Source organism: Vanessa cardui, chromosome 24, assembly GCF_905220365.1.
Source record: "Vanessa cardui chromosome 24, ilVanCard2.1, whole genome shotgun sequence".
Classification (NCBI taxonomy): domain Eukaryota; kingdom Metazoa; phylum Arthropoda; class Insecta; order Lepidoptera; family Nymphalidae; genus Vanessa; species Vanessa cardui.
Genome location: NC_061146.1, coordinates 1,903,117 through 2,047,295, shown reverse-complemented (window position 1 = coordinate 2,047,295; position 144,179 = coordinate 1,903,117). Strand labels below are relative to the sequence as shown.

Genomic DNA, 144,179 nt, shown 5'->3' with positions numbered 1-144,179 from the left:
TTAGGATTAATTTTCTTTTATTATTTTTACTTTTTAAAGACAGCTTATGTTTTTTGTGTCGGGGATTTTTAAAATTTTTTATTCCATATAATTGATAACACAAGTAAAATTAATAATCGTAAAAAGTTCGTATATGACTAACTTTTTGGTAGAAGACTACATCCATTCGATGAGTAATTGTGTTGTAAATTTGATTAATATTCCATTAAATTTGACGGAGGCGTTCATATCAAAGGCAAAGGTTCAATAGAAGGAAATCTCAGAACATTAACGAATACTTTGATGAAAAGAAACGCTTAATTACCAGATGAATTGCTCAAATCCTCTAATCATTGTTACATATGTTCCAAATCCCTATTTGGGAGTATTTACGCCCATACCTCTGGGAAATCATTTATAATAATAGAGCAAGACGTCTAATGAAGAAAAGTGTACGTGTGTGTGTGTGTGTTACACCGATATTAGCTTCACGAAATCCTAGTCATACAATGAAATCAATAAAAGTTTTGTTAGATCTGATATACGACGATTGTTTTGAGCTTACCGTGAATTAAACTTAAAGCGAATACGAATGGCGTTTTGTATGATCATGATCATCATCAACAGCCTGTAAATTTCCCACTGTTGGGCTAAGGCCTTCTCTCCATTTGAGGAAGTTTGGAACATATTCCACGACGTTGTTTCAATGTGGGTCGGTGGAATATAAATGTGGCAGAATTTCTATGAAATTAGACACACGCAGATTTCTTCACGTCACGTCACGCACATGAATATTCAGTGGTTCTTGCCTGGGTTTGAACCCGCAACCATGGGTTAAGATGCACGCGCTCTGACCACGCGGCCATCTTGGCTCTCGTTTTGTATTAATTTTCGTTTTTTCACACGTCCACATAGATAAAGGGTGTATTTTTTTCAAGGATCACGTTCACCATGAGTTATGTATAACTGAATGGATTTGTATGTATAGTTTGATCGTCCCAGGTCAATAAAGCAATATATTCAAGCCATTCAAAAGTCTGGAGACATGATATTTTAATTTTAACTATAAATATTTAATTTAGGTCTTTTTTTGCAAGCTGTTCCAAAGTGGTTTAGTGGAGACACATGTGACACGAAACGAAACTGTTCCTAAATGTAATGTCATAAAGTCCTATGTAAGTATGCCTGGTGACATTCGCATCTTTACAACCCATCAATATTTAATTCGTCATTTATAATTTCATTGTACTCCCTGGGTATCTGTGATATATTCCAAACAGCACTTAGTATTGTTGGGGTAAGTTTTGAAGGGTGAATACTAGTAATAGCCAAGTGTTACTATACTACAAGGGAAATAACATCTTAGTTCCAAAGGTTGGTGACCCATTGGCGATGGCGATAGGACCAATATGGACAGTGGGATTCACTTACCAAAATAGGACATAGGTCAACTATCCCTTACCCCTTACCCACAGACGAAGCTGCATTTCGAAACTTTTTTTTATAGAATAGGTTGGCGGACGAGTATATGGGCCACCTGATGATAAGTGGTCACCATCACCCGTAGACAATGACGCTGTAAGAAATATTAACTATTCCTTACATCATCAATGCGCCACCAACCTGGGGAACTAAGGTGTTATGTCCCTTGTGCCTGTAGTTACACTGGCTCACTCACCCTTCAAACCGCAACACAACAATACTGCGTACTGTTGTTTAACGGTAGAATATCTGATGAGTGGTTGGTATCTACCCAGGCGAGCTACACAAAGCCCTACCAACAAACAACATAAAACACAACACAAACTAGTATATATTACTGGTAATACAACAAAGAGGTTAGTTTTATTTGTAGATATTTCTGGATCGCATAGAAAGTACCGATCTGAACGATTATTATTTATGATGTTTTATCTTATGACGTCTGAAAGAAAATACTTCAGTTAAAAATATCATCGTACGTTGTATATTATTTGTATTATAATATTGGCTTATTCAATAAGTACATTATTCATGCTGATAAAAATAAAACCAATATTATCCTCGAAACAGCAAGATTATTCATAAAATCATAATAAAACAATCTCATATAACAAGCAATAAATATATTATTTCACCCTTATTTACATTCAGGCGAGTGGGTTAAGCGCGATACACACGATGAAGCGATCATATTTTATTACGATATCTTAAGATAAAATATCTTAATTTCATTTTAAGCATTTTTGGCACTTCAGTCCAGTTTCGAATGTGATTTTAAAGGATACTGTGTTATACATTATTATAGTGAATGATGTGTGACTTTGAAATACCGTGACAAACATTTACGATGACCCTGTGTTTTTTTTTTTGTAAAAATATATGTGACGGCGATCAGTGGCAGGCTCATCATCAGTAGGATATCCTGGTACAGGGTTCGGGGCGTAGGTCTTAGGAAATTTAGTACACTTGGTGGTAGGGCTTTGTGCAAGCCCGTCTGGGTAGGTACTACACACTCATCAGTTATTCTACCGTCAAATAACAGTACTCAGTATTGTTGTGTTCCGGTTTGAAGGGTGAGTGAGCCAGTGTAACTACAGGCACAAGGGACATGACATCTTAGTTGCCAAGGTTGGTGGCACATTGACGATGTAAGGAATTGTAATATTTCTTACAGCGTCATTGTCTATGGGTGATGGTGACCACTTACCATTAGGTGGCCCAGATGCTCGTCCGCCAAACTATATCATAAAAAAAACGATACAGTATTTTAATTATGACAATTCTTGTGTGTTCCATATGCAGTAACAAATTATAAAGTAGGTATATCATTTTAGCAGTAATTATCACAGTTGCGAGAACCAACGGTCCCATTTGGAAGGCCCGAACTGTCTCTCCTTCTAATAATATTTAGCATCCAACTCGTCGCTCTCGAAGAGAATTAATAGAATGTGACAATTGTCCCTTCAAACGATTCCGATCACGTGACTCCTTATATCACTGCGTTGACACCTCACATATACAACAAAATCATGTGAGTTAATAATTATTCGTAATCGACGACCTATATATTGAAAGGAAAACACGTTATGACGAATTTTATGACTACTTGTTTATGTCATCCTGTCATCATCTTACTCCAAATGAATATTTTGTTCCATTTGTAAATACAAAGTACTAGTGATAAATTTGGATTTTGGATTGATAGAGAAAGATTCTTCATTAAAAGTACAGCACCCTTCATTGTCCCCACCAATGACAAGTGAGTTTGTTTATTTTTGCCCAGTGTACCGGCATTGCGATACAAAGAGAAAACACTGCTAGCTTCTTCCCTATATTTTACGCGGTCATATTTTTACAGTAAAATAAATTAATAATTCCTATGTAAATACGCTGATGAAAAAATCTTATACTTGTTATAAATAACCATTTTGTCTTAAGATATAAATATCTGACTCATTTCCTCGTGTGTTTCGACCTTACAAGTTATCAATATAAATATTTATTTGAATATTTTATTTCTGAAAACAATAAACCAAAACCGAAAGGAAATTGTTTTCTAAATATTTCCTAATAGAAATTTAATATATCTTCTCTTCGGTTATTCCAATATAGAACGTATGCTGAATACTTCGAATCCGAATTCAAATTTTTAATAGGAATAAAAAAGTCTATTAAGAAGATTCCAGTTCAACAAACAAATGGCTTTTTCTTTAAATAGAACTAATTCGATTTAAAACACGTGTCGCTTATTTAAAGCCAAATAGAGAAAGATGTCAGACTCAGATTGTAGTAGGGCTTTGTGCAAGTCCGTCTGGGTAGGTACCACCCACTCATCAGTTATTCTACCGCCGAACAACAGTACTCAGTATTGTTGTGTTCCAGTTTGAAGGGTGAGTGAACGAGTTTAACTATAGGCACAAGGGACATAATATCTTAGTTCAAAAGGTTAGTGGCGTATTGACGATTTAAGGAATATTTAATATTTCTTACAGCGTCATTGTCTATAGGTATTGGTGACCACTTACCATCAAGTGGCTCATAACCTAACCTAACCTATACCAAAAAAATACAATAATTAATTAAAAATAGTTACCGTATGAATCTCGACCACGTGGAATGGTGGCAAGAATGCTAGGAGCATATCTCCGTTGGCCCGATTTCGGCATTTCTTACATTTTGTAGTGTATCGTGGACATACGACCAATCACAAAATGTTTGTTTATTAACTTTTAAAGGAATATTTTACTTCCCAGTTATATATGACCTCTGTAACACAATTATGTGATTTTGACTGATGTGTATTTTTAAATTAGTGAACAAAGGCCCTAAAATGCTACAGATACAGAAGAAACAAAGACCGGAAGGGCAACACTTGAAATTTTCCTCACGCCGACGCCACCAATGGAATGGGAAGTGTTACCTGAGTCTAAGAAAAGTCATCAGGAAATTAATATATATTTTATTTGATATTTTTTTAAGGATGGCATCGATTTCATCGATAACATTAGGAAATTTCCAGATTGGGCTCGCGGGTACAATTTTCATTATTTTTGTAACAAAATATCAGTGTTTCAAATATAATACACTTTGCAAACACTTTTGTATACTCTAGTACAGATTATAATCATTTTCATAACGTAGTATAAAACAAAGTCTTTTAGAGTTGTCTGAACCTATGTATGTATATATATGTTATCTTAAAATTACTCAACGGATTTTTATACGGACATTTTTAATAGATAGAATGATTCAAGAAGAAGGTTATTGTGTATAATTCTTGCAAAATATAGTAAGGAAACCAGAAAAATTCTAGAGTATATTTAGTATCAGCATTGCGTACCGTAGAGCTGAGTTGGCACAGTGGTTAGAAAGCGTACATCTTAACGTGATTATAATTCATCTCGTGCTCGGCGGTGAAGGAAAACATCGCGAGGAAACCTGCATGTGACAAATTTCATCGAAATTGTTTGAGTACGGAGTACAAATTATATTTACATAAAATCATTTTCATTTTAATTAAACTGCAATTTCGTAAGTAACTTTGATTGATTTAGTTTGTAAGCCCTTTTTAATAAATAAATATTTTCGCCTCCGGATTATGGATATAGGAATATGAAATTAACGCTTATCATGTTAATTGCTAAATTTAAAGCGCTCGAAACAGCAAAGTGCAGCTGATCAGATAATGTTATACGCTAAAACGTTCTCCGAAAAGCGCTTCAAAATTCTGCTATAAGTTTCATGTACACAAATTGGTTTATTAGTATTTCGGTTAGCCTAATAAGCCTTATTTAATAATATAGGAATGTATAGTAATTGTATATTTGTCATCTGATATATTATGTCAAGTTAATTCGACGACCTCAGTGGTCGAGTGGTGTGTACACCGGTTTGCATGGGTACTCCGAGGTCCCGGGTTCGATTCCCGGCCGAGTCACAAAGATTATTATTAGTTTTCTATGTTGTTTTGGGTCTGGGTGTTTGTGGTACCGTCGTTACTTCTAATTTTCCATAACACCAAACGGTTTTTAATACGATTTTCATTAATAGACCGAGTGTTTCAGGAGGAAGGTTTAGGTATATAATTCACTAAGGTCTGATATATATGATGATGATTGTTAAAATTGTTGGAAAAATGTATGCAGACTAAAAGATGTTTACATATATACTTTTTATGTAGACCCTCATTCTACCCATGCGAAGCGTGGTCGTATAGTTAGTCATCAATATATATTATAAAACAAAGTCGCTTACCGCTGTCTGTCCCTATGTAAGCTTAGATCTTTTAAATTACGCAAGTGTTTGTATGTATAATGGACAATATAATAGAGAAACACTAATAATTTTAGATGTTTCTAATGAGATGTCGTAAATAACCAAATTATGTTGAATTTTTAGTATCAGTATTGCACCCTTGCAAGGGGCGGGTCGCTAGCGCTCGCGGCAAGAAACTCAGTAGATACTCTTTTTTAACATTTAAAAATACAAAGTCATGTTAGTTAAATACAATTATTTAAATTAATATATCCTGCGTGGAAGTCAACAAATATTAGCTCCACGATTTTTAATCATCTATAAAATCTTGTATTGAATAATATGCTTTTTCTACCAATGTATTTTTTACAAACGATTTGAATTTACTAAACGGCAAAGTTAAAAATGTCAGCGGAATTTTATAATAAAAGCGGATACCCTGCCCCAAGAAAGACTTATTGACTTATTGACCAATTGCATTCTTCAGTTAAAAACGGCCGATACATAAAAATTATTATAGATATGTCCATTTAAAATCATGAGGATTCTTATCAACAAGGCTTCTTTTTCTAGTCGACGTAACATTCTGGATAATATCTTTAAAGATATAGAACATCGTTTCATTTGATCGCCGTATTAATGCCGAGGCCAGCCACACCTGAGCACCAATTTATTTGGTTAAGCTTCGAATTTTCCTAGGCTTTTACTCATGACGGAAAAACTGAGATAAATTACTATACTGACCATAATGATATTATTATTATAATGATATAATAATATAAGAGTCGAGATGACCCAGTGGTTAGAACGCGTGCATCTTAACCGATGATTGCGGGTTCAAACCCAGTCAAGCACCGCTGTTTTATGTGCTTAATTTGTCTTTATATTTCATCTCATGCTCGGCGGTGAAGGAAAACATCGTGAGTAATCCTGCATGTGACAAATTTCATAGGAATTCTGCCACATGTGTATTCCACCAACCCGCATTGGAACAGCGTGGTGGAATATGTTCCAAACCTTCTCCTCAAAGGGAGAGGAGGCCTTTAGTCCAGCACTGGAAATTTACTGGCTGTTGTTGTTGTTTGTTGTTGTTATTATAATAATTGGCTGTCTAGTAGACCCAGTGTCTACTTTATGGGGTTGGGGATCTCAAAGATCTGCGTTCGATTATTAAATGCCTTATATATAAAAATATGAATTAAAACTAATTACTTTTTAAATATTGACCGCGTGAAATGGTGATAAGAATGCTAGCAGGATAACCCCGTTGAATCGCAATTCCTCTGGGCATAAAACGAACCAGCCCTCCGGCATCTGTCATTATTGGGTTTGAATAATAAAATGTTACTTGGATTTTCCGCTGAGGAATTCTCAGCACAAAAACCGAGTGAGGAAGTTTACATAATTGAGTGTGCCTATTTAAATACTTCAAAAAGCAAGTAAAGGTTTTGGTTTCAGACCGAAACTTTTGCAGTTTCACTGGTTTTGTAGATCCAGTGGGTACTTTATGGGGTTGGAAATCTTGAAGACCTTAGTTTGATTGCAGTGGTTGAATATTAATATGTTAGTCGGATTTTCCATTGAGGAATTCTCAGTATAAAAACCAAGGGTGGAAGTTTAAATTATAGACTGTGTCTATTTAAGTACTTCAGAAAGTCATAAATAATTTGGTTTCAGACTTATACTTTGGAGTTTTGTTGGATCAGCCGTCTTGTTCAGTTAAGGGAGTGAAGAAATAGTACACTTTTGTTTGTCGTTGGTTTTCATAACAGAAATGACGATAGAATGGGAATCAATGACCCTTGTCAATCACTAGAAATTTTGTATATATATCTATATGTTATTATTATATATGTTCTAGAAATACCGCATCAAAATCCATTGAGTAGTTTTAAAGATTTAAGCATACATAAGCATATAGGGATGGTGAAAGCGTCTTTGTTTTACTATGTAATGATTACCAAATTTATAGTTTGTACCAATAATTATGCATTCAGTTGTAATTTAACTTCAGTGAAAATCAAAACAAAATATTTACATTTCCCGTGACTAAACTCGCTCGCAAACTATATTAATATTTATAGGTGAGCACAAAGTTCGCTTTACAGCGCTGGAACGAACAATGAAGCGGATACCATTGTGCGAATCACTTTAAACTTCGACCTCAAAAGCCTAACAATAGAGGATCACAAGCTTTGATTAGCGGTTACTGTCTCTTCTACTGTATATTTTTATTTTTTGTTTATTTCATATACGTATGTGGACTGAAAAATTGACCACCATATAGTAAGTGGTCACCACTGACCATAGATACTGTACTGTAAGAAATGTGAGAATTTTTGAATAAAATTTACATAGTAGATGTAAAACAAAGCTTTTTTCGCTTTTTCTGTCCCTATATCTCTATGTATGCTTAAATCTTTAAAACTACGAAAGGGATTTTGATGCAGTTTTTTTAAATAGATGGAGTAATTCGAGAAAAAGGTTTTTATATTTTTATGTTTATTTTTTATGGTATTGGTTGGCGGACGAGCATATGCCACCTGATGGTAAGTGGTAACCATCACTCATGTACAATAACGCTGTAAGAAATATTAACTATTCCTTACATCGTCAATGTGCCACCAACCTTGGAAACTATAATGTTATGTACACTGGCTCACTCACCCTTCAAACCGGAACGCAACAATACTGACTACTGTTATTTGGCGGTAGAATAACTGATGAGAGGGTGATACCTACCCAGACGGGCTTGCACAAAACCCTACCACCAAGAAAATATATATAAAACATGGACAAATTTGTAATGAAACACTGATAATTTTAGAAATTTTTACTACGATGTCGTATCATTGCACCCGTGCGAAGCCGGGCGGGTCGCTAGTTCTATATAAATAAATATCTTAAATAATATTAATAAGTTACTATTTACAATAAAGGTATTCAGTAAAGCATGTTTGTTTTTAGACATTAAGGTTAATTTCCAAAGATTTTATGAGTTTCTTAAGGAGATTCTTTGCCAAATACTATCGTAAATATATTCGCGTGCCAAGTTACGCCGTGTACACAATGCTTTCCCGGTAAGAAATCACCCGTTCCAACTTAAATTCAACTTATAAGTACATCGCGTGATGTAAATCGGATCATTATTGAAAATATATTACTTCTAGTATATATATTCGATTTATTATGACGTTATTTTGAAATGAATCGATACACATATTTATTACTTTAAAGGTTTCTAATGTAATAAAACTACTAACATAACATTAATTTATGTCACTATATTACTTTACCAATCGAAACATATATTATTTATCCGCTTATTGTATACTAATTATAACCTTTTACCGCCCATCCACGAATGTTGTTTTTTTCTCCCCTGCCCGTTCAAAATCCACCGCCTTTTGTTTTTTTCGTGTCAGGCAGAACCAGGCACCAGCTTGCCGCACCACACCACCAGAGGAAGTGACGGAAATCCCACTATATGGTGTCGAAATGAAAGTAAACTTTATTCAAGTGGGCTTTTACAACCACTTTTGAATCGTCATTTAACAATTAAATGAAGCTACCACCGGTTTGAAAAGTAGATTCTACCGAGAAGAACTGGCAAGAAACAAAATACAAAGTCATGTTTTTTTTTTTTTTTTATGGCATAGGTGGCAAACGAGCAGGAGGCTCACCTGATGGAAAGTGACTACCACCGCCCATGGACACCTGCAACACCAGGGGACTTGCAGGTGCGTTGCCGGGCTTTCAAAAAGGAGTACGCTCTTTTCTTGAAGGTCATGTTAGTTAATACAATTATTTAAATTAATATATCCTGCCTGGAAGTCAACAGGTATTGATTCATAATTTATCATCTACAAAATCTTGTATCGAATAATATACCTTTTTTACCAATTTATTTTTTGTAAACGATTTGAATTTACGAAACGGCAAAGTTAAAAATGTCGATAACCGAATCAATAATTATACTAATAAATGTTATTTCAATTATGAAAACGTATTAAAAAATTTAAAACGTACGAAATATTATTTTTTAAATTAAAGTTATATAAGTATATTTAAAAATCATGACACTAATGTATAGTTGGGTTCATGAATATATAACATGCTAATTGTCGCTAGGTTATCATATGTTAGACATAAAACATAGGCTATGTCCTTTCTTGGAGTTTAAGTTTGTTCTATAACAAATTTCATCAAATTCGATTCGTTAGTTTATTAGTGAAAGAGCGACAAACAGACAATTACTTTCACATTTATAATATTAAGTATAGATAAATAACCCAAAGGTAGGCTAACGCTTCTACTCTTATTGAAAAAAAGGTTTGGAAACAATTCCACGACGCTGTTGACTTATAGATATACACATATATGTGTTGTATTTTAGTCAGACATAATATAAATACTCTTTTATAATAATACAAATATTGAACTACCCTACAAAAATGTGTAATATACGATTATTGTTGTTCCATAAAGATTATACCTTCATACCTAATATGTATTTAGGACTAATTTATGACTTAAAAATTGTTGCTTTTTAGAGCTTATTTTCTTATGGAATAGGTTGGCGGATGAGCATATGGGCCACCTGATGGTAAGTGGTCACCATCACCCATAGACAATGACGCTGTAAGAAATATTAACTATTCCTTACATCGTCAATGCGCCACCAACCTTGGGAACTAAGATGCTATGTCCGTTGTGCCTGTAGTTACACTGACTCACTCACCATTCAAACCGGAACACAACAATACTGCGTACTGTTGTTTAGCGGTAGAATATCTGATTAGTGGGTGGAACCTACCCAGGTGGGCTTGCACAAAGCCCTACCACCAAGTATAAATTAAAATTATACATTTAGATTAACATATTTATAAAACTTATTAAAATATTGTTTTTTAAAATCACCGCTTTCGAATTGATATGTATATTTCTTTTTCCCGCGCTCTGCGATGTCTGGTACTCCAGATGACAGATACATAAATACACAGATAATATATAGTCATATCTGTGTTAATAATATCGTACAGCTCTATTAGCCCGGGAGGTAGTGTTGCATTTTCGGCAGAGATTTTACGCCGACTGTTTGCCTTCTTTATTTATCTTTATCTCGAAATACTTATAATTGAACATAGCGTCAGCTGGCGTACCCACGGTGGGCGTGGAATTGGGAGATTTTTTTTTTAACTCTTTCGCAGCCTCCTTTCCCCACCCCCACCGCAACAGCTGACGGACGGTTCACTTATTAGTCAAATAAGATCAACTATCGACGTTAGTAGCCGGCTTACTATGACTTTTGCATTTGCAACGCTACCTCCCGGACCATATGATCGTTCCTGATAAATGAGTCTTTAAGCAAGTAAAATATATATATCATATATATGACCACAATAATATTTATCAAGCGGTCTAGTTGTATAGAACTTGCAAGTTCACTCGCAGTAACTATTATATAACTCTCGTATATTTACCTGATATTTGCATTGAGGATTTGTATTTACAATAGCTTTTATTAAGCACAATTCATTTCAGTATTAATAGCGAAACATACATACTACATATAATAGTCGAAGGTCGATTATAACCCCTTCTGTTGGACTTAGGGGGATTGGATTATCGGTCATTTGGAAGAGTTACTAATTTTCTTTTTCAGTCATAGTTACAGTGATCTGTGTCCAAGTTTGGAACCATAGTATGACCACTGGGCCGTCACAACTAGAAATATTACTGTGTATTATGAATGAGCGTTTAAATTCTAAATAAATAAAAGCAATGCATATAAGATCGGTCTTATCTAAGTACTTAAGTACCTTTGCGGTTCTTCTCGGTATATACGATCCGACCCATAATAGCGTACATTTTAATACAATTCTGTAGAATGACGATACAAGAGTGCTTGTAATAAGCCTACTTGAATAAAGTATTTTATCATTATGATTTTATTAACCTTATATAAGTAAATAGCGATCCGCTCCGACTTCGCACGGGTGCAAATTGCAATGCTGATACTAAATATTCAACAGAATTTGTTTATTTACAACACCACAATAGAAACTTCTAAAATTATTTTTTATTTTCCACGTATTAAATACAAAAACTTTCCTCTCAAATCAATCTATCTATAAAAAATAGGCATCAAAATCTGTTGAGTAATTTTAAAGATCTAAGCATACATAAGGACAGATGATGGTAAGCGGATTTGTTTCATACTATGTAATGATTTAAAAATTATACTGAAATAATATTTATAATGAGGTAATTAATTATTAAGACATGATATTGGCAAAAAGTGGAAATTAGGAACATCAAAGTATATAGATTTTAAATCATAAGATTTAGTCACTATCGCTTTTCAGACGATTTTGATTTCTACTCGATTTCTGATTTTCTTTATGGTAACATCTGCGTAGTACCACAGTTTCATCAGATATTCTTCAGCCAAATTGCTGTACTTAGTATTATTGTGATCCATTTTGAAGGGTGAGTGAGTCAGTGTAACTACAGGCACAAGGAACATCTTAATTCTCATGGTTGGTGGTGAATTGCGATTTAAGGAATGGTTGATATTTCTCACTGCGATCACTTACCATCAGATGGTTTATACCCTCACGTATATAAGAAAAAATACCATAGACATTTTTCCTTATATAATCTGTTCGAATCTTTAATTAAAAATAAATAAAGACCGAAATTAATGAAACTAGGATGTACAAAATTATTCATATAATCTTTCTAATTATTTTCAGTACAAAATGTATAATTTTAGAGTATTAAAAAGGGATCGAGTTGGCGAATACACGCCATGGTTCCACCTTCGAGGTTTCAAAGTATTGAACCGTTTTCAGAATCTGGCATAGTTTAAGGGTAAACTCTTTCGAGTTTCATCTGAACGATTTGTCAATTCAGACCAGCTTGACAACAACTGGCTTCCCTCGAGGTAGCTGATCCCGCTTGTTGAATTGTGTTCAGTTGTATATATTGTAACTGACGTAGAAAATGTCAATAGCGTGATTCAGAATCACAAGTGTAGCATTAATAAATAAAGTATCAAGTTCGATAAATTATTATAAATTGAAATTTTATCAAAATAATGATTCAATAAGATTTAATAATTTTTTTATAGGAAATTTTGGAATTTTGGAAAAATACATATTTTTAGTAACTACTTAAAATACATATTTTTACTAATTACTAAAATTCAACACAAATAATTATATTTATATTACAAAAGAATAATTTATATACAACATGAAGTATTTACCGATAAAACGAAAACACTATTTTTGTTTTGGGGTATCTATCAAAAAGGTTTTATTATATTTTAATTAAAACAACTTGAAAAAAAAATACCTTCGTGTAAATAATCACATTATAATATGTAATATATATTTTAGTGTTACGTTTTTTTATTTGAACCATTGAAATAAGGTCGAGTAGGATTAACACTCGGTGACGTTAAGACATTTGAACAATGCGCAAAATTTCACCTTCCCGCTATATTTAGCTCAAACCTAAAGACCGGTTGAGATTTGAATAACGACGGACGAGTATCGTACGAGTGCTTAACGAGTATTTTGTAATCCACGTGCTAATTCTGACCTCGTACGAGACCTGTTGATACCCTGTGATCTCCGAACACACATAACGTTTCAGCTGATACAAGCTACAGCTTAAAATTTGATGTTTCGTTAAATTGTTTTCTGTACTTTTATGGAAATAACTTTGAGAATATTAGGAGCATATTGCGACTTAGTAGTTATATGTGTCAGAACTTCGTTGAAATTAGACACATACATGTTTCAAAATGTCGTCCTTCACCTCCGAGCACGTGTTGAATTATTAACACAAATTAAGCACATGAAAATTCAGAGGTGCTTGCCTGGGTTATATATATATATATATATTTCCTATTGTTCTAGAATCCAGTGCAGAGTAAAAGTATTTATTGTTTTTGTATATAGAAATATTATTAGATTCAGTTTGACGGCGAAATAAGTAGTAAATGTATTATAAGGTACTTTTACCATCGCACTGAAAACTAAGATATTATCTCTCATGTGCTCGTAGTTACACTGGCTCACTCACCTTTCAAACCGGAACACAACAATACGAAGTATTATTCGGTTCGGTGTTAGAATATCTAACGAATGGTAGTACTTACTCAGACAGACAAAATATCTATCACTGAGTAGTTACGCAGTTCTATTGCATTTTATATTTAAAAATTGGATGTTAATCTAAATGTAGATATAATTTTAATTTATACTTGGTGGTAGGATTTTGTGCATGCCCACCTGGGTAGGTACCACCCACTAATCAGATATTCTACCGCTAAACAACAGTATGCAGTATGCGCCAGCAGCATTGACGATGTAGGAAATAGGGAATACCTTGGTAACTAGATGCTATGTCCCTTTTGCCTGTAGTTACACTGGCTCACTCACCATTCAAACCGGAACACAACAATACTGGTATATATAATAATATTGGTATTACAGCGGTGATTGCTGACATTAAGCGTTGCTAATTTGTTAAGATCCGAGACAGCTCAGTGGTTAGAACGCGTACATATTAACCAATAATCACGGGTTCAAACCCAGGCAAGCACCTCTGAATTTTCATGTGCTTAATTTGTGTTAATAATTCAACTCGTGCTCGGAGGTGAAGGACGACATTTTGAAACATGTATGTATCTAAGTTCTGTCACATATATTTCTACTAAGTCGCAATATGCTCCTAATATTCTCAAAGTTATTTCCATAAAAGTACAGAAAACAATTTAACGAAACATCAAATTTTAAGCTGTAGCTTGTATCAGCTTAAACGTTATGTGTGTTCGGAGATCACAGGGTAACAACAGGTCTCGTACGAGGTCAGAATTAGCACGTGGATTACAAAATACTCGTTAAGCACTCGTACGATACTCGTCCGTCGTTATTCAAATCTCAACCGGTCTTTAGATTCGAGCTAAATATAGCGGGAAGGTGAAATTTTGCGCATTGTTCAAATGTCTTAACGTCACCGAGTGTTAATCCTACTCGACCTTATTTCAATGGTTCAAATAAAAAAACGTAGCACTAAAATATGTATTACATGTTATAATGTGATTATTTACACGAAAGTATTCTTTTTTTTTTAAGTTGTTTTAATTAAAATATAATAAAGCTTTTTTGATAGATACCCCAAAACAAAAAAAGTGTTTTTTTTATCGGTAAATATTTCGTGCTATACATATAATAATTATTCTTTTTGTAGTATACATTTAATTATTTGTGTTGAATGTAAATAATTAAAGTACTTATAAAAAATACATATTTCAAAATTTTCTTTACAAAAAAAAATGTAATCTAATAAATTCATTATTTTGATAAAATTTCAATATATAATAATGTTTCGAACTTGAGTTTTTATTTACTCACTACACTTCTGAATCACGCTATTGACATTTTCTACGTCAGTTACAATATATACAACTGAACACAATGCAACAAGCGGGATCAGCTACCTCGAGGGAATCCAGTTGTTGTCAAGCTGGTCTGAATTGACAAATCATTCAGATGAAACTCGAAAGAGTTTACCCTTAAACTATGCCAGATTCTGAAAACGGTTCAATACTTTGAAACCTCGAAGGTGGAACCATGGCGTGTATTCGCCAACTCGATCCCTTTTTAATACTCTAAAATTATACATTTTGTACTGAAAATAATTAGTAAGATTATATGAATAATTTTGTACATCCTAGTATTATTAATTTCGGTCTTTATTTATTTTTAATTAAAGATTAGAAAAGATTATATAAGAAAAAATGTCTATGGTATTTTTTCTTATATACGTGAGGATATGAATCAACTGATGGTAAGTGATCGCAGTGGGAAATATCAACCATTTCTTAAATCGCAATTCACCACCAACCATGAGAATTAAGATGTTCCTTGTGCCTGTAGTTACACAGACTCACCTTTCAAAATGGAACACAATAATACTAAGTACAGCAATTTGGCTGAAGAATATCTGATGAATCTGTGGTACTACGCAGATGTTACCATAAAGAAAATCAGAACTATTGTATAAATTAAAATAGTCTGAAAAGTATGTAATAGTCACTAAATCTTGTGATTTGCAATATGAATACTTTCATGTTCCTATTTCCCACTTTTTGCCAATATCATGTCTTAATAATTAATTACCTCATTATTAAATATTATTTCACTATAATTTTTAAATCATTACATAGTATGAAACGAATCCGTTTACCCTCATCTGTCCCTATCTATGCTTAGATCTTTAAAATTACTCAACAGAATTTGATGCGTTTTTTTTAATAGATAGATTGATTTGAGAGGAAGGTTTTTGTATTTAATACGTGGACAATAAAGTTAATAAACATGGATAATTTTAGGAGTTTATAAGAGTAAATAAACAAATTCTGTTGAATATTTAGTATCAGCATTGCAATTTGCACCTGTGCGAAGTCGGAGCGGATCGCTATTTACTTATATAAAGTTAATAAAATCATAATCATAAAATACTTTATTCAAGTGGACTTATTACAAGCACTCTTGTATCGTCATTCTACAGAATGTATTAAAGAAATGAAATGTATTAAAATGTACGCTATTACGGCTCGGATCGTATATACAGAGAAGAACCGCAAAGGTACTTACGTACTCAGATAAGATCGTCTATATGCATTGTTTTTATTTATTTAGAATTTAAACGCTCATTCATAATACATAGTAACAGTTTTAATATTCTAGTTGTGACGGCCCAGTGGTCATACTATGGTTCCAAACTTGGACACAGATCACTGTAACTATGACTGAAAAAAAAAATTAGTAACTTACAAATTACCGATAATCCAATTCACCGAACCCCCCCCCCCTATAAGTCCAACCCAAGGGGTTATAATCGACCTTCGACTATTACATAGATAAGTATGTATGTTTCGCTGTTAACACTAAAATGAATTGTCCTTAATAAAAGTTATTGTAAATACAAATCCTCAATGCAAATATCAGGTAAATATACGAGAGTTATATAATAGTTACTGAGAGTGAACTTGCGAGTTCTATACAACTAGACCGCTTGATAAATATTATTGTGGTCATATATATCATATATATATTTTATTTGTATAAAGACTCATTTATCAGGAACGATCATATGATCCGGGAGGTAGCGTTGCAAATGCAAAAGTCATAGTAAGCCGGCTACTAACGTCGATAGTTGATCTTATTTGACTTATAAGTGAACCGACCGTCAGCTGCTGCTGCGGTGGGGGTAAAGGAGGCTGCGAAAGAGTTAAAAAAAAATCTCCCAGTTCCACGCCCACCGTGGGTACGCCAGCTGACGCTTGGTTCAGTTATAAGTATTTCGAGATAAAGATAAATAAAGAAGGCAAACAGTCGGCGTAAAATCTCTGGCGAAAATGCAACACTACCTCCCGGGCTAATAGAGCTGCACAATATTATTAACACAGATATGACTATATATTATCTGTGTATTTATGCATCTGTCATCTAGAGTACCAGACATCGCAGAGCGCTGGAAAAAGAAATATACATATCAATTCGCGCGCGGTGATTTTTAAAATACAATATATTTTATCTCTTTTATAAATATGAACACATTTGGAATTATATAAAGTAATTTTCAAAAAAAATGTTAATTAATCAATTTTATATGTATCGTTCATGCAAAGTCGTTTCGTTACTTATAAATATTTATAGTATACCAAATGCTAGAGAATAATTAGTTCCTCGACTGTCAATCTCAAACTCCAAATGAAGTATAGTACGACACAACTTAGGTGTAGCATCGGCAAATTCAATAAAACCGATTACTGATGAGTCACACAACCAATAGAAATAGCTCCCTATCGCGCCATTCGACGCTATTCGTCTTCTATAAGTGTATATATTGCACGAATATATTAGGTCACATGATATTACAAGTTATTACGTTTGTGTAAAGATCATATTCACATAAGAAATAAATATTGATATTTTGGGATAGCGTATTTGATTCGGATGTGATCGATTTTACGAATTTTGCCGATGCTACATCTAAGTTGTGTCGTACTATATATACGTTAGTGAGTTTCAAAGTTAATTTAAATTGAAAGCGAACTTCAAAGCATTTGTTCGAAAACTGAACCTGATTGACACGAATATAACGGCGTCACGTCAAAGTAAGTTTTTACTTTAACTGAATTTCAGAAGTGTTTCATGACGTGTTAGGGATGAAATTAATTAAAAGTATTAGTTCAAGTTATTTAGAAACAATAAGTGTTCCGTACTAGCAAATGTTCAGGTGTAGTCTGTTTTATATATTTGTACCCAGACGCTGTAAGATGTATTAAATCTTCCACATATATCAAATACTCCATCAATCTTGAATACTAAGATTTTGTGTCTCTTCTACCTGTAGTTACCCTTCAAACCGGAACAACCTTTCGCGATCTTCCGTTGAACCATATGTAGTTAGATCGAAAACAAGACGGGTATTTGTTTATAGCTTTACAAATAAAGATAATAATCAAGAACTGTTATTAATGTATAACATAGCTGAACTTTAAATATGGCGGCATAAAACTATTATGACTATATACATCGCGGCATTTAAATATTTCTGACAGGGAAATAGGTTAAAATTGAGTACATAATAATCATTCACTTCAAAGATTCAAATTTCAATTTCGTTTGAAATGTTCAAATTCAGTTTAAAAATTCAAATTCAAAGTTTGAAAGTTCAATTCCTTAAAGAGAAAAGCCCTCAACTCTCAAAGTGTCAGCAAGCGTCTTCACGGTTCGTTATTTGGCGACTCGAGTGCGTGAAGTTTTAAGAGCCGTGTCAAAACTTTCGCACAATAAATCTATTTTCGTGTTACCTTTTAATCGTGTGAACAATGTCACACGAGAATAAATTCCCTGATGTTAGATGTAAAAAGAAATAAAACTAATTATAACGGATGAATCGCGTATATTAATTATTTTTAAACATCCCGACGTTTCGTGCACTTTGCGATAATTTAAGACAACATTATGTAAAAAGAGATGTTTCAAGACACACATTTGCAATTAAGTTTCTTTTCCTATATATTTTATATTAAATGCATAATTCATTTTTTGCCCAGAGGATCGGAATTGCGATTCAACGGGGAAATGCTGCTAGCATTCTTGCCACCATTCCACGCGGTCAAGATTTATACAATAACTAGTTTTATTTTATATTTGTATATATTTAAGCATTTAACGTTATTAATTCTTATGTTAATAAATTATAATACACAATAAAATAAATTAACAATGTTAGTTTTATGTGATAGGTGGCTAACTAGCGGGAGGCTAACTTGATGGAGAGTGACTACCACCGTTGCTAGCCTTTATAGTTAGGGAGGCGAGGTATACGGAGTAATTCAACGGCGCCGTCGAGAACTATCAAAATCGAAAGATAAAATAATTTCGAAAAGAAAAGCTCGTATGGTAAAAACCATTTTAGCGGTGGGATTGGCGTGTACGGTTTTTCAAAAATGTTGAAAAACAACAGTTACTTGGGCATTCTCGAGCGCCTCCCTAACTATTAAGGATACACTCTTCTTCTTGAAGCTTAACAAGTCATATCGGTACGAAAAAAATAGAATCCCTTGTAAATTAAAACAAATACAGAAATAATATTATACAAAACCGTAAAGAGAATAAAACTCCTTCACAGTTCCTATAGGATTTCAGTCAATATACGGCTTTATAAGCTAGATATTAGATCACCGATATTCAATACATAATCATTAATTACCGTAAGGTCTAATTTCACGTGCACTTCGAGGAAATTGAAACACGTGCTTCTATTATGTTTTTATCACTTATTTTAAATGTGTTCTAGCATTAGGTGATATTTCCTTCCGGCACCTAATACTGCAGGGTATGGCGTTCATTATACTCAAGAGCCAGATATCTCCACCAGAGCCTCTGAGGCACACTCATGGCAGGAGTGAAACCAATATCTTCGCTTGATTTATGAAATGTTGATGACGTCATACTTAATTAGTTTTTAATGGAGGATTATATATTTTTGTATGTAGAATATAACACACAAATGAAGCTTAATTAATTTAGTGTAGAATGCAGTGTCAGATTGTTGGGTTTTCTGAATGAAGTCTGGTTCAGAACCACCCACACACGCCATTCATATTTAATCAATATCATCATTTAATAGTATAAAACAAAGTCGCTTGCCGCTGTCTGTCTAAGTATGCTTAGATGTTTAAAATTACGTAACGTATTTTGATTTGGTTTTTTAATAGATTCGATTCGAGAGGAAGGTTTTGGTATTAAATACATGGATAATATAATAAAGAATTACTGATAATTTTAAAAGTTTCCAATGTGATGTCATAAATAAACTAATTCTGTAGTATATTTAGTATAGTACCTAATGCACCCGTGCGTAGCCGGGGCGGGTCGCTAGTATGATATATTCTTGAGTTCACATTTAAAGGACGAGTGATTTTTATTTTATATCGCATTAGTTAAGCGCGACTTCACTTGTTTGTGAGGAGGGGCTTACTTACCCATATACAAATTTGTGAGTGAAACCAAAAAATCAAACCAAAATACATACTTTTTTACTTTTTGTTGTTCTAGCGGCAACAGAAATGTATCATATGTAAGAATTTCGGGTATCTAACTATCACTAGATCACAGACGGATGGACAGCGGAGTTTTAGTAACAGACGTTTTACTTTTTGGATATGGAACCCTAGAAAAACAACCACATTCCTTTTTCGAATTTTCCTGTCGATGAGTTTTCTTGAAAAATGTAATGTATTCCGATTTATAAAACCGATTGCTGTAATCTACCCCAGGTATATTATTATAAAGCTTCGCTTTAATTTCCGCAGAATTAATGTGATGACGTAAACACGAGGCAGTTGAAACCATACTGAGAATGAAATGCATGTGTTGACTACCAAAAGTGCTTAAAAATCACGGCATCAATGAACGAAATTCTAAAACCTATTGTCGAAACAGGGAAACCGAATTTTCTCACAACCAGATATGAAATTCATGTTTAATTTTTGAGGTATTATGTACTTTAAGGGTGTTGGTTATTATATGTTACGCAAAAAAGTAGCCTATGTTCTTTGGCCATGAAGCTCAAATTTGCTCATACCACATTTCATCAAATGCGGGTCATTAAAACATCCAGATCCCAAATTTCATCTAAATCGATTCAACGGTTTCATAGTGATGAAGTAACAGACAGAGTGACTTTCTATTTATAAGATTAGTAGGAAGTACTAAGCAAGTTTGACTTAGTGATGCCATGTGATCAAGCCACTTTTTACGTTTTATTTGCATTAAAAACAAACATCCATTTTTATGACGTGTGTTTTAAATTGTATCAAGTTTTATAACCCTCTTGTAAATACTAAAAGATCAAACAACTTTACAAAACGAGCAGGGGTTTTGTGTTCAAAAGTATCAAGGTCAGCTAACCCCTAAGAATAATATTCGTTTGTCACTTTTCAATACTCAATGGTAACATCATCGTCAGGCGTTGCGACTTTAAAATTCTTATTCTATAATTTAGAAGACTTTTTTTAGTATAGATATATGTGTTTTCTTATTTATTTTATTTTAAAATATATGTCAGCGCGAAGCCACGAATTTAAGAAAAACACGTGTCCAGAAATGATTACTTAAATAATTTAAAACTGTTTGATTGTTAAATTAATAATATTTAGTTAATTGTGAAATGTTAAATTAGTCTGAAATATTTAAGTGTTTGTAAAAAGGTGTTATGTTGAGTGAATAAGTCTACCCACCTATTTTTGTTATAAAAGACCAAGCGCCCGCCGGTATCGACAGGCTTGGTCGAGCCGTCGGAGCGATCGGACCGCCCCATATTGGAATAAATTAGAGGAGATTATTTCCTGAGTTTTTTCATAACACCGAGGATGGATAAAGATCGAAACCCAGACATTCGTGACGTCATCTATGCTGACGTCATGTTTTTTAAAAACGGGTTCGGACATGTTTCTCCATATACATTTCATTTTATGTTCAACTGTTAGTAAAAAACAATGTTACAAAACCCCTCTAAGATTCATCTGTACATCGATTGTTATCGCTTGCGTTAAGAGTATATCTATACATATAATAAAATTGGAGTGTCTGTTTATAATATCAAAATAGACCTTTTTACTGAATGCATATGTACCTATGTATGCACGGTACATATAACAAAATAACATTTTTTACAATTTTTTCGGTCTGTTTGTCTGTCTGTCTGTTTGTGCCGGCTAATCTCTGGAAGGGCTAGAACGATTTTGACGGGACTTTCATTGGCAGATAACTGATAAAATAGGGAGTAACTTAGGCTACAATATTTTTATTGTTGTTTTTAAATGCGCGTTTGCGGGCACAGCTATTTTAATATATAAACAACATTATAAAATAGTCGCTATGCTACTATATCTACGTTAAACATTTTTATAGCCTTTCTCAATCAATGGACTATTCGCGGAAACTTCATGTAATAAAACCAAATTACTTAATAATGATAACAAAATATCCGTTTCGAATTATTATTTACTGTCATTTTGATTGAATTATAAAGCTTCATATTCACAAAAAGATACTCGTAAAGTGAATTTGTTATCGAATTACATTTCAAATAAATAAATACTGAACAAGAGTATTTCAATTTTTTTTCTTAATTACGCAAATCTCCACAGACGTATAGTACGCTTTCTATTGTTTTAATTAACGTTATTTTCATATAACTTTATGTTTTTATTTCGAGTCAGCATATCGAATTGTCATTTTGTGATTATTGATGAATGTGTACGATTTTAATTGGATTCTATTCTTGTTTAATTTTTTTTTTTTGCATATCTAAGGTTTTCAATGTCAAGTTTATACATTACTAACGCCCCGGATTCGCACATGTTTAATGCTGATACTGAATATAGTACAGATTTATTTTTGTTTCTTTACTATATTGTCCATGTATTATAAACAAAAACCTCTCGAATCTATTAAAAAACACCGCATCAAAATCAGTTGCGTAATTTTAAAGATACGCATACATAGGGACAGACAGTGGTAAGCGTCTTTGTTTTATACTATGTAATAATAATATAGTGTATTCAAGTTGGATTTTACAAACGCTTTTGAAACGTCATTTAACAAATTATATGAAGTGAAGATACCAGGGGTTTGAAATCCAGTTTATACCGAAAAGAACCGCCAAGAAAATCATTAGTTTTTCTTTTCCACCATTTCAATTATAGATTATAAAAGTATGCAACAATTATTTTTTATACATCGTGCCTAGAAGTCAATAGTAAGTCCACGCTTTTTTTATCTTTATATCAACTCGTATTAAGTAATCGCTTTATTTATCAATGTTTTTTAGATATGAGTTGTAATTTTTTTAATAGCCCAACTTAAAAATAACTGGATTCTTATTGTAGGTACTAATACCATGCCCCAGTCGGATCCAGTCAGAAACTAGGTGGTATTCTTATATATACACTTATTTAAAAAATATGTATATTATTTTGAATATACATAATATCGTTGTAAAAATATTATGAAGTAACAGTAAGAATAACCCAATCTTATGAAAACATCTTGAATGGAGTCTCGAGCTCCAAGACTATAAATAGATCTAACAGCTCTATTTTGCAGTATAAAAATAGCTTAAATATCCACAACCCCAAATGCTGTAAAATATATTGGTATGAAAGTAACGAAAGTATACTAATCGAGAACTATCAACATTAGTCAGTTGTCTAACTTTTCTAACCGCATATGCTACGGAACGGAGTCTCCCTGTCAGGGAAAATATACGAGGACTCCTCTGAAATTTAAATTTAAAGTGTTTCCTAGAAATATTGTAGTGTTGGTTACATTTAGATCACAATTGTTTAAAGTTAGCTTAAAATTTTGATTTCCTTCATTAGTTAAGTCGAACAGCTATTTACTGTAAACCAACTTTGTATCAATGAAAATGCATTGCTTCATCATGCATCATCATTTCAACCGAAGGACGTCCACTGCTGGACAAAGGTCTCCCCCAAAGATCGCCACAACGTCCGGTTTCGTGCAGCCCGCAACCAGCGACTTGTCAACAGACAATCTCCTCATTTCTAATTCGATCTCGCAGAGAAACTTCGAGCATTACCCTCTTCATGGCCCTTTGGGTGACCTTGAGCCTTCTTATAAGGCCCATTGTGAAGGACCACGTTTCAGTCTTAAGTCATCATTGGCAACACATACTGGTCAAAGACTTTTATCTTGAGACACTGCGGTATATGGGACGAGAAGATTTTTTGTAGCTTCCCGAACGCTGCCCAGACGAGTTGGATTCGAGCTGAGTTGCATTGCTTACCTCGTCACAATTAAGTTATTAAAAAGGACCCAAAATTGATCCTTTAGGAACGCCTATTCTTAATATAAATCCAGAAGATTCCATTAATACACACAGACAACAGACACGTGTTGAATGCTTTGATTTCGAATACGAATTCATAGATTATTAGTACTCGATCACTAATATAATCTTCGGTGTCAAAGTTAAATAATCTGTATTTATCCTGTGTTTGGATTTTTTTTTTATTTTATAGGTTGGCGGACGAGCATTTTGGACATGAATGGCTCTTTGGATGGTAAGTGGTCACCATCACCCATAGACAATGACGCTGTAAGAAATATTAACTATTCCTTACATCGTCAATGTGCCACCAACCTTGGGAACTAAGATGTTATGTCCCTTGTGCCTGTAGTAACACTGGCTCACTCACCCTTCAAACCGGAATACAACAATACTGAGTACTATTATTTGGCGGTAGAATAACTGATGAGTGGGTAGTACCTACCCAGACGGGCTTGCACAAAACCATACCACCGAGTAAAGAATAAAAAAGGAATAGAAGGGCGTAGGAAAAGTGGACTTAGTGTTCACACGAACAGAAGTCTCGTGCGTGTAGCTTAAGTTATTATTTTTAATATGATAAAACTTCATATGGCCCAAGGAGCATAGGGAAAATAATAAGTAGCTTATGAGTTTTAGACACATGTTACTACAAAACTTTTATTTAACTTATCTTGATATTATTTTCGGGTCGCACTTGATACGAAATTTTGCACGCGTTTTTGGTACTGGTGACAAAAAAAGAACATCAATTATATGTAATATTTATTTGTTTGTATGTAATCAACTAATTATAATCGTTTCTTTTCACTGGTAGAAACCTACACAGTGCCAAAATGTTGTTGAGTATAAATGATATCTGGACATATATATATTATAGTAAATAAAGAAAAACTGATCTAATCTTTACTGGCGCATTTGCAATTTTTTATCGCTGTAGTGGCATTATTAATGTATATTATACCTTATATGTGTATGACGCCTATTAGCTGATCTATCACAAATTTTAACTAACAACCTTTTAAAACATATGAGTATAATATATAGGTTATACCAGAATCAAAAGAATTGTTATTATTCAAAATATACTTTATTCAAACAATAACTTGATGTAACCTATGAATAGGCATTAATAAACAAAATTAATTTAAGTCAATTAATTATATACTATAGAATACAACAACAACAACAGCCTGCAAATTCCCACTGCTAGGCTAAAGGCCTCCTCTCCCTTTGAGGAGAAGGTTTGGAACATATTCCACCACGCTATTCCAATGCCGGTTGGTGGAATACACATGTGGCAGAATTTCTATGTTTAATTTGTCACATGCAGGTTTCCTCACGATGTTTTTCTTCACCGCTGAGCACGGGATGAATTATAAAGACAAATTAAGCACATGAATCAGAGGTGCTTGCCTGGGTTTGAACCCGCAATCATCAGTTAAGATGCACGCCTCTGACTACTGGGCCATCTCGACTCGATTTTACTATAGAATAATTATATAAAATTAAATGTTACATCAAGATTATATAAATATCAGTTAGAGGATAAACCTTTATTGCGGTATTTTATCAAACATTTTATTGATTACAAATAGACAGATGTTGTGCAAGTCCATCAAAGTATAGTTTAAATATTCATTCACTAATCAGCTGTTACTTTGTCACTATAAATCATTACTTTGCTTCCAGTTTGACAAAAGACAGTATACACATTGTTCCTTACAGCTCTTAAGAATGCCAATATAAAAACGACTAAAACATTCCCAAAACACTAAAAGATTAAAAAGAAATTTCTAACAAATTGTTTAAATAAAAAAATTTAAGTAGAATCCTACTACTATTATAAAGGCGAAAGTTTGTATGTATGGATGTATGGATGTTTGTTACTCTTTCACGTAAAAACTACTGAATGGATTTGAATGAAACTTTACCACAATATAGCTTATACATCAGACTAACACATAGGCTACAATTTTTGAGGTTTCTAATGTTAGGTCGTAAAAAAAACACATTTTTTGCGCTTACATTGCAAACGCTGACTGAATCCTACAAGATAGATCAAAACAATGTACTACAGTATTGTACAACTTAAAAAGGTCTACAAAAAAGTCCGTGATAGTATATGTTTATCTCTTAGGAATAACCCACAATAACCATTTTTTATCCTTTACTTTGTACGAGAAATAATGACTTATTAACGAAGCGATTTTAAGCGATTACTAGACTAGACGGGACGAACCTGAAGTCCACGCGAACGAAGTCGCGGGCAAAAGCTAGTACAAAAATAAAACTACTAAGCAGTACGCCATTCCGAGGTCCCGAGTTCGTTTCCCGGACGAGTCGATGCAGAAAAAGTTAATTAGTTTTCTATGTTGTCTTATACCGTCGTTACTTCTGATTTTCCGTAACACAAGTGCTTTAGCTACTTACATTGGGATCAGAGTAATGTATGTGACGTTGTCCAATATTTATATATTTATTTATTTATTAAAAAGGATATATTATTTATTCTCTTAGGTAAGCCAATGTTTATGAGCGGAAGTACCCTGAGGCCGCCGCTTCACCTGTCTGTCTGCTGAAATAAAAATAGAAAACTTTAAAATATATGTTAACGGAAACTTGATTGAAGTTTTAAAAACTGTTAGCGAAAATTTAAACAAAATGTCAGTCAGTGTAAGCGTTAATGATGTATCACAGAACACGAAAACAAGCACATACGTTACATTTAACAGGTAAGCGCGTGTCAAGGTTATGTTGATACCTTAATGAATTACTGTTGATCGGAATGAAATTATCTGTTTTGAGATCCCCTTTATACATGAATGAGATCGCCTTTTTGCGGGGATCGAATAGTGTAAGTAATCTTTCTCATCACAACAACAACAACAACAACAACAACAACAACAACAAAAACAACAACAGCCTGTAAAATTTCCCATTGCTGGGCTAAGACCTCCTCTCTCATTGAGGAGAAGGTTTGGAGTATATTCCAACGCTGCTCCAACAGGTTGGTGGATCTGAATATCGTTGAAATTAAACACGTGCAGTGGTGCTTACCTGGGCTTGAACCTGGTCCATCTCGGCTCAACACAATTGATTGAATTAAAATGTTGTCCCTTTTGCATTTATTATTTACATAATTGGACAAAATTAGTAGATGAAATATATTTAAGACCATTTTCCATAAATTCTTTTCTTTATAAAAAAATGTCATCTATTCTCAATCGTAGCTGATTATAGATTATAAATAAATTAATAAAAAAGGAGTGTTGGAATAAAAATAATTAATAAACCAAATAAATAAAAATAGAACTATTTTCATTACTCGTTTACATTCATTATTTATAAAATATTTTACGCTCAAACAAAACATTTAAACGGTAAATCATTCATTCAAATTTGACAGTTCAATAAAGCGCGAAGCTTAATAAATCCGCCATGTTTATTTGACACCCAAAATGTTATGCGAAAAAATAACATACCATATTGTAAAATGTTTTTAAAGCAACTATTATTATTTTGTTTTATGATAGTATTATCGTAACTTATAGTCAAGAAAACTCCATTTAAAGATATGATCGCTGACCCGTGCAAGACTAATACATGCTTAGATCATATGGTACGACACAACTTAGATGAAGCATCGGCAAAATTCGTAAAACCGATCTAATCCGAATTAAGTACGCTCTCCCAAATTATCAATATTTATTTCTTATGTGAATATGATCTTTACACAAACGTAATAACTTATATTATCATTTGACATAATATATTCGTCAATTTGTCACGTCGATTTACATGCATTTGTTTTCGCGGGTTGAAGTGACGCGAGAATCTATAGCGACGAATAGCATCGAATAGCGCTATAGGGAGCTATGTATATTTATATGAATTTGCCAATGCTACAGTTAAGTTGTGTCATACTATACCTTATTAAATTTTCGTAGTTCGTCTGCGAAAAAACAAAGAACATTCTCATACAATCTGTTTACAAGATGCTATATCGATTCATAAATATTTTATAAACAGATCTCAATGTTAAATACAAAGCAACACTTAACGTCCATTAGCGCTGTTTCCGATGGAGCAAAAACAGTCACGCGGTTTCATTCGATTTGTTTTTCATTGCAGATGTGTAGTCAAAGCATTATCATACTTAATGAATGATTTTTTTACGCTTCAGACATCCGATTGTTAACAATCTCTGCATTATAAACCTGGTACTTTTTGTTAAGCTTAGCCCTATACCAATATTATAAATGTGATGGTAACTCTGTCTGACTGTCACTTTCACTAAACTACTAAACCGATTTTGATGAAATTTATTATAAAGCAAGCTTGTACTCCACGGCTACTATATTTTTATCTTTAACACCTGACTACCAATCCTGAAAACGTACATACATATCTAGATAGAGTACATCATTACCGTTTCATGGGTACGCCACACCGAGATCCCGAGTTCGATTCCCGGCCGTATCGATGAAAAAAAAGTACACCAGTTTTCTATGTTGTGTTGGGATAATCTGGGTGTTTGTGATACCGTCGTTACTTCTGATTTTCCATAACACAAGTGCTTTAGCTACTTACATTGGGATCAGAGTAATGTATGTTATGTTGTCCAATATTTATCTATTATTATTATAAATTATTACATTTCACGCACGTGTTCGATGTAATTCGATTATCCTGTTGTTAAATACCTCAACAGATTCCACATTTATACACAGCGATACTGATATTTCCGTTTCAATGTTTTCTTCAATCATCGCATTAGCGTAAACCGAAAAAAAGAATAAAAAATGTCGGATATTACCTCATTCATGGATAGTTTGGACTGTTTCCAAATGGCAAACGACTTTGACACTGACATTCGGCCGTGGGTGTCCCTTAGAATTAGATCATGGATATCTATGGGAGACTGACCGGAGAAAATATTAGTCCAGTCCTTATGGATACATCAACAAACAGCAACAGCCTGTAAATTTCCTCAGTGTACGGCTAAAACAATATTCCTCCACGCTGTTCCAATACGGGTTGGTATACACATGTGGCAGAATTGTTATGAAATTAGACACATACAGGTTTCCTCACCATGTTTACCTTTTATTCTGTGACTGTTCAGACAAAACCCAACATGTAATCCTTACAATATATTCCTGCAAATCAAGCACGAAATGTATCTATACATAAAAAATCATATAAAAAGCCCTTTGAAGTACCCCAATTTGAGCACGCGATCTTCCGGTTAAGATTAACGGAAATATACAATTCGCACCCTTTTCTGACAAATTACACACGGTCGGGTAATAACACAACGAATCAGAGAAAATAACAAACTTTCAAAATATGTAAAACTGATTTTCGAGCGCGTGACCCGAATAATTCTTTAATATAAAATTATGTAAATTTATATCTGACCTTATGATTTGCACGCAATGTATTCAGGGCTGTATGTATTCTGAGTAATTTCCCAGTGAGTTCCCAAACTTAAGATAATAATAGTAAATATTAGTTATTAATTTCGGGATATTTACCATGTTTTTTATTTTTGTTCGGTGTTTTGTCTGTTTTCACTGTTTTGCAAATCACGGGATCGAGTGTCGAGTGTACATAAAATAAATATAACTAGTGACAATGGCATAGGTGAAAGTGACAATAGTAGTGGTGACCAGTGTTTACGGAGCAAACGTACGAGAAAGGAGGCAGTCCGATATGGACACCTCTAACATTATCAACATCTACCCGCAAACATCAGTCTCGCGAATAAGACATTCGTAGATAATGTCGAAATATCCAGATCCATCAAACAAAAATAAAAATCATGGTAAATATCCCGAAATTAATAAATTTAGTAATAAAAATAACCATGTTAATTTAAAATCTTATGTAATAATAGTAATGATAAATCCAGTTGACTTATGTTCCAAAGACTAATTGAAAAGCTATACTGTTTTTACCTTTTTGGTTATGTTGCCTTACATGGAATACAAATAAAGGATTGGATTCGAACCGTTGGTTGGAACAATGGTCAAGCCAATGAAACTGGAAATTAGAAAGATATATATCTGGTTTCCACGTCGAATTCGGTCATTCGGCCCACGCGCTCAAAAAGCGAATGCAGCCAAAAGCATACAAAAATGTTATCTAAAAACATTGTGCTCCAAAACTCTTCAGCAGAAGAGTATATTAAACTTATCTATAATAGATCAAAATCAAAATAAACTTTAGTTAAGTGGACTTTTACAAGCACTTTTGAATCGTCAACTAACAATTAAGTGAAGCTACCACCGGTTTGGAAAGTAGATTCTACCGAGAAGAACCGGCAAAAAACTCAATAGTTACTCTTATTCAACATTTAAAAAATACAAAGTCATGTTATTTAATACAATTATTTAAATTAATATATCCTGCGACTTATAGATAACTCATAGAAACGAATATTATGTTAAAAAATTAAGAAAATACTAATAAGACGTCTCCCAACTCCTCTTAATTATCTGCCTTCCCCCTCCAGTCAAGTCCCTCTTCAGGATATCAATCTGACTGGAGGGCACACTACGCAGCGTTTGCAATAATAAAGTATGCTATTTTAGAATTTCTATTAAAAAAAAAACATAATTTAAATTTTAAATAAATTCTTTTTTTTAAATAACAAAATTTGGCAACCCTGTCTGTTTTCAAAGCCGCAAATAATGACCATCAGTATGAACTGTATTTATATCATACGAATATTACAGTGAGAAAATTATACGAGAGTTTTTCGAATACACGAAAACACACAAATGAAATCATGGTTAGTCATAAAGTCATAAGGTATATGACACTTATGAAATGGGTAATTGGATGGGTCAATGAACCTCACGACAGGGCGTGACCACCATGGACATTATCGCTAAGTAATTTTTTTTTATGGAATAGGTTTGCGAAACGAGCATATGGGCCACCTGATGGTGAAGAAACCAGAAATATTAACTATTCCTTACATCGTCACTGCGCCCCCAACCTAGGAAACTAATGCTATGTCCCTTGTGCCTGTAGTTACACTGGCTCACTCACCCTTCAAACCGGAACACAACAATACTGCGTACTGTTGTTTAGCGGTAGAATATCTGGTGGTACCTACCCAGGCGGGCTTGTACAAAGCCCTAGCACCAAGAAATAATATAATATATCCACAACATGCTGTATATATTAAACCTTATCTACAAGCCACCAATCAGCAACTAACATATCACCTGTCCCTTTCACACTGGGTCACTCACCCTTCCATAACAAGAATTATTGCTGTTTGACAGTAGAATTAGTGACCTACCCAAACAGGTTGCTCCATGTCAGTGGTTCTTGCCTGGGTTTGAATACACAATCATCGATTAAGACGTACGCGTTCTAACCACTGGTCTATCTCGGCTAAGCGAACGAAGTATGAAATGGAATAAACAAAGGCAAAGCCAATAGATGCATTTAAATAAATATTTTTGAAAGTTTCAACAAAAGTTGGACTAAAGGTTTTTTATACAATACCTTAAACTTATTTAATTAATCAAACGGTCCATTCATAACCGCCTGAGGCCCATTTTTTGAAGTATCTGGACCTTATTACGTATGTAACATAAATCACTGCAATATCTATTGCTTTAGAAATACACATGGCCGTATATTGAATAAATGTGGTATAATAATAATAATAATGGGATGGAACCTAGAAGCTGAAAAAGTGAATATTAAAAACTGCTTAGCTGAAGCTGATATACTGACTGCAATAATCTCATAATCATACGTCATACTCGTAAATGTCGCAGGTAACTAGCCTAATTAGCCATTCAATTAAAAGCCTACCCTTTTACTAAACGGCGCCGCTCAATCAGTGGCGTGAATGACGTTCATCCGACAAATTGAACGATGAAAGGCGTAAGTGAATTTAAAATCACCTGAAGATAATAATGTTTACAGTAGTTCGAATATAATTATTTGGTTAAATAAATTTATTCATTAAACTTTCAGCATATTTCCTTAGTTTAAATTATATATTAATATTAGGCTACTTTTTGAACGGCGTGGCTGAATAAAATTCTAAGACATTCTTAATTACAAAGTTAATCAAGCAAGTCGGCTGCGACATCTACACTAGATCCTGAGATAAATGCATTCAAAATAAAAATATACTACAGTTGCTTTTATAATTAAAATGGACAACATCACATACATTACTCTGATCCCAATGTAAGTAGCTATCGCACTTGTTGTATGGAAAATAACCCAAGAGAACATATAAAACGAATGAATTTTTTCTACATCGACGCGGCAATCGAACCCGAGACCTCGGAGTAGCATACCCATGAAAACCGGTGTACACATTACTCGACCACGAAGGTCGATATTTTTCTATCCGTTATCAAACAGCTCGTTCCTTTTGCGATACGAAATAAGCGTGAGTAAGTGAAAAACGCCGTGTCAGCTAATATCCATACAATAAATATACCGCAGTAGGTGTGTTCGACCGAGTTTGACCTTCCACGGGCTAATGTTGATAACGGTAATATAATCTATTTTGTTTTTTTTATTTGCCATATGGATAATCTAATACGAATTTTTGGGGTGAAAAGTGTGACTGACCCGATTTGCACAAACGTTTCGTCCTATGATGAGTATTAACCAGTAGAGGATGTGCAAATCTCAATGCTGGTAGCAGCACCTAGCAACATTGAGATTACGGTGTGCTGATTACGTAAAAAATTGTTTAAAAATATTCTGCTAAAGTAAGTCTTTTTTTTTAATGGTATAGGTTGGTGGACGAGCATATGGGCCACCTGATGGTAAGTGGTCACCATCGCCCATAAACAATGACGCTGGAAGAAATATTAACTATTCCTTACATCGTCAATGTGCCACCAACCTTGGGAACTAAGATGTTCTGTCCCTTGTGCCTGTAGTTACACTGGCTCACTCACCCTTCAGACCGGAACACAACAATACTGAGTACTGTTATTTGGCGGTAGAATAACTGATGAATGGGTGGTACCTACCCAGACGGGCTTGCACATAGCCCTACCACCGAGTCTGAGATTATCTTAGTGTTGTGCTACTTAAATATTGGAATATAAATAGTCCTAAGTCCCTAAGGAAAAAGGCTAATAATTACGAGACGGTACAGATTATTTTTCACGCCTTCAGTCATATTAGCTGTAAACTAAAATGTTTTGTCCACTGTACACTGTTGTTTTTTACGTTCCTTATTTAAATATCATCCACCTATTTACCTACCATCCAATCGTATTATGTCCTGATAGAAATTATTATAATTTCGAACTTAATATATATTCTGTCTATGAGCAATTGTGAATATGTGGTAGCTCATTTGACAGACAAACTTACTGACAGAAAAAAAAATAAAAAAATAAAAACGTGCCATCCTTATTCACCCTCAAAAATAAGAATGAGATAGCAATAATTTCTGCTCCAATTTTAATATTACGCACTTATAGAACAGATAATAAAAACAAATCAAATTAATACAATATATTTTTAGATAGTTTAATAGAAACTTGGGTCATATAAACCCTATTTAAACGTTCGAACTGTTTCTAATCTTGAAATAATAGAACGTGTTCTAATTTAATTTGAATTAGTACGCCGTGGCAAATAACACCCACTGATTGACTCTCGACTAATTAATATAAACCAATCAAATACAAATCTGAGTAAACATAGGAACTGTTATAAGGGCGTTTACAGACTACAGACTAATACTACGGATAGTTTATTTATATGGAACAACTATATGTTTCGGGGTAAGAACGATTTGTATGCCATGACGGCAAAGATTACAAGACCATAGTAGACCAATGATAATATCATTATCATTACAATGTACAATCAGAGTAAGAAAACCTTCATCAGTTTTCAATTTGATTATTTTATTTAGTCTTAAGCTACTTAGTACCTTTTGAATCTAAACATCAAATCATTGCGACGCAGTATATCATTCTCGATCGGTAAAGCAGCTTATCGCTCATACTGAGCACACGAAAATAGATCTTAAGGTGACGAACCTTTTCTGACCCTGACTGTACAAAACAAAGTCGCTTAACGCTGTCTGTCCGTATGTATGCTTAGATCTTTAAAATTACGCAACGGATTTTGATGCAGTTTTTTTTTTCAATATATAAAGTTATTTGAAAGGAAGGTTTTGGTATTAAATACATGGACAAGATAGTAAAGAATTTATTGATATTTTTAAAAGTTCCTAATGTGAAGTTGTAAATAAACAAATTCTGTGTTTATTTAGCATCAGTATTGCTCCTGTGCGAAGCCACACTCAAGAAATATGCAAAAGAAACGGCCTTGTCGCTGCAACAGCGATCTCATCTTAATTTATATTATTAATTGAAGTATTTGATTTTTTTTATGACTAGTTCCTGTTGTCTTCGCTTCCATTTTAGGAGTTGCTCGTTAAACTTTAGAGCTTTGTCCTTTCTTGGGTTTCAAGCATGCTTAATAACATAGTTCATTGTTATATTTTCAGTGGGTTAACCTCAAAAGATCATCAGACAAATATCATTTTAGCATTTATTATTATTGTGAATAAATTATTTAAATAAACATGATTAAAATTACCACGTCTCATATTTGCCGGGGAAGTCCCTTGTAGATACATTTTTTATTGACCGATATCCACATACCACTGACTGACCTCAATTTCTCGACTCATATTTTTTAACTAGCAACTCGCCATGTATTTTTTAATTGATCGGTTTTTACTTCCAGTTTATCTGTTGCACTTAAAAATTAAAACAACAAGAGTTCCTTAAATGAATGAATTATTTACTTTAATTTTAAACTAACTAAAATGTAAACTTAATAAAGAGCTGAGATGGCCCAAGGCGGAAAACATCGTGAGGAAACCTGCATGTGTCTAATTTCATCGAAATTCAGCCACATGTGTATTCCACCAACCCGCATTGGAACGGCGTGGTGGAATATGTTCCAACCCCTCTCCTTATTGGAAGAGGAGGCCTTAACCCAGCAGCGGGTAATTTACGGGTTGTTACTTTACTTTTTTTTATTGACTTTCACTTGGGATGATGTTAGGATTCTTACGACAGCTGTTCAAGCATTTAATAGCTTTGGTGGTATTAGCCAACTGACACATCTACATAAATCACATGAAACTGAAACGTTATACAGTCGTGTCAAAATAACAATTTGTTTTTATATTTTAATTTTAGACTTTGCTCCATGTTGTCATCTGTTTTAAAACTAATACAAATTACTTTATCATATATCTTTTTTGTTGAAAAAATATATGTTTAGAAGTATTTCATCGTGTTTAAGAAGTTAATGATTAATGTTTACAATATTTTGACATAGATTTCATTTTAAAAGTTACTGAAGAATATTTGTCAGATTGTCAGACTGTACATGGTTAGATTTCTCATCCGACGATTCATCTAACAAAATAAATAAATGTCTAATATTTAAACACACCTACTTATACTACGCATACTTAAAATTGGATGGATATGTCGGAACTTTGAACAAAACAACCTAACAAAAATAATCTAATTTATATTTTTTTGCTGTCCCTACTCCCACGCACACTATGACATCTTGTAAGCACGAGCGAAACTCACTCATACTTACTCACACTAATAAAAAATTAACATGGCTGTGTAGAACACATTCTATTTACTCACGCGCCTTCATGAGTGAATAGATCTTGAAAATAGATTAAACTATACGAATAAATAACATTGTTTAGTTCCACTGTAGTCTGTGGGGACCTTAGCAGGAATTTGACGCTAGTATTCTAATTATTACGATTTCACGGCGACATTTGTTATATAATACTTGTAAACCTTTCTATTTAATTTTGTATAAAATGTAAACGTAAGAAAAAATGTCAGACAATCAGAAAATTGCTAACATCATGATCTTCCTTACCCAATATTGACGAAAAAGAAAAAAAAATGTACCGTCGGGGTAAGAAAACGTTCGTCACCTTAAGATCTATTTTCGAGTACCTACTCAGTATGAGCGATAATCTTTACCGATCGAGAAAGACATTTTGCGTTGCAATGATTTGATGTTTAGATTAAAAATGTACTAAATGTACTTAAAGACTAGATAAAGGAAAGAATTTGAAAATTGAGGAAGGTTTTATTACTCTGACTGTACTTTGATATGTTTAAGCATATGTTCAAGCTGTTATATTATTCCTCATGGTCTCATTAGAAGGCTATCTGACAACCGGAGATCGATTTGCGTATAACCAAAGACTTACGTCCTATAAAGCTTTACGTTTTGCATGACAATTTAGTTTAATAGGAGCACATATACCGATTATGAAAAAGTATTCGACATTTAGTAATAAAAAATGGTGGTAATAGCGAGGGAAATCACCCCTATAAAAACAATTTCTATACAAATCTGCAGTTTGCTTTCTATAATTATTATAATTTTTGGAGACGGGAAGGCAGATTTGCCTGACCACACCCTCCTTAATAAACCATACACAGGTTACTAATCTATTAATAGTATGACTGATGGTTGTATGCGCTAATAATACACCATAATTTTTCGTAGTGGACTTACACGATTCACAAGGATTGGACGAGACCCACCCTATTGATTTTATCATAATGTTATTAAACGAAAAGCATGAAGTTACTATAAACACAAGAAAAAAGAAACAATTTATATACTTGGTTACGTTTGGGCTCAAAAGCAATGTATTTGCTTGAAATTAAGATGTTCTAACCACTAAGTTATCTTGTAAATAATGATTAGACAACAAAACTAATCGTGTCTACGTTTGTATCACACGATTGTGAAGAATCTCGCAAGTCACCTATCAACGTTACTGAAAAGATTCCTAAGAGACGAGATCAGATTGACGGCTGACAATGTTACTGATAGAATAAAGTTTATGAAAATTGATTTGACGTTTTAATTTCGCCCTCAACGATCAATCGCTTTTGCGGTAAATCGTTTTAGTAAAGTGAAATTAACAAAATAATACCTAAAAATGACAAAACTAAAGAAACAAAAAGTAAAAAATTTAATGATATTTTCTTTATTGTTCTGGGATAACCAATAACATCATTAAACGTCCATTCATTGGTCCCTAACTTTGTTAATAGTAAAGATTTTTGTAATAAATCCTTCTTGGGACAAGGTATCCGTTTCTATAATAAAAATCCGCAGACATTTTTAACATTGCCGTTTCGCAAATTCAAATCGTTTATAAAACATTGGTAAAAAAGTCATATTATTCGATACAAGATTTTATAAATGATAATAAAGCGTGTCGTTAATACCTGTTGACTTCCAAGTAGGATATGTTAATTTAAATAATTGTATTTAACTAACATGGCTTTGTATTTTTTAAATGTTGAAAAAGAGTAACCGGCAAGAAACTCAGTAGGAGTTTCTTGCCGGTTCTTCTAGGTAGAATCCACTTTCCGAACCGGTGGTAGCTTCACTTAATTGTAAAATAACGATTCAAAAGAGCTTGTAAAAGCCTACTTAAATAAAGTTTATTTTGAATTTGATTTTTTTAATAAAAATAGCAATGGATAAAGCACCGGACCAATTGAAATTAAGTCATCACCAACAACACATCACAGTATTGGCACTGAAGAAATATTAAATATTCTTACCAAAATTAATGCACCGTCAACCTATAGAAATTCCACGTGTTGTCTCTTGTGTATAAAAGCGCACTAGCTCATTTTTACCTAACACCTGACAACCACTAAAACGCAAGCGAAGCCGCGGGCGACGAGCATATGGGCCTGTAAGAAATATTAAGTATTCCTTACATCGTCAATGCGCCACCGACCTTGGGAACTAAGATGCTATGCCCCGTGTGCCTGTAGTTACACTGTTTCACTCACCCTTCAAACCGGAACACAACAATACTGACTACTGTTATTTGGCGGTAGAATAACTGATGAGTGGGTAGTACCTAGCCAGACGGGCTTGCACAAAGCCCTACCAGCAAGAGAACTTGTCTAAAAACTCAATTAAGGCAAGAACTTAATTGAAATCGCTTTCAGTCAATCACAGACAATTATGAGTTAATTTATAGTCCTGGTCGTAATAAAAACAGAAAAAAACATTGAGAATCTTTATCCAATAATTTGAACTCAATACAATTGTCTCTTAAAAAACTGAGACTGGGACTGTAAAAGGCGAACACTTAAATAGAAACCCGTTTTACGATCTCTCATTGGATTCTTTTAAAACGACTACTACTGGTTCTCGTGGTGATTATTTTAATTTTAATATTGTTTTTGCTTTAATTGCCTGCATTGCACCGAAAGATTGATCTCCCTCATCTGTACAATACAAATTGGTGGATACACATCTAGCAGATCCAACACATGCAGCTTTCCTCACGACATCTATAGTTATAGATGTAATCAATATCGAATACAACTTTACGAGTATGATCTCCTTTTACGATTTGTGTTCTTTCAAATTTGTCCAATTATTATTATTTATAAATATTTGAAAATGCCCGTAAATCATGTACACAGATTTTTTAATATTGTGAGAATTAGAAAATCTGGCCTCGGAATATTTGATTTCTCAAGATGCTTTCTCATCTATCTTGATAAAGTGGTTTTATTAAATCGCAATAACTTTGATTACATCTTGCTATTAAAATTGCAATTACCAATCGAGGACATACACATTTGACACGACTTTTTCGAGAATTTGGACGAAAATAAATTACTCTTTTTTGCTTTATATATAAATTAAAATAGTCAAGCCAGTAGAACATTGGATTGTTTTTCAAGTAAGTTAGGTTGAAAAAGGAACTCAAGAGAGACAGGAAGACGCAAATATCTATAAAAATTATATTTTTTTTGGTATCTTGTATTTAAATGATTAAAAAATAACGTTTTTAAATCTTGAAAGTGTTACAATGATAGGGGACAAATGATGGCTGCCGCAATGCATCTTGCAATTTACGATTAGAACTCTACAATCACTTTTATAGGCACTTGTTGAACTTTATCATCTAACTGTGTCCAAAGCCTTTTAAATACACGAAGCTGTTTTAGTTCTATTGTTAATTAATGTAATATAGGGCAGCATTTGCATGCTATTTTTTATGTTATAAGTGGCAAACGCAAAATAACGCAAGAGTCGAGATGGCCCAGTGGTTAGAACGCGTGCGTCTTAACCGATGATTGCGGGTTCAAACCCAGGCAAGCACCGCTGATTCATGTGCTTAATTTGTCTTTATAATTCATCTCGTGCTCAGCGGTGAAGGAAAACATCGTGAGGAAACCTGCATGTGACAAATTTCATAGAAATTCCGTCACATGTGCATTCCACCAACCCGCATTGGAACAGCGTGGTGGAATATGTTCCAAAAACCTTCTCCTCAAAAATGGAGAGGAGGCCTTTAGCCCAGCAGTGGGAATTTACAGGCTCTTGTTGTAAGTGGCAAACAACAGGAGGCTCACCTGATGGAAAGTCACTACCACCGCCCATGGACATCTGTAACATCGGGGGCCTTGCAGGTGAGTTATCACCGTTTAAGGTACTCCTTGTACACGCTTTTTTTTGAAGGTTCCCAAGTCATATCGGTTGGGAACCCGCAAGCGAAAGCTTTCACAGAGTGTTTGTACGAGGCAGAAAATATGTTAAAAATCGCGCTGTTGTAGATATCTAGCTAGCTGGATATCTAGCTGATGTGAGTGTAAAGTGTATTTTTTTCATTACTCAAAGTTTTTCTGTACAAAAATTTTAACGATCGTATTGAACAGAGAATTTATATGTATGCGTTATTTCAAAAATGAATTTATGTATAAAAAATGTCTCGTATATCTATGGTACGCTTAATAAATAATATCTATTAACAAAAACCCAGATAATTATATTATAATTATATATAAATAAAAAAATAGATATGAAGAGTATAATTAAATAAATATATTCATTGTAATAAAGAACTATCACGTTGAGTTAATCTGTTGGTCTATTTGCTAAAAATTTACCATTTTTGACAATTGACAAGTATGTCTAATGATAATATTGAATAAAGATTTAAAGTAAGACTTATCCCCTAACATCAAAAGTCACAAAATCCATCTGCATTGTAATAATACTGGATTCCTGATATCATCATATTACAAAACCAAATAGTAAAATATTATTTAAAAACGGCTTCAAATACTATAATGTATACTATACATACATAAACAAAAGACAAGAGAAATTAATTAAATAAATCAAACCCGAACACTTTAATTTTTAATATGGCGTTGTCAAAAAGCCTGTCTCTCGTCGCCATGTGGACAGATAAGGTCTACAATGTCATGTTATCTGCTAATTTCACCGCTGACCGCCAATTTGTCGGCATTTTATCAGCGACCGTGATTAATCTGATTTAATTAAAAAACCACTTCACTTGAAGTGGATTTTGAGACAATTTGACATTACGTTTTTGTTTATTTAGAAATTGAAGGTAGATGAGCAAATTGATTATCAAATAATCAATAATTAGAGGTCATTGGAAGGAGGATTGCGTCTTGTTACTTTGGTTTTCATTAAATCAGCTGGATGACGTCGAATGTCTGACAAAATCCTTCCGTACCCATGGGCTTCTCGCAACCCTTACAAAATCGTTGGTCCAAATGGGCAAAGCTGCGTCTACCGGTTCGTAGTTCGGTCGAAAACCTTTTTGACCACTATTACTTCAATAAGCAAATCTTATTGCCATCAGCAATTTGATGTATTTTAATAACACAATCTTTCTACCCATTTTTTCTACATATCGATTGAAAAACGTTAACAGCGTGTAATTGAAAAAAACTGATTGATGATTGATAAATAATTAATTAAAAAATTAGGTGTCATTTTCCATCAGCCTATTTTGCCACGAGGACCCGAGCACCTGTCGGTAAATCGCTGTTGTAGGGATCGGCTAAAGATTTCATTTTAAAATAATACATCTTGTTCTGTTATTCGGCAGTAGCTCAGCGGCGATCTCTCGGTATTAATAAGGAATCTCACTACATACGTGCCTATTGCAATGCGAAATCTCGCATAGATGTAGAATGATACCAATAGCAAAAATGTCAGAAAAAGTTAATCATATAGCATGATATATTAAACTGGCTATGAAAGTGTATATTCGAAATATTACAAACAATTTTATTACAAAATATTCGTCAGATTGATAAAACACAACAAATAAATGTATTTTTCTTAACGTCACCTAAAATATTATCAAAAAATAAGCAAAAACGCCATTTCTTAAGCGATTATGCGGTATTTATTGCGCCTGCTTAAATATATCAAGCCCTGATGCCAAGGACCTCTCAAGCCATTCAGTCCAAGGCAATTTAACAATGACGAATTGCAGGACCGTCGACCACATAAACTTTAAGCCGCATCTAAAATATAACTTCTATAAATACTCGTTCAGGATTCGTTGCAACGAAGACATGCCATTGGAGAGTTCTTAATTCGAAAATATTTTGTCTCGTATATCGTCTAGATTAGTTTAGAAGTTGCGACAAATAAAGTGCATTGAACCGTTCGTTTTATTTCAAAGCTATCACAACAAATATTGCTGACTTAAACATAAATGAACTATATGAGCCTTAAAAATAGGTGTTTCGACTAAAATCTGAATCAAAAACTTGGGACAGGTTAAAAAAGTTAAAATATGACCCAAGGATATACGCTGAATTTTCTTTTCCATCGTCCTCAAATTATGGTCATTGTGAGATTTAAGGATGAACATTGTTTTACGATAATTTCTATTTGATTTAAATGCCGAACAAGTCCAAGATACACACTCAAGATAGACACTCAAATTTCAAGTAAAACAAGAACTTCAATTATAATTAAGAAAAATCTTGTTACCATTTGTCTCCCTTATAGATTTGAATAATTTTCTCATTGTTCAAAAATACATTTGCGTTTTAATCGAAAGCTAAATTAAGTATTCAGCTACTATATACGACAAGCGTCTAAAATATACGAAACTGGATCCTCGCATCAGACAAACACAGCATATAAATATTATTAATGGCATAAAGTTTGACAACTTTCTAACAATATTGCAGTCTACTTATAATTCAAAATTAAACCAAGACACATACGAACAAGGCCTTTAACAATTTTCTCAAGACCCATTAAACTAACACTAAGTTCAAGATCTGTAGTGTCGAACACAGCTAGTTGCTGTGTCGAAACCGGATACGAAAGTTTTAAGTTTGGCCAACTTATCTCGTATAGTTGGAAAACTCGTTGACACAGTTGCCGTCTGTGTGTTTCCTGATGGCACGTACTAAGGAGCATTCGACATGTGGAAGATTTAACGACGAACATCATCGCGTGATATGAAAAAACTTCTAGCTCATTTTTTTTTAATCTAATGAAATAGTAATAATCAAATTTAAATATAGTTAAAACTATAATTTTAAAAAGAATGTTTAAATTTAAACGGGCCTATTCCGAAGTATATCTACCAAACGAAAAAAAAAAAACTAACTACTATAACAGCCTGTCTGAAAATAAGACACTTGTAGGTCTTCGCGATGTTTTCCTTTACCGCCGAGCACGAAATGAATTATAAACACAAATTTGCATGAAATTCAGTGATGCTTGCCTGGACTTGAACCCGCAATCATCGATTAAAATTCACACGGTCTAACCTCTGGACCATCTTGTCTCAGTTTTCGTATGTGACAGATTTATGCGAGTGAGTTCATATGTGGTTTTGAAGTATTTTTTAATAAAAGAAGTTTTTATAGACATCCAAACAAGACTCACATAGTTGGTGACGATATGCCTACATGCTAAGGGTCACTATTTCTCTCATCCCTCGTATATTTTACGAGAAAATAAACTGCTGTCAACACGCAAAACGACATTTAAGCCAGGATGTACGGGATTTGAACGAGATACGAAATATTATAGTAAGGTAGCTACAAAACAATTTTGTGTAAAGAAATATGTGTGGTATGGCAATGGGTTTAAGAGCGTGATTTGCTTGAATCGAATCGATTTTGTGTGAGGCTCTCTCGTGTACATATATATAAGAATATGATTTTTTTGTTGAAGGAAAAATACATTCTCTTCGTGTCATATAGAAATAAGATATATAAAAATAATATACCTTAGTAATATTGTGAATGCGAAACCTTGCTCGGATATTCGATAGTCGACTCCGGTTTCTAATATTTCGTTGAGTTTTACAAATCTGACTAATACTGGACGCTTATTGGTTGCTATCATATCATCCGCTGCTATCGACCAATTAAAATCAAGATTCATATTTATTTTTTGTAAGTATTTCTTCTTTTCATACAAATAGGTCGAAGCGAAAATAAAACACAGAACAAAAATCAAAATATTTTTTTTTTTAAATTCGAATTTCGAAACCCTTATCTTTTTTAAAACTCTTTAAAACAATATTTATCGAATTGATTTTGTGACATATGCAGTAAGACATTTAACTCTAGATGTAGAACTTACTTCTAAAGATATACTTAACATATTAACGTATAACTATCATTAAGCTGAAATAATGATATCCAAAAAAATAATTACACTTAAATCGCTCTACCAAGTTATTCAGAATCAATGTTCTTTAAATAAGTACCATGAAACGTTACGCAGACATTCCAAGCCATTTCCACCGAAAAACCGTCGCTGAAAATTCACAATCACATTAACATAAGCAACCTTAATAAATGAAAGTAAAGAATTCGTGTCAACGATCTGACGCTACTGAATTTATTATAGCGCCCTATATACATATACGCTGTCATACAGATATACAGTATGCTCAACCGGCCTTTACTTCGGGCTAAAGTTTGGTAGTCATTTTGTTGCTATGAATTAAAAAAATTACGAATTTCTCGAATTGGATTGTGATAGATCATAGTCATAATGTGTCATAATGTGTAAATGTCATGGGCCAGTGGTTAGAACGCGTGCATCTTAACCGATGATTGCGGGTTCAAACCCAGGCAAGCACCACTATATTTATGTGCTTAATTGTGTTTATAATTCATCTTGTGCGCGGCGGTGAAATAAAACGTCGTGAGGAAACCTGCATGTGTCTAATTTCATCGAAATTCTGCCACATGTGCATTCCATCAACCCACATTGGAACAGCGTGGTGGAATATGTTCCAAGCCCTCTCCTTAATGGAAGAGGAGGCCTTAGCCCAGCAGTGGGTAATTTAAAGGCTGTTACTTTACTTTACTTTACTATAGTCATAATTGGTGTTAAACCTCTGAGCAAGCAATAGTGAGTACAACGGTTTTCCCGGGTACGCCACTCCGAGGTCCCGGTTTCGATTCCCAGCCGAATCGATGTAGAAAAAGTTCATTAGTTATCTATATTGTCTTGGTTGTTGGTGTTTGTGCTACCGTCGTTACTAATGATTTTCCATTACTTACATTGGGATCAGAGTATTGTATGTGATGTTGTCCAATATTTCATCATGCCCAACCTGTTATATAATGAATAAATTGCTATGTGTCCTCCGCGAGTCAATCTGCGTTACATATTAATAATAAATCCCGTTAATAAATATAATCGAATTCATGTTTTTGCTGTCCGTACCTACCCTTCTTCGTTTACACGCACAAAAACACCTGGCAATTGTTCCAATAGACACTTCAATTTAAATACGCAGCTTTTGCATAGGAAAAGAGGAATTTGAAAAAATACATTCAAAATTTCAAGCGCTGCAAATATTATTTTCGATTGTATCTATCTTTTTCGTTTTACGTTCTAGATTCCAGTATTCGTGCACGTAACGTTTTAAGCGGTACATCTGACGAAAACTTACCTATTAAGGTTTTAGTTTCATATTTTATATCTATTTTAATTGTTTTTTTTTTTATCAATTCATTGCACATTATACGAGTATGTGCCTATGATGGTGGTGACGAGTTTCCATCAGGACTTCATTCACCCCTATAACCAGACTACTGACACAACTTAAACTCCTCTCTTTCATCTGACGAAAAGTGGTCACTAACGCCTGTAGACTGATTAGTATTGTAAATAAGATAAGTTTCCTTAGGGATCCCTTGTGCTGTTAAGCAGTAGAGTATGGGTCGTACAAAACTAGACGGGTTTGCACAAAACCTACCACCAAGACGGGTATTGGTGGACTTGGTTTGTGCTAGCAATCTTCATTTGAATTTAGTTGTATGTCTGGTCCATTTCGAATTTTACAGTTAAAATACCTACAAGATTTCTACATGGTATGTTACGCGGAAGAAAGGTCTTGAGGATGGACGGGGATGAATATAGAGGAAGGGGGCGAAAAACGATAGATGGATTTTGTGTGACGATATGGCTGGATAAAATGGGACTTATGTGTATGTGTATAAAATGGGACTTATGTAATGGGACGACCAAAAAATATATATAGAAAAAAAACATGGCTGTGTCGACCCCAATTATAAGTGGGATAAAGGAGGTTGATGATGATTCCACTTGGCATTATATCATCAATCTTTGCATTATTCGTTTAAATAAATAAAATAACCGTTACATTCGATGTTTAAACGTTTCATTTCCAGACTCAATCATAATGCTCTTTGCAAACGAGGAAATGAATTTCAAATGCAAATGAAGCACTTTAGTTACTATCTAGACATGTTCGTCTGGTTTGAGGAATTATGTTCTAGATCTTGTCTAAGCATTGCTCTTTATACAAAGACTTATTAAACTATATACAAACTCATTTCAATACTAATATTGAGCTACTTACTCCTTTCTATATTTAATTATAAGGATTCAATAAAACTGCTTAAAGGTAGTCAAACGATTTGAAATTTGTAGATTCGATACGAGTCTTTTAGGTCAGTATCGTCCCTATTCCAACCACAAGCTTTGATCCTTATTTCGAAATATAAATTTTTACAAACCTTTATTTACATTCGTGTAATTAAAAAAAAAAGTATAGAGAGACACATTTGAAAAGAAGTTAATACTTGGTGGTAGGGCTTTTGCGAGCCCGTCTGGGTAGGAACCACCCACTCATCAGTTATTCTACCTCCAAATAACAGTACTCAGTATTGTTGTGTTTCGGTTTGAAGGGTGAGTGAGCCAGTGTAACTACAGGCACACGGGACATAGCATCTTAGTTCCCAAGGTTGGTGGCGCATTGACGATGTAAGGATTATTAACGATTAATATTTCTTACAGCGTCATTGTCTATCGGTGATGGTGACCGCTTACCATCAGGTGGCCCATATGCACGTCCGCCAAGCTATTCCATAAAAAAAAAAGTTGCTTCTGGTCCAAGATGAGTGGGAATTTAACAGACTGTTAATGTCTTATATTTGTATATGTGGGTATCAATAGATGTAAAACTCATATCAAAATATAACATCAATTCTACTCGTATCCAGGATACGATTACTGACCCACTTAGAAAATGTTACAAATCTCACGAATGGATACACATTTATCTTGCTCTTGGGTTCCGCGTTTAAACAATTTACAATTTTAAATCGGACGAGCTATCTCGTTATTTTATGTCATGTTCATAACATATAATAATAATAATAAATATGAGACAACATCACATACATTACTCTGTAAGTAGCTGAAGCACTTGTGTTATGGAAAACAGAAGTAACGACGGTACCACAAACACCCAGACCCAAGACAACATAGAAAACTAATGGTAATCTACATCGACTCGGCCGGGAATCGAACCCGGGACCTCAGAGTAGCGTACCCATGAAAACCGGTGTACACACAACTCGACCATGGAGGTCGTCATAACATATAATAATTACTAGTGATAGTAAAACAAAAATAGAAAACTGAAAACAAATTCTATCACGTCTAAATTTTTTTTATTTTCAAAATAATATACTTTATAATAATAAGTCAGTTTAATAAATACGTCCAAATAGGAATTAAGAATAGTTACTGTATAATTAATTAGGCCTACAGCGTGAAATGATGATCATCAAACTACGTTATTATGTAATAAGTACTATATTTAAATTTATTTTAAAATAGTTAGACGAGATTGTCTTATTGTGCATCTTAAAAATATATATTCTTATTGATATTGTAAAATTTATAATACGATTTCAAAATCAAAATATACTTTATTCAAATAGGTTTTCACAAGCACTTTTGAATCGTCATTTTACACTATTTTAAGTGAAGCTACCACCGATTCTGAAAGTAGTTTCTACAGAGATAAATCAGCAAGGAAGTCAATGGTTACTTTTCAACATATAAAGTACAGTCATGTTAGTTAATTACAATTATATATGTGATTGCTGTGAAACATAAATTGACGTATCTTATGGGTGACTGACTCATACCGAGACGGTAAATGCTATGACGCTCCCCTATGGCGTCATGCCCCCTCCCTTATTTACTCCCCTGTATACACGTAGGGCGCTTTGATTATTGTCTAGATAGAAAAGCTGAGAAAGCGTTGAAAAATTATATCCCATAGTTAGCTATTAATTACACGCACACTTGTGTAATGTGATGTGTCGCTGTACGCGTATAGCGTAGCTGTCACTCACACTATGATAATAACAACAACAACAACAACAACAACAGCCTGTAAATTTCGACTGCTGGGCCTAATGCCTCCTCTCCCTTTAAGGAGAAGGTTTGGAACATATTCCACCACGCTGTTCCAATGCTATGAAATTTTTCACATGCAGGTTTCCTCACGATGTTTTCCTTCACCGCTGAGCACGAGATGAATTATAGAGACAAATTAAGCTCTTGAATCAGCGGTGCTTGCCTGGGTTTGAACCCGCAATCATCGGTTAAGATGCACGCGTTCTAACCACTGGGCCATCTCGACTCTGATAATAAAGTTGGTTTGTTTTTGTTTTCTTTACTCTTCACGCGTTTGGCCCTAGTCTTATGATTCTGATTTTAAGCATTGACGCGCTCTACAATGTAGCTAACCTGCCTAGATGATACCTAATTGTTTAGATACAGATTGGGTACTTATTTTGTGAGTGTGTGTGTAGATAGAGATCTAGATACATAAATATAAATGTTCCAAGGTTTGACGTATACACCGTATACAATGTACATACATAATATAATAATAATTAAAATAAAAAACTCTATAGACACAATTTTATTTAATTGTCAATTCACAGCTGTCAGACATCCCGTGACGAATGACAACATTCTATGTTTTTATTATTTTCACCAATCGAACTACACGTTATAGTCTATAAATAAAAAAGGTTCCTTGGCGTTTAATCAACTCTAATCTGACGTAACACTGCCGCCCTTAGCCTGCTATAGAACAAAACCAATATATCTCCATTCGATACCCGCTCCTGTCAATTGGCTGTCCTATCAAAAGAGCCTTTAAAAGCTTCCGCTCCTAAGCGTGATTTACAGGAAACTGCGTGAAGTCGTACAAAACTTAAACAGACATTTACTTCCATGTATCTCCTCGTATAAGGCTGGAATTATAGGGCCCTGAGTTCAAACTCCAAATAAATATTGGACAACATCGCATACATACTATATTACTCTGATCCCAATGTAAGTAGCTAAAGCACTCGTGTTTTGGAAAATCAGAAATAACGACGGTACCATTAACATCCAGATCCAAAACAACATAGAAAACTAATTAACTCCGCCCTCGGACTGGCGTACCCATGAAAACCGGTGTACACACTACTCGACCATATAGGTCGTCAAATCAGCGTGATTAAAAGTTATTTTGTTTCTCTGATGAAATTCGCCAAAGTTTAAAAGTTGGAAGTATGTATACTCCTGTGCCTTGGATAGCACGTAAAGACTTTGACACCGCATCTACAAACCTAACCTATTTTCTTTATTATAATTATGTTTGCACACACACTATGGGGATGATGTACGAAAGGTAGTTGGTAGTAACTGGATGAGAAGACCCGAAAATCGGGCTCATTTGCGTGCCTTGGGGGAGGCTTATGTCCAGCAGTGGGCTAATACACCCTGTCCATGATGATACACACTAGAGTACTATATTATGTCCTGCATGGACTATCGTGGACAAAATCAGTCAAGAAAACAATATCATATTTAAAAACTTCGAAAAAAGAGCGTACTCCTTTCTTAAAGGCCGGCAACGCACCTGCAATCCCCTGGTGTTGCAGATGTCCATGGGCGGTGGTAGTCACTTTCCATCAGGTGAGCCTCCTGCTCGTTTGTCACCTATCACATAAAAAATGACCAGTGAAAAAAAACATAGTTTTCCTATATTTAGATAGATAGACGGTTATTTTTGCCACATTATTTGTTTGCATACAGTGAAACAAAAATGTAATATAAATTTTAATGAATATAGAAAGCATTTAACATGATAGATGGTTCGACCAGACCTGAGAGACTCTTCGTGAAGATACGTCGCTATGAGCACATCTGTGGGTACTCAAGCATAATACTATTTAATTGAAAAATTATTAATATAACATATATTAAATATCCATAAACAGAGGAAACCTACATGGAAATTTTTATGCGCAAATACAGTCCCCGGTGTTGCAGATGTCCATGGGCGGTGGTAATTACTTTCCATCGTTTGCCACCTATAGCATAAATAAAACAATTTGTTGAGATTATTGAATCAAAATAAAAAAGAGCGCATTTTACTGAGCTTTAATTTTATTTGCTTGAGTGACACATTTTTTATTCTTGCTGTGACGCAATAAATTATTATCACCCAGAGAGTAAAAAACCATAGAACCAGAGAGAAAAAATTATAGAACTTTGCATCCCGACACCAAATAGATGGCGCCACTTGTACAAAGCAATACAATAATTTTATAAATTTACTTATTTACAACACAATAACTGGTAGGTTTGGTTTAATAATACAATTATATAAAAAAAATATTGCTGTATCTAGTTTTGTTTGAAAATATTAAACAACTCCGTGAGCAGAATATAAATATCACGGTTGACTTTAAATCTAATCTAACGACACAAATTATGAACAAACAAATCTTAAAAGCAAATATTTGTACTTGACGAAAATCGCTACAAAGATAATGAACTAAAAATTTTCATTGTTTTCCCATTTTCAGTCTTGTGGTATATAACCTAAGACTTTTCCTTTTTCTTTGTCCTTTTTCTTGACCACAATTTATTCCACAAAATCCTAGAAAGTCTTTTAGGAAAAAGGTTTCTTTGAAGATCTTACAGCCTTAGGAATCTGCCGATAAATATTACTAGGTAACTAAATTTGTCGGCTTAAACTTTATGTATAGTTGTTTCTATTTATTATTATTATCCTTTTTGTAGTTCGAATATAGTTTTCATTTGTTATTTTATTTTATTAAATATATGTTATATTAAAAAAAAGCTAAAGAACATTTGCGTGTGTAAACAACTAGTACGTTCATGGTTGATATTCCACTTTGGAAATTAAACGATCTGGCTATTTTAATATTGAATATATGATATGTTTTAAATAACAAAAATATGTTTAGTACATGAAATATGAAATTAAAAAATACATAGTTATATATGCCGCTGAGTTTCTTCCGCCGGTTCTTCTCAGCTCCGAGGTTTTAAATCCCGAACCGATGATAAAATTCTGACTATCAATAGGCAAGTATAATCACTTATATATTGAATAGAGAATTTAAACTTTGTCGTTTATAAATAATCAAAAATTGACAACAAAACGCAACGTTGAAAATATATGTATATGTATAAAAGCTTAAAATCATTATTTTTATTTCCAATGATGATGGCGGAACCCTCTATAAAACATGAGGAGCTAATTAGCCACCTGATAGTAAGTAGCAAACATCACATATAATGTTATGGCTTTAATATCTTAGTCCCCAAGGTTGGCGACATGTTAGCGATGTAAGGAATAGTTATTGTTTCTAACAGAGAAATGTTTATGTGTAATGTTTGAACTTGTACTTACACCCATTTGCAATTTTGCTTTATAATACCAGAGCCGAGATGGTCCAGCCCGCGGGTATCGTAACCAATATTTGCGGAATTGAAAATTAAAATGCACGTGTTAGATATTTATAATATTGATAATATATTATATCAGGATAAGTGAAAAATAACATCTATTTCTTTATTATTTCATAATATTTTAAGGTTTAAGGCAATAAAAGATATGAATAACAAAGTATATTTCAAAATCAATAATATACTTTATTCAAGTAACCTTTTAAAAGCACTTTGAATCGTCATTTAACAGCTATTTTAAGTAAGCTACCACCGGTTCTTAAAGTGGCAAGAAACTCAGTAGTTACTCTTTTCAACATTCAAAAATAAAATCATATTAGTTAATTACAATTATATAAATAATTACATAACTTATTCAACCATTATAGTATCTGTAGAAATCGAACATGATTTTATTTAACATTTACCACTAAACTAATTATCTCAAAACTAACTTTGTATCTTGATAATTACAATTTTAATTACAATAAACAATTCATATATTTTTTTCAATAATTTAACAAGGAATAACAATTATAATTTAACACAAAGTTATATTGTCAATACCTCGCTGGTCCACGAAAAGGAGTACCGGTCTTAGGAGATTCCTTCCCTTATATTAACCTCACTACAAATCACGTGATTCACAATAATGAACAGAAAAGTCAATGTACCCTCTTATTGAATATAAAGTATCCATACAATTCAAAAATACTATAAATCTAATTATTATTACATAATTAATTAAACCATATAATAAATAATGTAAACATTTATATAATAATCTAATTATTTAATAATTTCTCACTTAATCTGTCACACGCGTTCTAACCACTGGGCGTTTCGCCTCTTAACATTTCGCCTCTTCCCAGGGAAGCACCACTGAATTTTCATGTACTCAAATTGTGTTTATAATTCATCTCATGCGGTGAAGGAAAACATCGTGTCTATTTTCAACGAAATTCTGCCACATGTGTAATTGGAGCAGGGTGGTGCAATATACTCCAAACCATCCCCTCAAAGGAGAGGAGGCCTAGGCCAGTATTGAGAGATTTAAAAATATTATGGAATATTTACAGGCTGTTGACGTTGTTTTATGTTGTGTTATACATGATGAGTGTGTTATTTGACGAATGAAAGAACTATTGATTAAGGAAACTCAAATTTTATTTTGAACAATGCCTTACATATCATGAGCTAAGATGGCCCAGTGGTTAGAACGCGTGCATCTAAAACGATGATTGCAGGTTCAAACCCAGGCAAGCACCACTATAGTATGTGCTTAATTTGTGTTTATAATTCATCTCTTGCTTGGCGGTAAAGGAAAACATCGTGAGGAAACCCGCATGTGTCTAATTTCATAGAAATTCTACCACATGTGCATTCCACCAACCCGCATTGGAACAGCGTGGTGTAATATGTTCCAAACCAGTTAATGGAAGACGAGGCCTTATCTCAGCAGTGGGAAATGTACAGGCTGTTACTTTACTTTTCTTACATATCGTAACAAAACGAAGACAACTATAGCGCGATTTAAAATCCTACTAATGCCATCTATTAATGACAACTAATGAAAATAATTTGATTAACACAAACATGAATACAGTGACACCTTTTAGCAATCTTACAAAAATCTCACCACCAATGACAATAAAACAATAATATAAAAATAAACTGTTAATGTTACCAGTGAAGCCAGGGCGGTTAGTTCGTATTGCATTATTTATTCCACAGCGTGTGATATCGAAACGTGATGTTATTAATTACTGGTAAAGGCACACATTGCATATAAATTAAAATCAATTATAGCGTGAACGGGATCATACGTTATCATGATAGGGACCATCGTTTGCTATTTATATAATGATTTCAATAAGGATGTTTTAGATTTGGTTGTCTTTTTTTATATCTGTTAACTCAGAGCCCTGTCATTTATAAACGGATTTAATTAAACCCTGTAAATTAAAACTGTTTGGACGTATTTTCCGATTGGTTCCATTTAAACTTGAAGTAAAGATACAACTTAATTAAATACGAATTTATACCTATATATACAAGCTCGAATCTTTTTTATAGTTTATTTTATGAGATTACTTAAAATTTTTTTTTACATAAGTACTTACTTCTATATATTATGTATATCTATAACACAGGATAAGTATTTTTCGTAGCTTAGAAGTAGATTCCTATCTAACATAATATACTTATTAAAACAACGAATTTTTTAGCTTCATATTAATTTTGATTTATTAGAATTACTTGTAATAAATTCACAGTTTATTTATTTGAAAAAAAAAATGGTTCATCTGATGAAACACTTATATGTGTTGTCTTCAGATTAAATAGGTATTTTATAAAAAAAAATACAAACTTAACATGCCAAGCCAGTTCCCCACAGCTGCGCACTTCCTTGCCCACCATGAAGGCTTTCTCACGATGGCGTATTCTATCCATTCACATCAATCAAATCAAATTATATCTTGTGTTTTACAACGGAACGACGATTTACGCAAGATGGCTGGCAGGAGCTGGATGCCAGTAGTCGAAGAACGATCACAGTGGCGTACAATTTTAGAGGCCTATGTCCAACAGTGGACGAACATGGGCTGTTGAAATAATCATCAAATGATGATTACAATAGAACAGAACCAATGCACTTCTTAAATTTGCTCACAAATTAAAATCTTAAATTAAATAAAACTTATATGTCGTATTATAAAAGTAAAGTTCACAGAATAAGCTTTTTAAAAAAATAGAAATCAGAATAGGTAGTCTACCCATTAATCATCATAGCTGTCTATCGAACTTTATCAAAGATGACTGTCGTTTTTTAACCAAACAGTTTATACCATAAATGAATTAAGAACTTCTTATAACCTTTCGGAATATCAATATTTTACTTGGTTATTCTACCGCCAAATAACAGTACTCAGTATTATTGTGTTCCAGTTTGAAGGGTGAGTGAGCCAGTGTAACTACAGGCACAAGGGACATAACATCTTAGTTCCCAAGGTTGGTGGCACATAGACGGTGTAAAGAAAAGTTAAAATTTCTTACAACGTCATTGTCTATTAGTGATGGTGACCACTTACCATCAAGTGGCCCATATGATCGTCCGCCAACCTATACCATAAAAAAAAATACTAAAGAATATAATATTAATTATAGATCCAATATTTCTGTTGTGTCGTTACATAACATTACACCCACTGATATAAATTAATTTATAACATTAATGACGTCACAAATATTCTCTGTATAATCTGTATTCATAAAACGGGACAATTTGTATATTTGGTTCTAATCTCCGAAACTATATGTACGATTTAAATAATTCTTATCGAATTATGTTTCCAACCCCTCTACATACAATAAAACAAAATTCCCCGGCCGCGTCTGTTCGCGATAAACATAACTACTGAACGGATTTTCATGCTGTTTTCACTAATAGACAGTGGGATTCATAAAGAAGTTTCAGGTATATAGTTTATTAAGGTATTTGTGTAATTAAGTTGAAATAGAACAAGAATTGTTAAACATGTTGGAAAAAGGCAACAAAAAATATATACCTACTTAAACAAAAGGTCAAAATATAAAAAAAAACTTATGTTTACCCGTGCGAAGCCGCTAGTGTCATATAAAATTGAAATGTTTATATTTGTTAGTATCGTGCTGTGCTTTACGGCATCAATTGTGCAGTGTTACCAATTAAATAATACACATATCACTATCAAGATAGTAATAAAAAAAAATTCGTGAAATTATGATTTTTAAAATAATGTACAAATACACATAAACAATAAATTAATACGGAATATAATAAATGAAAACGGAGACTCATTAATAAAATAAATATACTATTTTACATATTGTAATAATAATATTTATTTAACACATTAAAAAAAAGGTAAAGTTACAGCCTGTAAATTTCCCACTACTGGGATAAGGCCTCCTCTTCCATTAAGGAGCAGGTTTGGAACATATTCCACCACGCTGTTCCAATGCGAGTTGGTGGAAATCACATGTGGCAGAATATAGCTAAAATTAGACACATACAGGTTTCCTCAAGATGTTTTCCTTCACCGCCGAGCACGAGATGAATTATAAACGCAAATTAAGAACATATATATGGTGGTGATTGCCTCGGTTTGAACCCGCAATCATTGGTTAAGATGCACGTGTTCTAACCACTGGGCCATCTCAGCTCTTTACTTTCATTTAAGCTATTTTTTTTTTCTTTAACACATTATACGTACCAAATAATTTAGATAGATAATTAAAATGTAGACACGTACTATAGTAACACATAATAATGACATATAATATGATTCCTATATTCGAAATTAACTCTGTTATCTCTTCATCCTTAAAACGCTGAACAGATTTAGATGAAATTCAGTATGGGGACAGTTGGAGTTCCCGGGAAGGACATAGATCTTTTTTCTTACCTAATGGTGGTCACCACCGCCCAAAGAAAATGGCTCCCATTAACCTTGGGAACTATTATGTTATTTGTGATGTTTTTAAACAAGTAAAATTATAGATAGAATTTCGAGAGGTAAGATTATTAGTGAAGATGTTTAAGCTATAAAGTTTATAAGCTTATCGCGGTTAAAGCCGCTGGATTATCTAATATTGCATGCGTGCAACGCACATACGAGAGTAGAGAACGTCATACATATTGCTGTCATATCAAAATGACATATAACATCAAAATGAAGACACACATGTCGTACACTCTATCATCAATTCGTATGTACAAAATAGCTAGTTGTTACCCGCGGCTCGCGTTTTGGGGTTGGTTATTATGTTTAGGAAAAAAAGTAGCCTACGTCCTTTCTTGGAGTCAATAATGGGCTTTTACAAGCACTTTTGAATCGTCATTTGACAATTAAGTGAAGCTACCACCGGTTCGGAAAGTAGATTCCACCGAGAAGAACCGGCAAGAAACTCATTAGTTACTCTTTTTCAAAATTGAAAAAAAAATACAGTCATGTTAGTTAACACAATTATTTAAATTAATATCCTGCCTGGAAGTCAACAGGTATTAATTCAACGCTTTTTGCAAGTTTGCTTCACACCAAATTTCATCAAATTCGATTCATTGGTTTGGTCGGAAGGTGACAGATGGACAGACAAAGTTACTTAAACGTTTAGTATAGATCACTAATCATTTACGTCTAGTTGATTTTAAATGATAATCTTTACACAGTCTGTGCATAATAAAACAATTTAGGCGATGTAACCTTTTCGGCGTCAATGCGAATGGCGCCTAAATTTCAACGGTTGGTATGCTACGTTTAAAAATACTAAGAGTATTAATTCTAATTTCAAAAATTTAATTTTAGTCAGATTAAAATATTTTATCATGTAACTTCATTAAAATATCTTAATTTATAGTTTAGTCACATCACATAAAATACAATAGCAATTTCATTAAAAAAATTGTTACAAAGTTGGCACCATAATATGATTTCAATATATAAAAAAGAAGTAGAATAAGTTGCCATATAAAAACATTAAAAGCGGTTAACATAGCGTAATAAATAGTTAATATACTTGTGTAAAGTGTACAATATTATTATTTATCAATCACTACGTAGGTTTTGTTAAAAATTTATAGGTTTGAAATGTTTTGAATAACTTGTACTAAGTTGATTTGGAAATAGATGAACGAAGGCTTGATTTAGGTGATTCATTCGAGGTTTATCCTTCTTCCCAAAATACATATATAAAACAAATAAAGTGTACAAAATATGTAAAAAAAATAAGTATATATTAAAATACATTTACATAAATTGTTACAAGAATTTTAGTTGCTCCGCAGTAAATTATTGACGATAAAAATTATAGACATCCACTCCCTCTTGCCCCTGATCCTCCCGCCTATAAATCCTTTAGGGGTACCTAAAACGAGGTATAGTGTAAACTACATAACTATTCTAAGTAACTAATAACTACTAAGCCTCCATTACCAGCCAAAACAATATATCTGAACATTTGTAGATACATTTTGTTTTAGCGAGTCCTTTTAAACTAAGTATTATGTTTGTCTAGCATTATTATATTAAAGAAACAAAGGATACCACATAAATTGCTCGTACAACTTTACTTCCCGTAAAAGAAACAGCATCGCGTGAATGTAGAACGTTTTAAGTTGCACATTGTTGAAATAATGAGCTGTAATAACCTCTTCTCTTATTTAGTAAACGTGAATATTATTTAGATCGGTTACGCGCTTCACTGGCTTAAATTTATAAAAGGAATGATATTAAATTATAATTTTAAAGCGCTCCAACACTCATACTAGTAATTCAGGTCGTGGCATAATTTGCACGTTGTATAAAATTTCAGTTAACACTGCAAAAAGATTCAATTTCGTTTATTTTATAGCTGCGATAAATGTGTTAGTTTTTTTAAACGGCAACACTGAATTAAAACTGTCGTATTTTTATTCAAGTTTTGATTGCACGTAATCTGTAACAAATAATATTATGTATTAGTTGAAGGTGTTTTATATTATCATTACATAGTATAATACAAACGGGGTCATCGCTATCTGGCCCTATGTATGCTTAGATCTTTAAAATTACGCAACAGATTTTGATGTGGTTTCTTTGTATAGATAGATTGATTCAAGAGCAAGATTTATATGTATAATACATGCACTATATAGAAGGTACACGGAGATCATTTTAGTAAACAAATGTAAACGTTGTAAGATATTCCGTAGTATATTTAGTATCAGCAAACCGTGCGAAGCCGGGACGGGTCACCAATTTCTATAAATTTCGTTAATAGGTCTGTAACTTTAAGCCTACTATAATAAAATTAATTTCTCCGAATAAAATATGTTACGCAACCCGAATAAAACTTATTTTATTATTTCCACAACATTCCGTTTCACAAAATAAATGTTAACATAGTTAACCGTGGCACGCTACTTGAACATTTCTACTTGACAAATGTAAAGAGAGCATGAATGCACAATTAGGCAACAACTCCATTCAATTACTCGCCTGAAAATACAGTCCTATTCAGCAATAAAAGACTCTCGGAATTACTGTCCGAATTTTTATGACATAAAACATATTGATATATATTTCGTCTACAAAATACGTACAATTTTTTTATGTGATAGCTGGCAAACGAGCAGGAGACTCACCTGATGGAAAGTGACTACTATCGTCCATAGATATCTGCAGCATCAGGGGGCTAGCAGGTGCGCTGCCGGCCTTTAACATATGTTGTGTGAGAATCAAAAGGCAATTAAATGTTTAATGTAGAATGTATTTTAGTATCCTGATATTCGTGATACATATGTCATACACATTCATCTTGGACGAATCAACGATAAAAATCTTTTTTATGTTATATTATGGGATGTAAGGGGGTGCAAATTACATCTTAGCGCCCCAAGCCAACCTCACCTGCCTGTGGTACATCCTGCCGTCTAGCAAACGAGGCTCTGGCGACCGAATGATCGCCAATGTGCCACCAACCTTGGAAACTACGATGTCATGATCTAGGGTCACTTTCCTTTCAAATCGGGACACAACAATATTTATTGTTACTGTTTAATATGTGATAACTGATGAGTATGTGGTTGTTCAAATCTTTACCTCTAAGTATCGCAAAATACTTACTTTGTGCTCATTTCTCAAGTCTTACGTATAAATTTTTGCTATAATTTTGTGGTGTCAACGTCTTTACTTTTGTGCAACTTATTCGTCTTCTTTATGGTATAGGTTGGCGGACTAGCATATGGGCCACCTGATGGTAAGTGGTCACCATTACCCATAGACAATGACGCTGTAAGAAATATTAATTATTCCTTAAATCGTCAAAGCGCCACTAACCTTGGGAACTAAGATATTATGTCCCTTGTGCCTGTCGTTACACTGGCTCACTCACCTTTTAAACCGAAACACAACAATACTGAGTATTGTTGTTTGGCGGTAGAATAACTGATGAGTGGGTGGTACCTACCAAGACGGGCTTGCACAAAGCCCTACCACCAAGTAAAGTCTCGTCTCGTTCGCTGGTTCGCGTAAATATAAGTTTTATTCCCAAAGTACCAAATCCAGCATTAAGTTCGGTCCGACTAGTCTTTATACCATTAATTGTAAAACTAAAGAAATAACTAGCTTAGGTACAGGAAAATCTAGGTTGAGATTCTGCCCACACAAAATTGTGCTTATTATTAAGGCGCATTAAAGTACCAACTTCCTCAGGGCCGTATTTAGGGGAGGGCAACCGGGACAACTGCCCTGGGGCCTCCACATTAGTGGGGGCCACAGTTTTCAGCAAGTTATCAAATACCGAGATAAATTATAATAATGTTATTATTTAATATTTTAAAAGTTACCGATACAAGTAAATAAATCATAGCTTACTGATTGGAATAAAAAAAGTAATTAATTCATGATAATATAATTATTAGGTTGTTCACGCTTGTTTTCTAGGGCCCCCACTGCTTTGTGGCCTGGGGGCCTCCAGACCTTTAAATCCGGCTCTGAACATCCTTATAAAACAAAATTGAAACATTATGACTCAAAACACACGTGTAGAAGACGCTTGTATATTTTTAATTTAGCAGGATATTGACATAAATGAAATAAAAAAAAGATTATAAATTATTTATTAATACCAACAGATAAGAGAGTCGTTAAACCATAACGACGTAATTATTGAACAATAATTATATTTATATCTACGATAAATTTCAATAAGATTTAATGAAACAATGGAATTATAATTATACTTTTACACATGGTTTTATAATTTTTATCTAAGTATAATTAAGCAGATATATTCATTAAAGGAAATTCGAAATATATCTACCTCAAGATAGGTAATCCTAGACCTTCCACGGAGGGGACGAGGGGCGAGTATCACCGTCCGGGAGACGGTGATTAAGGTGCAGACCCAGATAAAGTATCTGGGCCTCATCCTGGACGGTCGATGGAGCTTCGGGCAGCATTTTGGGCATCTCGACCCGAGGCTCATCAACGCCGCCGCTCTCGGCCGCCTCTTTCCGAATGTAGGTGGACCGGGATCGCTGTGCGGCGTCTGTACGCCGGTGTAGTGAGGTCGATGGCGCAGTACGGTGCCCCGATCTGGGTCGACGCCCTTACCGCTGACAATCAGGCCCTGCTGCAGAAGCCGCAGAGGGTCATAGCGGTGTGAGGCATCAGAGGGTACCGTACGGTGTCGTGGTCTGCGGCGACACTTCTCGCGGGTGATCCGCCCTGGGAGCTCCAGGCGGAGGTGCTCGCGGAGGTGTACCGGTTCCGGTCGAGGCGAGGAACCGCGGCGACCGTCCAGGGTCGGCGGAGGTCGGGTGATCAGGGCTCTAGCCCAGCAAGCCCTGATCGCCCGATGGCAGGAGGACCTGGGTTCACCCACGGCGGGCCTGGCGACAGTGGAGGCGATCCGTCCCCACTTGAGTCGCTGGGTCGCGAGAAAGAAGGGCACGCTCACCTTCAGGATGACAGGTACTTACCGGGCACGGATGCTTCGGTAAGTACCTGCACGGAATAGCGCGGCGGGAGGCGACACGGCGCACCACACCCTGAGAGAGTGTGTCGCGTGGAGGCCTCAGAGGCACTCCTTGGCGGTGTCTATAGGCGGAGACCTCTCGAAATCGTGATTTCGCAGAAGAAAGCCACGGAGCGGGAGCGGGAAGAGGACGCCGCTGCAGACCCGCCGAAAGACGGGGAGGGTACCGCTGGTTTTTTAGTGGGTAAACCCGGTGGACCTGGGCGCACTCGGCGTCTAGGAAATCGGGGAGTCCCACTAGACCCCCCCCCACCTTCCATCCAAGGTAATCCTAGACCTAAACTACTCAAGTTGCAAGTATTGCCGCATAAAAAATATTCCGCGTGGAAAGCTCGGTTTGATCCTAAGCTCTATATTATAGAACGGGATGGTGGTCCCAGTTTGGTATGAGCCCCTGATGTAAAGTGTTCTTCTGTAATACAAAATTATCTTTATGCCATTTTTACTTGTATTTAAGAGAATCTTTAAAACATCTACTTCGTTTTAAATGAAATATTTTAAATTACGCTACGTTGAGCGACATCTATCGAGATTTAAGTGAGATACTTTGTAATATTTAGAAAGGACTTCTTTTTTAGGAAATACTAATATGTCATATTTATATATTATTAAAATCCCTAATAAAATATCTGCCTTTATTGATATATTAAAAAGTAATAAAATTAATTTAAAAAAACTGTATACAATTTATCGTTACGGTTTTTTTAATCTACAATTGTCACTATTATGACAGTTGAACTGGTAGTGTTGTGATTTTTTTCCGTCATCGATTGTCGATATTAAAAATCTTATATGAATTATTTCTGTTCTATTATCTTCAAAAATGTAAATTGTTGTCATGTTGATATCACAATTAGCAACTTCCAAACAATAAAATGACGATGTAACTAAATAATCTTATGAGATGGAGCTAAAATTTCCATAATAGTATCATTAAAATATCGATAAATAAAGTAGAACAATTCACAACCCTTAATTCATGTTTCTATAGTAAAGTCATAAAGTGAACGATTGTTTTGTGTAGAATGTTTTAATATTATTATTTTTTTAACATATGAAGTGTAAATTAATCATATGAAATATGTCAGATTTAAAAATATGTAGAATATGCTTACGTACGGATGCAAAAGTTTATAAATATGATCAATATACACTTGGATCTTTTTATGAAGAACTTTTGGTTTTAGATGTAAGAAAACATTTTGAAAATTATATCTTTCATAGACATAAATATAGATAAATCACAGAATATTATTTCGAAAATTTAAAGTATTTTTTATGACTACAACCTTATGGTTAAGTACAATAAAATACTTAAATAAAAGTAAAGAAAAGATTTCGTACATTTACATATTTAATAAACATATACAATAATACACATAATAAATTTTTAAGTCTATGTTTAAAAATAAGTGAATAAATGAATTAATAAAAAATATATATTTTTAGGCAAAGGAACAGGATATGTTGCCTAAATATTTTTGTTTTGAATGTGCAATATTGTTGCATAAATTTCACAAATTCAAAGAGAAATGTTGCATTGGAAGGAATATACTAGAAGAAATGTGTCACAAAGGCCAGGTAATTTTATTATATTAGCAGATTAATGCATGTTCTCACTTACTTAAAAAGATTACCTTTCATCATCCTTATCCTCCTGCCCTTATTCCAATTTTATTTGGGGTCGGCACAGCATGTCTATTTCTTCCATACTTCTCTGTCAGATGTCATCTCACAAGTAACATTCTTTCTAACCATATTGTCTTTCACAAAATCCAGACATTGTTTCTTTGGTTGTCTTCCACCCTGTATAACCATCCACATCCATGCTCAAGGCCTTCCTCACAATATGTTCCTCATTCCTCCGCATTACATGCCCATACTATGATAGCCCCCTTCCACATAACTTGTTTTCTAAAAAGATTACCTTTCAATCCTTTCAATATAATAATAATAATTTGCTTCCAATTATGTGAGTACATAAATCAAACTTAATCATTTACTTATATATTATGTGTAATTTTAGATCACTTACGAGTTAGTCAACTGTATAGATAGAACAAATCTTAACCTCTTAGATAAATCTCCATTAGAAAGAATCATATTAGCTTATAATAATGACGAGATCTCTCCTATTGATGATAATGTGATAATTAAAGAAGAAGTCAGACATGATGATAAAATAGCAAAGATAGAAGTCATGCTTGATAACAGCACTGATGATACGACATTCGATGATAGAGACTCGGAGATTAATATAACAAAAGTCGAAAAAATTATTCAAAAACAAGAGCCAATCAATAAAAAGAAACATAAACCCCAAGTTAAAAAAGATGTCAAATTTAAAAAAAGAACACAAACAAAAGAAAGAAATTGCAAAAGCAAAGAGGAAAGTAAAGTGAGGATAGGAAGTAGAAGATTGATTTTAATGGACGACAATAAGTGGAAGAAGTATGATCTGTCTGAAGACGATGCTTTACAGGTATGATAACTTCAAATAAATTAACAAATACCTATGTCTATAATTTATTAACATAAGAATTAACAACATTAAATGCTTAAATATATATATATACAATTATGAACTAAAACCAGTTACTGTATAAATCTTGACCGCTTGGAATGGTGGCAAGAATGCTAGCAGCATTTCCCTGTTGAATTGCAATTCCGATCCTCTATTTTTTATTTCGTTATTCGTATGTCTTGGAATAACGAAACTATGCTTTGAATTAATCACTGTAAGAAAATTATAAATAATGTAATGTTGTGTTGTTGTAAGAACAAGAACTTTTTAGGATTAAAATTGTAGTGGTTATGAGTACTGTAGTATCATAAATGAACATATAACAATCGCGAACTGTTAATAACATAGTATAGTGATTTATAAACCTAAGATTTGTGTATCTTGAGTCCTCAGTACTTGAATAAAGAATATTTTGATATTGATTCTTTAAATTATAAGTTGGGATATCTTACTGTTTTGTTCAATATTAACATAATATTATGTTGGTTGTTTCAAATAACAAAATATGATATTACCTGTTGACTTCCAAGCAGGATATATTAATTTAAATAATTGTATTTAACTAACTTCACTTTGTATTTTTTAAATGTTGAAATAGAGTAACTACTGAGTTTCTTGCCGGTTCTTCTCTGTAGAATCTACTTTCTGATCTGGTGGTAGCTTCACTTAATTGTAAAATGACGATTCAAAAGTGCTTGTAAAAGCCTAGTTGAATAAAGTTTATTTTGATTTTATGTTTGTATTATTATTAAAAATATGCATTGTGTATGTAGCATGATATTAAAAAAAAGGTGTATTTCTTTCGCGAGTTATTCTCAGGTCTGATGTATTAAATTCTGAACTGGTAGATTTTTGACTATCAATAAGAAAGTGTAATTACTTCTATTTTGAATAAAGATATTTGTCTAAGGGATAAAGTTAAATATTGATTTACAAAATGTTCTTACACTGAATACTAAAGATAATAATTTTATCTTAAACTAGCTGTAGCTCTATCTGTCTGTAATGTGATAAACATTATTATGACTAACAATTTGTCTTTCAGGAGTTTCAATCAAAAGCATACGATAATAAATATACGAGTGCTGCTTTCAAATGTACGGACTGTTTCAAGGGATTCTCTGAAGAGGATATGTTGAAGAGGCATATCAAAATAAGACACAGTGAGGTATCATCTATACATATACTAAAATTGGAGTGTCTGTTTGTAATATTAATACAGCCCTTTTATACTCAATACATATGTAATATGTATGTATACACGGCACATACACCAAAAAAATTTTTCTTTTTGTAATTTTAGTTTTTAATTTAGTATATATGTTTTTGTTGTTTTTGAAACTTTTCTCCTTTTGATTTTGCCTGTCTACCTTTTATCTTTTCTGTCTATGTTTCCTCTTTCTCGGGTATACTGGAAGAAGTCTTTTCAAGGGATAATTATACCTTTTAAACTTATTTTTCCTGTGTACATATTTTCCTTTTCAATGTATCTGGCAAGTTTAATAAATGGTTAAATAAATAAAATAACATTTTTTGCAATTTTTGTCTTGCTGTCTGTTGTTCCGTCTTATCTCTGGAACGGCCTTTGACCGATTTTGAAGGGTCTTTCACTGGCAGATTACTGATATAATAAGTAGTAATTTAGGCTACAATAGTTTTTTTTGTTAAATTCAAACATGTACAAGGTCAGGGGTACAGCTTGACCATATATATTAGTTACAATATTTATAACACAAGTACAGCTGAACACATTTGGCTGAAAATCAGTAGGATACCTTAGAACCAGGAAATGAACATAGGGTCTTTATATCCCATTTCGGAATAAGAACATGAATATGATTTAGAGGAATTAGATTTAGGAGTACAAAGGAAGTTATCCCTGTTAAAGTCCCGATAAATAGAATTTTATGATACAAAAATAAAATCAAAAATCTCATTTATTGCTTCTTAGTTGGAGCAAAGATCGCCTGATTAGCTAGTTTTAGATAAAAAGTGTATAATATTGTCTTACTAGTAGTTTTGGTTAGTTGTAAGAAAGTGGCCCTTGCCCTTAGCTTCGAGTTTGCTTAATAGCCAATTTTAACCAATTTAATTCAGTGATTTTGAATGGCGGATTTACAAATCTGCCGCTAGTAGGCTAGTTATTCAATTTTTGACGCCCCTTTTTGCAACATTTATGATTTGTGTTCTATCGTCCTCATTACATCGGTTTTTTCCCGTTATTAGCATGATTATAAACTAGGTGATATTTCAGTCAGTTACTAGATTAGTTTTCCAACCCGCTATGTAGTGACGAGTATACGGATTACGGACGTAATGTGTATACATATATTTATAAGTTTTTTTTATTTCTGTAAGATAATAACATATTTGAGCTAAATTCGCCGCCCCTATAAATCTGCCCTAGGCTCTAGCCTACTTAGCCTTATGGTAAATCCACCACTGGTAACAGACTTATATTGATAACAGTATTATATTTATAAGATCAGTAAAGAAACATCAATATTAATGCTAGTTATGTACATAAGGGTTTTGAAACTCTTCTCATCAACGTAATTTCAATACTCAAGTAAACCTAAAGAAAACATGATTAATATAAAGGACCAATACCCAATTTTCTATATGCTATATTACTAATTAAATTTGACTTGTGGCCTGTACTGCCTCACTGGTTTAGTTACCTGTTATAAGGGCGTGTATACCGATCCCCTGATTCCAAAACTGAAGTCGGGATAAAAAGTTATCGAGTTGTCTTAGATTTACGCGATTATTACACATTGAAATAAAACTAGTTTTAACGGATTTAAATCGCGTATATATTTTTATCATCCCGACGTTTCGAGCACTTTACAGCGTTCGTAGTCACGGGTAGACTGAGGTGACATTTGTCTATTTGAAGTACAAAAGAAATATTATTTACAACTACCGCCAACGATTTCTTAATTGGTATCTTGAGTAACGTACCGGTTGCACGTAGTAGGCACTGACTAAAATAATTAATATATGCGATTTAAATCCGTTAAAACTAGTTTTATTTCAAAGTTTTCGAGTTTTATTAGGCTTAGTAGCAACAGCGGTACCCTTGTTAGAGGAGTCTGGATGATAGAAGTGACTCACTCACACACATAGTACATTGCGTTCACAATTCAATACCGCACTATATCCTTCATAGTTAGCTGATCAGGAAACGTCCTAGTCAGGTGCCATTATCATCATTATTTAAAAAAAAAAAATCTTATTTTTTTTCCTACAGTCCAAGGGAGCGATAGAATGCCAGTTCTGTCGAATGCGGTTTAAAAGGAAATGCAGATTACGCCAACACATAAGGGAACACTACACTAAGTATAAATGTGTCCGATGTAACTTCATATGCGTTCTCGAGTGAGTATAATAACTTGTTACAACTTAATTATTGTTTTTATTTGCGGTACAGATTATATCTGCAATGTATGTAATGGCCTAATGGTTAGAACGCGTGAATCTTAACCCGCATTGGAACAGCGTGATGGAATATGTTCCAAACCTTCTCCTTAAAAAGGGAGAGGAGGCCTTTAGCCCAGCAGTGGGAATTTACAGGCTGTTGTTGTTGTTGTATGTAATGTATTGCCACACACACATACACAAACACACTACAACATACAAACAATGATAGTTTAAATTTAATGTTAAAATGTTTTGTGGCAAAATACAGCACTGGGAACATTGAAGATTGATAATAACTTGATGGTATGGTTTTGTACAATCTAACTGTATGGGTACATCCACTCTTACATATTGTAACCCAGTGGCGGTTTTAGCAATTTGCCGCTAGTAGGCTATTCGATGTTTGCCGCCCCTATTGACTTTTGAAATTCAATACGTTTGTTTAGTTCACAATCACAATTTATTCTGAAAATCTCCCTTTGAGGAGCAGGTTTGGAACATATTCCACCACGCTGTTCCAATGCGGGTTGGTGGGATACACATGTGGCAGAATTTCTATGAAATTTGTCACATGCAGGTTTCCTCAGGATGTTTTCCTTCACAGCTGAACACGAGTTGAATTATAAAGACAAATTAAGCACATGAAACAGCGTTGCTTGCCTGGGTTTGAACCCGCAATCATCGGTTAAGATGCACGTGTTCTAACCACGCGGCCATCTCGACTCTCACAATGTTTTAATCTTTCTAATGTTGCTTCTCAGGACCACAGCTTTGAGTCACGAACACTACCATAATGGCGTGACCAGGAAATGCAAGTACTGCGACAAAGAGTTCAGGTAATACTAATGTACTATATAAGAATTTATGGTAAATTAATGTGTTTTTTTGTGTAACTAGCGACCCGCCCCGACTTCGAACGGGTGACTTATGACATCACAGTAGAAACTTCTAAAAATTCTTACGTTGTTTCTTTACGAAATTGTCCGTGTATTATATTAAAACCTTCTTGTCTAATCACTCTATCTACAGTGCAATCGATATAAAAAATCGGAAGGGAACTAGTAAATATTCCTTATATCAAGAAATTCGTTGAACTGAGGTTTGTTATGTTGGTCTGATTTTCGTTATAATGAGGTAAAAAAATTCACCTCAGCATTACGTACTCATCTTGTTATACCGAACAACTTCTAATAATAAATTATAACACATTTTTATGAAATTACTGTATGTCTTTTCCATTTTGAAACAATAAGATAGGTAACAAAAAAAAATTCTTACATTAATAATCCGTAAAAGTGGGTACATATCTTGGTGGGAACTTTATATAAAGGTTTTGGATTGACGATATTCGTTAATTAGGATGTATTTAAACTTTTCCTTGATAGTTTAAAATTCGTTATAAAGAGGTTGTTCTCAATAAATGTTCGCAATATAAAGGTATTTTACGAATAATAGGATTACGAAGAATTTGTTAAATCGAGATTTAGGCATACATTGGGATATAGGGACAGAAAAAGCGACTTTTTTGTTATACTATGTAGTGATATACCTTATGTATTAATTTTTTGCTAACAAACGATTCGAAAATTACGAATTGACACTTTTATTTAGTCGCATAATACCTATTGATATAAGCTAATAATAGTAATATAAGTAATACAAGAAACTGTTTCGTTTCCAGATATGCCTCAACGTACTACACACATCTGCGCACACACAGAAGCCAGTATGTGTGCACATTCTGCGGATCATCGTTCGTGAGCGAGGCTGGCTTGCATCAACACAAGCGTGTTAAGCACTGCACTAATGATACCGTGAGTATACGAAGTCACACTCACACATATGTATGCCTTGTATACACAAACCATGTTTTTACATACACACACATATGCCTTATTACACGTTCACATGTATTTACGCACACATATGTATTTGAATTGTAGAAACAAGAGATCAGACAGAATTATTTCTTGAACAAGGTTTTATTTTTTAGTAAAACCTTCCCCATTAATGGTAGATTATCTGATGAGTGGGTGGTACCTAATCACTACGTCACACTCACATATATGTCTGCTTTGTATACACAAACCATGTTTCTACCAACACATATATGTTTTAAATACAGAAACAGGAGATCACGAGATTTCCATTTTCGAATAGTTAATTAATTATATCTTAGTGTTCTTTTTTAGTAACAAAGATTTCCTCCCCCATTAGTGGTAGAGACTGACTAGCACAAAACCTTACTACCAAGAGTTAGTTGAAGAAAGTCTTATGTCTCACATAAATATTGACGGATATGATACTTTATGTATTTACAATAAAGTTGAAATTCCCTCAGCAGACGAATCAAGAGGACGATGAGGAAGTTAACAAGTACTGTTCGCGTTGCAACATCCACTTCGAGACGAGCAAGGCTTATGAGGAACATTTGTACCACTCGACGATGCACGCTGAAATCGAGGAGTGAGCATATTATGACTTTTGACTTTACTTTCTATTGTTTTGGGGTTACTTGGGGTCACCGCAGCATGTGGGATGTCTAGAGAGAGAGTCGAGATGGCCCAGTGGTTAGAACGCGTGCATCTCAACCGATGATTGCGGGTTCAAACCCAGGCAAGCACCGCTGATTCATGTGCTTAATTTGTCTTTATAATTCATCTCGTGCTCAGCGGTGAAGGAAAACATCGTTAGGAAACCTGCATGTGACAAATTTCATAGAAATTCTGCCACATGTGTATTCCACCGCATTGGAACAGCGTGGTGGAATATGTTCCAAACCTTCTCCTCAAAGGGAGAGGAGGCCTTAGCCCAGCAGTGGGAAATTTACAGGCTGTTGTTGTTGTTGTTTGTTGTTGTTGGGATGTCTAGGCATGTTTTCTTCTTCCATACGTGTCTGTGACGTCATCTCACAAGTAACATTCTTTCCAGCCATATAATCTTTCACACAATCCATACATCGTGTAAAATATTATAAATGTAAATTTAATTTGATTGAGCTCGAAATTTCGTTATAATCTACATTCGTAGAGCTCCATCAAATAAAAATAAAGACATAATACATATCGATATAATAAATATGAGCTGAGATGGCCCAGTGGTTAGAACGCGTGCATCTTAACCGATGATTGCGGGTTCAAACCCAGGCAAGCACCGCTATATATATGTGCTTAATTTGTGTTTATAATTCATCTCGTGCTCAGTGGTGAAGGAAAACATCGTGAGGAAACCTGCGTGTGACAAGTCCTCTCCCTATATCCCGGCAGTGGAAAATTTACAGGCTGTAACTTGATACAAAATATCTATATATATACTGTAATAATAAAAATTACTATGTTAATTAAAAATCATATGTAATATGTAAATAATCTTTCAGAAACGGTACAGAGAATGACATAGCGAAACCGTTGAAAGTTTTCGAGAAGACAACCCCAGAAAAGGTAATTAAGTATATCATATTTTTTTATAATTCTATTTATATATGTGACATTTGTAACCGATACATATTTTTTTCTTTTTAATTTTTCAGGTACCTGGTTTGTTCAAAAAACGGTAAGTTGTTTGTTTGATTTGTATGAAAATTATTTTGGGTTAGCGTGGTGGTTTAATATCTAAACTTGTAATCAAATAGAAAGGACATTAGCCTACCTAAATATGCAAATATAAATTGAAAACGAAAAAAAAATAATTAAAATTAAATTATCTATACATTTAAAAAAAAATGGAGTGTTTGTTTGCATATGTATGTTGTCTGCATATGTATTTATACAGGGTCCATATACCAAAATGACATTTTTTACAATTTTTGTGTGTGTGTGTGTCTGTTTGTTCAGGAATGGCTAGACTGATTTTAACGGTTTTTCACTGGCAGATAACTAATATAATAAGGAGTAACTTAGGCTACAATAATATTCACGTTTTAAATATTATTCACAAATGATTTGAATTTACGTAACGGCAAAGTTACAAATGTCCGCAGTGCTGTTACGACCTTATTTCTCTACATTAAATATTCTTTTCAGAAAGATCGATGATATTTCGTTCAAATCAGGCAAGAGATGCAAGAAACCGACGACATGTCATCAGTGTGGGAAGCATTTTAATAGTCAGTCGGCCTGCTTGAAGCACCATTTGGAGGAGCACCCCGGGACTTCCTTCTGCCCTCCCAACCAGAGGCATATCTGTGAAATATGTGGTGCGTCCCTGGCTGTGAGTACATATATACAATATATTTCAGAGCTATATAGGTTATTACTTTCGGATAAGTTATTTTTAATGTATAGTATAGAAGTTTAAAATGGCTTCTAAGTTCTAATTCTTGATTCAACTTAATTATTATTTTTTGCAACCATTTGTTAATGGAAAAACATTTTGATATATTAAAATGTCTTTACCTAGTATTTCATTGAATACATAACCGATGTACACAGGTACATATAGTACGACACAAATCAGATGTAGCATCAATTACACGACCAATAGAAATAGCTCCCTATCGCGCCATTCGACGCTATTCGTCGCTATAGATTCACGCGTCAGAGAAAGCAAGTGCATGTAAATCGACGCGTCAAATTGACGAATATATTAGGTCATATCATATTACAAGTTATTACGTTTGTGCAAAGATCATTTTCGTATGAGTAATAAATATTGATAATTTGGGATAGCGTTCTCAATTCGGATGTGATCGGTTTTACGAATTTTGCCGATGCGACATCTAAGTTGTGTAGTACTATACTTGTTTGTATTTAAAAATAATGAAATAATATTTAAAATCAATTATACAGAACATTAAGCAATAAATGTATTCCGAAGAACAGAAGCACAAGTATGTGGAGTAAGATTAACAACTTTTGAAAAGATAAAAAAAAATATTGCTATCTCTTTCTAGTGTCACAAAAAATGCAAATGTTAAGTTTAGAATTTATGAAGCATGAACTCATTGTCCTTACTTGTACTATTAAATGAAACTACACACTGTTGTTAAACTCAATATTTAATTGAGATATCCACGCAGGCCCGCATAGGCTCCGGGGTAACTGGTCGGGGCGATGGCCCCCTACAGTGGTGGCAACGCCGACTGCAACTACAGCCGGGTCACTGGGTGGATTGCAATCCATGGTGTTCGATCCGGGTGGGGTTCACGCCACAGGGCGATCAAGCCTTGGCAATCGGCAACCTGTGGCGGATCCCACTGTGGTATGTCCATGTGATGGCTTCTCCCGTCGCGCAGCGAGGTCGAGTTCGTCGGTGGATCCCGGCGAACGCCCGTCAGCCGGCGACGACGAAGCGGTCATGGTCGAGTGAGGTCGCGTGGTAATCCTCTTGGGTCCGGTGGTCGCCGATGGTATGGCGCAATACCCTGGAGATGCTGGGATCGCGCTCCGTCGGCCCTCGCGAACATACAAGAACTCAGGCGGCGAACGTGGTCATCTAGGCTCTCCACATGCAGATCTCTGGCTATCACTGCGTTTCTCACGTAGCGGGGCGCTCCGGTGATGGTGCGCAGCGCTAGCGACTGTTGGGCCCGCAAAGACTTGCGGCTTGTTTCGCTGGTCAGTGCGAACCACGCTGGGGCCGCGTAGGTGAGTCGCGTGCGGACGTACGCTTTATATAAGCACAGCTTCACACGGAGCGGCAGGTGAGACGCCAGAAGGGGGTGCAAGAGGGTTCTAGCCGCTCGCGTCTGCGTTACCACGTTCTTAACATGGTGACGCATTGAGAGCTTCTTGTCGATGGTCACGCCTAGATACTTTGCAGACGGAGACCACTCGACCGATTCTCCCTGGAGCGACACCATTAGTCGCGGGGCTAGTGACCGCCCTATATGTAGCGCCTGGGTCTTTGCAACGTTGACCTTAAGCCTCCAACGCTCCAGCCAGGGGGGAAGTGCATCTAGTGCTCGCTGCATTTTGGTCGCCGCGTGCGAGGCATTCAACGACGTGGTTACAAATGCAGCGTCGTCAGCGTACAGTGCTAAGATGGCACCATCCGCAACTGGAATGTCATCCGTGTATCTGCTGTAGCAGATGGGTGACAAGCAGCTTCCCTGGGGCACTCCGGCTTGGATGGGACGTTCCGTAGACAGTACGTCTTCAACTGCCACTTGAAAGCGCCTGTCTTGGAGGAAGCTGGCCACAGTCTTAACTACTCGACGGGGAGTAGCAGATGTGGACAGTTTGTATATGAGTCCGGAGTGCCAGACACGGTCGAACGCTTTCTCCATATCCAGGAATACTGCAACGGAGTGCTCTCGTTTGTTATAGGCGACAGCGAGATGGTGCAGAACCCTTGAGACTTGCAGCGTGGTGGAGTGTTCGGCTCGGAAACCGAACTGTTCGTCGCGTGGTTGGAGGTGGGGCGTGATGTGCAGTAGAAGTAGTTTCTCGAAGACTTTCGAAGTCGATGACAGCAGCGTGATGGGACGGTAGCTCCCGGGAAGCATTATGTTCTTCCCCTGCTTGGGAACCAGGATAACTCGACCGAGTTTCCACGATGATGGAAAGTGCCCGATGCGAAGGATGCTATTAAAAAGTCGCGTTAGAGTTGCTATTGTTCGCGGGGGTAAGTGCCGCAGGGCTTCATTGGTGACTCGATCAGGGCCAGGCGCTTTACGCAGTTTTGTTCGCCGAATCATCCGTTGGATTTGTCCAGGAGAAAACACGACGGGGTCTTCGACTGGTGCTATCGATGATTCGAGGTATGCTTTTACGTGTCGCTCGATGGCTTCAACATGCTGTACATCTGTGGTCGGGTTCGGTTTGAACTGCGTCTCCAGGAAATCTGCAAAAATCTCAGCTCGGTCCTCAGCACGGTAACGAGGGGTACCGTCACTGGCCATTAGGGGCCTAATCGGGGGTAGCTTCCTGGAGAGACGTCGGCAAAGGCGGTGGATACCGTTCCAGTCTTCGCCAGCTTGTTCGATGGTAATTTGCCAAGACTCGTTTGCAACAGTTTCCAGTGCTTCCGAGATCCTGAGAGCCAGAGCATTGAGTAGCGTCTTCATCGCTGGACATCGCTGGTTTTGCCAGTTCCTGCGTAGCTTCCTTTTCTCCTCTAACATCGCTCTGATGTAGGGGGGTAGCTGGGGTTGTCTACATGTGGTTGAAGCATCAACTCTGGATTCACGAAGCGCATCAGACATAGTCGCGCTGAGGTCTAAGGCAAGTCGGTCGACGTCCGTTGGCGACTCAACTCTTAGGACGGCGAGTGCTTAGTCAGGTATTCGGCGAAGAGTCGCCAGTCCTGGCGATGTTTTGGAGAAGGTGGTCTTGCTGTCATCGGCGTGGTATTCAATGTTAAGAGGACTGTTTGGTGGTCGGAAATGAGGTGGTCATCCATTACATCGATCGACGGTGCGGCGGGCAATCCGCGGGTGATCGCAATGTCGATGACGTCTGGCATGTGGGCTGCGCAGTACGGGTAGTGCGTCGGTACCTCTGGTCCTAACACATAATAGCCGTGGCGGTCTGCATCATCCAGGAGGCGTCTGCCATCCGGACTCACTGTGCTTGAATTCCACGCCGTGTGTTTCGCGTTGAAGTCTCCAGCAATTACCGTGGGCAGCGGCGAGTTCAACAGAGTGTGGACGTCAGCTACTGCGAGTCGGTTATTCGGAGGCTTGTAGAAGGCGAACACGCGGAAGGGCTGGCGATCGATGCATATCTCCACGCCCAGTGCGTACGACGACTGCAGTTGTTGTACTGGCAGGAGTTGGTGAATGATTTTTCGACGGACCAAGACTGCTAAACCCCGATAAGCAGTTCCGGTCGGCGAGGCGTGGTCCTCCCGGTAGACGTAGTATCCGGAAACCTTCAACTTGTCTACTGGTCTAAGGTGAGTCTCGCTAATCAGGCCGATGTCCACTCGACGCTGGGCAAGCAGAGTTTTAAAGAGCTGGGCTTTTTGTGATGAAAGCCCGTCGGCATTCCAGAATGCAATACGGAGCTCATCCATGACAGAGCTCCATTATGCATTTTAGGATCAGCGGAATCGGATCACGCTGCTCCTGGATGGCCACCAGAACCTGATTAAGGGTGCCGATGATATTGGTCAGTCTTAGGTCCATAGGAGCCACCCGCTTCGCCTTCGTCCCCGTAACAGGGGCAGCGACCACGGTGCGCTTGGACGGTATGTTAGGCGACACTGATGTTGCCGTCACTGTTTCTTTTGAGGTTGGGGGTGCTGGAGGAGGCACGGCCTCAGGCCGTGAATCTTGTCGAGTGCGCTTAGCGCGCTTACGACGGCGCTTTTGGCTCGGTTGCTGTTGTGGCTGGTTTGCTGCTGCCATGAGCGAACCCGGCGCGTTGACCTCTGCAGGAGTGGAGGCTGAGGGGACAGGGGCTGAGGGAGCGCGCGCAGCTGTGGTACGTACAACGGTTCCAACTCGGCGGTTCTTCGCTTCCTTATGGAATATTGGGCAGGAGGAGTTATTTGCCGTGTGCGCGCCGCCACAGTTGGCGCATGTCGGGGTTTCCTCCAAAGGGCGCTGACAGTCCCTGGCCGCATGGTTCTCTCCACAGCGCACACAGGCAATAGGTCTGTGGCAGTTATGTGATGAATGCCGGAACTGCTGACAGCGGTGGCATTGCGCGGGCCCCTTACGGCCACGCCATGCTTCGATGGTGATCCCGGGCATGCATAGAAGTTCATTCACTTCGTATATTCCCGGGATGAGGTCTGGTGTCCGTTGCAGTTGCGCAAACAGGAGGCAGCCTGGTCTGCCAGGTCGCGCAGGAATCGTCCGCACATACTCCGGGACATAACCAAGCTCTCGGAGCTCTGCCTCGACTAGTGCTGGCTCGGTGTTTGCCGGTAGGCCGCGGATTGCTACCTTGATGCTCCTCTCTGCCGGGAGCGAGTAGCAGAACCAGGAGATTCCGACTGTATTCTCCAGCTGGGTCAAGTACCGTTGGATTAACCGGAACTCCTGGTCCGACTTTGGGATAAACCTGACGCCTTTCCCGAAAGGTGTCCGTTTGGTGTATGTCCGAGCAGCTTCTTTAGCTCCCGGAAGTGTGTTGGCCAATCTGGCAGTGCTTCCACTATAAGCGGCGGATAGCGGCCAGATGTCTTCGGTGCGTTTGAGCCGGTCGAAGCAGCATAGGTGGCAGTGGTAGCCGCCGTGGTTGCGGTTTTTGTAGTCATGGCGGGTGTGTTCCTCGCCGGGGATGCCGCTGCAGCCGCGTATGTCAGTCCGGGTGTGGCGGAGTTCGTCTCCACTGGGGATTCTAGAGACAGGAGTGGCATGCTAGGTGGTACCACTGGCGTCTGTTTCTTTAATCCCCGTGGAGGAGAGGAGAAACGCTCCACTTCGATTTGTGGTGGGGTGGGAATGTGAGAGCTGCGCGCAGGTTTCGATGTTGTCTGCAGCGACAACGTCGGCTCCGGCGTGGAAGAATTTAGTGTCACACTACGCTTTTCGGTCAGGGAGACCATATCCGTTGTGGGTGCAGAGGAGAGCGTGAGAGGGCTGACTGCGAAGGATTCTTTACCAGCACCCGATGAGGAGCTGCCTTGCGCAGAGTCCGGGACCTTCTTGCGACCGCGAACGGTGAAGGTGGCTTCGCCAGACGCTATTATTGCGTCCAGCCCAACCTCAGCAGCGGCGACGGATCAACTATAAGCCCTGCGGCGCAGTGGGCGAGGGCGCGTCGCACGTCGCTGCGGTAGCGGTGCCTGTATCGTCGAAGGCATGGTAAACGCGCTTTTGCAATTGAACACAGAAGGAGTTCACCCGAACAGTAAGTAGCGTCGGAGTAGCGGTATCATCACACGCTAACAACCCGCCAGCTCGGTCCTCGGGGCTTGCCGCGAGTAGCGGACCGAGGGCCAAAACCAGAGGGGGAAGCGTGTCAATCCGAATGAACGAACCGCTATTGGACGCAATTGGACAAATCCGTATACTACACCAACCAAGCCCGAGCGCCGGTGCATTCGTGAGCACTCGACAAGCTGAGCTGAGCGAAGATATCGAACTTATCAAAATAGAAATCCAAACAACGACGAAGACATCCTAGAAAACAATTCAAAAGACCCAATTCAAGCCACCTCTTTCCAGACAATATTTAATTAATGCAAAGAAATGTATTGTACAAACAAATAAAGAAAACTATTGCGTGATCTAGGATTGGGTACAATGCCATCTACTGGTGGGAAGCGCAAAACAAAAAAAATTGTATGACATAATATAATTTTTACTTGAGCGAAACTATACCGCGATTCAAGAGTGTACTAGCGCCATCTGTTACGCGTATGCTTAGTTATAACTTACAATACTAATAAAATATATTAATTACTAACTTATATCTGACAAATTAATATTGGATTCAACACTCATTTTTTTGTGTTTGAAGTAGTACTGTTGGTCTTACTGAATTTACAGCGTTACTTTTACGTTCAGGGAAGTAATGTACTCAGCCCTGAGGGTGTCTCCTATGAGATCGCACCTCGGCTAAGAAGAAAGTCCGTGAGTGTGGACACATAGGTGTCATAGATTTTTATTGTCTATGTGTTTTCAGCCGGGCAGTGTTGCCGTCCACAAGAACATGCACACGCGCGAGAAGATATTCGCCTGCGAGACCTGCGGACGACAGTTCTACGAGAGCGTCGGCCTCAAACGACATATGTTGGTACGTTGGAAACTATTGTATGACTTACTCGAACATATATATTTTTATTACATAATTATATTAGCGAGTTAGCGATCCGCCACTTCCCACGGATGCAATACTTATACTAAATATACCATAGAATTTATTTATTTTCGACATCACATTAGAAACTACTAAATTATCAGTCTATTTAAATAAACCGTATCAAAATCCGTTGCGTAATTCTAAAGATCTAATCGTACATAGGGACAAACAGCGGTAAGCGATTTTGTATTATACTTATTACTATTTAATCTCATAAATGATGTTACCATTCTTTGTGGGTGATATTTTTAAATAACTACAAAACCATACATAAAATATATATTGATTGTATTTTCAAATGTAAATTCAGTTCAATAATGTAAGACAGTTATGTACAGGTGGTTTTTTAAAATGATTATGCTATAATTCCAAAATTGTTCCGTTTAAATTTCGTAAAATTTGTATTTAATATTTATTCACATATATCTATATTTAATTATGATATTATAAATATGAGATAAACATACGAAATCTCGTATACATGACAAATAGAAAAGAAAATCTTCTATATCAGCGTCGTTATATTTCAGACTCACACAGGAGAGAAGCCATTTGCCTGCACCTCTTGTGACAAACGCTTTACACAGAGCGCGAGTCTGAAGCTGCATTACAGGACATTTCATCTGAAGCAGCCTTATCCTAAAAGGTATTTAAAAATTTCATAGACTTAAGCTAATAATCCTGGCAAGAAAGCATTAAATTTTAATTAAACCCGTTACAGATTGTTTTTTTATTAATTCAATCGTAAATATCAATAATATTTTTTAAAAATATATGTCCACAATTTCTAAATAATAACAATCGTTTTAATTATTGAGTTAGAGATTATAAAAAAAAATTGTTAGTAAGCAAAATTATCAACATTATAATTACTCTGATTTATGTACTGCTTATTAATATTCTCAATTGTTATCATATATAATTAATTATGAAGCGATTTAAAATAAATAATGATATTAATGCATATTTTTTTATATAGAAATAGGAGAAAGAAAGGAGTAACCCATACATCCTAAAAATGGCTGACCGAAGAATCAAGTAAATGGACTATGTGCAAGTAATATTACCAGCAGAAGAAATATATAAGATTTAAATTAATATGGTTATTTTTATTTTTAACAACAGAAGAAATATAGATTTTCTTTTTTTCAGAATTTGCAATATTTTATGAATTAAGTAGAGAGGAAGTATTTGTTCAATATATTAGAAAATAATAGATCTGGGAATAATATCTCAGAAATCATATGTGTCTGTTGTTCTTAAGTTTTTATTTAATAAAAGATTATAAACAAATTGACTGTTTTTTTTATTTAAGTATTTACTCTAAAGATTTGTAAGATATTAACCTTAAACCTATATATAAAAAAAAACCTACACTTTTTAAAGCATGTAAATCTGTTATTTCACTAATATTATATGCTTATTACAATGACATTAATTAATAATAAAAACTTATTTCATTATTCTAGTCAACCGCTTAAAAGTTAGTTGGATGGGCTAATTAGTCTCAATCTAGTGAAATCAAACTGTTAGTAAATGATCAAAACTACTATGATAAATATATCTTAAGTTTCGGACGTATTTCACTGGTTATAGTTAAAGTATAGTTGTACTGATTCAATCACATTTGCCCTGATCATATGAATACTAAGCATGCTGTTTGTGAGTAGTAATTGATGAATAGATGACATAAAGTATCCAACCACTCATCACATAGTGTACAAGTTACATACTTTGTACTACTTACTACTTAGACAAAATTGATGGGCTCTACAACCGACTGAATAAGATTTGTTTGATTTGAACCTGGGGTATAGTTCTATTTCTTTATAAGCAAACCAAGTATTTATATATAATAATATACAGCGGTGAAATACGTTAATCTAAATTAAGATGACTACAACTAAATAGTTGTTGCTTTTTATTTAAAAACATTTAATGGCTGTACAAATATACCTACAAAATTTCATATTATATGATAAATATTTTGTTTTGCTGAAATGTTACTAGATCTCTAATTTCTAAGGGGTTTGATTAAGTACTAAAGTTCTGGCAAATTGGCACTACACTTTCCTTTTCATTAATTAATTTATTAAGTATAATATTTTGTGTTGTGAAGTAAAGCGTTTAATAAAGACATTGTACAATACTATGTACCATAAACGTAGTATACTAGACCACAACAAATTCATTACTAATCATGAGTATGCTCTGCACGCAACATAGATATAAAAGCCAACATAACAGGCAACACTCATGTTTCACTCAAACACTCAGGCTATACTGTTTTCGCTGATCAATCAATGTCATTATTTGTTGTTTTTAAATAATAACATTGCATTTTTACGGCTTTTATTTGAATAAAAAATATATTTTCTTAAGTTCATTTGCATTAAATAAAACTTAAGGGCCTCTTACATTTTGTGTATCATATTCATGTGTTTTAAATATGGCAGAATTAAAAATATGCAGAATATGCCTTCGAACCGAATCAAAGGTTTATAATTATGATCAGCATCAATTAAAATCATATTATGAAGAAGTTTTGGCATTAAAAGTAAGTATTATATTATAATTTTCATTCAATAAAAGGTCATTTACCATTACGCTACTTCGACGATAATTCTCTAAGATCATCAATGAAAATATTAATCTAACGTTTTAATTATTCTTAATTTGCCTAAAATAACTATAAGTTTCAAAAGATAACTCAACGTTTTTATTCAAATCAACAAAAAACAGTATACGAAAAGTTATGACAAATAATGCTACTAAATCCTGAACTTTTGATTTCAATGCTGCCCGGATATAAAATGAACAGGCACATTTAATTACTAAAATCAAAATAATATTTTTGTATAATAATAAGAAACTAACACCTTTAGGATCGATTTAGGATATATTAATTTAAATAATTGTATTTAAGTAACATGACTTTGTATTTTTAAATGTTAATAAAGAGTAACTACTGAGTTTCTTGCCGGTTCTTCTCGGTAGTATCCACTTTCCGAACTGGTGATAGCTTCACTTAATTGTAAAATGACGATTAAAAAGTGCTTTGTTTTGATTTGATTTGAAACACAAGTCAGTTGACAGAAACATAAGTAGAACAATTAAATAGTACTTTAAAGCAAATCTTTCATTTACATTACAACAATCGAGATGATAGCATGCATGATTCATAATTTGATGTAGTAGTAAATGCACAATAAATTATATATTATATACTTTGATTTATAATGTTTTATAAATATTCAGTTGCACTTATACAATGAATACTTAACAGGTAAATGAATCGGACAATCTACCCCATTATTTTTGTTTCGAATGTGCAATGCAGCTGCATAAGTTCCACAAGTTCAAAGAAAAGAGTTATTGCGGGCAAAAAATACTGAAAGACATGCTGAGGAAAGGCCCGGTAAGTTTTTAAAACTATATCGCGCATGTTTATTTCCTCCAAGATATAATGTGAATATGTTGAATGAAGTAGTTTTAATGTTTTCATTGCAGAGGATAAAATACTGTTGATTTCCTAACTATGAGGTTTTGGGAAACTACTAAATAACTTTATTAAAGTACTGTGAATAGCTATCAATATTGAACTGACAAATCTAAGTCTTCAAAGTTTGTAGTCTAAATTTATGATTGTTAATACAAATAATTGTTATACAACCTTAGTCCCTAGGTCATATTTTGGTAGTTCTTACTTTGACTCTTCATAAGTAAATGCCATCAACATAGACCAAAAAGAATTGACTGCTTTCTGAATAAATTTTCCTCTAGACTAATAGTGACATATTTTCAAGTTGTTTCATTAATATGTCTCTTTTTCGTTTGTATATTGTTATTGAACCAATGCAATAAATACTAACGAATCGTAATGCTTCTATTGATACTATGAATTTTTATTTTCAGATAACATATGAATCAATATATAAAATAAATAGATCTGCTCATAATCTAGAATCACCATTAGGAAAAGTAACATTCACATCTAATATATTTAAACAATTAAGTATTGAACATGACGACAACATAAAAGATGAAATAAAATACGAACATAGAGTTGAAAATGTACATTTAGATGACGTTGATGATTCATTTATCATTGAAGACATTCACGACAGTGATCAAGTTGATGCAAAGATAGAAACCAGTCCTTACATAGATAATATAGATAAAGATGACGTTACTGAGTGGAAGCACAAAGATGGCTTTAAAACTAAGGATAAATTCAAACGGATTAATTTAATGGACGGTAATAATTGGAAGAAGATTGATTTGACGGAAGAACAGGCTGTTCAGGTATTGTACTATGAACTGATAATGATATAATCCAGTTAAATCTGGATATAACTAGCTAGTAAAATCCAGATGTAACTGGATATATGATCAGATATGTTTTGGGTAAGATTATAATATAACTGGACATAAGTGGACGAGTAAAAGGATTAGTTTAAATTAAAATGAAATTGTCGTTTTTTGTTTTTCTTTTTAAGTAAGATGTTATGTTCCTCATGCCTGTAGTTACAGTTTTACTTTAAATATTTGTTAATTAAATCCTGACAGAAATTAATCAATAATGTTTGGTTATTAATGTTATGTATTTTCAACCGACTTCCAAAAGGAGGAGGTTATCAATTCGTCTGTATTTTTTTTTTTTTTTTTTTTTTTTTTTTTTTTTTTTTTTTTTTTTTTATGTTTGTTACCTCATAACTTTTCACTGGTTGGACCGATTTTGATAATTTTTTTTTTGTTTGAAAGGTAGTGCTTCCCGTGGGGTCCCATTTTTTTTATTTTTTTTTCCGATGATGGTATCCATGTGAAAACGACATAAGTCTTAAATTTGCATTATGCATATGCGCGACAAATAGGTGAATAACTGAAAATCACGTTAACCAATTTTGATAATTCTTTTTTTATTATAAAATATATACTTCAAGGGTAATTTGGTGAAAGTTTGGTAGGGTTCTGAGCACAGGATCCATGACAAAGTAACGGAACGGAAGGGAACGGAACAATTCTGAGGAGCACGTTAGCGATACCCGGTCGAATCTTTTATTTATAGGTTATTTGGATATTTGAGTCACCTTCCGTAATGTGGTTATGTTTATGTAATTATCATAGTCGAATATTATAATCAACTAGCTACCCACCCCGGCTTCGCACGGGTGCAATACTGATACTAAATATACTACAGAATTTGTTTATATACGACATCACGTCGCAAACTTCTAAAATTATCAGTGTTTCTTTACTATATTGTTCATGTATTATATACACAAACCTTCCCCTTGAATCACACTATCTTTTAAAAAAAACCGCATCAAAATCCGTTGCGTAGATTTAAAGATATAGGGACAGAGAAAGCGACTTTGTTTTATATTATGTAGTGATGGAACTCCTATACGGCTCGCAGTTAGGGTGCGATATGGGGCAGAATTTCTTACTATCTTTAATCAAATTTTGTGTATGTGATGTGATGTCATATGATGTACGAAATATAGTTGGTCTTTTTCAAAGTTTTTTTGCTGAGTTCGATTACAGCTCTTTCGAGGAATCCTTGTAGTTTACGCCGTGTGACGTATTAAATCCGCATTTTCGAAAGTCTATTTTTGCTTTATTCGCAAGTTTCCTTTGAAATTGTCCTCGAAGTAGTTTCTGACTCATATAAACGGAACGCTTAATCTATCCATATTAAAAAAAATTAGTTAGTCAACATCAGCTTCACTTAAAATCAAAAAATAAATAAAATTTTAACAAAAAGAAAAACCGACTTCAAACAAAACACTATTTTAAAACAAATGAATATGCACGAAAAAGTAATAAAAATAATTGCGTATTCAACATATTTTTTAGAGTCTTCCTAAGTTAAATGAAATGAAAAATATTAGACTACTTAAAAGTCGATTAACGATTATATCATGTAGTTATAATTATTGTTATATTTGGAGTCGGTGTCAGCCAATAAAACCCTACAGTATATCTATCAAAAAACAATACGAGAATACTTTAACAAATATGTTTTTTACAAATTACCTTTTATACAATAATAGACTGGATCAATCAAGGGGCTCGTATCGCTTCTTTCTTTTGATTGTTGGGGCAAGGGCACCGTGGCTGACACCGGCTCCAAATATACCAATAACTATAACTACATGATATAATCGTTAATCGACTTTTAAGTAGTCTAATATTTTTCATTTCATTTAACTTAGGAAGACTCTAAAAAATATGTTGAATACGCAATTATTTTTATTACTTTTTCGTGCATATTCATTTGTTTTAAAATAGTGTTTTGTTTGAAGTCGGTTTTTCTTTTTGTTAAAATTTTATAGTGTAATTAAAAATTGTAAGACAACATTAAAACTATGCTAAAATAATTTACTTTTTGTTGTAGTAAAAGTAATAAAGATATAATGGTACCTTTTACAATTGAGCCATTTTTGAAGTGATAACTTCTTATGGGTGGGTACATCGCTTAGTTACGTAACGCGTTACGACGCCTGTCTATCTGTTTTCTCTTTCTTTTACAAGTACGGTAGCTGCCCCTTTCTCGCTCTAACCCATCATTTCAGAAAGTTTATTATATCACTTCCGCCTGAGTCCCGAAACGCACAAGTGTTTTAAAAATTAACATTATTTTTTTAAATTGCGAATGTTGTCGAAGTTTTACTATTTAATTTATCCATTAAATATGCATTTTATTTCATGTTTAACTGTTATTAAGAAACAATGTCACAAAAGCCTATTGGATTATTAAGAGTGCGATGCGACATCGTTATTATCATTACGTATAATTGTTTTCAGGAGCACAGATTAAGAGCTGATGATGAAAAATATAAAGCAGCTGCATTTAAATGTACGGATTGTTTCAAAGGTTTCTCGAAAGAGGAAATGCTGAAGAGACACAATAAATTGAGACATAAGGAGGTATACCCTCATGTTGCTCTACATGTTTATTTTAATATAATTTATATCCTATAATGTAGCTTCCTAACTGTGATTATTTTTTAAAGCTACCCCATACAGATAATTGACCTTGCGCCCCCCGTGTCCCCCTTAACTTTACTGGAATGGAATATCATATTACATGAAAAAGTATTTAATAATCCGATTGCCGTTATTATAAATTTCAAAATTGAAACCCTTTTTTAACTTGCGTTCTAAATTTTCGTATTTTTATTTTTTATTTTTCAGTCAGTATTTTTTTTAAGTTATGTGGATCCTAATCCTTAAACATGACCAATTGAAATAAAAATATTCTCACGTTTCAGTATTACGTCTCTCTTAGTCTAGCCCCCCCCCCTCCTAATTATGGCCACAGGTCCTCCAGACCTTTAAATCCGACTTTGAGGGTTTTTTTTTTAATGTTATAGGTTGGCGGGCGAGCATATGGGCCACCTGATGGTAAGTGGTCACCATCACCCATAGACAATGACGCAGTAAGAAATATTAACTATTCCTTACATCGTCAATGTGCCACCAACCTTGGGAACTAAGATGCTATGTCCCTTGTGCCTGTAGTTACACTGGCTCACTCACCCTTCAAACCGGAATACAACAATACTGAGTACTGTTATTTGGCGGTAGAATAACCAAGTAAAATATTGATATTCCGAAAGGTTATAAGAAGTTCTTGATTTATTTATGGTATAAACTGTTTGGTTCAAAAACGACAGTCATCTTTGATAAAGTACGATAGACAGCTATGATGATTAATGGGAATGGGAATTTAAAGACATTATTTCCCAGTGTCAAATACAAAGTGATCTATTTTTATCTGTAGTTTTAATCTATAAATGAATGTAACTCGCAGTCGATCGGTTCGTTCGAGTGTCGCTTCTGTCGCATGCGCTTCAAGTGGAAGTGTGACCTGCGCAAGCACATGCGCGCGCACTACACCAAGTACCTGTGCCTGCGCTGTCACCTCGTGTGCCCCGTCGAGTGAGTACCATAGACAATGTACAGTCGGGGTAAAAAATGCTTCGTCGCCTTAAGGTCTATTTGAATCTGTTTTACCGATCGAGAATGACATATTGCGTCGTATTATATGTTTGGATTCAAAAGGTACTAAGAGTTTGAGACTTGATAAAGGAATGAATTTGAAAACTGAAGAAAGTTTTCTGACTCTGACTGTACAATAGGCAAATATATTGCAATATACAGCCTCGTTTTCAAGGTTTTAAGGCTAAGGTTTTGAGAATATTTTAACTACAGTAAATGTTATAATTTTTTTCAAATTAACATGATTATTTTAATAATTATTTATTTATTTTTACTCATATAAAGTTACATTTTTAAATATAAAATACAAACATATGTATAAAATATATTTAAAAATATAAAATACAGAGACCAACCAGTGGCGGGAACAGGGTCTAAGCCACCGGTGGTCAGGGCTCCAAAGAGAGGAACTTCCTCACAATACGCGCCGTGCCGAGGAGTACTGCCTTCTGCATCAGGCCCTTGACCCAGCTACCTAACGAGAGCCTCTTAAGGTGTTGGTCGAGGCTCTTGGCCATTAGGCCATTCGCTGAAACAACTATCGGCACAATAACTGCTGTATCCACATCCCACATGTCGACAACCTCGTGAGCTAAGTCAAGATATTTTATTTGTTTATCCTTCTCAGCTTTCACGAGATTCTCGTCATGAGGGATGGTGATGTCAACAATTATCGTGCGGCGCTCTGACCGATCTATCACCACTATATCAGGCTTGTTGGCAACAACAGTCCTGTCAGTGATTATAGATCGGTCCCAGTACAGTGATATGACCATTCTCGAGAACTGGGTCGGGCACATACCTGTAGTATGGTACCTCTGATACCACAAGACCGTATCGAAGTGCAAGTTGTTGATGGATAATCTTGGCCACTTGGTTATGTCTGTACAAATACTCTCCGTTAGCAAGACGAGAACAACCGGAAATAATATGTCTAAGGGATTCGCCCGGAGTGTGACACGCCCGACATATGTCCACCGTGCCATCCCTCACAATATACTTCCGGTAATTGTTCGTCATGATAACTTCGTCCATAATCGCACAGACAAAACCTTCGGTTTCACCAAATAGGTTACCGAACCGTAGCCAAGATACGGACGCCATAAAGTCCACATCGGGTCCATGAAGGACCCGATAGAAGCGTCCGTGTAACTCCTTGCACTTCCATACCTCCTTGCGGTTCTCAGTACTTAGTACTACAGGTTTGCGCCAGTTCTCTTTGCCTAAGGAGAGCGGAGTTAGTCCCTTGTCCATTGTAACTACATCTCGGTGCATATCCAAGTCAGTGTGGAGAAAATACTCCCTGAGTTTGTATACCTCACGGTTATGTAGGGTCTTGGCATTTAAAAAGCCACGGCCACCACATCTCCGTGGGATGTACAATCTCATCACCGAAGACCGAGGATGATGCATTCGATATGCAGTCAGCAGGAAACGGACTTTCCTATCCAAGGTGTCTAGTTCTTTTTGAGTCCACTTGAGTATGCCGAAAGAGTACATCAAGACCGGCATGACCCAACCATTGAAGGCGCGAACCTTATTGCCACCTGATAAAAGACTTTTGAGTACCTTTTTCAGGCGACCAAAGAAACGCTCCTGCAATGATTGTTTCATGTCGGTCACATTGATGCCTAACGCTTCCGACATACCCAAGTATTTGTATGATTCGTTTGCGGACAGTGACTTAAAGTTTATGGAATCTGAAAGTTGTAATCCGTCAGATTCCATAATCTCTCCTCGCTTTACATGCATAACCGCGCATTTGTCAACTCCAAATTCCATTCTAATAGAATTACTAAAAGTTTCTGTTACCTTTAGTAACTCCATTAGTTGTGAATCTGAAGGTGCAAAGAGCTTTAAGTCATCCATGTAAAGTAGGTGGGATATTACTTTACCTCCTCTCCGCAAACGATAGCCCAGCCTTGAACTCTCCAAGAGAGTACTTAGGGGGTTCAAGGCTAAACAAAACCACAATGGACTCAAACTATCGCCCTGGAATATTCCCCGCTCAATCCTTATCGGTTCGTCATTACCATGAATCGTTCGGCATCCTGGATAGCGAAGGACTGTTCGCCATTGCCCCATACATGATCTCAAGAAACTGCATAGAGTTGTATCTAATTTATACAACTCCAGCACCCTCAAGAGCCATGTATGCGGCACGGAATCATAGGCCTTCTTGTAATCTATCCAGCATGTCGACAGACTCTTTCGAGAACGACGAACCTGTTGGCTAATGGTCATATCAATGAGGAGTAGCTCCTTAGTGCCTCGTGATCCACCCCTACATCCATTCTGAGAGACAGACAAAATACTATTATTCTGTATGTGACTATTAATCTTATCTCTCAGAATGGCGGTAAGGAGCTTATAGACCGTCGGTAAACAAGTAATCGGTCTATAATTTTTAGGATCCGTTGCACTACCTGACTTATGGAGCAGGTGGGTGACTCCGGTGGTAAGGAACTGTGGTAGCGACCCAGACTCTAGAGCTGACTGGAACTGGGATGCCAAGCGTTCATGCGAGCTGCGTAGCCATTTTAGCCAGAAGTTATGCAGCCCGTCCGGTCCCGGAGACTTCCAGTTGGAAACGGATCGAACTGCAGCGGCTACATCTTCAGAAGCAATGGAAATTTTTCCCATCACTTCCAAAGGCTCGCACGCTTGCCTGACCTCCAGCATCCAATCACCTTCAATGTGGTCGACGGGCACCGACCAGATGTTGCGCCAAAATGTATTCGTGGCATCATCATCTGGGCGGCATCCATCGCTCACATCCTGGTCGAGTCGCTCCCACGTTCTGTACACCCACCTTTGATCGCTCTGGAATTTGCGATTCAAGTGATAACGGTCCACTCGCCGCCTGTACCGACGGATGCGGCTTGCCCATGCATAAACTTTTTGTTTTAGGAAGTCAATACGCTCCACGACATGGGACGGATATTCTTGCGGACCTATACCAGTCCCCAAGAACGCCCGCCCCACGAAACGCATTACACGTGGACGCGTATTCCCTTCCTTAAAACAACATAGTTTTCCAATGAGCACTCTGGTCTCATTAATACGTTTCTCAATCCTGCTCTGCCAGGCCGGTGCAACAGCCTTTGGTCGTGTAGCTCGTTCGGTGTCTTCAAATGTAACACCAGCTACACTACATGCTGCAACAGCCGCACAAAACAGAATTGAGTGCGTATCCTCGAGATTTTCACTGCTCTCAAAATAATCTGTGAGCAGTGAATCCAGAGTGCACACTAGGTCCCTATGCCGTTTAGTCATGGGTAAACGTGGCAACCGTGGCCTAAGCTCAGCGGGAGTGTTACGATACTCCCGAATCGCATCCCCCAGTGCGCTCCTCAAATGATCACTGTACTTACTTGTTGTAATAGCCATGTCACCACCGCCCTCGTCATCATGTTCTGGGCCCTGTGGTATTGTAGGAAGTGGTTCCTCAACCACGGGCGTTGACGGGCCGGAAGTGACACCGCTATTACATGTTTCCGAGCGAATCCGATCAAGTACGGTGTCACTCAGCCTGTTGTTACGCAGAATGACTCGCACCTGATCCGACAGTCGTTGAGCTGAGACGTTGACAGCTGGTTCAAGCGCCTGAAACAGAGAGAGCATCCTAACACGGTACGCCGTGAGGTTAGTTCCCCCCTTTGTAGCCCCATAGTATGCGCGCATGACATTTTCATTGATGGGTTGTGTCCATCGCATGCGCTGCACACCACCACCGGAAGCGGGGACCCTGTTCGAGACCGGTTGGCCTCTGGCTCCCAAGCCCGTCGGTGGCCGGCGTCTCCCCGCTCGACGTACAGGTGTTGGCGACGTCGGCGGGGAGAAGTACTCGTCGCTCGAGCTCGACGCAACTGCAGACACCAGACTACTTCCTTGTGCGGGGTCCTGTGTCTGCGAGGCGGAGCTGAGCGGCGGGTCCGGGGATGGATAGTTGTGCGCTCGTTGTCTGGCTCTTGTCAACATGTTTTTGGGTTTTAAACATTCTTATTTTGGTTTGACAATGTCACTTTTATTTTTGGTAGAATTATTGATGTAGGTATATCTGTTCATTTTTGTATAATTGTACGTATATTTTATTATTTATGATCCAAGAATATCTGTTTACACTTTTTTAGATAAATATAGAATTTTTTCATTAATTTCTTTAAATAATTTTATGACAGCCCCATTTTTTTCATGTTGACGTATTAGTTGGTTGCCAGTTATTTTTGATTATTTTTATTATTACAGTTATTTAATACGGGATATTTACTGCTTATGTTTTTTTGTTTTTATTTGGTGGAGGTCGATATTTCGACATTATTTACAAGTGTCTTGTACACGAGAATATTATCTAGAATAAAAATAAAAAACATGGTATGAATTCCGTTTTAAATAACTGTCATAATAAACGTTTTTGAAGAAAAAAGTTATAATAATAAGTAGTTAAATAATGGACATTTCAAAAGTACTTGAATAATGAATATATAAATTATTTTAAATAAATAAATGTCATAATATTTAACTGGATGAAATTGTAATAATAAAATAAGATGTATGTTTTAAGGAACACGGCGATCCTCCACGAGCAGTACCACAGCGGTGTCATAAGGAAATGTTCGTACTGCAATGAAGAGTTCCGGTAAGATTATATATCCCAAGAGTCTAGATGACGTCGTGGTTAGAACGCGTGCACCCTAACCGATGATTGCGGGTTCAAACCCAGGCAAGCACCGCTGAATATGCAGTTCATAATTTTTCTCGTTCTCGGCGGTGAAGGACTACACCGTGAGACACCTGCATGTGTCTAATTTCATAGAAGTTCTGTCTCATGTGTATTCTGCCAATCTGCATTGGAACAGCGTAGTGGAATATGTTCCAAACCTTTTCCTCGAAGGGAGAGGAGGCTTTAGCTCAGCTGTGAGAAATGTGTAGGCTGTTGTTGTTGTATATATTTATTGGTTTTTGTTTATGATAAGGTTTTATCCAAGTTCATCTGTAGACCGATACGCATAGAAGAATCAGCGAGCTTGTTCAGCATTTGTTGTAGCAACACAGCGTTTCTGTCACGATGACGATGTCGTCTGCGAATCTCAAGTGAGAGATGTATTCGCCATCGATGTTGATGCCACGTCCTTTCCAGTTCAGCGTTCTGAACATATCCTCCATTGCATTAATAAACAATTTGGGGGAAATAACGTCCCCATTGTTATTAGCGCGTTCGTGTGCGCGCGCTGCGGCTCGTGTGTCCCTAACGAGAGCTCCCCCCTCCCCCTCCCCCCGCAGGCACTCGTCGACGTACTACACGCACCTGCGCACGCACCGCAGCGCGTTCGTGTGCGCGCGCTGCGGCTCGTGTGTCCCTAACGAGAGCTCCCCCCCCCCCCCCCCCCCCGCAGGCACTCGTCGACGTACTACACGCACCTGCGCACGCACCGCAGCGCGTTCGTGTGCGCGCGCTGCGGCTCGTGTGTCCCTAACGAGAGCTCCCCCCTCCCCCTCCCCCCGCAGGCACTCGTCGACGTACTACACGCACCTGCGCACGCACCGCAGCGCGTTCGTGTGCGCGCGCTGCGGCTCGTGTGTCCCTAACGAGAGCTCCCCCCTCCCCCTCCCCCCGCAGGCACTCGTCGACGTACTACACGCACCTGCGCACGCACCGCAGCGCGTTCGTGTGCGCGCGCTGCGGCTCGTGTGTCCCTAACGAGAGCTCCCCCCTCCCCCTCCCCCCGCAGGCACTCGTCGACGTACTACACGCACCTGCGCACGCACCGCAGCGCGTTCGTGTGCGCGCGCTGCGGCTCGTCCTTCGTGAGCGCGGCGGGGCTGCACCAGCACACGCGCATCAAGCACTGCGCGCACGACCTCGTAAGCATTAACTATGGGATATAAGTAATCTATCCGTAATCCGATGAAAGTATTGTTTATAATACATTTGTTTAATAATTCTAAAGTACTACAATACTTTAGGCTTATTGGTTGAACGAGAACTTATAATGAAGTATATAAAATAGTTATATATTTGATAGTTTCAGTAAAATATTATTGTTAATGCACTTTATTGTACCCTAAACATACAAAACACCGAAACATTAAAACTGAACACAAAAAAAATAGAAACTACTACTAAATACTAAAGATTAAAACCAATATTTGGTGTGTTGTTTAACAGGCAAACTTACAGCTAATAAGCCATGTCTTCTAGACAACCCAAAGGCTCATTTAAAGGTTGATAAAGTATACTATATATTTAATATCAATATTTTATGTGTCAGGAAAGTCCAGATGATGACGAAGACGTGAACACATTCTGCTCCCGCTGCGACATCCGCTTCGAGACGAGGAAAGCGTACGAAGAGCATCTCTTCCATTCCGCGATGCACGCTGAAGTCGTCGTGTGAGTTACACGCACACGCACGTTTAAACAAGTTCACATCAACACATAAACACGTTCGCATCAACACAAACACGTTCACATCAACACATAAACACGTTCACACCAACACAAACACGTTCGCATCAACACAAACACGTTCACACCAACACATAAACACGTTCACATCAACACATAAACGCATAAACACGTTCACATCAACACAAACACGATCACACCAACACAAACACGATCACACCAACACAAACACGATCACACCAACCCAAACACGAACACACCAACATAAACACGTTCACATCAACACATAAACACGTTCACATACACATAAACGCATAAACACGTTCACATCAACACAAACACGATCACACCAACACAAACACGATCACACCAACACATAAACACGTTCACATCAACACATAAACACGTTCACATCAACACATAAACGCATAAACACGTTCACATCAACACAAACACGATCACACCAACACAAACACGATCACACCAACACATAAACACGTTCACATCAACACATAAACACGTTCACATCAATACATAAACGCATAAACACAGTCACATCAACACAAACACGATCACACCAACACAAACACGTTCACATCAACACAAACACGATCACACCAACACAAACACGATCATACCAACACAAACACGTTCACATCAACACAAACACGATCACACCAACACAAACACGATCACACAAACACAAACACGTTCACATCAACACAAACACGATCACACCAACACAAACACGATCACACAAACACAAACACGTTCACATCAACACAAACACGATCACATCAACACATAAACACGTTTGAATCCCAAAAAAACATCACAGTTTCGCCGTGATATATCTATAATACCGAGCAAATAACGATGTAAAAATGTAAACCTATGTAACTTAAATTATTTCCAAACCTAATCAAGATATCAAAAAAAGGCAAATATATGACGATAGATATATTTTTTTTCTTATTAATATAAGGAAAAAAAACATAATAAACTATTTTAATTGCAGTGAAGGTCTGCAGATTGAAAATCAACCGAGGAAGATATTGGGCAAGAAAATGCAAGATAAGGTAACGACAGCAAAAACATTACATTTCGTACGTTTATTTAAGTGTTACTTGTAGTGTCGTTAGTATTGTTCTATGGGTAAGTGAGCCAGTGGAAATTTGGTGGGGGATTCCTGATGTAAAGATGAATAATGTTTCTAGTAGCGTGATCCATTTGTACATCCAACTACGTGTATACAACTACGGCATAATTAAAAATAGTGTTTAATTGTATGCAAAGAATTAATTACAATTATGTAATGATTATTATTATTATATTTTTTTTTCGTATTTGTTATTACAGCACTTAAACATACAATAGACTAATTGTGATATGACATGATATGGTTTCCGTAACCTGTATGAACGCATCATAATAATTAATTCTTATGATTTTTTATATCATTCCCAAATAAGTACAACTTCTTTACATAGTATAAAACAAAGTCGCTTTTTCTGTCCCTATGTCCCTTTGTTCGCTTAAATCTTTAAAACTACGCTACTTTTTATGTATAATACATAGACAATTACACTGGCATTTGACAGCTGACGTATGCTTCAATTCTAATTTATAAGTACGTTTTTAAATAATAGGGAGTGAGTACTCACTGTAATATTAAGTCCTTAAATATAATAACATTATCTTCACTTATTTTAAGTTATATTACTTAATTATTATAGTTTTTTCTTGTTTTTATTTTTTTAATTTTACTTTATGCTTTTCTATTATCTTTTTACTTAAATTACAATAATACTTGTTACAGTTCTTGTATTTTACGTTTATCTTTTTTTTTTTTTTTTACAATATGTTTACTTTCATATTCTTGAATTCGTTCTACGTATATTTATGCTTTAAGTGTAACAACTATCATGGCTGGCAGCTATATTAGCTTTGTGGTTATTTGGTTTAGTAGGTCGTTTTATTTAGTATATTATAATTTATAATTTTATATATTAATCTTATTATATTTATTTATTATTAATATATTTATTTCTATTTTTTTTTTAGTATCAGACTATTTTATTTATTATTTATATTCTTAATTTTTTTTTTTTTTTGGTATGTCGTCTAATGGTAGTATTCATAGTGATATTTTCCTCTCCCCATCCTCTGATGGATACTCTAGTGATGATAGCTTTCACAGTACATCTTATCCTTCATTAAATGTCACCCTCGATTCATGTTTTTCCGACTGTGTAAAAAATTTTAATGTCATTCACATCAATGCCCAAAGTGTTCCGGCTCATTATCCTGATATGCTTGCATCATTTGACTCCTGCAATATTCATGCCATCCTCATCTCTGAATCTTGGTTAAAGCCCTGCTTACCATCGACATCTTACTCGTTGCCCGGCTTCCAACTGATTCGCAATGATCGTAGCGGGAGGAGGGGTGGTGGCGTTGCAATCTACTTACGCACCTGTATCCCTTTCTCAGTACTCAGCTCGTCTGCCCAACCACCTTCGCCCGATGCGATCGAACATTTGCTTATCGAAGTAAGTCTGTCCTGTTCTAAACTTCTCCTAGGTGTATTTTACAACCCTTCTTCTCTGTCTAATTATTTTACCACTTTTGAAAACGTTTTACATAATTTTATCCCTACCTAAAGTCACTCCATTATTATGGGTGATTTTAACACTTGTTTACTTAAAGATGACTCTCGGTGTAAGAAATTATTAGAAATAACTGATTCCTACAATTTACATGTTTTACCTCTTAAGTCTACACACCATTCTCCTGGGTGTATTCCATCCCTTCTGGATCTTATTATGATTTCTTCTCCCGATTTTATTTCAAAATATGGCCAATGCCCTGCTGATGCATTTTCCTATCATGACCTGATCTTTCTTTCGTATAAAATTCGTCCTCCTAAAGCTAAATCTAGAACACTTCTGTATCGTAATTTTGCAGGAATGGATCAGATTCGACTCTGTGATGATGCTCGCCAGTTGGATTGGTCGTCGGTACTCTCTGCTGAGTCAATTAATGACAAAATAGATCAATTTAATAGGCTGCTTACTCAATTATACGATACCCATGCCCCTTTGAGACCGGTTAAGTTGAAACACCTTCCAGCGCCGTGGTTGTCAGACGACTTAAAAAAGATGATTGAAAAAAAAAAACCATGCTAAAAACAAATTTAAGATGCATGACACAGACATCAATCGCGACAAATATAGGAAAGCTCGGAATCGATGCAATACAGCATGTAGAGACGCTCAACGACGCTACATTCACAAATCTGTCGAAAACGGCGACACTTCAAAAATCTGGAAATTTCTTGAAACACTAGGAGTTGGTAAATCAGCACATAACTCTCCCATTAAAATTGACGTTGAGCTTTTAAATAAGCATTGCTCTTCACATTCTGTACTTGATAGTGTTGATAAGCATTGCACGCTTAATATTCTTTCCTCGCAACCAACTTCTATATTTCCACCGTTTACATTTTCCTCTATCACTGAATGTGATGTTAAGAAGAACATATTATCCACGTCTTCGAATGCCGTTGGTACTGACTGCATAAGCCGTAAAATGATTATTCCCATCCTTGACATTATTGCTCCTACTTTAGTGCACATCCTAAATTACTCCATCACCCGTAGCACATTCCCTGATGCTTGGAAAGGTGCTCATATCATACCACTTCCCAAAAAACCTAATCCTATTAACAACTCCGATTACCGACCGATTTCCATTCTTCCATTTCTTTCCAAAATTTTAGAAAAAATAGTTTTTCAACAAATAAACACTTTCCTTAACAATCACTCCATCCTCAACTCTCTCCAATCGGGCTTCCGCGCGGGTCATAGTACGGTCTCTGTTCTGGTGAAGGTTACTGATGACATTCGTGCAGCCATGGATAATAAACAACTCGCAATTTTAATTTTATTGGATTTTAGCAACGCATTTAATTGTGTTGATCATGACATCCTTTTGAGTTTGTTAAGTTCTATTAACATATCTCCATCAGTGGTAGATTGGTTTCAAAGTTACCTCAAAGGCCGACGACATCGTATTCGCCATAATGAGTCTTTCTCCTCATGGTGTGATGTTCAGGCAGGGGTTCCTCAAGGTGGCGTCTTATCTCCTTTACTCTTTTCAATTTTTATTAATTCTATCACTTCAAGCATTTCTTCTCTCTACCATATGTATGCAGACGATATCCAGATTTATCGACATGCATCACTTCAAGATCTTCCTGCAGCGATTGATGCTATTAATGACGATCTTGTTTCAATCTCTGAGTGGAGCAAGCGATACGGACTTAACATCAATCCAAGTAAATCGCAGGCAATCATAATTGGTAGTCCAGGCATGATCTCTAGGGTAGATTTATTAAATTTACCATCTGTGGAATACAGAGGTACTACAATAGCCTACTACTCTAACGTTAGAGATCTCGGTGTGTATTTAGACCAGACGCTATCATGGTCAGCACAAATAAAAGAGGTCAGTAGGAAAATATTCGCTGCGTTGAGCTCATTGCGGCGACTCCAATCTGTACTTCCAATTCCTACCAAAATTATGCTAGCAAACTCTCTCCTTTTATCAATTCTAGATTACGCAGATGCAAGCTATCCTGATCTCACCGAGGACCAACTGAATAAACTTGAGCGACTTCAAAATATTGCTATTCGATTCATATTTTGCCTACGAAAATATGACCATGTCTCCGAATATCGTTCAAAACTCAAGTGGCTTCCTATACGTCTTCGCCGGAACTTACATATTCTTTTTTTTGTATTTTATTAATTTTATGTTACTTTCTTTTTTGTTTCTGTTTGTGGTGTGCAATAAAGAATTATAAATAAAAAAAAATAAACAATGTAGCAAAGAAACACTGATCATTTTAGAAGTTTGCAATATGATGTCGTAAATAAACAAATTCTGTAGTATATTTAACATCAGTATTGCACCCGTGCGAAGCCGGGGGGCGGGTCGCTAGTAAAAAATAAAATAGAAAATGTTCTGACAATGAAAGCGTGTTATTTTGTATGCGTTAAAGGCAGTTAATTTAAATGATTTATTTCCTTTTTCAGATAACAAGTTTATTAAAATCCAGGTGAGTTTATAGCTGTTTATTTAAAGTAACTCTGATATAATTTCAATATTAAGATAAAATCTCACACTACAAGGAAAATAAAACAAACGACGCAACTATAATATCTAACAGAAGTAACAGTCTGTAAATATCCCACTGCTGGGCTAAAGGCCTCCTCTCCCTTTAAGAAGATTTGGAACACATTCCACCACGCTTTTCCAATGCGGGTTGGTAGAATGCACATGTGACAGAATATCTATAAGACTTGACACATGCAGGTTCACATTGTTTTCCTTCACCACTGAGCATGAGATGAATTATAAACACAAATTAAGCACATGAATATTCAGTGGTGTTGCCTGGGTTTGAATTAGGTATCACCGGTTAAGATGCATGCCTTCTAACCACTGGACTATCTCGCCTCGACTATATTATCTTGGTGTGCGTAATAGCTACGTTTGACACTATTTTCCTAGTGTGCTTGTACTCAAGGCCAACTTGGTCAGTATTTTATCCGACTCGTTCTCAGTTTTGAAAGCAGAGTGGCCTCAAACTATACTGGGGCCCTCGGGCACACGTGAATTTGGGCCCCTTTTGCTGGATATTTACTAAATTTAAATTATTTTTAAAAAAATTGTCAAATATGTAGAAATATTGTACTATAGCCAGGCCTTAAGTTAAGTTAAGTTCAAATAAACGGTGCGGTAATTTACGTAAATTCTTAGGATCTGATTGGTTCTTCAACTTTATGGCCATAGCGTATCTATTTCTATAGCTTTCAACTTTTTATATCAACTATCGTCACTAGCTTTATGATAAATGTTAGTTATTTCATACAAATGGGGTAAATTCTAAAATATACATAGTCGTCAACGTGAGCACAAACAACGGGCCCCCTTCGAGATGGGGGCCTTTATGGTAAACATAGTAATGTGTGATAGTTTGCGTAGACATAAATAAACAAAGAATTAACAATGGTCTGAAATCTTCCAGAAAGTTCGAAAAAGTTCCAATTAAGCCCGAGATAAGGAGAAACAAGAAGATGAGAAGGAAAAAGACGAAACCAACCACGTGTCACCAAGTGAGTAGTTATATAATAATGAGAAGTAAATTAACTCTGTTATAGGTAGTAGTATTAAACTAATTTGGCTTTGTCCGAACCTATATTCGTGAATACTACCCATACGGATGTACGCGTTAATTTCAAACTAATTTGTATAATCTGTGTCAATATCAAGTGACATGTGAATGTTAGTACAATTCCGCAGATATTTTTAACTTTGCCGTTTCATATATTCAAATCATTTGTAAAAAACACTTTATACAATATTATACAAGTGACAAAAAGGAAATTAATACTTGTCGACTTCCAACTATTACATAAATATAGTAACTAACATGAGTTTGTGTTTTCAAATAAATAAATAATAATAATTATTGGACAACATCAGAGACATTACTCTGATTCCACTGTAAGTAGCTAAAGCACTTGTGCTATGGAAAATCAAAAGTAACAACTGCACCACAAACACCCAGACCCAAGACAACATAGAAAACTAATGAACCTTTTTTCTACATCAACTCGGCTGGGAATCGAACCCGAGACCTCAGAGTAGCATACCCATGAAAACCGGTGTACTACTCGACCACGGAGGTCGTCAATATTTATATTTATTTTTAAATGAAAAAGAGTAACAACTATATTACTTGCCGGTTCTTCTCGGTAGAATCTATTTTCAAAACCGGTGGTAGCTTCACTCAAAAAAGTGTGTTAAAGTTCAAAAGTGCTTGTAAAAAGTCTACTTGAATAAAGTATATTTTGACTTTGATCACTAATAGTTCTCGGAAGAAACTATTTTCCGAATCGGTGGTAGCTTCACTTAATATAGTTGTTAAATGACGATTCAAAAGTACTTGTAAAAGTCTACTTAAAAAAAGTTTATTTTAATTTTGATCACTAATAGAATATACTGTTCGTAATTCCAGTGCGGCAAACACTTCGACACCCAAGCGGCGTGCTTGAAGCATCACCTCGCGGAACATCCCGGGACCTCTTTCTGCCCCCCCAACGAGAGGCACATCTGTGAGATTTGTGGCGCATCCCTAGCGGTATGAATGTACAGTTATATTAAAGACTACTTAAACATGAATGAAAAGAAAAATAGGGATGTATGGGTCACGTCTTCCAAGAAGACGACAAGCTTGGAATCCAGCTAAGATCTGCTGAAAATATATAAAAGTAGAATGTGAATAGAAGAAAATATATAAAAGGCACAAGCAAGTGTGAGCCTGTTGATGTTGTAAATATATTAATAAAATAATTATATAAATGGAGAAGAAATGTTTATTAAATACTTCTATATATATAAGTCTATAAAACTTATATATTTTTTTTTAACTATAAACGATAATTCTTAATATATTAAGAATTACTAATATACTGTCAATTGTATTAATATCATATTTAAATGCCTTATCCTATAATATTTTTTAGTATCGTAAATTGTGTAAATCATTGCAATATTTTAGTTGAAAATTCACAATAAGATAAGATTCTGGCATTGAATGCAAACATGACTGTATTTTTTTAAATGTTGAAAAAGAGTAACTACTGAGTTTCTTGCCGGTTCTTCTCGGTAGAATCTACTTTCCGAACCGGTGGTAGCTTCACTTAATTGTTAAATGACGATTCAAAAGTGCTTGTAAAAGCCCACTTGAATAAAGTATACTTTGATTTTGATTTATAATCCTTAAAAAATATACATGCATATATATGTTTATTTGTTTGCTAGTCAAGGGATCGTGTGGTACCATAATCGAAACCACCACCTACCACCCACCAGTAATTTATAATGTTCAATGATACCCAGCCGGGCAGCGTGGCGGTGCACCAGAACCTCCACACGAGGGAGAAGGTCCACTCGTGCGAGACCTGCGGCCGGCAGTTCCTCTCCAACATCGGCCTGAAGCGCCACATGCTGGTATGTATACCTGCCACACGAATTAATACTCAAACTCAAACTCAAACTCAAACTCAATCCGCTATCTACCTAAACTCAATAGGCTAGGCAGTCAAATACTGGTTTTTAAAATCCATTTTTATAGTATTTAGTAGAGGTTAAGGAACCCATTAAAAGTTGATTTTTTTTATTTCCACTACATATTTGCCGAAAAATATCATATTAAAAATTCCATATTTAAATAACGCGCGAAAACGCTACTTGGACAATATGGCGCTGCAACGGGGTCGGTGACGTCAATTTGCTGTATTTTAATCTGTGATACATATGATAGAAAAGCAAGGTTTAAAAGAAAGTGACTTCATCATAAACCCGGCCAATCAGGAGCGTTTTGTGTCACGTGACAAACGTTTGAAAAAATTCAGTTTTATTTATTGATATTTAAATAAATTAAGTATTATTTTTAAGTTTCGTTAGTAAATAACCATTTTTAAACTCATAATATACACTGATTACAATAATTCACAATTTATTTTTCTCATTGTCAAATAGCCTATTATAAGGAAAACGCGCTAAAAACGTAAACATATATAACTTATCGATAAGGCCATAATTTTTTTCCAAAACTAATCAAATTTACTTGGTTGCCACCATGTATTATATGCCTATATTTACAAACAACAATAACAACAATAACAGCCTGTAAATTCCCACTGCTGGGCTAAAGGCCTCCTCTCCCTTTGAGGAGAAGGTTTGGAACATATTCCACCACGCTGTTCCAATGCGGGTTGGTGCCTATATTTATTGTCAATATTTTACTCGTGCGAAGTCGGGGCGGGTCGCTAGTTATAGGATACGTTGTTGTACTTTGTAACAATATCAGTGGCGTAGCTATCGTAGGGCCAGGAGGTGCAGTGCACAAGGGTACAAACTAAGGGGTAGTTCAGGGGTCCTCTAAACTAAACCTTAAACTTCTGTAGAAAATCAAGACCCTGTGCACAAGATTTTTTATTTGATATCTATAATTTTAAAGGGTAATTATTAGTTAAAGATGGATTATCATCCCAATCAAGAGGGGGTGAGGGCCCGATTCTTTTTCTATGCACCGGGTCCCTTCCTCACCTAGCTATGTATAGTACAACACAACATAGATGTCGCATCGGCCACATTCGTCAAAAAGATCACATCCGAATTGAGTACGCTATCCCAAATTATCAATATTTATTACTCATGCGAATATGATCTTTGCACAAACGCAATAGCTTGTAATATCACATGAACTAATATATTCGTCAATTTGACGCGTCCATTTACATGCGCTTGCTTTTTCTGACGCGTGAATCTATAGCGACGAATAGCGTCGAATGGCGCGATAGGAAGCTATTTCTATTGGTTGTGTAAATCGACAGTAATCGGTTTTATTTTCATTCCATTGCATTTTCCGATGCTACATCTAATTTGTGTCGTACTATACGTCACTGAGCAGTATAAGCATATTTACATTCATCTCGTTAGTTAAAATGTATTTGTAACTTGTTATTTTTATATATATGAGCTGAAATGACCCAGTGGTTAGAACGCGTGCATCTTAACCGATGATTGCGGGTTCAAACCCAGGCAAGCACCACTATATATATGTGCTTAATTTGTGTATATAATTCATCTCATGCTCGACGGTGAAGGAAAACATCGTGAGGAAACCTGCATGTGTCTAATTTAATCGAAATTCTGGCACATGTGCATTCCACCAACCCGCATTGGAACAGCGTGGTGGAATATGTTCCAAACCCTCTCCTTAATGGAAGAGGAGGTCTTATCTCAGCAGTGGGAAATTTACAGGCTGTTACTTTACTTTTTTTTATATTATTTAGACGCACACTGGAGAGAAGCCATTCGCGTGTACGCTCTGCGATAAGAGATTCACTCAGAGCAACAGTATGAAGCTGCACTACAGGACCTTCCATCTGAAACAGCCTTATCCTAAAAGGTATTGTGGAACTATCTTAGTATGTTATGTGATTCCAGTCAGAATAAATTACATATATATAATTGTGGTTAACTAACGTAACTGTTTTAAATGGTGAAAAGAGTGACTACTGAGTTTCTTGCTGAATCTACTTTCCGAACCGGTGGTAGCTTCACTTAATTGCTAAATGACGATTCAAAAATGCTTGTAAAAGCCTACTTGAATAAAGTTTATTTTAATTTGTTTTGATTTTGATTAAATATAAATAAAAATAAATAAATATTGGACAACATCACATACTTTACTCTGATACCAATGTAAGTAGCTAAAGCACTTGTGTTTTGGAAAATCAGATATAACAACGATACCACAAACACCCAGACCTAAGACTTTTTCTACGTCAACTCGGCCGGGAATCGAACCTAAGACCTCTGAGTACATGGTTTACATAGTACACTGATACACACTGCTCGACCACTGAGGTCCTCAAATAGTCCCGTGACGCCCTGTAAGGGTTAGTTATTTAATAGGTATTCTGGCGCACACAGTGCCGGCAGGGTCGTATTTAGGGGAGGGCAACCGGGGCAACTGCCCTGGGGCCTCTACATTAGTGGGGGCCACAGTTGTCAGCAAGTTAACAAATACCAAGATATAGTCAAATTATAATAATGTTATTATTAAATATTTTAAAAGTTAACGATACAAGTATAAATCATAGCTTACTGATTGAAATAAAAAAGTAATTAATTCATGATAATATAATTATTAGTTTGTTCATGCTTCTGTTTGTCTAGGGCCCCCACTGCTTTGTGGCCCGGGGGCCTCCAGACCTTTAAATCCGACTCTGAGTGCCGGTGATAGCTAAGTGGTAATGCCTCCCTACTCTCCATGTGTGACATGATGTATGGATTTTGTGAAAGATGATATGGCTGGAAAGAATGTAACTTCTAAGATGACGTCAGACAGAGAAGTATGGAAGGAGACATGCTGGGCCGATCATAGATAGAATTGGGATCAGGGGGATGATGATACAGTAATTAGTTTTTTGTTTTGTTGTTTAGAAATCGGAGGAAAAAACTAGAAGATAAGAAGAACATATCGGACGAGGGCAGCGATGAAGGCAACATTTCACCAAAGAAGGTCTCAGACAGCAAGACCGAACCGGATCCGGGCGATCCGGTCGATCCGGTGAACGCCGCGCCTGAATCGATTGTGATCGAACACAATGAAATTGACTATCTGACTCTCGGTTACCAAAAGTATTAATAATTAAACTGTAATATTGTAAATTATTTAATTTTAATATTGTAATAAAAGTTTGAACTGAAAATTATTTTTAAATTTCTTACCCTGGATTCAAAACTCGATTAAGTCCTAATGTTAAATATGTGTATATTAAGTTCAATTCAGTGTTTCTGGCGTTACTTGGACAATATTATATATGATGGCAGATATGCCTTATTTATCAGTCTTTTTGACGAGACCTTTAATTATCTATTTTTTTTTCATTTCTTAAAACCATTATATCAAAATTAGAGCGTACTTGTCATGCTATGCTATCAGTTTTGGTTAACTAATCTCAATGGAGAATGTCCATTATGATGACACCGCAATTCTTGACTTGCAAAAAAGGAACTCCTCATAAAAACGATATTTCTTGAGTAATTTTTTTTTCAAGCTGCTCACATACCACATACTGGGCACATTTCAGCACATTTTTTTTTAATAGAAATTCAAAAATTGGGGTGTCATCATAAAGGACATCAATGGAGATCAGCCAACTACGATTGTAGTGCAAAAGTTTTCATGCTAACGTAAGTGCATTTTCTATACCCTAACTCTTATAATTAGTATGAGTACCCTAATCCACATCCAGTAAGATCGAAAACCCGACAGCCAGAAATGTTCCAACGCAAAAGCAACGGCTTTACGTGCGGTACGATGCACGGCCATGTACACACTTGATGAAAAAACCAATCACTTTTTGTGCTTCCTACCTTGGTTTTGAACAAATTCAAAAATATTTATTCAATATGAAAGTGTTATTATTTACACTTGCTTATTGATAGTCGAAAATCTTAACGGAAATTAATACCTCGGACCTACAGGCGAAAAAACTCAGATTTTTTTTATTTCTACAAAATACCTGATAGAGCTGAGATGGCCCAGTGGTTAGAACGCGTGCATCTTTATATTATATTATAATTCATCTCGTGCTCGGCGATGAAGAAAAACATCGTGAGGAAACCTGCATGTGTCCAATTTCATCGAAATTCTGCTACATGTGCATTCTACCAACCGGCATTGGAACAGCGTGTTGGAATATGTTCCAAACCCTCTCCTTAATGGAAGAGGAGGCCTTATCTCAGCAGTGGGAAAATACACAGGTTGTTACTTTACTTTTTACAAAATACCTACATCACCAGTCATACAGGTGTGCTAAAGACAATTTAAAAATTAAGGAGCAGTCAGAAAACAAACACAATAATGAAACAACTATATAAAGTTATATTCACAACATTATATTCTTGTAAGATTTAAATAAATCACATATTCTAGTACAAAGATATATAAGATATCTCACTTCTGCATAGACAACTGTATCAATCAAAATTTTATATAAGTAGACCGAATTGTACATATTATACAAACAATTAAAATATATTTAACAACATTGTTATAGGATGTTGATGAAATTATATAAAAAAATACATTTAGGCTGTTATAATATAAACATTAAGGCGTGTGTACACTGAGGATTTTTTGAGTATGAAACAACTATACAAGCAATGAATTGTCTTTAGGATAGCAATTAAAGCACTGCCAATCAGTTACAATCATAAAATGTCTTATTATACATATTGTATGGACTCAGTGCATCAGTATGAAACACTGAAGTAAGCATCACCAACAGATTTAAGCGACAAAACCACTGAGACAATGTTTTTATATTTTTCAAGCCTTTTTCCGCCACTATCCGTCAATTGAAATAACAATTCCAAAAACGTAAGGAGAGAAAACCTGGCAACCTAAAAGAGCCCAGGTTTAACCTCGAGTATCGCAGACCGCTGCATCGCTCCACAAAATATTCAATATCTACTAAATTAATTATTTTTTCGACCTGGGTCTTACGTCGTTTCAATCTTAAAAAAAATACAGACGAATTGATAACCTCCTCGTTTTTGAAGTCGGTTGAAAATGGATTTTTGAAGCCGTCACAGTGGTGTTGTCCCTGAAATGCTTTCCAATTCACGGTGTTTACACTTCTAACATCCCAGTCCACAGTCTCACATACAGATCTTGCTACTATCTGACGTAGAGCTCTTAACACGGCGTGACGTCACAACGATCGAGAGATACAGGTGTGACAAAGACGACGATAGTCGCGCATGCGCATTACACATATAACATGCAACAAAATATGTTTCAAAACTCAAGGGGAGGGGAGGCCTTATCCCAGCGGGATATTTACAGGCTGTTGTTGTTAAAGACGAGTCGAGATGGCCCAGTGGTTAGAACGCGTGCATCTTAACCGATGATTGCGGGTTCAAACCCAGGCAAGCACCGCTGATTCATGTGCTTAATTTCACTTTATAAATCATCTCGTGCTCAGCGGTGAAGGAAAACATCTTGAGGAAACCTGCATGTGACAAAGTTCATAGAAATTCTGCCATGTGTGTATTCCACCAGCCCGCATTGGAACAGCGTGGTGGAATATGTTCCAAACCTTCTCCTCAAAGGGAGAGGAGGTCTTTAGCCCAGCAGTGGGAATTTACGGGCTGTTGTTGTTGTTAAAGCATCAAAACATTTGAAAGATGTAATTAATATTGATTTATCCCTCGATCGCAGCGCCATCTATATTCTATAGTCCTAACTATCTGAATTCTGTTAAGTCGCAAGACCTTACCATGCCTTTTCACAACCACATAGATACTTTTCACCGTATATTATGTCTATAATATAGTTTCCCTTTATATCATAAATATTAAAATGACGAAAGTATGAAAATATGTGATCAGTAATCTTTAAAAGTTACTTTTACTACAATTATATTTTTATTTCAATATAATCTAATTCAATTTTTTTTAATTCAAATCAAAATATCGTAAACGCTAAAATTCATAAAAGTTTTTCAAAATGGCGCTTAATTTTGCCATAATAAGTAGACGTTAGTTACTCTTATCATAGATTTCAAATAAGTACACTCAATAATAAACAAATATAAATAAGGCGATTGCCTAAAATCATTCTAATGCTTGGGAAATAATTTATGCTCGGTTCCGATATTTAACCAATCGTTATTGTAAATCTGGTTTTATTAACGATACGCTTTTATAGACACGATTTAAGCGGAGGTGGCTCAGTGGTCAGAACGCGTGCATCTTAACCGATGATTGCGGGTTCAAACCCAGGCAAGCACCACTGAATATTCATGTGCTTAACTTTTTTTTACCTTACAAAGGTGTACAGTTATAGATAGATTTGTATGCAAACTCTTGTAGGATTTTCGACAAAGCAATTTCAAGCGGGATGTACCTTATTTTCAGCTAGTATGTAATGTATCCAATGTCCCAAACTTTAAGTATGAGGCATAATAAGATTATCTCATATATTCATAGCGTAGGCCGATTTTTGTTCCAGTGCTTATGGGACGATGGCTACATATAAAAAATCGGTTATGGTCTCATTTTAAAGAGCTCCATTCGTTTGCAGAAAATTAAAGAATATTAGTGACTGCAATTTATTCAATTGTCAAAATTTAACAAAGAATCCATTTATAGAGAGGAAAAAGGACCAAAGTCCTGAAAAAGTCTTTTGAAAAAACGATGTCATATAATAATTATATAAAACCTGCCATTATGACATTAAGACACAACGCTTCAGACAAACCTCTGTGAAAGAATTACTTGTCTACAAAATAATTGAAATACAGATTTTTATTATATATAGATATATATGAATAACAAATTTCAGTATTTATATTACAACATAAATGTACATCATATTTATTAAATTACACGAGATACCTTATCAAGAGAAACCAGCCTTACATAACAATCAAACAGAAATCGCCGATGGCCGTTTTAAATCTATGTGCTATTTAATGCAATTACAACTTTACTACACAAGAAATAAAGTTCAATGTTGTGTTTAACTTTTCTCCTCTTCCTTCCGCTTCCCCTCGCCCGTTTGTTCCGGCCTGCGTCCGAGGAGATCCCTTTTCAGACAGCACTTGTCAGTCTGAAACGATTAATTTGACATTAATTAGACATAAGTTTCAATATTAAGGAACAACATAATGAGCCTGTTATTAATGGTATATAAGTAGGTTTGGAGCTTATGGAGCATTTTTTTTATGGAATAGGTTGGCGGACGAGCATATGGGCCACCTGATTGTAAGTGGTCACCATGACCCATAGACAATGACGCTGTTAGAAATATTAACTATTCCTTACATCGTCAATGCGCCACCAACCCTGGGAACTAAGATGTTATGTCCCTTGTGCCTGTAGTTCTGGCTCATTCACCCTTCAAACCGGAACACAACAATACAGTATACTGTTGTTTAGCAGTAGAATATCTGATGAGTGGGTGGTACCTTCCCAGGCGGACTTGCACAAAGCCCTACCACCAAGCAAAAGCAAAAATAGCATACGACAGCGAAATACACATGTGGCAGAGTTACATTGAAATTATACACATGCACATTTCCTCAAAAAGTTTTGCTTCATCGTTGAGTATGCGATGAATTATCAACACAAATTAGGATGAACATAATCTAACCAAAAGGCCATCTCGGCTAATAAAGGCATACATATTATATGGCTTGTAATAGTAGAAAAAAGAAAATTAATAGCCCCTATGAAGATTCACGTGTACTTATATACCGGCTGACTCATTGTGTCAATGCGACTAGAGTCTCTGTATCCTGAGAATACGCTAGGATTTGTACACTTCACGGTAAAGTGGTCCAACGATTTTGTGACGTGATTGGTCGTAAAATCAAACATTTAATTCGTCGTTCAATTTCTAAAATATTTTCAATTGTAATTTACGACCTCCAATTGGCTGACACGTAACTGTAAATTTTGTATATATATCGACGCATTTGATGTGAAGTGTTCTTTTACTCAAGAGTAGTACAGCAGGGCAAGTACCGCTACAGGTATTTCGTTTTGAAAGATAATAAAAAGCATATTTACGGAGTCATTGTCACTGGATTCGTCCGTGTCACTGGATGTGTCCGTGTCGTAGTGTCCGAGGCCGGGTAACACGCCCACGCACCGCATGGCGCCCAGCGTCTCCCCCGGGGACAGGCCGTTCTGGTCACCACTGGAATTATGGAAAGTAGGCTATTTGAAATCCATTTTATATTATTTAGTAGAGAATAAGGAATAATAATAACAATATGAGACAACATCACATACATTACTCTGATCCCAATGCAAGTAGCCGAAGCACTTGTGTTATGGAAATCAGAAGTAACGACGGTACCACATACACCCAGACCCAAGACAACATAGAAAGCTAATGGTAATCTACATTGACTCGGCCGGGAATCGAACCCGGGTCCTCAGAGTGGCGTACCCATGAAAACCGGTGTACACACCACTCGACCACGGAGGTCGTCAAAAATCCAATGAAAGTAGATTATTTTTAATCCTAGTACATATTTGCCGAAAAATATATCAAATATTCCATATTTAAATAGCGCGCTAAATCCTCGGTTTCCATGGACGCCAAGAGGGCCCAGGTCCACCGGGTTTACTCACTAAAAAACCAATGGTACCCTCAATGGCATGCTACCGTGACTAAACCAATACCAACCTGCTATTGTGGTGGACAACTCCATTCTTGGGTGGGGGCGAACCCTTCTCCTTATCGCCGTCCATGTCACTTGCTTTTCGCTTCCTGACTACAACCTGTAAAGTTATAATAATAATAATAATAATAATAATCATTTATTTCAGACCATAATTTACATAGATCCATATAGTGTTAGTAAAAATAAATTAATTAATCTTAATACCTAAATTGGTAAGTAAGTTCACAAAAGCAATTTTACTTAATTATTTATGTATGACATTTTTTTTAAACTAATTTTAAACTATTCTAGAAGTACATGATTTTAGTTATAGAAGAATGTCAAAATTTTCCTATAAGTAAATTTAAAAATTTTAAAGGCTTCATCACATATTATATGTATCTTGTTAGTCAACTGTTTCATAGTCCTTGCATTGAAACTCAGGTTGTGACATTAAAAAGTTTTTATTTTTGTGGTTTTTTTTTATTAAGCTTGGAAGTTGTAATCATTTCTATGCCTACAAAAAATGGAAGTCTGAAGACGAGGCTGCATCTGAATTATATCCTTTGTCATTCCACAGAATTATAAGAGTGAGCAAAGAGTGCACAGATAATAGAGCATACTGTAATATCTTCTCTTCAGTTGAAGAAAACATCCTAGACCGAAGTCTTTGAGTAAAACATGTATATTGTGTTGTATTTACCCCTTGTAACTTATTCTTCTGTGCTTGAGCTGTGGTCTGTGTGCTCCTTGCGGGGGCGAGTTGTGCTCTCAACCGCGTCAATTCCTCACTTTCCGCCAAATTCGAGACTCTTTCCCTGCAATTAACATATGAAAAATATAGAACATATTAACTTTACTAAAAAACCTCGCCTCATTGCCTCCACTGGTGACAGGAGGGCTGGTTCGTTTTTTGCCCAGAGGATCGGAATTGCGATTCAACGGGGAAATGCTGCTAGCATTCTTGCCACCATTCCACGCGGTCAAGATTTATACAGTAACCAGTTTTAGTTCATATTTGTATATATATATATATATATATATATATATATATATATATATATATATATATATATATTTAATCATTTAATGTTGTTAATTCTTATATCTAATAAAGTATATTATGATATTAAAAAAAAAAAACTAAAAGAAAAAATTTAAATTACTAACATACTTTTCTCTTGGAATGTAGATTTCGATTTAAACATTTTAAATAAAATCTTACAAATTAAATGACATAAAAAAATTAATACAGTCCTTTCTATACATTATGTATCTGTGGTAATCAAGTGATACCAACTTAACGCCTATGCGTCATTCAAGTATTTTCTTTTGTTTCAATTATGTGCAACTAACCTGAATTCCTGCATCTCCTTCTTTTCTTCAATACTGATTTGTTGAGCAACTTCAGCTTTAGTGCGCTCCACGAGGTCAAGGAAACCAACTTCGTCGTCATCCAGACCTCTGATCATATTCTCTGGAAGTTCAATTAATATTTTTTACTACCTATAACTATTCAATGAACTGACAAAAAATAATAAAGCTGAATCTGCTCAAAAATAACATAAATGCTGCTGAAATTATGTGAAAGGTTTTGGGCTTAAAAATCAAAATAAACTTTCTTCAAGTGGGCTTTTACAAGCACTTTTGAATCGTCATTTAACAATTAAGTGAAGCTACCACCGGTTCGGAAGGTAGATTCTACCGAGAAGAACCGGCAAGAAACTCAGTAGTTACTCTTTTTCAACATTTAAAAAATACAATCATATTAGTTAAATACAATTATATATGTATGTAATGTATCCTGCCTGGAAGTCAACAGGTATTAATTCCAAGCTTTTTTTATCATCTACAAAATCTTGTATAGAATAATATGCCTTTTTTACCAATGTATTTTTTGTAAACGATTTGAATTTACGAAACGGTAAAGTTAAAAATCTACTTATATTAAATGTCACATGTTTAAGGCTAAGCCTGAAGGGAAACAGCAACTCATAAGGTTATACCACATCTTTAACTATGATGTTATATTAACAAAAACATATGAAACTATTGCATACAGTATCATAATACATCATAAATAATGTATGATGATATTAAATTCAATATTAATATATACATATCTTGCTTGTAAGCATACTCAAATGTACAGTCAGAGTAAGAAAACCTTCGTCAGTTTTCAAACTCCTTTATCAAGTCTTAAACTCTTAGTACCTTTTGGATCTAAACATTGAATCATTGAAACGCAATATGTAATTCTCGATCGGTAAAGCAGATTATCGCTCATACTGAGCACACGAAAATAGATCGTAAGGTGACGAACCTTTTCTTACCCCGACTGTACAAACAATGGCAACTTATGCAATCTTTAATGCAATCTGTGATTTGCTTAAAATCAATCAGTTTTTACATTAGCATGTAGGCAGGCTCAAACCATTGCTAGCTTTTCAATATTAAAACTGTGAATGTTATTTAAGCTTCTACTGCATTGCTTGAATATATTGTGTGTTTAACAATAAGCAATATAAAAATAACCCTAATAAAACAAAAAGTAGTGTTCTGCGTTCTTTTGACCAGCTTAACCAGTGCAATTTTAACTGCATGGAAAAACTTTGTGGTAGGGCTTTGTGCAAGCCCATCTCGGTAGGTAGCACACACTCATCAGTCATTCTACCGTCAAATAACAGTACTCAGTATTGTTGTGGTCCGGTTTGAAGGGTGAGTGAGCCAGTGTAACTACAGGCACAAGAGACACATCTTACTTCCCAAGGTTGGTGTCACATTGACAATGTAAGGTTAATATTTCTTACAGCGTCATTGTCTATGAGTGATGATGACCACTTACTATCCGTCCGCAAACCTATACCATAAAAAACAACTAGATCCGGGAATCTAAACTAACAAACTTACTAAGTTTATGTGCCTCCTCAAATTCTGCCTCTTTCTTCAGTCTCTGTTCTTCTAGCCGCTGGAACAGTGGCCGATTGTCATATACCTCCTCTGGGGCTTCTGTTTATTAGAAAACAAATTGTTCTTAGATATTATCATAAACTTTATTTTGTATGTAAACTTGATAAAAATTATCTCTATTAGTTATAGTATGACACAACTTAGATGTAGCATTGGCAAAATTCGTAAAACCAATCACAGCCCAATTGAGTATGCTATTCCCAATTATCAATATTTATTTCTCACGTGAATATGATCTTTACACAAACGTGATAACTTGTAATATCATATTACCCAACATATTTATCAATTTGACACGTCGATTTACATACAGTTGTTTTCTCGGGTTGAACTGACGAGAGCATCTATAGCGACGAATAGTGTCGAATGGCGCGATAGGGAGCTATTTCTATAGGTCATATAAAATGGCAATAATTGGTTACATTTTCATTTCATTGCATTTTCCGATGCTACATCTAATTTGTGTCGTGCTGTAATATTATAAATGTGAAAGAATGCACGGATGTATGTTTGTAAATCAATTAACTATCTAAATTAAATTGATAATAGTCTGTAAAAATAGGCCTAAAACTTGCTCGTAATGGTATCACCACTGATTATAGATATCAGCACTGAGATAAATTAATCAACCTGTACATCACTGATGAGAAATGAATCTAAAACCTATTGGTGGTAAAGAGGTCACACATAGATATTTGCACTATAATGGATATCATCACAAATGCCCCGACATCCATGGATTCCGATATATATTTATTGAGATATAATTAGGCGGTTTGGGAAATGGGCTCACTGATGATATGTGGTCACCACCCAGTCGTCGGTGATGTAAGAAACATTAATCATTCTTTACATTGAACAACTCCAATCTTAGGCATTTTGATGTTATTGTTAGTTTAATTATTTGAATAAATATATTCTTTTCATTTATAAATTTTAAGTTTACTTTTGAATAGAACTTTCACAAAATTTTATTTTCAATTATTTTTACCGTTATATTGATACACTACACTTAATATAGGAATTAATTTTATAACATAAAATTAATATGTATTATTATATGCATTTATTTGAAGATTGAAGTTATATTATTTGACTGGGTAGTATTGAATCTTGAAAAAGAGTTATTTGACTGCCTTGTTGGTTCGTCGTAATAATTTCTACCGTCTGAGCATGTTGTCAGCTTACTTGGTTTTTTGGTTAGATAGGTCATAGTGGACTATTTGTATTCAATATACTTCCATAACAAATAACATAAGATATTTAAACTGTCGTATATACTCACAAATGAAATTTAATAATCATAAATTCTTATAAATTTGTTACAGAGCACAGGTTACAACTTTATTCCAACATCTAAGGGTCGCCTGAAAGAGGTTCCTTGTAAAATCAATAAGTAACTCTTTGTTTATGCTTAATTTTTTTATATGTTTAATAACTTTTCATGTGATATGTGTGCAAAATACATTGAAACACAAAAAAAAAACTTAAATATAAAATCTTCTATGAACGAGCAGTTACGTAGAGAGGTAGTGAAAAATATATACGTTTTTATTATTAAAATATACGTTTTGAAATATGGTGAAAAAACACACTTTGGGCCGTGAAATATATCTATCACCTTTTGGTTGATCTTCAGTCCGTACTTTTTCCCATTCTTCCTGACGTCGCCGTCTGGCCTCCAATATTTCAGACTCTGATATGAAACCGGAACTCATATTTAATATTTGCAAAAAACAATTGTATTTAAGTCGATAATCGATGATTCGATGGTTGATAAAATTTACAATCACACTTTTGACAAAATTTCAAACTGACAACTTTTGTATGTGTTATCGTTGTTAAAAATTATTTTATTAATATACCATTCGGATGTAGTAGATACGTATTTTAGGGTTAATATAATTCTGTAAGAAATTATTATAATTTTTTAGAAATGGAGTAAATGGAAAATATGTAAATTCAGTGTTTTTCTTAGTGCTATCTTATAACTGAATTAATATTTTACCTGTATCATATTTAAGTGTTCCTGTCAAAACCTTTCATAACTGTAAAGTGGTAAGTTTACGAATATCGGTAGTAATAATCTTATGAACGAGATAAAAAAATAGAATAAATATTAATTAACCTAAAACGTTAAATATTTTCTTAAAACTTAAGTTTTTAGTCAGAATGTAAACTATACTTTCGTTTAAATAAAACTACTGTCCTTCGTCTTCTATTAACTCAGTAAAAAAGAAACTTCGTAAATGCCATTTTGTAATTTTTGTATGCAAAATTGCATTTTTCAGTTCTGTGCCGGTCATAACTTTTTACATAAATTATTACAAAAGCTAACTTTCTATTGATTTTAGTGTCTTATTAATTTTTAAATTATAATATATCATGGCAGACCCGGATAATGTTGAAAATAATGCAATTGAAGAAACAAATGAATATGTGGAAAATGGTACAAATAAACTTATCGTTAAGTGTAAATTTTGCGGTTCCAAAATCTTGGATAAAAAGTCCGGGAAATACATGAAACAAGAGGTTAATATTATAATTTTATAATTACAATTTTTTTTTGTATGAAATTTATGTATTGGAATTAAAAGTTAGGTTAAAGTCACCTATCATACAGTAATTACAAATTTAAAAAAAAACAAGATAAAAAAATCAAATATTTAAAATAAAAGTAAAATGAATGTTCCGTGAATAAGTGTTCAATTTTTATCTTACTAATTGAGAAGTGAATATATTATTTATTATATGTATTTAGAAATTAACTACATACTTAAATATGTTTTCATTTCAATTCCAGAAAGATCTACCTCTAATGCAACAGGACACAAGAAAAGACACGGGGATTCAGAACGAAAAAGTTAATGAATTCTACCATGTTGAAAATATGTATACTTTTGAAAACATAGGTTTTACGCACACTGTGGATAATTATAAGTATTTAAGCTGTGCAGATTGTGACGCTGGTCCTGTAGGATACTATGATATGAACACTAAGCATAGTTATGTTGCATTATCTAGGGTTAATCATGAATAGGATAGTGTATGACAATTATTTATCGAGATTTGCTTATATTTCTTTAAGAAAAAAAAAATATAATAAGATTGGAACTGTACAGATTATATATTTAATGTATTCTAAATTACAACTTAAAAAATATATTTCAAAAAAAGATTAAAGTGGTAATATTATTATTTAATTTATATAATTTAGCAAATACTTCATAATAGTAGTTTTGCTACTGTATTTTTTTATAGTGTTGTTTAATATTTTTGCTCATTTGTCATTCCAAAAAATATAAAGCATTTTTTATATAATATATGAATGAGATAGGATTAAATGTTATTTATATATGTGAATCCTGTAGCGAATACATTGTATAGGAATGCACAATTTATAAGAAAAGTACATACTTGTTATTACTTGTGAACAATCCATATAATCAAAGATATGCTAAGAATATTGAAAATATTTAAATATATAATTCATTTTAAGTCATCATTGTGTGCATGTCTTTGTCAAAAAAGTTTAATTAAAAAAGAAAATCAACAACAATTACAATAAAATTTGGATTTTGATAATTAAAAAAGAAATATGTAGTGCTTTGAAAAATAAACCTCAAGTTTATATATACAATATTCATTGTCTCAATAATGATTTGAAAGAGATTTCATTGATTTGGCATGATTTCTTTAAAATATATTATTAAATAATAACAATATTGTATCATTATTTCATGTTACATATTGCTATTTAAATAAGAAATATTGTAATATGTCATATTTCTAAATAAAAATAACTTAAATTATTTTACTGTAATATTCAAAATATCTAAGACGTTTTTTATAAAATGAGTTTTGCAAATTACTTTTGTATAAAAATGTATTGAAATTAAATCATATGATCTTCTCATTTGTTTCTTTATTTATGACCTTGTAAACCAATAATTGTAAGATTTTATTTTTATTTACAGTTTTCTTAAAGTAGTGACATCTTTTAATTCTATACTTTTTTGTATTAATTGTTTATTTAGTAAATTATTGATAAATTTTGGGCTAATAATTATTAGAAATATATTAAAAAATAATTTAAAGAAATATTTATTCACGTTTTTACAAATTCCAAGAATGACTAAATTAATTCTTATGAGTATTAATAAAGAGATACACTATTTTCTCATATTAAATAAAATAGAATTACACTTTCGTAATGTTACGCTTATTCAACCAAACAGTCAACGTTTCCGTGGTGTAGCGGTTATCACATCTGCCTAACACGCAGAAGGCCCCCGGTTCGATCCCGGGCGGAAACATATTTTTACCGTTCTATTTCACCACATTTGTTTATTTATTTTTATGAGATAAATTATTAGGTATTTTGTAATTTATTTTTTATATTATTATTAGATTCTGTTATTTAAATCTTACAATCAAGCCATGCGTAGGGTATCAAAAAAAAAGAATTAAAATAGTCGGATAAACCTTCCTATCTAAAATAACTAAATAAAATAAAATAAATACCTATTCATATAAACAAAATTCCCAGTCATCTACATTCAATTTGTGACGGAAATCCTTCAAAATCTGTTATTTTAACCAACAGCAACAAAAAGAGGAAAGTTTGTGTTTATTTTTTAACTACTGTTATCTAAAAATCCCTAAAGCAAAATATATAGAGGACGGCCATCGCAATGATTTTAGAGTGTAGAAATAACACATAAACCGGTTCCCCCCCAGGGGTACGGGTAGGTACCTTGCTCAATGTTTTAAATTCGTGAATAAAAAGTTATATGACAGCTTAGTTCCTAAGGCTAGTGGTGGCTTAGCTACGTAAGGGTTCGTTAATATGTCTCATGCCAATATGTGATGAAGTCTGATCGTCCATTCACGTGTAATATTTAAATCTAAGGTTGGTATATATTTATTCCTTCTTAGATTCAAATGAAGTGGCACTTTTATGCATTAAATACTATTAACTATTTATTTATTTGTTGGTACGTATTTATTTTACTTGGTGATAGGGATTTGTGCAAGCCCGTCTGGTTAGTTACCCCACTCATTAGATATTTTACTATCAAACATCAGTACTCAGTATCGTTGTGTTCAGGTTTGAAGGGTGAGTTAGCCAGAGTAATTACAGGCACAAGGGACATAACATATTAGTTCCTAAGGTTGCTGGCGCATTGGCGATGGAAGGGAAGGTTTAAGTTTCTTACAGCGTCACTTACCATCAGGCCTATAAGCTCGTCCGCCAAACAAAGCTTAAAAAACAGACAGTTTCAAATAGCAATTGTTAGGTTTAGCAAATTTATACTCAGAGATTCATCTCAACAGTAGCTTTCACCGTAACGTAACCTCATCCACAATTCACTTGAATGAGAATACAACTACTGTTTGATTGCTGTTCTGCAAACATTGACTGTTATACAACCAACCATTCAAACCTTACCTCAGGCATATAACATGTTGAATGGTGTATTATGTATTCAACAAATATGAATATGTTAATTTACTGTTTGTTCTTAAATAATGATTTTGTATGTTATATATTTGATTTGTTTATGGTTATGAGTTTTTAACATTTATTATATTGTTTTAGGAATATAACAAATTATTAAAAAGTAGTAAATTTGTCTTTGTCTAAATATATTTGATTAGTATAGATATATGAAAATTGATAGTACTCAGGTAGGCTATGCCTGAGATGGGCCTCTTAATAAGTAAGCGTTTTTTTATTATTTTTCATAATAAAGATTTTAACTGTAACACTTTCGCTTATTGGTATGGTGTGTAAAAGAAAAAATTGATTTTATTAGTACTCACTAATAAATCTGTATAGTATCAGTATTGATGTCATAAACGTGAAAGTAATTCTGTCTGTCTGTCTTTCACGACCAAACCGCTGAACCGAATAAGATGAAATTTGGTATGAAGTAAACTTGAACTTCAAGAAAGAACAGAGGCTACTTTTTGCCTGACACATGACAACCAACGCCTTAAAACGCAAGCGAAGCCGCGGGTAACTAGTAATATAAAAATAATTATTATTCATTATAATATCCGGATTTCTTATTTATATTTAGCTCATGATGAAGATTCCTTTTAAAAAATGCTTATCGCTCAAAAAATTCCTTATAGCAACTTGTGTAGTCCGATAAAACCTAGATGTAGCATCGGCAAAATTCATCAAACCGATCACATCCGAATTAAGTACGCTACCCCAAATTATCAATATTTATTTCTTATGTAAATATGATCTTTACACAAACGTAATAACTTGTAATATCATATGACCTAATACATTCGTCGATTTATATGCATTTGCTTTCTCGGTTGAAGTTGAACTGACGCGAGAATCTATAGCGACGAATAGCAGCGAATAGCGCGACAGGGAGCTACATCTATCGGTTGCGTGAATCGGCAGTAATCGGTTTATATATCTTCATCGTTGATCGTGACTTATTTAGTATGCAACTGTTATTTGGACATTTATAGAAGCTAAGGTTGGAAGAAAATTTTAGTATTTTTACGATCAGGAAGTATTTGTAAGTAATCTCGTCTGTGTAATGCAATTGAGATTTTCTCAATATGATGTTCTTATGCACGAAGTCAGAACCCTCTTGAGCTACGCTGGGGCCCTTGGGCACCCATGAATTTGGGGCCCTTTTGGCATGGTAGATATTTAATAGTAGTTACAAATAATTTCCTTATAGCCAGATCTTAAGTATAGTTTCAAATAAACGGTGAAGCAATTTTCTCTCTCATACTCATACTCAGTGGTTGTGCAATCTCATGGCTATAGTATATCTATTTCTTCGGGGCCCCCTCAGGATGGGGGCCTTGACCACATGTCTCGTGTTACATAAGCCCTTACGGTTAAGACGGTAATGACTATTTACTGACGATTTTATGACGTTTTTACTGCACCACCATATTGCCGTCTTCCATACCCATTATCCTTTTAACCCAAAGGTTGTCTGGTAGAAATGGCTTATAAGCCATAAGACCGCCTTTTGCTTGGACAATTTTCTTTGAAAGAAAATATATTTTGTGTCTATATACATAAGTATATTTGGTGTGCAATAAAGAGTTAAATAAATAAATAAATAATGACTATGTTTTCAATGGAACACTTTCTGATCTTGTTAGATTTGCCATCTCATCGGATTTTGAGAGTGAGAGAATCAAATCAAATCAAAATACACTTTATTCAAGTAGGTTTTTACAAGCACTTTTGAATCATCATATAAGGACTATATTAAGTAATGCTATCAACGGTTCGGAAAGTAGATTTTATCGAGAAGAACCGACATGGTACTTACTCTTTTTCAACATTTAAAAATACACAGTCATGTTAGTTAAATACAATTATATGTATATGTATGTATATCCTGAAAGTCAACAAGTATTACTTCCACGCTTTTTATCGTCTGTATAATCTTGTATAGAAATTGCATCTGTTTTTGCCCACACTATGTATGTCGTGCGTAGTTGGTTGCTTTACATACGTCACTAAAATCGAACTGGGCGATATTGTCATCATCACTATACTTAATAAAAATTACGTATACTTTACAAAAATGGGCACAGAAAAGTAGCAGTTAAAAGTTTTGTAGTTTTATAAATTCAAACTCAGTTCGATTAGATACAAAATCTTTTATTTTAACATAAAATGTTCAATCGGCACAATTCCAAGTTGTACAATGAATCAACCTTCATTTTTAAGATAACCCCGTTTTTTCCTTTTTATTCCTCCTGTCACCTCAGAATGTGTCCAGTCATCCGATTGGTCAGAGGTAATTCCGCATTCTTAATCAGCCAACCACATGCAACAGTGTTACCATCTCTAAAATAGAATAACATGAATAAAAATAATCACATTAGTAGTATTTGTTTGCAATTAAATATTGTCATCCTAGAAAGCAGTTTTCAAACTATTTTTTTTTTAATATAGTCGCAGTTACAGTATTCTAAGCATCACTAATTTCTCTGTCTAGTAAAAGCGTATGCTTATGCCTATACGATTATAATCCGAGGGTCAGGATTACAGCTGCTTGGTCGCTCGTATATCCTTAAGTTATTATGTCAATAAATTTACATAAATATTTTAAAAGTAATAATTAAAACGTGTCGTCTGTCAATATAAATATGTACGCCTAGTTCAAAAGGTCGTATGTTAAGTAAGGATTACATTGTACGGCGTTGCCAAAACTGATCATTATGTAATGTTTTTTAATACACTATTTGTATTTTCTTTCTGCTATGCTCATGGCTATGAGCTGAAATGGCCCAGTGGTTAGAACGCGTACATCTTAACCAGCAGTGGTAAATTTACAGGCTGTTACTTTACTTTTACTTTACTATGCCCATGGGTCTGTATGTCCGTCTATCTAGCTAAGAATATCTATTGACCTTGCCCAGGTAGCTCAACAAGCAGGGATCTGACCTTCGCCAGTTGCCGCTCTGTTCCAATGCCAGCTCATGAATACGTATGTAGCAGAATTTCATTGAAATTAGACATATGTAGGTTTTTTCGAGATATTTCCTCATCGCCAAGAACGATATAAATTATAAATAGAAACTACAAATTTAGCACATGAATATTCAGTGGTACATGCTCGGACTTAAACTCGTAATCATAGGTTAAGATGCACGCGTTTTAAACATCGGGTCATCTCATCAAATAATATAAATATAAAAAGGATTCGGTTGATTTTCCAAAAACATAACAACAACAGCCTGTAAATTTCCCACTGCTGGGATAAGGCCTCCTCTTCCCTTGAGGAGAAGGTTTGGAACATATTTCGCTGTTCCAATGCAGGTTGGTTACGTATGTGGCAGAAATTCTATGAAATTAGAAACATGCTATTTTTCTTACGTTGTTTCAACACTGAGCACGAGATTAATTATAAACACAAATTAAGCAAATTAATGTTTAACGGTGCTTCTCTGGGTTTGAACCCGCAATCATCGGTTAAGATGCATGCATTCTAACTACTGGGCCATCTCGGGTCGTTCATTTCATAAATACATACTTTTTCTTTAACTATGACGTTAGTTTTTCTTATTTTATTTTGATTTGAAAAGTGTGTTAGTTGTTACTAATCATTAATTATAAATGTTCTAACTGATTAGAAACCAAACAAGCTCATACGTCAATAGTTTAGAATATTCAAATACATTCTTTAATATATACGACGAAGTAAAGTTATACGAAGTAGTGCATATATAATGTATAATATATTCAAATGCTCAAACGAATTGTAATCTACAATTACATAAGAATAAACAGTAATTTATATTCGTTAATTCTTTTATCTGAACCGTCTACACTGAATAATTCGTCAGAAATTTATGCCCATATATCACTATATTATATAGTTTTGAGGGTTCCGTACATATATATTTTTAAATAATTATGTGGCATGTAGGTTTTTCCTAAAATTCTTATTCCGATTTTGGGTATAAGTTTCATTTTCCTCTTTAACGAGTTCTCCCTTTTGTAGAACTTATTAAAACAATTTTTAGTTAAATATATCTGATAAATGGATGGTACCTTCCCAGACGGGCACAAAGTACTACCACCAAGGGCCCACATTTGTAGCCCACCATTGATGGTTATTGAGATATAAAAATCTATGCTATGCAATTTCATCATTCTTGTTTATTTGCGTTTCTCGATATTTTTTTGTTTCATTCATATTCATTCATTCAGTTTCATTTCAATTCATAAATTGCGTATCTCTAAAATTTATATATGCAAATAAAATTTTTAGTGAATAATAATTTAATCAAAAGAAATAATTATTTACATCTTTTAGAATGCCTCGATTACAGCTTAGATAATTTCGTTTTATCAGAACGAAGATTTGTATATACAATTATACATATTTTACATGCGACTCTTACGTACTGGTCGAATCTTTCTTTTTGTTAAACTAATATATGCTAATTAATTATGCTTGTTTCTAATTAAGAATTAAAAATATATTACGCTTTTTTTGTAGTACTCGATTTTGGTTGGTGTTATCTTCTGAAGAGTTATATTATTCCAATTTGAATTACTGGCTTAGTGATTATTATCGATCGTTTATTCGACATTATTACTAATACACTTTAATTACCACGTTGGGCTTTGTTTTTTCGTTATATGCCCGGAGATCTAGAGGTTCTAGGGTCCAACCTGAGGTCGGAGCAATGCATTTTTTTGATCTATAATTTATAAATTATAAACATAAACATTACATTAAAAGTAGCAGCATTATTTATTCCACCAAACTGTTCCAAAGCGGATTGGTGTATACATATGTAGCCCAATTTAGTTGAAATAATATACATGCAGGTTACCTCACGATGCTTTCCTCCATCGTTGGCACGAGATGAATTATGTACACAAATTAAGCTCATGAAAATTCAGTAATGCTTTCATGAGTCTAGCTTGTAAGATGCATACGTTCTAACCGCTGGGCCATCTCGACTCTATTCACTATTACTTGGCGGTAGGGCTTTGTGCAAGCCCGTCTGGGTAGGAATCACCCACTCATCAGTTATTCTTCCGCCAAATAACAGTACTCATTATTGTTGTGTTCCGGTTTGAATGGTGAGTGAGCCAGTGTAACTACAGGCACAAGGGACATAACATCTTAGTTTCCAAGGTTGGTGGCACATTGACGATGTAAATAATAGTTAATATTTCTTACAGCTTCATTGTCTATGGGTGATGGTGATCACTTACCATCAGGTGGCCCATATGCTCGTCCGCCAACCTATACCATAAACGAAAAAAAAAATTCATCATCATCATTTCAGCCGAAGGACCTCCACTGCTGGACATAGGCCTCCCCCAAAGATCGCCAAAACTTCCGGTCTCGTGCAGTCGCAACCTGCGGCTTCCCGCTACCTTCACCAGGTCGTCGGACCACCTTAGGGGGGGGGGGGGGGGGATTCTACCCACGCTGCGACTCTATTATAAATAAAAAATTGAAAAATTACGTAAAACTGAGTTTGTTCATGTTTACTTTGTACAAGTGATGTAGGTAATAAATTCCAATAAATAACCCTTACTTAATGTGTGCGCCATTTTGTGTTGCAATAACTCGAGCAACACCTTTGACATATACTTGCTACTTTAAACAACCTCTTAAATTTATTAACAGACATAAAACTCTGTATATTCTGTTATATAACCTATTGTTTACTCTGTATATTCTGTTTAGTTACATTAACTTATCGCTTCGCTGTGTTGGTTTAGTAGCTTTTATATATGCTAATTACTAACTACTGTATTTCTTTTTATTTTTAAATGGTAGTGGGATATTCAAATCGACCAGCTGATGGTAGGTGGTCATCTCAAAGACATTGTAAGCAGTTTAATCATTCCTTACATCTCCAATGCGCCACCAACTACGGTGGCTCACTCTTTCTTCAAACCAGAATACATACTATGTATTCTATGTAGAGTAGGTACCTGATGATTTGTTATTTCTTTTCCTACTCATACTTCTGGTTTCGTCACTAATTCCTACTCAGTTCAAGCTATCCGATTATGGAACATAGTACCTGAATATATTATATAGAAAAGCTACCTCTAAATTTACTATTAAGGCTCGTCTATAAAAGCACATATTGTCAGAAACATGTGCTTTTGTAGACGATTATTTATATGTTTTGAATACAGATAATACCTATTTATTTTGTGGATACTAAGTATACGTGTATGTATGTTTCATTTATTGTATTGTTTTGACAATTACTAATTACCGCCTTCATGATTTTCTGTATGATCTAAAAATTGACTGACAGAGAATGCCTTGAGGCATTAAATCGGCCTTCTGTTTCATTTTCTTTTTAGTGGTCAATAAAGTATTTACCTAAATAAATAAATAAATTCTCATATGGACTTGTATAATCTCTAGGACGACCTTCGTGGTCGAGTGGTGTGTACACCGGTTTTCATGAGTACGCAACTCTGAGGTCCCGGGTTCGATTTCCGGCAGAGTCGATGTAGATTACCATAAGTTTTGTATGTTGTCTTGGGTCTGGGTGTTTGTGGTACCGTCGTTACTTTTGATTTCCATAACACAAGTGCTTCAGCTACTTACATTGGGATCATAGTTATGTATGTGATGTTGTCTCATATTTATTTATTTATTTAATCTCTAAAATCTAATTTTAGAGTATAGTTGGTGTCCAAAGACAAACAACCAGACATAATTAATATAAGTATATATTTTTTAAAGTAATTAATTATAGCAATAAACGTTAATATATGAGAGAAAACACACCCGGAACTTATGATGTCTTTCATAAAACTGAAGCGTAGTGATTTGCATTCGACTTGTAATCTCAGTGTGCATTAATTACCGAGTAATTCTATGTTACCATCTTAATGACGCTTAGAGTATGTAACTAAAAGCAACGTTTTATTTTGCTCGGTAAAACGAGGAAAATTTATTTTTAGAAATAGTATTTTTTAATATTGACTATATAGTCAGACTGATCCTTCGAAATTTATAAAACAAAAACTTCCAACCGCCGTTTTATCCGCTTAGAGGTGGAGTTTCGTAAAATTTGTTTTTTTTTTATAGTATAGGTTGGCGGACGAGCGTATGTGCCACCTGATGGTAAGTGGTCACCATCAACCATAGACAATGACGCTGTAATAAATATTAAGTATTCCTTACATCGTCAATATGCTACCCACCTTGGGAACTAAGATGCTATGTCCCTTGTGCCTGTAGTTACACTGGCTCACTCACCCTTCAAACCGGAACACAACAATACTGAGTGCTGTTATTTGGCGGTAGAATAACTGATGAATGGGTACCCAGACGGGCTTCCACAAAGCCCTACCACCAAATAGGAGTCCACGTCCTATAATAAATTTACCAGACACAAATTTCAAGTTTGTATGAATTGCATAAATTACGTATAGTGGAGTCAATGAATACATAAAACAGGCAATCTTCGGAAGTCCTCAAGAACAGCTCCGATTTTGATGTTTTTTTTTTTTTTAATTTTGTTTTTTTATATTATTCAAAATCAGAAACCTCTTAGAGCGGGGACGGAACTATTTATATTGTTTAAACAATATCAACGATATTTATACACAAAAAAAAATTCTACTATACAATATCCATTAAAAACTTGTAAATATATTAATGAATGTTATAAACAATTATCTATAAGTTTGTTCTGTGTAGTAATGACATGGAATTAATTTGTGAACCAAAATATAAATTTTTTATTGACCATAGAAAATTCATTATGTTAAATACAAAAAAAGTACATTTAATTTTTATTATCATTTTGCATTTCGGAGACTTCTTCATCTTCTTCAAGTTGTGGGTGGTTACTGCAGTCATTTCCACTGCAAACTATGCAGGCTGGTGAGCAATGAAGATCACTTTTTCTGCAGCTACACGCTGAACCGCATCCTGTTTTGCAAGAGCAAAATATTAATTTTAAAACATTGTCAGGTGCTGCTGGTTGTGTCATTTTGATTGGTTTTAAATAATTCTCTCTTCGCCAACCCCATTCTTCAGGTGGTATCGATGAATTATTTTTCCATTGCTGAACTTGTAAGTAGGCTCTTTTAATATGTTGTTTTGCTGCATCTTCTGTCGGAGGTAAGGAATTAAGTTGTACGCTTTTATTTTTTATATAATAAATTACTAATTATATTTATATGTATTAACTTATAAATAAATACCTTCTCCATTATGCTGATACACAATATTCACTCCGATAAAAATTATTTTTATTATAAATAATTCACTGTGAGTAAAAAAATCAATACTTTAAACTTGACGGAGCGTGCAGTTACTCCAAAAAGTAAATGAATACTGAGTGAAGTAAGCAGTAAAAATATAAAACTAGTCAAACATCTGCTCTCAGACCTTGAATTCTTTCATCAGGTAGGGATTACCTAAACGACAAAAAGGTCAATTTCTATTGTACGAATAGTACCTATACCTCACAAAACTTTCTAATGCAACGTTCAATATTATATATATGTTGTTACGGATGCGCTGCTTCTTTAGCTAAATAATTCTATTTAAAAAATTAGTGAAGAAAATCGCCTTGACATATATATTTAAAAAAAAGGATTTTTTTTTTTTATTTTAATATTAAATTGTTGTTAAAAACTTCTTTGTAACAACTATTTGTTACAATGAGATTATTATATGGAGATTTTTTTACAAAAAAATAGAGACCAAACTTAATTTTTTATATAAATATCGTTGATATTGTTTAAACAATATAAATAGTTCCGTCCCCGCTCTAAGAGGTTTCTGATTTTAAATAATATAAAAAAACAAAATTAAAATAAAAAAAAACTTCAAAATCGGAGCTGTTCTTGAGGACTTTCGAAGCAAAGGCTTCATTGACGCCACTAGTATGTGACAAATGAAAATCTACAAAAGTTTTCTCTATTGTAGCACGCTTACATTAAATTCGTATATCTTCTCAGTAAATTTTAATATAACAACACATATTTTTTTATGATATCTGTTCTTAAAGGTAAGAGGTCACCATCTCCTACTGACAGTGGCGCTTTAATAATAAATAATAATCTCAGAACATAAATATAGAACGCGATCTTTTCTACTATCAAACTTGAATAATACTCCCAAACACCTTCTAGGACCTAGGTCCCCCCATATAAGCATAGGAATAAAAGTTTTAATATTAAATAAAGTCATTAGGACCGTATGTCAAACCCCGATCAATCTCAATTCGAAAAGGGCGCATATACCTATATATTACGTACCGAAAGAGACAATTCGGTTCTGTTGCCACGTATCATCAATCTCGAAGGTTTTATCGACCTGTCATTATTGTTGATGGTCACAACATCATTTCGGTACGCAGTATTAGTTATAGACGTGACAAATGCCGCTAGGTCAACCTTTATTGCGTGTTTTTATATTGCATTAATGTTTAATATGTACATACAGTCAATTTCAATTGAATGTGTAAATGAAAAAGATAAATGCACCAAGAAATTATTGTATGTTTTATAAATGTAAAATTTTATAAATGTAGAAGCTGAGATGGCTCCGTGGTTAGAACGCGTGCATCTTAACCGATGATTGCGGGTTCAAACCCAAGTAAGGACCACTATATATATGTGCTTAATTTGTTTTTATAATTCATTTTGTGCTCGGCGGTGAAGGAAAACATCGTGAAGAAACCTGCATGTGTCTAATTTCATCGAAATTCTGCCACATGTGCATTCTACCGACCCGCATTGGAACAGCGTAGTGGAATATGTTTCAAGCCCTCTCCTTAATGGAAGAGGAGGCCTTATCCCAGCAGTGGGAAATTTACAGGCTGTTACTTTACTTTATTTTTACTTTATAAATTTATCAAATATATATAATAGATGTGTTCTCTTGTAGTGTTGGTATCACCATCTTATCTTATCTTACTAAGAACTTAAGTGGTAGAATAAACAAATAAGGGTGAGGTATCCAATCCGTCGTGCTTGCATGTTTTTTTTCAATTTACACGATGCCCTTAATTATTATACCTAAACTTTTTAATTCTAGTAATGGAAAACCTATAAAAACCTTTTCAGTATATTTAATGCGTTCAGACAGACAAAACGATATCATCGACAAACTTTTTATTTAATAATATGTTAGAGAAAGAGGGAAATATATGAAATGGATACTTTTACATTTAAAAAAAAATACAGCTGTCAAATAATTACAAGATGGCTAATACTATTCCAGTTGCAATGTTTGATCTTTCAAGTTATTAAAACAATGTAATATTGATGTTATAAACATCTTAATGTTTTTTAACTCATTGTACCAATTCTGATGAAATCGTCTATAAATGACCAATACCGTTCACTCACTGAGTGATGTCGAAATCTTTAGAACTTTATAGGCTGTAAATTTTGCTACTAGCTAGAGATTAAATCCCTAATACAGAACACTAATTATATGATAATAAGCGTCGAAATTCATTGCTTATATAGCTTTGATATTTTTTTAGAATGGACTAAAGATAGAAGAGGCGAGATGGCCCAGTGGTTAGAACTAGTACATCTTAACCGATGACTGAGGGTTCAAACCCACTCAGTTCGACGTTCAAGCGACTCAGTTCGATTCTGTTCTAATATAAAGGGGGTGCCGATAGGATTTTCAGCTAATGGTGCCTATATGGTTAACTCGTAGTTTTGTTCATACATAATTACCTAATTTATACATATAATAAAATTATAGTGTCTGTTTGTACTATTAAAATAGCCCATTTTTACTTAATGCATGTGTTTTTATATACACAGTACATATACCAATATAACATTTTTTACAATTTTTGTTTGTCTGTTTGTTCCGGCTAATCCCTGGAACGGCTTGAAGGATTTTGACAGGACTTTCACTGGCAGATAACTGATATAATCGGGATTAACTGAGGCGATAATATTTTTTTTTGTCATATTCAAAGGCGTACAAGGTCGCGGACATAACTAGTATTTAATAAATAATATAAGAGCATAAAATCTTCTTTCGCAAGGGTGGTGGCGCATTGGTGATGTAAGGAGTATTTCTGACAGCACCATTGTCTATGGCTGTTGTCTATGGCACATTTGCTTGTTCGCCAACTTTTATCATTTAAAAAAAAAAATTCTAACTGGCAAGAATATTCGAATTATTTATATTATGCAATATATAAGCAGTTATAAAAATATAAATTCAAATTTAGAATGTTATTTAACAATGATATTTACGCTATGTATACGCAATTTTATTTCATTGTCCAACGGACACATAACTCATGAAAAATGTATTTAAACGAATTATAAACTTTTTAAAGATAAGGATAGAAAAAAATTACAATATTTATTTAATTAATATTAAATTTGAATAAGTAATTTAAATTTTAATCTTAGAAATTTATTATTTTTATAGTTTGCATGTTTTAAACATTACAATGATATATTATTCAAATTTTTGTCTGTTAATTTGCATGTTTTTTTTATACATCTAGTTTAATATGATTCGATGTGGGCTGTTGATGCTGTGATGCTGAGTGTCAGGGTTTCGATCATTATCCACCCTCGGAGGTTTGAAATTAAACTCAGGGAATATTCTTCTCTGATTTATTCCAAAATGAGGCGGTCCGATCAAGCCTGTCGATACCGGCGGGCGCAAGCACTTTTGAATCGTCATTTAACAATTAAGTGAAGCTACCACCGGTTCGGAAAGTAGATTCTACCGAGAAGAACCGGCAAAAAACTCAGTAGTTCCTCTTTTCAAATTAAAAAAAAAAACAAAGTCATGTTAGTTAATACAATTATTTAAATTAATATACCCTGCCTGGAAGTCAACAGGTATTAACTCCACGCTTTTTTATTATCTACAAAATCTTGTATCGAATAATGTGCCTTTGTTACCAATGTATTTTTTATAAACGATTTGAATTTACGAAACGGCAAAGTTAAAAATGTCTAAAAACGAGGAATCAGGCATCAGCTCGTTATCAGACATGATGATATTCGAAATATAAGCCTAGTCGTTCACGTTCATAATAGGTACCTTTTCTTCGATATCCTTTGAAATATAACTTTTTCGCCGTCACGTGCTAGCGTGTACGGTTAAAAATAAATAAATCAGTGGTTAGAACGCGTGAATCTTAACCGATGATTTCGGGTTCAAACCCAGGCAAGCCCTAATATGTGCTTAATTTGTGTTTATAATTCACTAGCTGATCCGGCGAACTTCGTATCGCCTAGCAGTTGATTCTTTATTTTTTTTTAAATTCGACGTAATTTTCCAAACGCTGCCCAACCTATCTGAATTCTTCTATTCACCTCGTCCTCAAGGTTGTTTTTACCTAATCGCAAAGTCTGCCTAAGGTAGACATATTTTTGAACAACTTCGAGGACGGTACTGTGTATCGCAATCGGTTCCGGTAGAACATTTTCATTTAACATGACCTTGGTTTTATCCAATACGCATAGAAGAGTCAGCCAGCTCGTTCAGCATTTGTTATAGGTCTTGCAGCGTTTCTGCCACGATGACGATGTCGTCTGCGAATCTCAAGTGAGAGATGTATTCGACATTGATGTTGATGCCACGTCCTTTCCAGTCCAGCGTCTTGAACATAATATCCTTCCTTGCATTAGTGAACAATTTTGGGGGAAATAACGTCCCCTTGTCTCACTCCTCGATGCAATTATATGAGATTTGTTTGCTGATTCTGTACTCGGACGGACATGGTGGCAGCTTCGTAGAGACATCTCATCACTTGGATTTCAACCGAGTCAAAGGCCTTCTCATAGTCCACGAATGCAAGACACAGGGGCCGATTATACTCTTGGGACTTCTGTATATCTGCCGCACTGTGTGAATGTGGTCTATGGTGGCGTATCCGGTCCGAAACCCAGCCTGTTCTGGGGGTTGGAATTCGTCGAATCTTCGCGTAAGGCGGTTCGTGATCACTCTTGAAAACAGCTTATAGACGTGATTCAGTAGGAATATGGGACGATAGTTCTTCAACAGGATTTTGTCTCCCTTTTTGAAGAACACTCCTACTCCACGCCTCCGGAGTTCTCCCTTCGTCATTACATTGTCGTTATCAATATCAATGAGTTGTTTAGAGAATATGTCTCCAGATTGATCATTTTGCAACATGACACGCATATTCTTGCTTAAATGTAATACCTTGACATGTTTCCACAAATTGGAGGACTTTAAACATGCAATCAGTTCATCAGCTTGCGTTGAACGTGGAACCACTGGCAATGTTTGGCGAAAATCATTGCGCCACCAAATGGTTTTGGTTGTTCCGTAGATCTTTTAAGGTTCTATCTAAAGTCTGTAAAGATTTTTTATGCGCCATCGTGCATTTATCCCACACTATTAGTTTACATAACTGCAAATCCTTTGCCATTGCAGAATTTTTGGAAATGTTTTGTCCGCCGCCTTATAGGAGGCATTTAGTAAGTCACAAACACACAACACTTTTTTAATTTTATAGAAATTTGTGGATTTTAGATTTAGTAATATTATAGATGCACAGCAAAGAGATATTTACATTTCAAGTGACATTTTACCATAGACAATTTGTTTTTGATTAAAAAAATAAATATTGACAAATATTGAAATTAATATTTATACAATACTAACGTTACTCAATTGTTTTGCCTTCCCGGAACCTCTCCACTAACACAAACTTTATCGTATGGTATTAAAGTTCAAATTTTAAGTATTATCAACACAATACAAATCTTTTGTATGGAAGTATAGAAAAGTGATGTTTTTAGACTTTTTCAGGAAATTTAAAATTTTTTTTTAGATTTTTCTCTCCGTAAGAACCATCCTCGTACTTTAAGGAATATTTTAAAAAAGGAATTAGCGAAATCGGTCCAACCGTTCTCGAGTTTTGCGCTTAGCAACACATTCAGCGACTCATTTTTATATTATAGATCTCGTGTTTGGCGGTGAAGAAAAAGATCGTGAGGAAACCTGCATGTGTCTAATTTCATTGAAATTTTGCCACATGTGCATTCCACGAACGCGCATTGGAACAGCGTGGTGGATTATATTCCAAGCACTCTTCTCAATGGAAGAGGAGGCCGCAACTTGGTATTCCATCAGCACGAGGGAAACAATATCTTAGCTCCTATTTAATACGTAAAAGTTTTTAAAATAAAAAAAAACAGTTTGGGCCACGTCTTCCAAGAACGTGGCAAGCTTGAAGTCCAGCAAAGATCTGTTCATTTTTAGTTACAATATAAAACTATACATATAATAAAATTGGAGTGTATGTTTGTAATATTGAAATAGCTCTTTTTACTCAATGTATAACAATGTAAACGGTGCGTATACCAAAATATATTTTTTTTACTATTTTTGTCTGTCTGTCTGTCTGTCTGTTTGTTTCGGCTAATGTCTGGAACGGCTGGACTGATTTTGAAGGGTCTTTTGCTGGCAGATAACTGATGTAATAGGGAGTAACTTCGGCTACAATAATATATTTTTTCGTTATATTCAAAGGCGTACAAGGTCGTGAGCACAGCTAGTATAAAATAAAAAATCGTCAATATATATCAAAGTCGAATGTAAAAGAGGCACGGTCAACTATGAACCCGTGGATGTTATAAATTAAATTATATATATTATATCTAAAGGATTTACAGCAAAAGGCTCGCCTTAAGAATTAGTAATTATATATTCTAATGCAGGGTTTGAATCTAGTGTACATAAAGCAATAGCGTCAGATCTGCCAGTTACGTGAAGGTTAATGTTGAAACACTTTCTTTGAAGTCGAACATAACATACAATCTATATGTCAATAGACACGCTAATTCTATGTACTGTTTCATAACACATTTACATATAAAAGGTTTGAAGATTTCAGTTCGTTAATAAGTGTTATTGACCATCCCCTCTTCTCAAAAAATAATTTTAGGAGACACCTTGGATTAAGATGGCCCTGATGAGTGCTTGTGCCAGTATTTCTGGGTCCAATAGACATGTTAGAAACTGTATTTTCATCTTTTAAAACTAACTTAAACGTATGGCAAATATATTAATAGTTATACCTAACCCTTTTTATATTTATTATGTATTATAATGATATACCTCAAAACAATGATGTTCTAGTAAACAGATATGTCATTAACGCCCAAAAAGTGAAGACTAGAAAACGTCCTAATTGGGACGTTTGCCTTTAGTCGTTTTCATCATAATTATGCCAGTAATACTTTATAATGCATCATAATTATGTAGTAATACGTTTTGCGTAATTAAAACATCTAGTTATCCCTTTTACTAATTGTTTTTATCAAGCTATCCTTTTTACTTGTAACGAAATGTAAAATAAACAGTCCGCGGCGCGGCACCCTTTTTTCTGTTATTTAGTATGGGTATAACCTATTTGTTTATTAGAATATCATTGCCTCAGAATGTATGAAAGTTAATAAAGTCGTGGTTTATTTAATTTCGTTAGCAGACAGATTTGTTCTCGTAGTTATTACAACATACAGACAATTCTTCATATATATTGTCATGATGAGTCATAAATACATTACTTATATGTAAGTTACAGGTTTTATTCAATTATAAAGATAAAATTGAAAATAATAGATCTCCTATATATAACTTACTTCTGCAGATTTTACCAATATAATACAAACCAACCGATCCTACGTTTGCTAAAAATATTCAAGGTCAAAGTTGAAGAGTCTTCGGCTTTTGTGTAAAAAAAGGAAATTCGCTCTTGCAACGTTGGTATACGAAATTAAAAGCGGATGAAATTACGAAGTGCATTTATTTATATAACAATATTATATAATACAACCATCTCTGAAATGAGCTGTATATTCTGATATAAAATAATTTACATTTTGGTCGTAAGCTCCGCTATGACTGCTGTCAAATCAGACATTGCAGCACATGTTCGAACCAATGCCTGCTTTCGTTCTAAATTTAAACCAATCACCAAGTACGTCCATTTGTCACCTCGGAAGTGATTCGTATTTTGAATCATACGTCGTCGTTTTGATTTTGCAATAGGCTTCCTCAGTGCTTATTTATTCAAAAAAAGTGTATAATGTTAACAGTGTGTCAATGTATTTTCAATTTAAGTGTCGATTTTCAGCGATCATTATTGTGTTCTTCATTTTATGAAAGCCGTTTAGATCAATATCCTGTTTATCTTATCTGTGGTTGGTTATTACCATTGGACTCATTGGTTTTGTTTCGAGAAACGATTTTCAATTGAATAGAATAGAAACATTTATTAAACTTCACACGAGTTCTATCTCAACATCATTGTATATGCACTATGAGTAAGGATAAGCTTATAACGCCAAGTTTCCGACTCCACAAAGTCTAAATCTTTCTGGGGGCAAGGTGTCCGTTTCTATAATAAAATTCCGCAGACATTTTTAACTTTGCCTCTTCGTAAATTCAAATCGATTATAAAAAATACATTGATAAAAAAGGCGTATTACTCGATACAAGATTGTGTAGATGATAAAAAAGCATGGAATGAATACCTGTTGACTTCCAGGCAGGATATATATATTAATTTAAATAATTGTATTAACTAAGATGACTTTGTATTTTTAAAATGTTGAAAAAGAGTAACTACTGAGTTTCTTGCCGGTTCTTCTCGGTAGAATCTACTTTCCGAACCGGTGGTAGCTTCACTTGATTGTTAATTGACGATTCAAAAGTGCTTGTAAAAGCCCACTTGAATAAAGTTTATTTTGATTTTTTTTTATTCTATGTTTTGTTTATTACTAATCGAAGCCGCAGCTTTACCTGCGCGAAATTTATAAAAAAAACTTCCAATCCCCATTTTACCCCTTTAGAGGTTGAGTTTCTGAGCGGATGTTTACATCCTATATGGAACACACTTGACCAAATTCAAGTTTGTAGGTTTAAGATTTTCTTATATGTATAAATTAGATTATAAACGCAAACGTCACTCTATCTATCTGTCTGCCTAAAACGAAATCCTCGGTAGTTATTAAATTATAAATAAAAATGTAGTATGAACATATATATTATTTTAATAAAAGTACTATCGCTTAAAAAAATATAGTAGCATTTTGAAGTGATATATATTTTATCTTACTAGTAAAGTGGAAGGTGGAAATAATGAAAAGGAAAAACGTGTTATGATCTATCTATCATATGAATACATTCATCATATTGATCAGTAGCTTTTTTATGCTATAGGTTGGCGAACGAGATATGGGCCATCTTTTTTTCTTTTTTGGTGACGCAGGGTAAATCTTCATAAATACCCGACTCCTGGGGGGGATGTCGGGTTATGTGAGATTGTACTCACTAAAAACCCTGCAATGGCCGCCAACAGCACGCCCCAATTTAAATCTTATAATAAAGTTAAAAGAGTATGTAGATAGTTTCAATCCACAGACATAGATTACTATTTCAATTCCTCGGGTTAAATTATTATAAATACGGTCAAGTGTGAACCCGTGGATGTTATAAATTAAATTATATATATTATAAATAAAGGATATCCATCAAATTATCATATATATTTATCAAGAATCAGTAATTGTATATTCTAATGCAGGGTTTGAATCTAGTGCACATAAAGCAATAGCGTCAGATCTGCCAGTTACGTGAAGGTTAATGTTGAAACACTTTCTTTGAAGTCGAACATATCATACAATGTATATGTCAAAAGACACGCGAATTCTATGTACTGTTTCATAACACATTTACATATAGAAGGTTTGAAGATTTCAGTTCGTTAAAAAGTAAAGTGTTATTGACCATTCCCTCTTCTTAAAAAATAATTTTAGGAGACACCTTGGATTAAGATGGTCCTGATGAGTGCTTGTGACAGTATTTCTGGGTCCAATAGAGATGTTAGAAACTGTATTTACATCTTTTAAAACTAACTTAAACGTATGGCAAATATATTAATAGTTATACCTAACCCTTTTTATATTTATTAAGTATTATAATGATATACCTCAAAATGTAACAAAGTTGATAAAGTCGTGGTTTATTCAATATCGTTAGCAGACAGACTTGTTCTCGTATTTATTACAACATACAGACAATTCTTCATATATATTGTCATGATGAGTCATAAATACATTACTTATATGTAAGTTATAGGTCTTATTCAATAATAAAGATAAAATTGAAAATAATAGATCTCCTATATATAACTTACTTCTGCAGATATTACCAATATAAATATATAAATATATATAATATATAAATATTCAACGTCAAAGTTGAAGAGTCTTCAGCTTTTGTGTAAAAAAAACGGAAATTCGCTTTTGCAACGTCCATAGTCGAAAATAAAAGCGGACGAAATTACGAAGTGCAGTTATTTATATAACAACATTATAAAATAATACCATCTCTTAAATGCGCTGCATATTCTGTTATAAATTAATTTACATTCTGGTCGTAAGCTCCGCTATGACTTCTGCTGTCAAATCAGACATTGCAGCACATGTTCGAACCAATGGCTGCTTTCGTTCTAAATTTAAACCAATCACCAAGTACTTCTATTTGTCACCTCGGAAGTGATTCGTATTTTGAGTCATACGTCGTTTTGGTTTTGCAATAGGCTTCCTCAGTGCTTATTTATTAAAAAAAAATGTTAACTGTGTGTCAATGTATTTTCAATTTAAGTGTCGATTTTCAGCGATCATTATTGTGTTCTTCCTTTTATGAAAGCCGTTTAGATCAATATCCTGTTTATCTTATCTGTGGTTGGTTATTACCATTGGAATTGTTAGTTTTGTTTAGAGGAAATTTCAATTGAATAGAATAGAAACATTTATTAAACTTCACACGAGTTCTATCTCAAGATCTATGTTTTGTTTATTACTTATTGAAGCCGCAGCTTTACCTGCGCGAAATTAATAAAAAACAAACTTCCAACCCCCATTTTACCCCTTTAGCTGTTGAACCTACTTGACAACCTTGAAGTTTGTAGGTTTTAGATTTTCTTATATGTATAAATTAGATTATAAACGCAAACGTCACTCTATCTATCTGTCTGTCTAAAACGAAATCGTCAGTACTTATTAAATTATAAATAAAAATGTAGTATATATATTCCATCGCTTGTTTGGTTTCATACCAGCAATCTTAGGCCCCTAATCATAACTACATGTAACGAAAACATTTGAAAGCTATTAATATTTTTGGGCTCTCTAATCACCATTTGATAGTTAAATTAAAAATTTACCTTTGATCACGCATGTAAAAAAAATGTAAGTATCTCATTTAGCACGCTTACTGTCGCTTTCATTTCCATTAAAGGGAAGCGGAGTGGTCACTAAGTCTGAAGTAAGCTACAATATATTAATAAATAATACAATACATTGTCCTAAGTTATGAGAAGAAATAATATTTTATGCCGTTAGAAATAAATTTCAGGAAGTCCATTGAACTTGGCATCCACTTAGATCTTACTTTTTATGTCGTTGAAGTCAACAAGTTAGGTATATATATTAATATTGAACTTGGCTCTCATTTTATATTAATGTTTTTGATGGGGTTTGAAAAAATAGAGAGGTAGCCTTTTAAAGTGATATATATTTCATCTTACGAGTAAAGTGTAAGATGGAAATGAAAAACACGTTATAATCCATCACATTTGAATAGATTGAACATATTGATCAGTAGCTTTTTTTATGGTATAGGTTGGCGAACGAGCTTATGGGCCACCTGATGGTAAGTGGTCACCACCGCCCTTAGACAACGGGCAAAATTACCATTTCTTATATCACCAATACGACGCCTACTTCGCAAACTAAGATACTATGTTCTCTGTGCCTGTAGTTACACTGGTTCACTCACCCTTCAAACTGGAACACAGCAATACTGAGTAGTTTTTTACTTAGTTGTTTAGTTCGTTTAGTTTTTTCAAAATCAGTTTCAATATCAAGGATAATAACGTCGTTGTTTTTTTGCCTATTGAATAAGATACGATAGGTATTATCATCTTGCTAAGTGAAGTAATGCTATTATAAATTAATATATATTAGTCATGATCTGTTATTATTGCTAAATTACATTTTTTACAACTTTTTGTCTGTCTGTTTGTTTCGGTTAATCTTTCGGCTGGACCGACTTTGACGGAGTAACTTAAAGTAAAAAAAGTAAAGTAAAGTAACATCCTGTAAATTTCCCACTGCTGGGATAAGGCCTCCTCTTCCATTAAGGGGAGGGTTTGGAACATATTCTACCACGCTGTTCCAATGCGGGTTGGTGGAATACACATCTGGCAGAATTTCTACGAAATTAGACACATGCAGGTTTCCTCACGGTGTTTTCCTTCCCCGCCGAGCACGAGATGAATTGTAAACATAAATTAAGCACATTAATATAAATAGTGGTGTTTGTCTGGGTTTGAATCCGCAATCATCGGTTAAGAAGCACGCGTTCTAATCACTGGGCCACCTCAGCTCTAGTGGCAAGTAACTTAGGCTACAACAATAACTTTTTTGTTAAATTAAAACGCGCGCGAAGTCGTTGGCACATCTAGTATTATAAAATATTAGGATCCTTACATAACATACAATCAGGACGAACGTATGACATTAGAAAACAAACAAAATTTAAATACAAAGGCCTACGAAAGTGACCACTTTATGAATATATGAATTATTCGAGATTTTTTAGTGAAAGTCGGAGCGGAGATCGAGAATTACGTTGTTACGACGATTATTATCATTTTTTACTTTTAACCTGTTGTGTATTTGAATAGCTAATTATTTAAATTTCACGGAGGGTCGTTAAGTTATTGCGGGCGCGCCTTCGAGAGGAGAGTCTTACTTACCAGACGTATTATTCGATTCGTTATGTAGAAAACAGTATTGCTATTGAATTTAATTATCTATCGGCTTTGGATGGCTGAGATGGCCCAGTGGTTAGAACGCGTGCATCTCATCCGATGATTTTGGGTTCAAAACCAGGCAAGCACCACTATAAAGATGTGTTTATTCATCTCGTGCTCGGCGGTGAAGGAAAACATCGTGAGGAAATCTGCATGTGTCTAATTTTATCGAAATTGTGCCACATATGCATTCCACCAACCCGCATTGAAACAGCGTGTTGGTATATGTTCCTGTTGGCTGTTACTTTTTACTTTACTTTACTACTACTTTGGATGAATGGCTAAACATATCAGTAGACTAGAATCAAATGAATCTATCGGAAGCAACAATAAGAGTTTACTAATAAATAATCAAAATATAAAACCAACGTAATCAAAATTAAAGTATTACGTCATCATTTGAATAAAATATAAAGCCTACCGGTTCTGAAAGATTCTACCTTAAGAACCAGCAAGAACCACAGCAGTTACTTTATGCATCATTTTAATTGCATCAATGGCAATAAAGTATGAAAAAATGTATAAATCTCCTTAAGAAAAATATTCCAAGCTTTTCTATCGAGTTAATAATATTGACTTCCAAGTAGGATATATTAATTTAATAATTGTATTAACTAACATGACTTTGCATTTTTTAAATGTTAAAAAAGAGTAACTGCTGAGTTTCTTGCCGGTTCTTCTCGGTAGAATCTACTTTCCGAACCGGTGGTAGCTTCACTTAACTGTAAAATGACGATTCAAAAGTGCTTGTAAAAACCTACTTGAATAAAGTTTATTTTTATTTGATTTGATTAATGCTATACACTCGTATATCTTGTATTGACTCTAAAGACCGTGCAAAGTGGAGTAGACATAGTCGGAAGGCAGACCTTGGCAATAGCTGCGATTTTACTTATTTAAGCATCGTTTTGACAAGATGTGAACGATAATAACTGCGATAGTATAAAACTGTGGTGCAGTTATTAACGCCCGCCAACAAAGCGACATTGCTCTATTAATTAAGACACTTAAATTGCACATATTTGTTACATAATATATGAATACAAAAAAGAAAAGAAAAATAAAACACCAAAACACTAAAGAATTTTGAATTGACCGATTACAAGAAGATTAATAAATTCCTACCAGGCAGAAATAGAAGATAATATCTTTTTATAAGTAACATACTTTATTTATCTTTTTTGACAAGAAAATTTAATTTAGTATTAGACCAAGTTAAAAATGAACGAAACCTTTTCATTGAATCGAATAACGTGTCCCAGAAAAGAAAGTATTGACTTTGGGAAGTCGGAAACTATGGGATATGATTCTGTTATCTGAATTAAATACATGTAAATACAATTTCCTAGCATTGTTCAAATATTGTCTCTGTGCAAGTGAAACTGGAATAAGTGCATAATAAGAATGATAGCCATATTTTCATGTACATCAGCCTACATTAGAAATTGTAGCACTGAAGTACAGTCGGGATAAGAAAAGGTTCGTCACCTTAAGATCTATATTCGTGTGCTCAGTATGAGCGATAGAGCTTTACCGATCGAAAATGACATATTGCGTCGCAATGATGTGATGTTTAGATTCAAAAGGTACTAAGAGTTGAAAACTCGATAGAGGAATGAATTTGAAAACTGACGAAGGTTTTCTTACTCTAACTGTACTTAAAATGGTGTACTTATACGAAGGTGTAGTGAATTGAGCCCTCTGAGTTCTACCAAGAAACTTAAGTTCTAAACATCTCTGACTCATTTAAATTTGATTACTGAAAGCAGCTTACCACTCACTTGACCTATACATTTTCATTTTCATCTGCATCTCCTGCTGTAAAGGCACATGAAAAAGCACATGTCACTGTATAATTTCTTTTGATGTATATTACTACTGTACTAAACATGTTTTATATAAAACTATATATACACTGGTTGCATACACGACTTGTGTATTAATCTTAATCAGATCTTCTTTGACTGAGTATAACCGTGTGCTACATTACATATTAAGTATGTATTATTAGTAATACGTTCAGGGCCGACTCAATCTATGCTGCGGCCCTCGGGCACACATTAATTTGGGGCCCACTTGCTAGATATTTACTAAAATGTCAATAAAAAACATTTAATAAGAAACATTTTATTCATTAATTTTAGAACTTCATCTTACATGTAGAATTAATTGGCTCACAACCATAAGTTTAGTTTCAAATAAACTGTGCGGTATTTTCGTAAATTGTTAGTAAATTGATTGGTTGCACAATCATATGGCCATAGCGTATTATATTTCTATCATGAAGGGCACATCTATAGCTTTCTGCTTTTTATATCGACTATCATCACCAGCCTTTTGATAAATATGTTACTTATTTCTCATAAATATGATAATATCGAAAATAAACATAGCAGGCAACGTATGTATGTTGCAAATGTTCTCGAGAAATTGTTGGTTTTGAGTCCCCCCTCAGGATGGGGGCCTGAGGCACGTGTACCCTTATGATAAAGACGGTAATTAATATGATTGGTATATCTTTAGAGACCTTGAGTGAAACTAAATGATAAAACTCATCTTAGCTAATAAGTTGACGTTAAGTGATTTTTAAATTAACAATAGGGCGTGAATAATAAGTGTTATTTATAATTACAGGGACAATGTAACGGATGTAAAACCTACTAATAGCTATATAATTAATATACAAAATGAATTTACCATGTAAAATTATCTAAATGAAATGTCATGTATTAAGTTATTCTTTAAGGTTCCGTATCTATGTGGTATCCTATTATGGGACCCTATTACTAAGACTCCGTCCGTCCATCTGTCACCAGGCTATATCTGATGAACCGTTACAGTTAAACAGTTGAAATATTCACAGATGATGTATTTCTGTTTGACGCTATAACAAATCGCTCATCCAGAACGACATCGTCACAATTGCAAAAATCTCTAAAATGACTTTTTCATTCCAAACGATCTCATTTCGTACATACTTTCTAGTGTAATATTGTCAGAATTATTGTTTCAATAGTTTTTGATGGACATCTATATAACAGTCATTTTAGAGATTTTTGCAATTGTGACAATGTCGTTCTGGATGAGCGAGTTATATAAGATTATTGTCATTTTTAGAACTAGAAGCATAAAACGTACACCTTTTTTTAGGCTGTTGATTTATACTTATAAAATATCATAGCATGACACTCACTAGGTTTTCATATTCTAAGCGAGCAAAGCCAGATTAAAATAAACATTTAAGTTTAGTTACTATATAAGTCATTTATTTGTATCGTTAACTTTTAAAACAGTAATTAATAACATTATTACAATTTGTCTATAGCGAGATATTTGTTAACTCGTCGGAATATCTGTTCCGAAAGCCACTCTCATTTGGTAGGTTAAGTTGCCCTGGCTCTATAAATCCGGGCCTGGTATACACTAAGCTTTACTTAACTCTACAAGGATTAATTTATCGGAAATCAGCAAGGGATATAGAAAAAGTAAAAAGTAAAGTAACAGCCTGTAAATTACTCACTGCAGGGCTAAGGCCTACTCTTCTATTAAGGAGAGCACATGATTGACATGACATGAGAGACATATTCCACCACGCTGTGGTGGTAGAGCTTTGTGCAAGCCCGCCTGGGTGGGTACCACCCACTCTTCAGTTAATCTAAGGCCAAATAACAGTACTCAGTATTTTTGTGTTCCGGTTTGAAGGGTGAGTGAGCCAGTATAACAGGCACAAGGGACATAGCATCTTAATTCCCAAGGTTGGTGGTGCATTGACGATGTAAGGAATAGTTAATATTTCTTACAGCATCATTTTCTATTGAGTCGAGTCGAGATGGCTCAGTGGTTAGAACGCGTGCATCTTAACCGATGATGATGAACCCAGGCAAGCACCGCTGATTCATATGCTTAATTTGTCTTTATAATTCATCTCGTTCTCAGCGGTGAAGGAAAACATCGTGAGGAAACCTGCATGTGACAAATTTCATAGAAATTCTGCCACATGTGTATTCCACCAACCCGCATTGGAATAGCGTGGTGGAATATGTTCCAAACCTGGAGAGGGGGCCTTTAGCCCAGCAGTGTGAATTTACGGGCTGTTGTTGTTGTTTGTTGTTTGTCATTTTCTATGGGTGATGGTGACCACTTACCATCACCCATAGAAATCATCATCATCAGGTGGCCCTTATCCGCCAGCCTATTCCATAAAAAAAAATACGAGCAAAGCCGCGGGCCACAACTAATATTAAAATATATTAGAAAAAATATAGAAAAATCTAATGGCGGACACTTATTCCGGTATACTTTTACGCAATTCGTATACGCAATCTGCGTAAAAGTTAACGTTAAAATTTGTGATTAAAAAAATGTAAAACTGTCTAATCCTATTTAATTGTATTATTTATGACTTTTTACATACATTTCATACGTTTATAATCACGATAATTGTCATGCGTCATACATATAGTTTCGTTCAATTTCGTTCAGTGAATGTGTATGTTAACAGTTAATTAATTAATTAAAAATAATCATTTCATATATATGTGAATCATTACAGAAATATTTTTTATTATAAAAATTCTAAAATTAATGAAATACATATAAAAACGAAACCACTATTTTATTATATACTGACAAGCAACTAAAGGTTTAATAAATCTTTCATATTTTTTGAAAATTAAAAAAAATATATACCCAAACTTAGTGTCATATTATTTAGTATATTTATATGTTTAGTTCAATATGTATAATTGATACATTGCAAACAAATCGATAATTATTCATAATGCACAGTTTTTTTCAATCAATCAAAAAATATCGATCAAATCAAATCAAAATAAAGTTTATTCGAGTAGGTTTCTACAAGCACTTTTGAATCGTTATTTACAAATAGTATGGTGTGTTTTCACCTTTTTGAGCGTGTTACGGATAAGCGGAGGTTGTCAATGTATAATACTCATTAGCTTTGTTTTCTTTTTATAGGAAATATATCCGTTTGTAAAACAATGTTTGTGCAGTCTTTAGAATATTTAGTATTACAGGATTGCGCGTGCGCATGTAACCGTTATCACCATAACTAACTTAGCACCTGCAGTTTCACTTTCAGTTTTCATACTTATTTAAGATTGTGGTTTTAGTTAATTCGGAAAATTGTTTTAGATATTATCTGTGAAATTGTGAAGTTGCGATATATTTTTGCCTTTTAAAACTTTGCATAATAAGCAAGAAGTAAATATTACGAGGCTTTATTAATACTTTCACCTGGATAGCTTTTTATAGATAAACATAATATAATGGTTGATTGATCACAGCTTAAGGCATAATATACATAGAGCTATAAGATATCTTCTGAGAATTTATGTTGATGAAGATTTTAATTAAAAATGCCTTTAATTTTCAATGTCATCCAATCGTTATTAAAAGTGGCATTTTATTTACTTTCATAGACAAACATATAATTGTATGATTACATATTTACTACACGGAGATAAATCTTAGTAGTGACCGAACACTGACCTATAATGATGATGAAGTATAGTTATATACATATGTCATCAGCCAATCGTCAGCATTAGCCGGAAATGGGACCTAGGTGCGTCAAAGCATTCCAAATCTAGTCGATTCCCTCACCTCTTTCAGATCATATGTTACTCAGGTCAGTGACGTTTCACTAATTAGGCAAAGTTTCGTAGTGAAAACCGAATGAGCACACACATAAGCCCACTCACCAAACAAAAAAAATAGGAGAAGCATATTTGTATGGTCTATATAAGTAGTAAATCTGTGAGGTGAACCTACCCTACTAATATTGTTATTAGCAAGTATCATTTGGGTATTAATGCACCCAAGCGGTAAACCGTGACCACAGATGGTCACGTTATCATTACTTGGAATCCAGCACTTTTCCTCTGATATATAATGAACTATTTGTATACGCATATTTTAATGTTGCCACAATTAAGGGAAATCTTATATACTCTAAACATCGAACAGTTTTTTGGTAAAATTACGTGATACTTTCTCTATAATTTTGGGATGTTATAACCATAATTAGAAAAACGCGTAGGTTTTTAATGATTTATAATTGAGATTGATATTGAGCAGAGGTGGTCCAGTAGAGTCGAGATAAACCACGTGTTAAAGCGCGTACATCTTAAGCTTAACCGATGATTGCGGTTTCAAACCCAGGCAAGTACTAATTTTTTTTCATTTGCTTAATTTTTGTTTATAAAATCCATCTCGTGCTCGGC

At 34.8% G+C, this 144,179-nt stretch overlaps 3 protein-coding genes and 1 non-coding gene across 6 annotated transcripts; 3 read left to right on the top strand and 1 right to left on the bottom strand.

Annotated features, from left to right (window-relative positions):
• Window positions 1–61,671: 61,671 nt before the first annotated feature.
• LOC124540006 (zinc finger protein 846-like) lies at window positions 61,672–78,614 on the top strand. 3 transcript variants are annotated; one of them, XM_047117402.1, is made up of 14 exons: window positions 61,673–61,888; window positions 62,149–62,280; window positions 62,726–63,181; window positions 64,269–64,391; window positions 66,477–66,604; window positions 67,408–67,482; window positions 68,328–68,460; window positions 68,988–69,112; window positions 70,023–70,086; window positions 70,176–70,198; window positions 70,669–70,855; window positions 77,167–77,277; window positions 77,874–77,989; window positions 78,323–78,614. In XM_047117402.1, the coding sequence occupies exons 1-14, from the start codon at window positions 61,781–61,783 to the stop codon at window positions 78,357–78,359; spliced, it is 1,818 nt and encodes a 605-aa protein (XP_046973358.1). In that variant the 5' UTR covers window positions 61,673–61,780; the 3' UTR covers window positions 78,360–78,614. The 3 variants fall into 3 exon arrangements, 2 of the variants coding, with proteins under 2 accessions (XP_046973358.1, XP_046973359.1); XM_047117403.1 differs by having other exon boundaries at window positions 61,674–61,888; window positions 68,991–69,112; XR_006967115.1 differs by lacking the exon at window positions 78,323–78,614 and having other exon boundaries at window positions 61,672–61,888; window positions 70,673–70,855; window positions 77,874–77,979.
• A 1,014-nt stretch (window positions 78,615–79,628) lies between these two features.
• Window positions 79,629–103,091, top strand: LOC124540228 (zinc finger protein 37-like). Its single transcript, XM_047117694.1, has 15 exons — window positions 79,629–79,900; window positions 80,630–80,761; window positions 81,265–81,648; window positions 84,154–84,276; window positions 85,163–85,290; window positions 89,915–89,989; window positions 91,083–91,215; window positions 91,623–91,744; window positions 92,778–92,838; window positions 96,859–96,881; window positions 97,854–97,941; window positions 98,847–98,969; window positions 99,731–99,841; window positions 101,692–101,807; window positions 102,848–103,091. Exons 1-15 carry the CDS (start codon window positions 79,793–79,795, stop codon window positions 103,050–103,052), a joined length of 1,932 nt encoding a protein of 643 aa, XP_046973650.1. The 5' UTR covers window positions 79,629–79,792; the 3' UTR covers window positions 103,053–103,091.
• A 3,290-nt stretch (window positions 103,092–106,381) lies between these two features.
• Window positions 106,382–113,390, bottom strand: LOC124540293 (PSME3-interacting protein). The gene is made up of 7 exons (XM_047117767.1): window positions 113,183–113,390; window positions 111,502–111,600; window positions 109,948–110,068; window positions 109,295–109,409; window positions 108,615–108,709; window positions 107,990–108,119; window positions 106,382–107,027 (listed from the first exon to the last, which is right to left on the bottom strand). The coding sequence occupies exons 1-7, from the start codon at window positions 113,277–113,279 to the stop codon at window positions 106,938–106,940; spliced, it is 747 nt and encodes a 248-aa protein (XP_046973723.1). The 5' UTR covers window positions 113,280–113,390; the 3' UTR covers window positions 106,382–106,937.
• Window positions 113,391–115,804: 2,414 nt separating this feature from the next.
• Trnav-aac lies at window positions 115,805–115,877 on the top strand. Its single transcript has one exon. It is a non-coding gene; the product is annotated as a tRNA-Val (tRNA).
• The last annotated feature ends 28,302 nt before the right edge of the window (window positions 115,878–144,179 follow it).

What these genes read in the sequence shown, in the direction of transcription:
- LOC124540006 (XM_047117402.1), top strand. Translation starts at nt 61,781, where the DNA reads ATGTCAGATTTAAAAATATGTAGAATATGCTTACGTACGGATGCAAAA. An exon ending in AAGAACTTTTGGTTTTAGAT is followed by an intron (nt 61,889 to 62,148) that starts GTAAGAAAACAT and finishes ATATATTTTTAG; the next exon opens with GCAAAGGAACAGGATATGTT. An exon ending in GCCTCAAACGACATATGTTG is followed by an intron (nt 77,278 to 77,873) that starts GTACGTTGGAAA and finishes GTTATATTTCAG; the next exon opens with ACTCACACAGGAGAGAAGCC.
- LOC124540228 (XM_047117694.1), top strand. Translation starts at nt 79,793, where the DNA reads ATGGCAGAATTAAAAATATGCAGAATATGCCTTCGAACCGAATCAAAG. An exon ending in CACCTCGTGTGCCCCGTCGA is followed by an intron (nt 85,291 to 89,914) that starts GTGAGTACCATA and finishes GTATGTTTTAAG; the next exon opens with GAACACGGCGATCCTCCACG. An exon ending in AGCACTGCGCGCACGACCTC is followed by an intron (nt 91,216 to 91,622) that starts GTAAGCATTAAC and finishes TTTATGTGTCAG; the next exon opens with GAAAGTCCAGATGATGACGA.
- LOC124540293 (XM_047117767.1), bottom strand. Translation starts at nt 113,279, where the DNA reads ATGAGTTCCGGTTTCATATCAGAGTCTGAAATATTGGAGGCCAGACGG. An exon ending in GACTGAAGATCAACCAAAAG is followed by an intron (nt 111,601 to 113,182) that starts GTGATAGATATA and finishes TCTAATAAACAG; the next exon opens with AAGCCCCAGAGGAGGTATAT. An exon ending in AAGGAGATGCAGGAATTCAG is followed by an intron (nt 109,410 to 109,947) that starts GTTAGTTGCACA and finishes TGTTAATTGCAG; the next exon opens with GGAAAGAGTCTCGAATTTGG.